At 41.9% G+C, this 144179-nt stretch overlaps 1 protein-coding gene, 6 non-coding genes and 1 pseudogene across 7 annotated transcripts; 4 read left to right on the top strand and 4 right to left on the bottom strand.

The window, feature by feature from the left end:
* Positions 1-4159: 4159 nt before the first annotated feature.
* On the top strand, positions 4160-55155 carry LOC136883538 (cilia- and flagella-associated protein 251). The gene is made up of 3 exons (XM_067155910.2): positions 4160-4314; positions 36834-37023; positions 52191-55155. Exons 2-3 carry the CDS (start codon positions 36841-36843, stop codon positions 52866-52868), a joined length of 861 nt encoding a protein of 286 aa, XP_067012011.2. The 5' UTR covers positions 4160-4314; positions 36834-36840; the 3' UTR covers positions 52869-55155.
* Positions 15343-15459, top strand: LOC136883607 (5S ribosomal RNA; annotated as a pseudogene).
* Positions 55156-106069: 50914 nt separating the features above from the next.
* On the top strand, positions 106070-106141 carry TRNAT-CGU (transfer RNA threonine (anticodon CGU)). The gene has a single exon. It is a non-coding gene; the product is annotated as a tRNA-Thr (tRNA).
* A 1079-nt stretch (positions 106142-107220) lies between these two features.
* Positions 107221-107292, bottom strand: TRNAT-UGU (transfer RNA threonine (anticodon UGU)). Its single transcript has one exon. It is a non-coding gene; the product is annotated as a tRNA-Thr (tRNA).
* A 1604-nt stretch (positions 107293-108896) lies between these two features.
* On the top strand, positions 108897-108968 carry TRNAT-UGU (transfer RNA threonine (anticodon CGU)). Its single transcript has one exon. It is a non-coding gene; the product is annotated as a tRNA-Thr (tRNA).
* Positions 108969-110591: 1623 nt separating this feature from the next.
* On the bottom strand, positions 110592-110663 carry TRNAT-UGU (transfer RNA threonine (anticodon UGU)). Its single transcript has one exon. It is a non-coding gene; the product is annotated as a tRNA-Thr (tRNA).
* Positions 110664-131577: 20914 nt separating this feature from the next.
* TRNAT-UGU (transfer RNA threonine (anticodon UGU)) lies at positions 131578-131649 on the bottom strand. Its single transcript has one exon. It is a non-coding gene; the product is annotated as a tRNA-Thr (tRNA).
* A 1344-nt stretch (positions 131650-132993) lies between these two features.
* On the bottom strand, positions 132994-133065 carry TRNAT-CGU (transfer RNA threonine (anticodon CGU)). Its single transcript has one exon. It is a non-coding gene; the product is annotated as a tRNA-Thr (tRNA).
* Between the last annotated feature and the right edge of the window lie 11114 nt (positions 133066-144179).

Consider the following 144179-nt stretch of genomic DNA (forward strand, 5'->3'; position numbering starts at 1 on the left):
AAATAAAGCAGGACTTAAAAGAAATTATCTTCACAGAAGATACCATTAGGGATCGCAAGGCTTTTGGAAGAAATAATAATAATAATAATAATAATAATAATAATAATAATAATAATAATAATAATAATGTCCGCCTCTATAGTGTAGCGGTTAGTATGGTTAGTTGCCACCCCCGGAGACCCGGGTTCGGTTCCCGGCTCTGGCACTAAATTTGAAAAGTGGTACAAAGGCTGGAATGGGGTCCACTCAACCTCAGGAGGTGAAATGAGTATAGGGGCTTCGATTCCCACTTCAGCCATCCTCGAAGTGGTTTTCCGTGGTTTTCTGTGGTTTCCCACTTCTCCTCCGGGCAAATATCGAGATGGTACGTAAAATAAAGCCACGGCTGCTTCCTTCCCTCTTCCTTGTCTATACATTCCGATTTCCCCATCCCCCCACAAGCGCCCTGTTCAACATAGCAGGTGAGGCAGCCTGGGTGAGGTACTGGTCCTACTCCCTAGTTTTATCCCCAACGCAATGGTTACCACTCCAGGACACTGCGGCAGCTCTGAAGGTGGCTTTCCGTGGTTTCCCATTTTTACGCGTTTATTAAGGCCACGGCCGCTTCCTTCGAACTCCTAGGCCTTTCCTATTCCATCGTCGCTATAAGACATATCTGTGTCGGTGCGACGTAAAGCCACTAGCAAAAAGAAGGTTAAATTTTAGTATGTTACCACAAAAGTACCAACGTACTGACCGGAATCGAACCTGTTAAGTTGGGTTCAGAAGACCTGTGCCTCTACCGTCATATACCCCCACCTTGCCATGGGTCGGAGGGATAGAATACGTCCAATATGTCGTAGGAGATGACTAAAATTGGGGCTAGGGTATCCATTGTTCCCCTAGTAGAGACCGTCATTGTTTCCACTTACATGTAATATACTCCTTGCTTTCGTCTTCCCTGTACGACTTCACTTGGTCAACTCTTGTTCTTTTCCAATTCCGATGGTACTAAGTTTGCATAAAGGGTGATTTGGCCGAGCGGTTAGGGGCGTGCAGCTCTGAGCTTGCATCCGGGAGATAGTGGGTTCGAGCCCCACTGTCGGCAGCCCTGAATATGGTTTCCGTGGTTTCCCATTTTCACACCAGGCAAATGCTGGGACGCTTCCTTCCCACTCCTAGGCCTTTCCTATCCCATCGCCGCCATAAGACCTATCTGTGTCGGTGCGATGTGAGACAAATTGTAAGTTTGCCGGGCTTAGAGAGCCTTTTCTTTTCACGCCCTTGATGGAATTTCTCTTTGTTTTACCGATATCTTCATTCTTCGTAGTTCCGGAGATTTCCTTTTCCCTTCTGACGAGTGTCCTTAGAGGATGGTTGTCCAGTTTAAAACTAATCACCACCACAACCTCTACCGTCTGAGCTACTCAGCCCAGCTAGATATATTTAAAACGGCCTATTTATGCTGTTAACTCATTTTCCTCATTATCCGGATTAGCACTTTTCTGGACTGGACTCGGCCGCGTTTCAGCAGGATGAACGGAATTTCGCTGTATATTAATTTATCTGAGTCTGCAGAAGATCTTCACAAATTGCTGAACGGTATGGGCAGAGTCTTTCAGAAGGAGTACAAGATGAAAATAAACAAATCCAAACCGAAGTAATGAAGTGCTGTCGAACGAAGCGAGGTGATGCAGGAAATATTAGATTATGAAATTGTCTTAAAGGAAGTATATACATATTGTTTTTTTTTTTTTTTGCTATGGGCTTTACGTCGCACCGACACAGATAGGTCTTACGGCGACGATGGGATAGGAAAAGCCTAGGAGTTGGAAGGAAGCGGCCGTGGCCTTAATTAAGGTACAGCCCCAGCATTTGCCTGGTGTGAAAATGGGAAACCACGGAAAACCAACTTCAGGGCTGCCGATAGTGGGATTCGAACCTACTATCTCCCGGATGCAAGCTCACAGTCGCGCGCCTCTACGCGCACGGCCATAAATATTGTTACTTGGATAGTGGTATAACTAACGCATGCATAAGTAAGGTGGACATAAAATCTAGACTAGCACAAGCAAGGAGCCCTTTCATGAGAAAGAAAGAATAACGCTCACTTGGAGCACTGATACAGGAATTAGAACGATGTTTTGGGAGACTTCCGTTTGGAACGTATCATTATGTGGAAGTGAAACATGGACAATGAAATGAAATGGCGCATGGCTTTTAGTGCCGGGAGTATCCGAGGACAAGTTCGGCTCGCAAGATGCACGTCTTTTGATTTGACTCCCGTAGGCGATCTGCCGTCGTGATGAGGATGAAATGATGATGAAGGCAACACATACACCCAGCCCCGTGCCAGCGAAGTTAACAAATTATGGTTAAAGATATTAACAAATTGTGGTTAAAATTCCCGACCCCACCGGGAATCGAATCCGGGACCCCTGTAACCAAAGGCCAGCACGCTAACCACTTAGCCACGGAGCCGGACGCATGCGCAATGACTGTCTCAGACCGGAAGACCCCGAGCCAGTTACCCGTGCGGTTAAGTTCGCGCAGCTATGAACGTGAATTCGGGAGATAGTGAGTTCCAACTCAACTGTCGGCAGCCCTGAAGTTGGTTTTCCGTGGTTTCCCATTTTCACACCAGGTAAATTCTGGGGCTGTGCCTTAATTAAGGCCACGACCGTTTTCTTCCAACCCCCACCCCTTTCCTCTCCCATCGTCGTCATAAGATCTATCCGTGTCGGTGCGTCGTAAAAACAAATTTGGAAAAAAAAATGAAAGAGAAGGAGGAAATAAAAGGTTTTAAAATGTGGTTTTCACAGAATAGATCAAATCACCAATGAAGAGATACTGAATCGAATTGGTGAGACGAAAACAGTATGATTAAATTTGACCAGAATAAGAGATAGGCCCTCCATCGGCAGCCCTGAAGATGGTTTTCCATGGATTCCCATTTTCACACCAGGTAAATTCTGGGGCTGTGCCTTAATTGAGGCCACGACCGTTTCCTTCCAACCCCCACCCCTTTCCTCTACCACCGTCGCCATAAGACCTACTTGTGTCGGTGCGACGTATAGTCAACTGTAAAAAAGAAAAATTAAAAAGGAAGAGATAGGATGACTGAATACATCTTAAGACATCCAGGACTTTTTCACTTAGTTTTCGAAGGAAGTATATGTATTTAAAATGGTAGGGGTAGACCGAAGCATGAATAAGTAGTTTTTTTTTTTTTTGCTAGGGGCTTTACGTCGCACCGACACAGATAGGTCTTATGGCGACGATGGGATAGGAAAGGCCTAGGAGTTGGAAGGAAGCGGCCGTGGCCTTAATTAAGGTACAGCCCCAGCATTTGCCTGGTGTGAAAATGGGAAACCACGGAAAACCATTTTCAGGGCTGCCGATAGTGGGATTCGAACCTACTATCTCCCGGATGCAAGCTCACAGCCGCGCGCCTCTACGCGCACGGCCAACTCGCCCGGTAATAAGTAGTTTTAGAATGTAGTAGTAGTCGCTTCTGTGGTGTAGTGGTTAGTGTGATTAGCTGCCACCCCCGGAGATCCGGGTTCGATTCTAAGCTCTACCACGAAACTTGAAAAGTGGTACGAGGGCTGAAACCGTGTCCACTCAGCTTCGGGAGGTCAAATGAGTAGGTTCGATTCCCACCTCAGCCATCCTGGAAGTGGTTTTCCGTGGTTTCCCACTTCTCCTCCACGGCCGCTCCCTTCCCTCTTCCAATCTTTCCCATTCCCCCTGTTCGTCATAGCAGGTGAGGCCGCCTGGGCGAGGTACTGGTCATTCTAGAGTCCGAGGGAAAAACCAACCCGAGGGTAAACAGATTAAGGAGGAGAAGTAGAAACGTAGAAAGGAAAAGGTTAGCATAGGATAGGGTGACATGGAGGGCTGCATCGGACCAGTCTATGGATTGACGACCCAAACAACAACATTAATTCTCTGAACTGTTTATTATCAGTTCTTGGTCTTGTTTGCGAAAACTGTGTTGACTTAGGTTTCCTCAGAATTTATGCTGCAGTTGATACTGACCTATGATTCTCATTTTTTACCCTGCACATGTCATTTAACTCGCGCTATCTCTTGCGTTATCATTGCGCACATGTAGTTGTTATGATGGAATAATTCCTCTATGGATGATCAAGCTGACTCGCGGAAGGGCCTTGAACTCCTCAGGGCACCACAGAACAGCTTTTCCTCTCATGCTGTTGTGAGTGTGACACTGGGGATTCACGGCTGCATTGCGATATAAGGAGAAAGTCTGATACGCACTGACCAGTTGGTTTCCAGTCGTGCTGAAGTGTTCACACAGGCAAAGAAAGAAAGGTAAGATCTAAGCAACTTCATTACTGCCTCTATTCTTCTCACTTTTCTCCTTAGTAAATCTGCCAGCCTTGGCAAGCTTTCCCTGTTTATTTATTTATTTATTTATGTATTATTTATTTATTTATTTATTTATTTATTTATTTATTTATTTATTTATTTATTTATTTATTTATTCATTTATTTATTCATTTGTGCGAATAGCCCATTAGGACTACGCAGAGTACTTAGAGGCGTACATTTGCCTTCCTTTATGCCCATACTTCTTTCATCCTTTTGCTGTGGGCTTCCTTTCTGTCTTAAGACCAGGTTGTTCCAGTCTTCTTTTTTGGTATTTCCTCTTGGTCAACTTGGCATTTGTGAATTTTGGATCTGAAGATTACCCTGTTCTGGACATCTGCTGGTGTAATTCCCGCCTGTTTCAAGTCAGTTCTGACCGGGCGAGTTGGTCGTGCGGTTAGGAGCGCACAGCTGTGAGCTTACATCCGGGAGATAGTGGGTTCGAACCCGACTGTCGGCAATCCTGAAGATAGTTTTCTGTGGTTTTCCATGTTCACACCAGGCAAATGCTGGGGTTGTACCTTAGTTAAGGCCGCGGCCACTTCCTTCCCACTCCTAGGCCTTTCCTATCCCACCGTCGCTATAAAACCTGCGTCGGTGCGACGTAAAGCAAAATAGTAATTTAAAAAACCAGTTTTGATTTCATCAGTCCATATCACTGAGACTGTTTTGGCTTTAATCCTCTTTTCGTAGAGTTCAACTATTTGTTTTGTAAGTCTGACTGGGGTCCGCCTCTATGGTGTAGTGGTTAGCGTGATTAGCTGCCACCCCCGGAGGCCCTGGTTCGATTCCCGGCTCTGCCACGAAATTTGAAAAGTGGTACGAGGGCTGGAATGTGGTCCACTCTGCCTCGGGAGGTCAACTGAGTATAGGTGGGTTCTCCTCCGGGCGAATGCCGGGATGGTACCTAGCTTAAGGCCACGGCCGCTTCCTTCCCTCTTCCTTGTCTATCCCTTCCAATCTTCCCATCCCTCCACAAGGCCCCTGTTCAGCATAGCAGGTGAGGCCGCCTGGGCGAGGTACTGGTCATTCTGCCCAGTTGTATCCCCCGACCAAGAGTCTGAAGCTCCAGGACACTGCCCTTGAGGCGGTAGAGGTAGGGTCTCTCGCTGAGAGGGTAAACAGATGATGATGATGCTGATGAAGTCTGACTGGGTGAATTCTTTTCAGTGCCCCGCCCTCATCTTTTTGGAGAAAATATGAAGCTTATTGTTCCATTTTAGTCGACTGAAACTAGGAATTATAGGAATTATTTTTAAAAAAACAAGCAAATTTTACAAGCACTGTTGTCTTATTAACTAGTTCTTTCCTTCATTTTATTTAATTGTTAGCAAAATTACTAGCGGAAAATGTGCATAAAATGTCGTTCGTCGCAGCTATAAATGGTTTTTAATTGTATAATCACACCGTACTTCTAATTAATTGTAATACATGTGTAATATTGTTCCTTCGGTGAAAGTTTTTTTGTATAGCATTGAATCAAAATCTCAAAAAAGTTATTAATACCGCACGTAAGTTGATAGACTGTCATTCTTTACCTCTCTATCGAAATTCGCTCAGAGAGCATCAATGAACTTACCATTTAGTAGCTCCTATGTTTTTTTCCCGCCCGCCATAGGCCTATCCCACAAACACAAACCAGGGTAATTCTTGTTTCTGTAAAATGTTGCTCCCGCTCCACTTCTAATTCCCAATCTCGCTACTGATTGTCCATAGAATCTTAACCTGCGTTATCGAATGTCCCTGTGAATGTTTATGTGTTGTTTGATTTCCTGCCTGCCTCTGAGCAGGTATTGTCCGTAGGCAAGTTTTGGGCCTAGAAAGTTCCTGAATATTTTGCGTTCCTTTTTCTCAGTATTTTCAATGTCTGCTTTCCTGTTCAAAATGAGCGTTTGTGACCCATAAAGACATTTTGTTTAATTACTGTATTATAATGTCTTAGAGTTGTTATTTATTTAATTTATTTCAACATTGCTTTTTACATAGCTTACCTCTAATTACAAAAGGCAGTGCATGTATATAAACTTGAAAAATAACATAAAAGAGTTGAAAAAGTGAACAGAACCAAACAAAATGAGTCTGTCTCGCAGACAAACGAAGTATAGCATCTTCATGTACAAACATAATTTGTTTTTTAATCCTTAATCCTGTTGTACACGATCAAATATTTGTCAAATTCAAGACTTCACAATAATATTCATTACTTCATAAGTTTAGTTGTCAAATCACTTGCAATACTTGGGATGTCTTGAGAAGTCTGGAAATTGAATTAAGGTGCGTCCACACCAAGATGTTTTCGTTAACATTGTTAATAAACATTGATAACCAACATTGTTGACTGTTAATAAACAAAGTAGCGTGTTCGTTGACTTTTCGAGCACATTTCAATACACAATGTACTTAACTTTTGTGAATGAAACTTTTCATTTACTTTTCGTATTTTCGTTAACATTTCAGTTTGCACATTCGTAGTGCGGAATACGATGCTTTCTTTTTCCTCCTAAAAATTGGCTATCAAATCGCGAGCGAAAATCCTGATATACAGTATTTTGAATTCTGTATTAAAAATTTTTGGCTGTGTTCTAATGTGTTTTCATTTCTAGCTTCGCTCCTCAGAGTAATACTATCCTATCTAGGTTAAATGAAGGTTTTTTCTTTATCTCGTACCTTTACCAATTCCTTGAGATTGTTGTATAAAGCTTCAAATATCTCAGGCAGAGTAACTGAACATTGCTTGTTTTGATACTCGAGACAAATATGCAAGTGAAATGTCCGAGTCACCAGTTGCTAGGAATCTTAAAAGTTATACATATAACAAAAATAGCTTTTCATTAGTGCAGCCGGCTTTCCTATAATCTGAATCATTTCTTGGAATTTCAGGCCAAATTACTGTCAACAAGAACTGAAAGTCATGTGGGGGCATTTTCAAGAACATTTTGAAAGCCTGATGCATCATGAATTAAAAGTTCTGACTTAAGTGTTCTCTCCAAACTTAATTCTAAACGTAATTCCAGTACTTTTCTTTGCCACGCTTTGCATCTATTTTTTTTTCTTCCTGATCCTATGCGTCGCAGTCTCACAAATAGCTTTTCTGGTGTGGACAAATGTTGAAGAAGTTTGTTAACAAAAGTTTATTAACTATCTCGAGAAATGTTTTTATTAACTTTGTTTGTGGTGTGGGCTAGCCATAATTAGAACATGTTCTAATCGATCAAAGATTTGCGAAATCTTTGACAGAATTGACCAATGGAATTCTAGTACCTATTAACGGTGCGCGCTAGGCATGCTACGATTCCCGGAACGGAAATCAAACTAACAAAAATGGTGTCATCTTTATGACTGAGGGATGTTGTGTGTGTGTATTAATTGCTAATCGAGAGATTCATCCCTGATTATATTCGCTGACCTCCGTAGATACCACCATAAAATGAATAAAATGGCTAAGTACGGGAAGATTCCAAGAAAAATATCTCAAGGAAGTGGACAGATTTTATGTTTATCACCGTACGGTAACTTACAAGTAAAACACTATCAGCAATTTATGACGATCTTTGCATGTCATTACTATATTCCTAATAATTATGTTTTCATGTAATAAGATGTGAATTTCCCTTGCTTCTTCTTCTTTTGCTACCGCTTCTTCCCACACCTGTGGGGTCGCGGGTGCGAACTTCGTAGCACATGTGGATTTGGCCCTGTTTCACAGCCGGATGCCCTTCCTGACGCCAACCCTATTTGGAGGGATGTAATCACAATTGCGTGTTTCTGTGGTGGTCGGTAGTGTAATGTCTGAATATGATTAGGAGATTGTTGGGACGGACACATACACCCAGTCCCCGAGCCAGAAGAATTAATCAGAAGCGGCCGGGAATCGAACCAAGGGCTCTCTGGACCGAAGGCCAGTACGCTGGCCATTCAGCCAACGAGTCGGACATATGAATCTCCCTGGCATTGGTTTTTCCCTCTGACTCAGAGAGGCATCCCACCTCTACCGCGTCAAGGGCAATGTTCTGGAGCGTGAGATTTTGGGTTGGGGATATAACTGGGGAGGAGGACCAGTACCGCGCCCAGGTGGCCTCACCTGCTACGTGTATGCTGAAAAGGAGCCTTATGGGTGGATGGGAAGATTGGAAGTGATATACAAGGCAGAAAGTAGGGAGCGGCCTCGGTCTTTAGTGTATGAGACCTTCACCAGGATTACTTGATACATGAACTGAAAAAAATTCAAAGAAAGGCAACTCGATTTATTTTGGGTGATTTCCGATATGAGAGTAGCGTTACAAAAGTGTAGCGAAGTTTGGGCTGGGAAGACTTGGGAGAAAGGAGACAAGTTGCTCGACTAAGTGGTATGTTCCGAGCTGTCAGTGCAGAGATGACGTCCCCGGAAGCGGTACGAGGAGTAGAACGGGGTCCACTCAGCCTCGGGAGGTCAACTGAGTAGAGTGTGTTCGATTCCCACCTCAGCCATCCTCGAAGTAGTTTTCCGTGGTTTCCCATTTCTTCTCCGGTCAAATGCCGGGATGGTACCTAACTTAAGGCCACGGCCGCTTCCTTCCCTCTTCCTTGTCTATCCCTCCCGATCTTCTCATCGCCCACAAGGCCCTTGTTCAGCATAGTAGGTGATGCTGCCTGGGCGAGGTGCTGGTCATCTTCCCCAGGACACTGCCCTTGAGAGGCGGTAGAGGTGGGATTCCTCGCTGAGTCCGAGGGCAAACCAAACCTGGAGAATAAAAAGATTAAGAAAGAAAGAAAGATATTCATTACACATGTTTTACACCTCAGTTTAAACATATACCTGCACAATTTTGTTTCTTTTTAATTTTGAAGTAACGACTACACAGGTTGCGTTTTTCGAAATCGTTTCCGCAGAGAGCTATGCGTGTAGACCTGTTCTATACCTCCAGTATCCATTCGCTACCTGAAATCTACTTTAAGAACTTCATTGGGGGTAATCATATTAACGAGGTTATGTAGTTATGAGAGTATTATTTAGGAGCTGTAGTAAGAATGTAAATGAGAGGGCGTCTAATTCTCAGTCTCTGGTAAGACCACAATTCAAGAGCCCGGCGTAATAACCAGACAATTCCACTTTTTGGACAATTTCGTTTTTTTTTTTTTTTTTTCAGTAAGCTCTATCTGCCCTGCCTGTGCAAGAACTGTACTGTTCCCCTGATTTGGTGCGTAGTAGGAGAGTAAAGGTCGATTCACACATCTCCGGGACGTGACGGCGCTCTGCGTGTCCGCATCCGTCCTTTCCGACATGGATATTGTACGTCTGTTCTCACACTTCAGTTCCGCGCAGTTATAAGTCGGCAATCAAGTGTTAGATGATGAGTTTTGTTTTAGTGATGATTATGAACCCATGACCTTTGTGCCCTAAGAACATTATGCATAATGTAACAATTAAATTAAAAGTTGGATTCTTGATAGCATGGATTTGACACGTGGCGAGGGGGTGATTACCTTCGGTCCCACGCTCTGGGGTATGTGACGTCAACCACACGTGTCGACGGCGGAAGAATCTCAAGTCATTTTTATGAACTATTTCAAAGCGCGTGTACATGGCGTGACCACGCCAAGTCAAAAAAATATAGTGCCTATCAAAGGAGGTCAATCATCTCACAAATCGAACCCGTAAAATTTTTAAATGTCCATGAACACTGCCGCCAGAAATGTAGCAAGCATGTAGTCACTTTCAAAACTCTTGAAATTACAGTTTAGGTAAGTCAGAAAATTTATAGAAATTTTCTTGGCGGCAAAGGGAGAGATCCGAAGAGAGGGGGTAACTGCTATAAATATGAAGGGACGCCATGACGAGGCTTCCTTCTCCGGCATTTGTGATACAAATCGGACGAAAAATTGTTAAGCTGCTCTGCGAAATCAAACCAACGAAAGTAGACTGAGTTCAACTGCAGATTTTAGCCATTGCGACTAAGTCTTGACTCCATGAGGAGATAGTTTTCTTGAGTGAAATAATTGTACCAGATAGGACGGTCAAAGTACTGAATAAATTCTAATGTGATTAAGTAATTCGTGTGCGGAAATAATTATAGTTCATCGTGTGCGTTCAAGCAAACAAGTGAAGGGTATTTTCTTTTTTTTAATGCTTTATTCCAGGAAACCTGAAGAAATAGTAATAAATTGTGAAGCCATGAATGTAAAAATGGCTAAATAAAATGCCAGGGTCGCAGGTGAGCCCTAAGACGAATACTGGCATGAAGACATGAGGTAGGTGACTTTCCATCTTACTACCTCTTATATCCTGTCTCGTGATTTCTTAAAGTGTATTTGAATGGGGATATACGACGCAGTGGTCACCCTACTAAGTTTTGTAAATGTGAGAGTACGACTAAAAGAGTTATTTGTTTTATTTCCCACTTGGATAAATTTTTGAAGTTTTGCGAGTGCCGTATAATGTTGTAAAAAGTTATTGAATAGGGTTCCAAAGTGATATCACGTCCAATGTAGATCGTCATCCGTGTGAGTGTCCCGCCTATATTTTGTGATGTCAAATTAAGATGTTCATTCGACGTAAAATTCTTCTGTCTGCAATTTGACGTTAATAATAATAATCCATGGTCACTCATTTTCAATCGAGTGGAAGCGCGCTGTCGGATGAGAACCTAGGGTGATGAATTTGGTCACGGAGAGAAACGTTTTTTTTAATGCCAATTTTAAACTGTGTCTGACTGACAATAGAAGAATATACAAGTAATAATAATAATAATAATAATAGTAGAATGTTTCAGTCATTTCTCGTAAAAAATCAAGTTATTAAATACGATATCATTTATGCGAAGTTATTCATGATTAATGCATTGTGCGATATTAGACGTCGGGATTTATAGTGAGGATTTTATTCCAGTTCTTTGTCGATGATAATTGTGGAGCTGGGAAACAGAGGTTAGTTTTGTGAATCAGGTTGGACCTGTCATTGAAGCCGGGACATGGAAGCCCGAGGAATGTTTTATATGAGTTGAGATGAGATGTGCGAATCAGGTTAGAGTCCTGTCATTTGAAGCCGGGACATGATAGCCCGAGGAATATTTTATAATGTTGAGAATGGAAAGAAATTCATAGAAATCCATAGCGGTATCAATTGGCGACGCGTATAATTAGTGTGGGCATCTTGAAGCATAATCTGTGCATTTTGTTGGTTAGAATATCGTATTTGTTTAATTATGTCGGCAGAGTTTAAAGGGAGCATTTTGAGAAGTCAATCAACTGTGAATAAACCAGGTGGTTCCTGTAACTGCCAAGCGAGCTTGGGGGGATGAGAGAGCTCAGCTATGATAGCGGGAAAGGAGTGGACTTGAGATTGTGCTGTAATTCTCGGCCAGGGGAAACGTTAAAATGCTGGATTTAGTTGAAATTCATAGCCGGTAATGATCTAAGTATTGTGAAATACTGTAATTGGGGACGTAATGAACATTTGAAATCACGAACTTTGAGTATAAGGAACAGAGTAACCCAATTTCAGGGTTGTCCAAAATATAGAGCGATGGTCGTGACGATCGGTTTGTCTGTGAGGGGTGCGCAAAATTCATAATGGTAATGACGAGATATGACATCGTAATTATATGGCGAGTTGTTTGGTTTGTGCGTAGATTATTAGGATATCCAAGTGTTAATAACGGTTAGGACTAGATTAGATTTTTAAGCATGATATCACGAGATAGGATATATACAGCTGGACATGAATTATGTAAAATTCTTTTCCAGCCAGATAAACATCGCAATATTGAACTCACATCACAGCTGCGTAGGAATTTGTGAAGAAACCAGAGTCCGCGGAGATAAAATTTACTGATCTTTAACATTTCGTTAAATCATTTAAATTTATTTAATTATTAAATTCAGTGAAACCGCATTTTGAAATAACTTTAATCAAGCGAATAACTTGGAGATGCATTCTGGAAATTTTAGTTTGTTTTCTGGGGAATATTAACATGTAAAGTAACGATTAAGGGGACATATCCGAAGGAAATGGATTTTACTGCCACAAAGTTTGTGAGCATTGCTATTGTTGTAATTATTGAACTTTGATTGATTGAGCAGTGTATGTGCTGGGGATAGTAAAGTGGAACTTTGGTCATCAACCGATGTAACTTAATTGTGTTTAGCCTTCAGCCTAGAAACTTGGATGGTCAGGGGGTCATCAACCTCAGTGACTTAGATTAGGGCCATATGCCATCGTAGCATCATTTCCTTGCGGTCATCATCCACAATGACTTTAAAGTAACTTAGAAGATTAGATGTCGGTCCATGACATAGACGCAGGTCACATCGATTCAATTAAGGGTCCACGCCGTAGAACCACTGTGTGGCACACACCGATTGGACGGCCTTAATTATTCCCAGAGTCCAGAGTTCGTGTTACGAGGGCTGGACCATAACGAATCACTATGATGGTACATGTGGTCTCACATGGAAGCCGAATTTAAGGATTTCCAGACTTTCCTTTCTTAAATGATTAATAATTGAGACAATGGTTTCTAGTAAGAATGCCCATCAGGCAGTTACGTTAAAGTCTCACACCAGTGTTCTGACATTTATGTAAAAATGATTGTGGTGTCCAGTGGACACAATTGACTATGACACCGTTGACATAGTAAATTACTTCAGAATTTCCTGAATAAATAGGAATCTTTTAAACAGACCTTTCATTCCAGTAGATAGATTAGAATTACTGAACCCTACCTTTACCTCAGCAAGTGACGAAGAACCCGATACGACCCAAGAGACAGATCTCATGAACTTTGCTGATAGGTAAGGAAGGTAGGTATCCCTCAATATGGACCTAAAGGGTTCAATTAACTGTTAATGATAGCTAAAATGTTTGGATGAAGAGGAGAAAGAGAGGAAGAAACAGTGGGTTCATCTTATATGGAAAGGCAGGGGTTAGGAAGGAAAGTTTTCTGCTCTGTATAAGTGCTTGAAGGACGACGAAGTTAAACTTCACGGATACACTACATTTGCTTTCAATTACTTGACAAACTAAATAAATGAAATCGTTGATTAATTTTAATACCCCTGACTTTGTAGGTTGGGGGCAGAAAGTGCCTTGCCGCGCCAAAGTCGGTGCCTTTGTACAGACAGACTGATTTCCTTAATCTTCAAAGCAAAAAATGTTAGTTAACTACCTTCAGCTTCCATTTTCTCGCCAATTTCGTCCCATACACGCTTCTTCAAACCACCATCCATATATTTCGAATCAGCTAAATTATATAGAAAAGAGTGTGCCTTCACTAATTCAAACAGCAGTTCGTCCTTCATTTTGGGAGGTAAAGAACAGTTCAAACGTACACAGATAACCTCAGTACTCGAAGAAAGCAGAGAAGCAGGAAGGCGGGAAGAGAGAAATCACGTCCGTGAAAAGGTTCTAGGACATTTCGTACCGCGGACATTTCGTACCACCGGACATTTCGTACCACTTGAAGGAGTGGGAAGTATTGCGAGGTAAAAACGATTTCCTAATGAATGTATTCATTTGTATATCCACTGTCCACTACTGGCGCAGAAGCCTCCGCACGGTGTGACCACTACTGGTGTTAAACTTCCGTCGGGCGTAACTGACCTGATTTGCGCACATTATCATTCCTATTTCGTATTCGTCATTCGCGGGGACCTAGCTATTTTCACCTTTCAGTAGTTTCCTGTTTCCACGTGGCTTGTAATATCTACGTAAACATAAGTGATAAGTATAGTTTAAAGGGCAAGTATTAAAATAATATGAAGATGGTTTTCCGTGGTTTCCCATTTTCACACCAGGCAAATGCCGGGGAATTAAAATAATATAGAAGTTTTCTTCAGCGAATGTTGTAATTTTTGTTTTCTTTTCGGATTTGTAAAGTGTGTCTGTTAGGCTCATTAAGCCCGCTGGCGTGGAAATGGATTTCCAATTTACATCAAGTGGTTCGTATTGTTCTGGCGTAAATATTTGGGGGTTACAGGAAAACCGTTCGCAGGTAGATGACGACCTAGGTGGTACGAAATGTCCTCCAAAATCAAGTGGTACGGAATGTCCGTGGTACGAAATGTCCGGACACCCCGTGAAAACAAGAACATATCGGTGGCCAGCGAATACGTTTTGCCGGCACGGATCACGGAGAAGCACTGAAGGTCACGACGAATGACGTCAACGGAAGTGTAGGAACTCATCCCTTCGTTTACATGGCCACGATATTTTATTTTCACGGAAGATGCCGTCACGTCCCGGAGATGTGTGAATCGACCTTAAAAGGTGCTGTCGGAGATGTTTTAACTTTTTCTGCCGAGGAATGAACCCAGACAGCTCCTGGAGCTTTCTGTTTCTTGCAGCGGCTATAGTTCAATGTTCGAGTGGAGACGTCATCATCATCATCATCATCTGTTTACCCTCCAGGTTCGGTTTTTCCCTCGGACTCAGCGAGGGATCCCACCTCTACCGCCTCAAGGGCAGTGTCCTGGAGCTTCAGACTCTTGGTCGGGGGATACAACTGGGGAGTATGACCAGTACCTCGCCTAGGCGGCCTCACCTGCTATGCTGAACAGGGGCCTTGTGGAGGGATGGGAAGATTGGAAGGGATAGGAAAGGAAGAGGGAAGGAAGCGGCCGTGGCCTTAAGTTAGGTACCATCCCGGCATTCGCCTGGAGGAGAAGTGGGAAACCACGGAAAACCACTTCCAGGATGGCTGAGGTGGGAATCGAACCCACCTCTACTCAGTTGACCTCCCGAGGCTGAGTGGACCACTTTTCAAATTTCGTGGCAGAGCCGGGAATCGAACCCGGGCCTCCGGGGGTGGCAGCTAATCACGCTAACCACTACACCACAGAGGCGGCGAGTGGAGACGTACTTTATAAAAAGCAGTTGTCAGTTGGGTACAAACTTACCCATAAGGAGATGATGAACGTGTAATATGAGTTATCTGTTTCATTGACCACGCTCTATCGGGTTTTACTATCGCAGCCCATAGTGATTACTGATCCTAGGCCAACGGCATACCATGTTGAATACACCGGTTCTCGTCCGATCACCGCAGTTAAGCAACATTGGTCGTGGCAGTACTTGGATGGATGACCGCTTGGGACCGCCACGTGCCGTTGGCTCAATTCCGGTAAAGGCGTGCTCGGTTCAACCGGAAGGACGTGGGTTCGATTCCCCGTCAGAAAGTCGTAAGATTTAAGAAACGAAATTTCCACTTCCGGAAGTGTACATGGACTTGAGGTTCACTCAGCCTACACCAAAAATGAGTACCAGGTTAATTCCTGGTGGCAAAGGCGGCCGGGTGTAGAACTAACCACTCTACCCCCATCAAGTGCCGAGGTTACGGATAGTGGAAGCTATTACCTTCCATCCCTCCAGGGGCCTTCATGGCCTGTACGGAGATGACTTTGCTTTGAAGTTGCGATTGTTCAACTTTTGTATACACTCTGGGAAGTCATGCAAATCATTCTGTTATATGTACGATGAACTATCGGTAGAAAGGGTCGAATATGAGGTGATAACTGAATAGCATGCTTAATCATTTCTTACAAAGCGAGATAAGAGATGACATCACAGTATTGTATCTGTTCTCGGCATAAAGAACCACGGCATTTTTCATTTTCTGTATGTCCGATTCGTTGGCTGAATGGTCAGCGTACTGGGTTCGATTCCCGGCCGGGTCGGGGATTTTAACCTTCATTGGTTAATTCCAATGGTCCGGGGGCTGGGTGTTTGTGCTGTCCCCAACATCCCTGCAACTCACACACCACACATAACACTATCCTCCACCACACTAACACGCAGTTACCTACACATGGCAGATGCCGCCCACCCTCATCGGAGGGTCTGCCTTACAAGGGATGCACTCGGCTAGAAATAGCCACACGAAATTATTAATTTTCTGTATACACTTGTCAAAGGACTTCGGAGATTTGAGAAAATAATATGGTGGTATCCAGAGCCCGGACACAGCTTCCTCCCAAGGGACTGGACCGGAGTAATCATCATCATCATCATCATCATCTGTTTACCCTCCAGGTTCGGTTTTTCCCTCGGACTTAGCGAGGGATCCCACCTCTACCGCCTCAAGGGCAGTGTCCTGGAGCTTCAGACTCTTGGTCGGGGGATACAACTGGGGAGTATGACCAGTACCTCGCCCAGGCGGCCTCACCTGCTATGCTGAACAGGGGCCTTGTGGAGGGATGGGAAGATTGGAAAGGATAGGCAAGGAAGAGGGAAGGAAGCGGCCGTGGCGTTAAGTTAGGTACCATCCCGGCATTCGCCTGGAGGAGAAGTGGGAAACCACGGAAAACCACTTCGAGGATGGCTGAGGTGGGAATCGAACCCACCTCTACTCAGTTGACCTCCCGAGGCTGAGTGAACCCCGTTCCAGCCCTCGTACCACTTTTCAAATTTCGTGGCAGAGCCGGGAATCGAACCCGGGCCTCCGGGGGTGGCAGCTAATCACGCTAACCACTACACCACAGAGGCGGACCCGGAGTAATCAAGAAGGAAAAACGAAAGCGGGAGAGAATGTATTTGCCATAAGATTATCGTGCTCTGTTACAGAATGCGAGTCGCAAGTTCATTGTTCACGATGTATCACGAACAATGTTTTTGGACTGCACAACTCACTTCAAAACCTTCTTCAATACTTCCTATGAACCTCATTTCCTTGGTGTATATACATCTTGTTGCATGGTGACGATATGTACTCTCACAGTAACTCTGCTGTATAATAATAGTACATTATACAACAAGCCTATAATGGCAATAATTAAGACATGAGTATATTATGTTTATAAAACGAGCGAAGCGAAGCTTTTTAAGAAATGATTAAGCATACTACTCCTTTGTCAGAAGTCACCCAGAATAAATAAATAAATAAATAAATAAATAAATAAATAAATAAATAAATAAATAAATAAATAAATAAATAAATAAATAAATAAATATTGCTGTTTTCCTTTGGACCTTTTCTAGTTCTTGTATCAAGCAGTACTGGTGTGGGTTCCATACTCTGGAATCATACTCTATTTCAGGGCCTCTCAGGGTGCATGCGCGTGGTGCATCCACTGTGCACGGTGCAAAAGACGACTTGGCTTGGTTGACCAGAGTGCAGACCCCCCACTCCTCGATTTGTAGAATAGTGCTTACTCTCTCTTTCCTCACGCCTGTCTCGCTCGCTCCGCCTGTCTCCCTCTGCCCCACTTGCGCCGTAGCGCTCCAAATCCGGGCTGAGTTGAGCCGAGTATAGCCGAGTAGAGCCGAGCTTAGCCGAGTAGCCCAGAGACGAAGCGTTGATCCGAGCCATGCCGAGCGGCACCGTTGCACAGTGCACGGAGCTCTTGCGCCTCTATCTGCACGCGTGAGATTTTGGGCGTTTGAGAGACCCTGAGTCAAATTGAAGAGCTCGGCGCAAGAATCAGACAGCTTCAAAATATAAACATTTTCAGGAGACCTTTATAGGCGAGTTGCATACGACTGTTTATGCTCGACGATAATTATAACTCTACTTTTTTTTAAATATTCATAAATTTCTGTCGAGATGTCACTTGACTTGACAGTTGAGTTTACTGAACAGAGCGCAGAACGCATGCGCTGGGTTATTGATTTTCCGTGAGTGGATCAGAGACCTTGACAATGTCATATGTTTTGAAAACTTTGATAGAAGATTATCATAACCTAGCTTTATTTCAAATACAAATCGCTTATTGTACAGTTGGTGAAGTGAATTTGCGGGAATGTGCCGAGTGGTTGTGGAATATTGAAAGTAGAAAGTGCATTGATGTTAATATGTATGTCCGACATGTTTGATTTTAGAAACAAATGCGAAGCTTGTGCGTTGAGCGCAGGTGCGATGTTATCCTTACCCAATTGGTCAAACAGTTGTATTATAATGAAACTTGAACTATAATGAACCTCTTTAAGATTCGGTTTTCTGGGATATAATATTCATATTTCGGCATTGTCGAGCATAAAGTATCTTACATTGATAACTCAGGTAAATAGTACTGGTTATTGCATTCTCCATAGCAAACGTAATTTACCGGGGCATGAAACAAGACAGCTTCAGAGGTCGTGTGAATAAACTGAGAGGAGTCCAGTAATACAACGCGTATCATTTCCACGTCAGTATGTATGTTACTGCTTATTCTAGCTGGTGTACGGTGATAACCATTACATTTGTAACATATAAATATTTTAAAAAGGTTTTTTTTTTGTCTCCTGAAAAAATTTATATTTTGAAGCTGTCTTGTTCTTGCGCCGGGCTCTTCAATTAGAGTATGATTCCAGAGTATGGAACCCATACCAGTATTACTTGATACAAGAACTAGAAAAGGTCCCAAGGAAAACAGCAATATTTATTCTGGGTGACTTCCGAAAAAAGGAGTAGTGTTACGAAAATGTTGCAAACATTTGTCTGGGAAGACTCGGGGGTAAGGAGACGAGCTGCTCGACTAAGTGGTAAGTTTCAAGCTGCCATTGGAAAGGTGGCGTCTTATGACGTTAGTAGACAAAGAAGTTTGAGCGAAGCTTTTTAAAATAGGAAAGGGGACAAATTGGGGCAAATATTAATTTATAGGACCAGGAGTAAATGTTTGGAATACATTATTAAAGGAAATGTTCGATAAATTTACAAATTCTTTGAAAAACGTTTAAGAAAAGGATAGGTGAACAACTGATAGGGAATCTGCCACTTGGGCGATAGCTCCAAATGCATATTGTCGGTGATTGATTGATTGATTGATTGATTGATTGATTGATTGATTGATTGATTGATTGATTGATTGATTGATAAAGATTACAGTTTAATTTCGTATTCTTGTTTATTTGTTGTACCCATTATTGATGTACTGCAGGTAGTATATCTACACTATCCCAGATACTGGCAGCACTTACGCGTCTGAGTCCCGTTTACTGATACGGAGTCGGGGTTGAGGAAATCCCTCTACGGCCTAAAGGACAGTGTCCTGGAGCGAGAGACTTTGGGTCAGGGGGATAAAACTGGGAAGGAGGACCAGAACCTCACCCAAGTAGCCTCACTTGTTATGCTAGTCTGTCTGGGCAGCTACAACTACGACAAACTGCCTCATAAATAGACGTAAACATGGTCATTACGCAGCAGATAAATATGTTCCATAGTTTCATGTTTACGTCTTGAAATGCGAGGAATGAGGAAAATATCTGACACACATTAACTTCAGCCATACTGTTTACCCAAAGGTGCTATTGTGAAGGACAGGGGTGTCACTTAGGCAAGTTGTGGACTACCAACCTTGTCTGCGACTTAGTGGCTTGTTGTCGGTTTGATGGTACTCTGTCACGAATTTGTTCATTTATTAGAGCCCAGATTTTGATGCATTAACAGGTTAGAATGCAAACTTTCTGAAGTGAGTAGCATGCATAGTCCACCTTCACAACGACTATGCTATGGGGTTTGCATAGTTATTAGGGGTAGGCCAATCAGAACCCCTATCATTTATGTTATTCTTGCTACGTTATGGAAGAGCGGGTGGCTGTAACTTCCTACTAAACAAATTAGTTTGCAATCTAACCTGTTACTGCATAAAAATCCGGCAGTAATAATAATGTTAAGAATAATTATAAAAATAATAACCAGTCTGTACAGGAGGAATCTGGACGATAAGTAAAGCTGTATCAACACTTATAGAAAATCTCAGACATTTTTGCGAAATGTCATTAAAGGTTTACGGACATATCCTCAGAATCAGTAATCAGAGATTGACCAAAACAATGCTGAACCTTGTTCTATCAATGAAAGTTAAAGAAAAAATTGGCTGCTCAAAGTTGGAAAAGATCTTCGAGAAATCGGGATCACAGAAGATACAATTAAACAGATCTACTGTAAGCTCAGAAAATTAGCCGGCAATCGCCACTTTACGCACCATCCAAGCACTACCAGAAGATCGCAAGAAAAGCCACAGCGAGAAGAAAAAGGCAACGACATCGGCTAAATAAGTTCAGTCGTGTTCCTTAGATGGGCATAACAAAGAAAAGAAGAAGAAGAAGAAGAAGAAGAATACATTCATGTTTTATTTAATCCGTTTACCCTTCCAGGGTTGGTTTTTTCTCCGGGCACAGCAAGGGATCTCACCTCCATGGCCTAAAGGGCAGTATACTTTGGGTAGAGGTTTACAACTGGGAAGGAGAACCAGTATTTTGTCCACGTTATCTCACCTGTTATGCTGACCAGAGGCCTTGTGGGGGAGGGGAAGATCGGAAGAAATAGACAAGTAAGAAGCAAGGAAGTGGGCCTGACCTTAAGTTAGATACCATCCCGGCGTTCGGCTCCATGGATAAATGGTTAGCGTGCTGGTCTTTAGTCACAGAGGTCCCGGGTTCGATTCCCAGTAGGGTCGCGAAATTTAACCATCATTGGTTAACTACTCTGCCACGGGGGCTGGGTGTTTGTGTCGTCTTCATCATCATTTCATCTTCATCACGACATGCCGGTCACCTACCAGTGTCAAATCAAAAGACCCGCACCTGGCGAGCTGAACTTGTCCTCGTACACTCCCGACAGTAAAAGCCATACGCCGTTTCATTTTTCATTTTACCATCCCAGCATTTGTCTGGAGAGGAAGTGGGAAACCACGGAAAACCACTTCGAGAATGGCTGAGGTGGGAATCGAACACCCCTCTACTCAGTTGACCTCGTGAAGCTGAGTGAACTCCGTTCCAGCCTTCGTACCACTTTCAAATTTTGTGGCAGAGCTGGAAATCGAAAGCGGGCCTCGAGGTTGGTTGCTAATCACACTAGCCATTACACCATAGAGGCGGACTTTAAATAACATCAAAATCTCAATTAGTAAGTACCAAACAAGGGCTATGCAGTTTGGGTCACGTAGGTATTAGCTTGCAACCGGAAGATAGTGGGTTCGAGCCTCACTTTCAGCAGCCCTGACGATGGTTTTCAGTGGTTTCTCATTTTCACACCAGGTAAATGCTGTGGCTGTATCTTAATTAAGGTCCTCTCCCATAGTCGTCATGAGACTTGTCTGTGTCGGTGTGACGTATAGCAGGTTGCAAAAAATATATATGTATCCTTTAAAAGTGGCTCTTTGGCTGAATGGTCAGCGTTGTGGGGATTCCGGGTTCGATTCCCGGATGGGACAGAAATTTTACTCGTGCCTGCTTAACTCTTCTGGCTTGTGGACTGGGTGTTTGTGTTTGTTCCCACACACCCCTCTTAATGCACACACAACTCACCACATTACCCACCACCACAGAAACACTTAATAGTTATTAGACTACATCCCACCACACAGGGTTGGCGTCAGGAATGGCATCCGGTTGTAAAACAGGGTCAAATCTACGTGTGCGGCATATTTCGCAACCGCGACCCCACAGGCGTGAGATAAAGTGGTAGAAGCTTGATGATGATGATGATGATGCTTGTTGTTTTAAGGGGCCTAACATCGAAGGTCATCGGCCCCAAGCGGTAGAAGAAGAACTTCATCTTCATGTCGATCTTAATTCTTACGATGGTAAATGTCTTTCGAGATCGAATCTTTTCAACTGGTTCCAGGCTTTATGCGAAATTAAACATTTTACCAACCCTTCAGCTCCCAAAAATAAGTATAAAACTTCGGAAGGACAACGAAGTCAAAAGCCTCCACTTCGAACCTTCCGCAGTAAGTTTTTGCTAGTAGTTTAATGTCGCACTAACAAATCGAAGTATTTCGATGACGCAAGGATGGGTAAGATCGGGAAGGCCCCTAGCATTTGCCTGGATTGAAAATGGGAAACCACAGAAAACCATATTTAGGTCTGCCAACGGTGGGATATGAACTCAGAGCCATGTGTCCCTAAGGCCCACTCTACACGAGCTGTTCAAACGCCACTATGTGGTCGCCTGCTACCTCCTGTAAAATTTGCACACCACACGTGACCGTCAAATCGCGGCGGTTAAACGGCGATAGAAACGCTCTGCTTTTCTATACGTATAATGAAAACACTGTTATTGAAGAAGTCGCTTTGAAAATGGACTCTGTGCAGATCGTGTGGATTGCAGGATTAATTCTGGTTGAGAAAATTTGAAATGAAGCATTCCATGAAAAGAGACGTTGATGTTATCTATTGGCCTTTCAACACGACATTTTAATCCCACGTTAATTATAGTATGTATCGAAACAAGCAGTTACGTGAATAAATCGTATCCGCGAAATGTCCTTGTAATTTTTGTCCTAAATGGAGGGTAATAATTGCTTTTACACAAATCAATAATAACATTTGCGGAAAATTAATAAATACCATTGTTACTAGAGAAATATAGGTACGTACCTGGGCGGCGACTTCGCTGTAGACACGACTCTCTTCTGTGGCTTTCCACTTCATCGCCAGTCGAGGTCCAGGGCTAGCACCGATGAATGAAAGTGCTATTTCTGTGAATTCTCAATATCTTTGTCCATCATGACTAGCGCGGGCAGTTCAAACGGAAAACTGGAGGTTAAAAGTATATCGTATGTAACACAAAAATATTTTTGTTGAAAGAAAAAATAGCACGATCCCTGGACATATAAGTTAATTATATTAATTAATGAATTATGTCCACAAGTCAACAACTCGCCTCACCAAGTAACATGAAGCAAAGTAAAGGAATTCAAAGAAGTGAGCAAAGACTGAACACACCAAAATGTGTTACATGAACAAAGGGCATACTGAAGCGCAGTGATGATGTAGAATTCTAGTAATCATGGTATTTACTAATTTACCGATAATTTTAATCTTAATTTTCTTCTTATTCCTATACTTCTTTATCAGTTTACACTCCAGGGTCGGTTTTTCCCTCGGACTCAGTGAGGGATCCCACCTCTACCGTCCTGGAGCTTCAGACTCTGAGTCGGGGGATACAACTGTGGAGGATGACCTGTACCTCTCCCAGGCGGCCTCACCTGTTCTTCTGAACAGGGGCCTTGCGGGTGGATGAGAAGATTGGATGGGATAGACATGGAAGAGGGAAGGAAGCGGTCATGGCCTTAAGTTAGGTACCATCCCGGCATTTGCCTGGAGGAGAAGTGTGAAACCACGGAAAACCACTTCAAAAGTTGGCTGAGGTGGGAATCGAACCCAGTTGAAATCCCGAGGCTAAGTGAACCCCGTTCCAGCCCACGTACCACTTTTCAAATTGTGTGGCAGGGCCGGGAATCGAACACGGGCGGCAGCTAATCACACCAACCACTAACCCCATAGGCGGACATCTTAATTTGTTTAAAAGTAATTATTATCTTCCATTTTCGGCAAAAATTATAATTATATTTCATGGATACGATTCGTTCACGTGCCCGAGACAAGTTATTTTAGTTTTATAGAAGGTCGGGTTCTTCATTCAATCAACATTTTTATTTTGTAAGTAATAATGACATTATTGCAAAACGTGGTACCGTCATGAGGAAGAGTATTACTCCAGCATACAATAGATACAGTGCGAACGCTGTTCAACGGCCTATTACTTACTCGTGTAGATCGGTTCGCGTTCCTACCGCAGTAAGTTTCATTAAAATAACTGAGAATAACTACTAATGTAACCTACAGTCTTACAGTGCACCAGAGTACAGTGGGCTGTGACGTCACAGCGCGATGCCAATGCAATGTGCTCGCTGCCCGTTTCTCACGAGGGAACACCTACATGTGTTACACTCGGATTCGGTTGAAATTTGGTAGGAATATTCGTGGGAGGCAGTAGAATGTTACGGTGAAAACTGCATGTGCCCAGCGCAAGTTTAAACGCCAAAATTGAACAAATTAAATAGTCGTACAATTAGGAGTGCCGCGGGAGTATCGGGGTGTGGTGGAGAGGTAGGGAGGAGCGAAGCAGCAGACGTGAACCAACCGGGCTGTGTCGAGCTGCGCCAGCAGCCAGGCAGCTTATAGTTAGCGCGTTCCCCTTAACTTCCCGATCAGATGTACAAAACGTAAATATGAAAACAGCACATGAAACAAGTGTACAAAGGACGATTTTTAAACAACGATGCCAATAAGGTTTGAAAAATTACAATGAGTAACAAGAACTCGGGCCTTAGCATTCTACTGCCTCCCACGAATATTCCTACCAAATTTCAATCGAATCCGAGTGTAACACATGTATGTGTTCCCTAGTCAGTATTTGCGCACCGCTGCTCTAAAGAAACGAAAAACTACTGCGTGTTGTCACAGCGCAGACATTGCGTTCTGACGTCATGTTTAAGAGAATATGATTGTAATATCGATAGTTTCAAACAATGGCAGTCATGATTAGTTTGTACCCCTCCAGTATACTTTTTGATTTTGTCAGACCCAGGCTAATTTGTTAAAAACAGCGTGTGGTCTCTTTTATCATCCCTATAATCTGAGTGAACAACATCTCAAACAAATAATAGTAAAAATGGAGAAAATCATAGGTAATGAGTGCAACATGAAAATAAGACGAAAGTTATGGCCTGTGATAAATAAAAAAAAAAGCAGACTCAAATATGAACATATTGGTGGGCAACAAAACACTGGAATATGTTAAAGAATTTAAATATCTAGGAAGCTAAATTACCAAAGATGGAAGAAGCAAGAAGGAAATCAAAAGCAGAATTTTACAAGCCAAATTAGTATCTCATAAAAAGAAACTGCAAATTCCATTAATCTTAAAACAAGAAAAAGATGTTTGCCTGGAGGAGAAGTGGGGAAACCACTTTGAGGATGCTTGCTTTTTGTTTTAAGGGGCCTAACATCGAAGGTCATCGGCCCACTTTGAGGATGGCGGAGATGGGAATCGAAACTCACCGCCCCCCCCCCCGTTCTACTCAGTTGACCTCCCGAGGCTGAGTGGACCCCTTTCCAGCCCACGTACCACATTTTAAATTTCGTGGCAGTATCGTGGGAATCGAATCCGGGACACTGGGGGTGGCAGCTAATCACACTAATGGCGGATAGTGCATAGTCACGAAATACGAGGCTCGTGGTTTGTGCGGCATTAGGAGGTGAATGTTAGCAGTTTGACAGTCGCAAGTGTGATACATTACTCGAACTAGTACAGTTATTCACGTCAGAGTGTTCGTGAAGTGTTCAGTGAAACCTGAAGCGAAATATCTACAAAAACAACCATGCCTCCCAAAGTTAAAGAGGTGCCAATGGAAGCCATTGCGAAGCAAGCAGTGCAGGAAGCGCTGAGCAGTAAGGAGACTCTCAACACGCTTGCCAACCTCATCCAAGATCAGGTCACGAAGACAGTTGTAGAGCAACTGAAAGAAACCATAAATTTCAATACGAGTGTGATCGAGGAACTAAAGCGTGCGCTGGAAGAAAGAGACACGACCATAAGGGAATTAAAAAGGGAGCTGCAAATTAAAACAGACAGTTTAGAGCAGTACCAAAGAAGACAGTGCTTGCGTGTGTTCGGTGTGGAAGAAACTGCAGGAGAAAACACGGACACTATTGTCATTGATATTGCTCGTGAAATTGGGGTGGAACTCTCAGTGGACGAAATAGACAGATCGCATAGGGTTGGGAAAAGTCAAACTGGCCGTCCAAGACCCATAATTATTAAGTTTGTTTCGTACCGGAAAAGAAATGCGATGTTTATAAACAAAAAGAAACTCAAGGGCACAAATAAAACAATTAGAGAGGACCTAACCCCAGAGAGACTGCGGCTTCTACAGGACGCTATAAGCAAGTTCAGTGTGCGGAACGTGTGGTCGAAGGATGGCATAATTTATGTTAAGCAGGGAACTCGTAAAATACCTGTGTCAAACCGCGAAGATCTCGTTCGTATTCGCTAACCATGAGCCGACATTCTGTAAACTAAATACCGCTGTATAAAACTTTAATCGGTATTTCAACTGTAGCTATAGCCTACATTGTTATCATTAATTTCAATTTTTAGTTTCTTAATTTTATCTAGTGTAGTTTCTCCTTTTATATCTACAGTTAAATTTTAAGTTGGCAGCAACAAGTAACCAGGAAACAAATGCCTCTAGTTTCAGCCTCTCCAACCCACAGTCCCAAGCAGGTCACTACCTGTATCTCTCAGCCCCCACCCTAAGTACCGCTAATCACCTTTAAGACATTTTTTCGCCTTACCCTACCTCCTTACAAATAGCTCATGTAAACACTCAGAGCATTCTCCCACATTTCCCGGAATTCTCTGAAATATTCTCAACCTGCAACCTACATGCCATACTATTCTCCGAGTCGTGGTTGCGTCAGTCTGTCCCTTCATCTCTTGTTAGTATGAATGGTTATTCATTAGTTAGGAATGACAGGAGTGGTAAGCTCGGTGGAGGAGTCGGTATGTATATACGGGATGATGTGAAATATAAGGTGATATTAAAATCCCCCAGTGAGTTCTCCAATAGCCCTGAATTCTTGTTCGTTGAGCTCATAGCTCGCGGTACGAAGTGCTTGCTTGGTGTGGTGTATCGTCCACCGAAGACTGGTAACATCACAAATCTAGAGGAAGCCCTACATGATTTAACACCCAGGTATGAGCATTTGATTTTAATGGGAGACTATAATACAGACTTGACAAACAAATCTACCGAAACAAAACGATTGACTGAGATGTTTTCATCCATTCATTTGACAAAACTACCCCTTAACCCTATACACCATGTTGCCAACTCACGTACGCTCGTCGATCTAATAATTGCTAATAATACCAACCGAATCCTAACTCATGGACAAATGCCCGTTCCCGGTCTTTCCCGACATGACATGGTTTACGCTGCATATTCCTTGAAGTGCCCTAAATTCAAGCCGAAATTAATTACATATAGAGATTTTAAACACCTTAATGAAGACGCATTTTTTGACGATGCTCTTAACACACCATGGCACAATATTCAGGTCATAAATGACATTGACGGAAAAGTAAATAATTTTAACGAACTACTTCTGACTCTGTATGACAGACATGCACCACTACGCACTGTTAGGGTAAAGAGACCTTCAAACCCATGGTTGTCCCAAGAAATACGCGACCAGATGAAAATAAGAGACGCAGCCTGTAATTATTACTTGAAATATCCTACATCTGACAATTTCGGAAAGTATAAAAAACTCAGAAACAGAACAACACAGTTAATTAGAAATGCTAAAATACGTCACTCTTATGATATTGTGAACACTCAACATTCTAGTCAGATTTGGAAATCTCTTCGCGAAATAGGATTATGCAAAAACAAGACAAATGACAACAACTGTAATGTACCACTAGCTGACCTAAACTCATACTTTAGCTCACGATCCTCTCATATTGACGATCAGACCAAAGCAGCAGTAATTAACAGAATATCCTCAAAAACAAGACATAATGGCGAGCAGTTCTACTTTTCTCATGTGACCCCCAGTGACGTTAGGGAAGTCTTCAGTGAAGTAAAGTCAGGGTCCACTGGCCATGATGGAATCAACCTGTCTCTTTTAAAAAGAGCCATAGACATCATACTTCCAACGGTCACACTTATCATTAATAACTCACTCATGACTGGAGTATTTCCTTCGAATTGGAAACATGCAATCATCCGGCCTTTCCCTAAAAACAACAACCCCAACAGTCCCGAAGATTATCGTCCTGTAAGTATCCTTCCTATATTAGGAAAATTGTTGGAGAAAATAGTACATAAACAAATGACTGAATATTTTATTCAGTACAGCTTACTTGACAAATATCAATCGGGATTCAGACAAAACCACAGTACTGCCACTGCATTAGTTAAACTGACAAATGACATGCAACTAGCGATAGATAAAGGACAAATGACTATACTTGTTCTCTTGGACTTAAGCAAAGCCTTCGATTGTGTATATAGAGACATATTACTCGCTAAACTTAAGGCACTGAAATTTTCTTACAGCACTTTAACCTGGGTACACTCCTATCTTAGTGATCGCCAGCAGCGCGTTTCAGTGGGAAACGATACATTTTCGTGGCAAACCACTAAGATGGGCGTGGCTCACGGAGGAGTATTGTCACCACTTTTGTTCTCACTGTACATGAACGACTTATCTGAGACGCTGACCAACTGTAAATATCACCTGTATGCAGATGATATTCAGTTATATATTCACACAAACCCTAATGACTTAAACAATTCAATCACTAAGTTAAACGAAGACTTAGCAAATGTTAATGACTGGACTAGCAGACATGGCCTGAAAATGAACCCATCAAAATCACAGGCCATCATAATTGGCACGTATAAATCTCATGCTAAAATACAAAACACGTCTATACCCAGTGTTATGCTCAGTGGAATACCAGTAACATTTAGCGATCATGTAAAGAACCTTGGAGTAGTATTCGATAAATATTTAAGTCGGTCGGAACATGTCACAAAAATTTGTCAAAGAGTATTCTACTCATTACATTCTACAAAAAGGATGAGGGACTTCCTTACAAGAAACACAAGAAAATTATTAGTACAGAGTCTAATATTTCCAATATTTGACTACGGAGATGTAGTTTATAATAGTATGAGCAAAACACTTTCATGTCGACTACAGCGAGCCTACAATGCTTGTGCCCGATTCGTATTAAATATCCCAATACAAACTCATATTAGCCCTTTCCTCTCTCAGCTGTCGTGGCTAAGATTGACTGAACGACGTAAATACCACGCTGTTTCCCTTTTCCACAGTATTCTGCAAACAAAAAAACCAGACTATCTTAGAACAGACTTTAAATACCTCTCCCCTTCCGATAGAGCTCCCTCAAGGTCATCCACACGTTCCCTCTTCTCCATTCCCATTCAGCCACAGTAACGCGTACAGCAACTCATTCATACCTGCTACCATACGTTCCTGGAACTCAATCCCAGCTGAAATTAGAGGCATAGGCAATGGGAAATTATTTAAAAGAAAATGTTTAATGTGGTACACAAATATGTAAAAAGTAGATTTTACTAACGTAATAATTAGCTCTTAATTATCAATAAGGATACAATATTATAGAGGTTAAGTAAATTAATTTTAGTGATTTTTAGAAATATATGTAAAAATGATTTTATGTACATTATTCTGTAAATTGTATAAAGCTGTTGTATAATATGGTTTGGCATAATAGCAGGCTTCATAGCCTGAGCCCCGCCATATAAGAAAGACAATAAACTAAACTAAACTAAACTACAGCACAGAGGCGGACTTTATGAATATTACATATTTGACTGATATTTACGACATTTAAGTGCATGTTTCGCATTTCGATATGAAATAAAACCGGGCGAGTTGGCCGTGCGGTCAGGGGCACGCGGTTGTGAGCGTGCATCCGGGAGATAGTGCGTTCGAATCTCACTGCCGGCAGCCCTGAAGATTGTTTTCCGTGGTTTCCCATTTTCACACCAGGCAAATGCTGGGGCTGTACCTTAATTAAGGTCACGGCCGCTTCCTTCCAACTCCTAGACCTTTCCTATCCCGTCGTCACCATAAGACCTATTTGTGTCGGTGCGACGTAAAGCAACTAGCAAGAAAAGAAAAATATATTACATAAAAATTCGGTTCCTAGGGATGACACAAACAAACCTAAACATTCTGGTGCCGGGCTGAGTGGCTCAGACGGTTAAGGCGCTGGCCTTCTAACCCCAACTTGGCAGGTTCGATCCTGGCTCAGTCCGGTGGTATTTGAAGGTGCTCAAATACGACAGCCTCGTGTCGGTAGATTTACTGGCACGTAAAAAGAACTCCTGCGGGACTAAATTCCGGCACCTCGGCGTCTCCGAAGACCGTAAAAGTAGTTAGTGGGACGTAAAGCAAATAACATTATTATTATTATTATTATTAAACATTCTGGTGATTATTTCTAACAAAAAGTGCTCGGCATGATATCGCGCGTCTCCTTATCAGGAAAGGCGTACACAACAGCTGATAGTGGTCTGACGGACAGGCTGTAATCACGTCACTATCAGACTCTACTCTGATGCTTCTGCGTGTTATACGCTGCGCTAGCAAGTTCATAATTCGATTAAAATGTAGCGAAATGCAGTCGAACTTCGATATCTCGAACGTCCATTACTCGAATTTTCAGCATCTCGAAGTAACTTACATTTCCCGGCCTTTTGTCCTATTCTTCACGTGTATTTATTTATTTATCTATACTCGAAATCTGATTCCACGAATTTCTCGATTTCTCGAAGCAAACGTTTCCTCCGTTGAAGCAAAAAAATACTCTGTAACTCGAATTCTATGCAACATTAACTGTGCAATACGGCATTTGTGTTTTGTGAGGAACAGTTAAGTAGTAAAGAAAGGGTTACAGTGATGCTGGGAGCTAATCTGACGAGAACCGAAAAAATAAAACTTCTAGTGGTCGGAAAATCGGCAACGCCGCGCTGTTTCTCGGGTGTCATTTAATTACCGGTCACGTACGAAAGCAACCCCCGAAGTCGCGGATGGCAAGCTCCATTTACGAATCTCGACTGTGAGGTATTGACGAGAAGTTTCAACGTGAAGGGGGGAAAGGTTAACAGTAACAAACAGAAGAGACTATTGGGTTTTTAAAAGGTGTTAACGGAGTTATGTTTCTTGTTTCACTACTGTATGTACTGTATCTTGTCTTCTAAAAAGTTACTATGATAAGGGTTATAATTAATAATAATAATAATAATAATAATAATTGTTGTATGTCCGGCGCTCCCTTCTCGCTCCGCCAGCCAGCTACACGCGCGCCAAGTGTCATTCTTCTAGCCTCGACGCGCAGCCCTCAGTGCGCGTGCCTGAACCATCGTGTGTGTACTATAAAGAGGAACTCCCAGCCTGTCCAGATGCCCACTTGCCCCGGTGTCCAGCTCCAGAATACGCCCTACGTCGAGCACGGAGGCTACTCCTCTTGAAAATGTGCTTCGGCCAGGTGGACTGAATTTCTGGCAGTACGAGGTATCACCTCTGGTCACCGCTCCTCTTATTCCGCTGCCCATATCCAGTCATACTATTACATACCGTTATATTTCCCTAATTAATGCAAGCTCCCTTAGTTTCGCTAAGTAAGAATTCTTCCAACATTGAACTTGCTTTTATGAACTCAGCAAGGAAAGACTTTCCAAAACATTTATGTCAGTACTTCTGATAGTTTTCGACTATCGACTTTTCATATCAAGGACTATCTTTTCAAGATAGTAGTGGATGTAAACACTGCAAACTTGTATATAGTGTACAAAAGATAGACTCTTTCTCAAGATTCCTAATTCATTTTGCTTCAAGTTAAATTTCAGTTTTATTTGTGTAAATAGTGTATTTTGCATTTGAAGCGAATAATAAAGTTGTGTTTTGTAAATCTCAACCTTGGTTACAACAACAATAATAATAATAATAATAATAATAATAATAATAATAATAATAATAATAATAATAATAATAATAATAATAATCGTATGGCCTCAGCTACCGTGTGCAGACATTTCAATTTGACGCCACCTGGCTGTCTGCTCGTCAGTTTCGACGTTCCGTTTTACTCTAGGCCGTAAAATAGTTTGTTTGTATATTTGTACGTACTGTAGGTCGGGTCGAGTCATAAGTCATGGCAACTATTTTTTTTTCTCGCGAACAGGAGACAACACGGAAAATTTAAGATATGCATTTGGAAACGTACGGTATGTACTTGAGTATGATGTCACTAGATGGTATATGTAAACAACAGTGTGGATCTAAGCATGCTCCCAAGTTCAGTGTGTGAGTGAGAGCGTCACAAAATGGAAGTCAACAAGCAGGAGCAACGATCTTATATTAAAATAGCAGTTCTTCGCGGCAGAAATGCACGCCAATGCCATGCAGAGCTGCGGGAAGCATTAGGTGTGCATGCCATGCCCTATAGAACAGTGGCGAGGTGGGTGGAGACGTAACATTAGGTGATTATTTTGAAGGTCTGTAACCAGAGGAGACCTGTCGTTTATACGTAATCTTGAGTATTTGCTGTCTATATCATAATAAAACAATGTTTACCAATGGCCTGTGTTCTGTCACTTTCCTACGAGAATCTCCTGAGGTTATAATTTTTCTTCCGGCACTATGCATAAGTACATGCCCTGTGTTTCCAAATGCATATCTTTTTCGTGTGGTCTCCTGTTCGCGAGAAAAAAAAAATAGTTGCCATAACTTATGACTCGACCCTCGTAAATACTGTTAACAATACTGTATTCAGTATAAGTCCGTAGATCCATATGATTCAATTATGAGTTATACAAGCTCAAAAACGGTAATCTCTATATATCGAAATTTCAATAACTCGAAATAAATTTAGCTCTGTAGGTGATTCGAAATCGAGGTTCCACTGTAGTTAATATAACATGTTGACTGACTAATTTTACAAGCCTGGATTACTTCTTACTTATAGTCTGGCTTTATTTATTTATTTATTTATTTATTTATTATGCCTTTGTAGGTGGCAAAGTTAGGGCTGTTGGCCCTCTTTTACACTTAACCACTGTAGTAATACATCATTGAGAGCAGAGTTTGAGTACATAATGTTATATAGTAAATAATGTTGTTGTTTGTCCAACCCTTGTCCCGTTTCCCTACGGGGTCGGGTATGAGGTGAGATGAATTTGTTGTGGCGGTTTTTTATGACCGGATGCCCTTCCTGACGTCAACCTCATCAGAGGAGTTAATGGGAGATGAAATGAATGACGTGATATATGATAGTAGGGAGAGGGTGAAACCCGGTGCCGGCACATAGCCTACTCCTGTCGAATAGCACCAAGGGGTCTGCTCAAGGCTTAACGTCCCCATCCGACGGACGAATCACCATCAACAGCGTCATATGCCCTCACTCCATATGAGCACTGCGGAGAGGTTTGGAATTTAATCCAGGCTTTTGGCACGCAATCTAGTGATTAGAAATTGTATACCACCACCTCCCCTACCCTGCCGGCCAACATTCAGATGGTGAAATTTTTTTTGACCAACGGGACTCGAACCGGCTAACCTCGGTGTTAGACCGTTTTAGACTTCAGCGCCTTAACGATCATGGCCACCAGGCGGGCTTATATAGTAAATAATAACCTACACAAAAATACATTACACTTTTCTAACTCACATTCATTCGATCTTCCAGTCATACAAGTTAGTCAGCTGCATTCAGCAGGTAGTCTCGGCAAGCAGTCTTAAATTTAAGTAACGAGGTGGAATTTCTGACACTGACACGCAAGGGATTCCAAAGTCTAGAACCCGTCACAACAAAGGAATTGTTGTACACAGAGGATCGGTGAACAGGAATAGAAAGGAAGGAACCAGAGCGGGTATTACTGTTGTGAAAGGAGGACAAATACTTAAGCTGGGATGAAATGCATAGTGCTCTGGATAGCGTGCTGGCCTTTGCTCACAGATGCCCCGGGTTCGATTCCCGGCAGAGTAATTTCTCTGGCACGGGGGACGGGTGTATGTGTCTTCATAATCATTTCATCCTCATCACGACGCGCAGGTCACCTACGAGGGTCAAAAAAGACTTGCATCTGGCGAGCCGATCATGTCCTCGGATACTCCTGCTACTAAAAGCCATGCGACATTTCTTTTCTTACTTATACTGTAGTCGCTCAAGAAATGAATGACCTCATGGTATTGTATACTCCTCAAATGTAATTGCTTATTAGACTTTTTTTTTTTTTGTTACGGGCTTTACGTCGCACCGACACAGATAGGTCATATGGCGACGATGTGATAGGAAAGGCCTAGGAGTTGCAAGGAAGCGTCTGTGGCCTTAATTAAGGTACAGCCCCAGCATTTGCCTGGTTGAAAATGGGAAACCACGGAAACCCATCTTCAGGGCTGCCGATAGTGGGATTCGAACCTACTATCTCCCGGATGCAAGCTCACAGCCGCGCGCCTCTACACGCACGGCCAACTTGCCCGGTTTATTAGACTTATGTTTAATACTTATCAAAATATAATTCATCTCCCACATAGATACAAACAACAAACATCAGAGATTCAATTGTTTCCGAGTGGTGATGGTGGTGATGGTGGTATCATTGTTTTAAGAGGAAGTGCAACTAGGCAAGCATTCTCTATATAACAGTAATCAGAGAGGAAAAATGGTCAACACTTCGAAAAAATGAAGGTATCGGCCAAAGAAAGAGTCCCTAAAACTCGCACACCTAATGCCATCGGGGTCGGAAGAGAACAACAGTTGACCAAGAGAGGTCGGATAGGAAAGGTGAAAGTGAGGAGCCTCACACAAGTAGGTCTAAGTGAAAGAAATGTCAGGTCTCACAATCAGTTAAGGGCCCCGTGGCCGCCAACCCACACTCGCAAATTAAGTGCCCCTTTTAGTCACCTCTTACCACAGGCAGTGATTACCGTTGGTGTTATTATACCGGTTGTATTTCCCGCTTGATGGCACTAATCACAAGTAGTTTCATGGTTCTAATACAATTATCCCTTGGTACCTCTTACGACAGCCAGGGGTATTGTGGGTGTATTTTTCGTCTGCGCCCCTCACTTACAGGAGGTGGATAGCAATAGCAAAGAGAACTTTCCAAGATAAAAATCATCTGCTGGTCAACAAACATATAGATATTCAAACTCGGAAGGCCTTTTCAAAAACATTTTTATGGAGAGTGCTTCTGTAGATGAGGACAGCAGACAAGAAAAGACTAGAGGCACTGATCCCGGCACTTATTATTATTATTATTATTATTATTATTATTATTATTATTATTATTATTATTATTATTATTATTATTATTATTATTATTGTTATTATTATTATTATTATTGTTGTTGTTACGGGGTTACCCGTGGACCAGCAGAGGTGAAGGAAGGTGCCGGGGTGAATGGGTCTAACTACTATGCCCAGAAAGAATTTAAACTGAAATGGAAGCTTATATTTTCAAAAAACAACAAGTTAACAAATTCTCACTTAGTGAGATAACAATGACATAGCAATTTAGAAACAAGACTTAGAAAAATCCAAGATTTCAAAACTTTAACACACTTGGGTTACAAACCCCTAGTTTTACAATTTCTGAACTTCCAGCTCAAACTTTACAGAAGGGTATAAATTTACACCAGGGCAGAAATCCCTCAATACATGGAGCGCTGGCTCCCAACTCCCAATATCAAGCCTTCAGAAGGCATTCAATAACCTTACTTTGAAAAAGAGCTAAGAGGCTCTCAGTTTTCAAGCTTATTCAAGGCAACACCAAAAATATCTTACACCTTCCATAGCCCAGCTTACAAATTGAAACAGGTATCTCGAACCCAACCTATAGGCCCTTCGTGTAAAAGAAATAACAGTTAAATAAATGATAAATGGCCCGAACACAAAATGAAAGGAGGCGAATATTTACACTCCTTGATGTGGCTTCTTAAAACCTAGAGGGCACTAGGCCGATGAAACAGGGGCTATTCCCAAACTATGGAGATGACGCGTATAAAAATAAATTAAGACATTACCGAAAGGAAAAAGACCAGCTACAAACGTAGTCACCTCAAACCAATGTGAAGGGGAGCTCGAGGGGGTACAGCACTCTCTATCCCCGATTTACAGTTAAAGATATTATGAAGTTTTTACATAAGCCGGCAGGAAATTACATTTGTAGAAAAGTAGGTTACATGGTTAAAGTTTCGGACCTTTCCCTCAGGTTAAACTGCGGAGAGAGCAAGAAATAAAGATGTTAACTGGCCATTACCTTGCTGAAGACTTGCTGCCTGATGAAAGAGGCGCCTCCCGCCTCCTGCTTGACACACACACTAAGTTAGATGTTGATCAAATGGCCAAGAGACGTGAAAATCCGCAGTTTATAAACCCTCGGGGAAGGTTCGAGACCTTGCATGAATAAACTAGCCACACCCTCTCAATTTATTGGTCAATACAAAAGTTACATTCAAAGTCGAAAAGAAATACGGGATTGGTTGGAAATAAATTACAAAAAATAGGGATTTGCTCTATTCAAAACTGGCGGAAAGAAAATATAAATATTGCCAACCCAAAAATAAATGAACATCAATTAGTAAAAAAAACTTATGAATACAAAACTTCTTCAAAAAAGTTCTTTCACTTCGCACCAGGGTGCATGATCATAGTTTTCTAGCAGTGACATCTATGAGAGAATGTCCAAACTTCTTGATGAACGGAAAACAAAAACAAGTTGAAATTCACACAGTACTGGAAACTTCACAATAACAAAATTACGTCGAATTACAGTAGTGACATTTTCTGAGTAAAAGTTTAAGTAGGTCTAGTTTCAAGTTCACTGTTCCTCCTGTAGAGAAGTTCGATTAGGCGCAACATTTAAATGCGCGGCCTTGGGGTGTACCTCCCGGTACAATTATTATTATTATTAATTAATATTGCCTGGTGTGAAAATGAGGAACCACGGAAAACCACCACCAGGGCTGCCGACTGCGCGGTTTGAAAACACTATCTCCTGAATCTAAGCTGACAGCTACTTGCTCGGTTTTAACCTTCCAAAACATCAGTTGCTCTAATAAACTCAGGAGCGTGTTTAATACATTGTAATAATGGTTTGTTAATTAAAAAAAAAAGAATTAACTTGATTCTTGTAATCTTCATTTTCAGATCAAGAATGTACAGCTTTTACATTTGGTTGGGGCTTGTTGGAGCGGTAGGTCTGTCTACGTACTCTCAAGGATCACCGCTGCCACAGGTTGTTCATCCGAATTCCTTGGTCCCGCAGGAGAGGTTTCTTCCCCTGGATCCTGAGACAGAGGAGTTCGATAGGCATATTCCTATCAAAACTGCACAAAATGTGAGTATTCACGCCTTTATTATTATTATTATTATTATTATTATTATTATTATTATTATTATTATTATTATTATTATTATTATTGCGTTAGGGCCTACTAGGGACCACGTTCCAATTTCAATTCTTCATCCTTTGTTGTTGTTCCTTTTCTTCCAATATTCCTTCATTGCTTTACTACGTTTCTTTCTCCTTTCTTCAGACCACTTTGTGTCGGTTTTCTTTGCCTCCCTCCCTTGGAATCCTTCCATTTTTAAACTTTCTTCCTGAAAATTTCTCTTTCCATTACTTCCTCTTCTCTGATGTTGTTTCTTTCCAAGTCTTTTTTGATCTCTTGAATCCAGGTGGTTCTTGACTTTTTCTTCCAAAGACACGTGAAGATGTTTTTGGTTAGTCTATTTTCGTCCATTCTGTAAATATGTCCAAAAATAGCAGTCTCCTCTTCCGTACTGTCATAGATATGTTCTCTATGTTCTGATAAATTTCGTTATTACTTCTTAATTCCCAAAATTCTGTAGTTTTTAGAGGGTCTAATATTTTTATTATAATTCCTCTTTCTAGTACTTCCAATCTTTCAAGTTTATAATTGAGTACTAAGCATTCACTGACATAAGCATTCTGGTTTCACAACTGTGTTGCAGTGCTTTATTTTAAGATTTTCAGATAAACATTTTTTTGTTGTATATATTTTTTGTTATACCATTATTTCTATTATTACTATTGTTATTTCTTCTTTGACTCTCCATTTCTATGTATTCGTACTTCCACCTCAAGGGTCTTCATTTCAGTCCTTGTTTCTTTGTATCATCCTATAATCCCTTTCTACTTCAGCGTTTCGTCTCCTCTGTGCTGCATCAACAAGTAAACTTCCCTTGAAGGTTCACCACTCCGTCCACATCGGTCTTACTATTTACACATTGAAGAGCTCGTTTCCGAAACTCACTAAGTCAAAAACATTTAAAAAATCTTTGTACACGCATGCACAGAAATGGTGTCCCGATATAAACAAAGTATGGTGTCCCCTCATCTCCTTGCTTAACGCATTGCTGCAGGTAGACAGTCCGCTACAAGACTGTTGTGATTGAAATGGGCACAGTGGTGGGTGTATAGCCGAAGTGCTCACTGTGGGCAGTCCGTCCCGCGGGTGCACAACTAGGCCGGCCGCAAAATGAGACGCAGGTCCGTGAGGTGATGCAGGGTGACTCACGGTGAGTTTCTGCGAACCACAGAACTGACTGAACCCGCGCATGTTACGGCGCAGGGTGACGTGACGCAGTTGCTGCGCGTGGTGACCCTGCGGACCGCAGTCTCTCTTCTGCTGTTTCCTGCAAGACTCGCGGTGATTTTGGTTGTTCATATTGTTGATAAACCATTTTACTGACTCAGGAATTCTTTTTGAAATATCATATTAAATATATTTTTTGTCTAAACCACCATAAAATATATACTGTGTTTTGAGGAAGAATTAATGTACAATATAAAGCAACAGAATACCAATTTAATGCAGTTAAATGTTTTATCTATTGATGAATGCAAAAATAATTGTTTTGAAATGAGAAATTCCAAAAAATAAACTCATGTGACAAATTATTTGTAATGGCTAAACTGAGATATACAAATTGAAAACAACTTATTTCCATACACAAAAAGTGGGTTTAACTGAGAAAAATAAGTAACAAATAATGTGATGAAGTCATGACGAGGGGATATGAGAGAAGGAAGTAATTATGAGTATTATTTTTTTTTCTTTTTACAAGTTCCTTTACGTCGCACCGACACAGATAGTTCATAAACTGCGATCCAACTTGCGACGATTGTCGCCGTGACTCCCTCTGCCGTGAAGAATTCGACGTGAGTCACTCTGCGTCACCTCACGGACCTGCGTCTCATTTTGCGGCCGGCCTGAGCGGGCTGGCGGGCAGGCAGGAAATGGGCACATGCTATTCAACCACTGTGACGTGGTTACGACACAGGCCGTGAAGTTTGGGCGAAGTTCTCCCACTCTCTCTCGATCTCTGCGGCGATACCCGAGTTGAAAATGAAGCCAGAAAATAATGAGAGTGTGTGTGTGTGTGTGTGGGGGGGGGGGGGGGGCAGAAATCCACGTCATTTTCAATTTACGTTGTAAGAAATAAGTTATTTATGTTCATTGTAGTTTATGTACTTTGACTGGATACAATAAAGAGTTAGGCCGTACAACCTCCATGTTTGTAATGTCCGTAAAGAATTACAAATTTCACTAAACTTACTAAATTTTAAGAGGTGCTTTAGAAACATTTTTAATATCTATATATATAAAATTAGAGTTTTGTCTGTACATTGCTCAGAATTTGAAAAGAATGGTATTTCTGTATCGATCATGTCCACAGTAACAAGAAAATGCACTTTTTACTTTTCCGTAATTTCTGTCTGTCTGTCTATCTGTCTGTCTGTACGTATGTACACGCATCACGAGAAAACGGCTGAAGAGAATTTAATAAAAATCGGTATTTAGAGTCGGGGGGTTAGCCGCTACAATCTAGGCTATAAATAATTTTATTCACGCTGAGTGAAATGGTAGTTTAGGGGAAGGCCTAAAATTCAATTCTCAAATATTTATATTATTAGTGGTCATATCGATAAATACGACATAACTAAAGTTATACAGAATTAAATTTCTGATCATTTTCGTCATATGCATTTTTACCGCACCGGCTATGATAACGGAGATATTCATGAATATGGGTTTTTGTTGCTAAGATCATATCAGCGCCGTCTCTGCTGCCATTCATCTCCGATAGATGGTATTACTGCTGTATACTAAGTTCTTTTAAATTTGCTCTACGTCGCGCCGACACCGATTGGACTCATGGCGACGATGGGATACGAAAGGGCTAGGGGTGGGAAGGAAGCAGCCCCTACGTTAATTATGTTACAGCCCCAGCATTTTTCTGGTGTGAAAATTGGAGATCATGGAAAACCATCTTCAGGGCTGTCGACAGTGGAGTTCGAATCCACTACCTCCCGGATCCAAGCTCATAGCTATGCGCCCCTAACCGAACAGCCAACTCACCCGGTCGTACCGAATATAATAGCCTGCCTGAAAATTGGCGGGAAGTAGCTGGGGATTTAGATAAATTTCTGATACTACTGATACGTAACAAACTGGTTCATCATAGCATTCGAGCTATTCCATTCCAACTCTGAGGCACTGACTGGAATGAGCAGTGTGCATATTTAACGGAATAATGGCATAGAAGTGTACACGGCTGTCTGCGGTCTGGTCATTACAGCACTGGAACTTTGGATCGTAAGATCGCCACTGTAGTACTGTTCGTCAAAAGTGAGAAAATGTGCGGTTTATTAATTTGATCGAGTATTTTATATAACGTTGCTTTTAATCACTACATTCCTTCTGACGACTTCAGGTAGGAAAACCACAAGGACAGTCTTCCTGAGAATCCCGTAGCGAAACACGGGTACATCAGCTAGTCTATATATATAAAATAAGAGTTTTTTCTGTACATTGCTCAGAATTTGAAAAGAATGGTATTTCTGTATCGGTCATGTCCGCAGTAACAAGGAAATGTATTTTTTACTTTTCCGTAATTTCTCTCTCTGTCTGTCTATCTGTATGTATGTATGTATGTATGTACACGCATCACGAGAAAACGGCTGAAGAGAATTTAATGAAAATCGATATGTAAAGTCGGGTGATGAACCACTACAATCTAGGCTATAAATGATTTTATTCACGCTGAGTGAAATGGCAGTTTAAGGGAAGGCCTGAAATTTCATTCTCAAATATTTATGTTATTAGTGGTCGTGTCTTAATGAAAATCGGTATGCAAAGTCGATATAATCTAGGCCATAAATAATTGTATTCACGCTGAGTGAAATGGCAGTTTAGGGGAATGCCTAAAATTTAATTTACCGAGCTCGATTGCTGCAGTCGCTTAAGTGCGGCCAGTATCCAATATTCGGGAGATAGGTTCGAATCCCACTGTCGGCAGCCCTGAAAATGGTTTTCCGTAGTTTCCCATTTTCACACCAGGAAAATGCTGGGGCTGTACCTTAATTAAGGCCACGGCCGCTTCCTTCCCACTCCTAGCCCTTTCCCGTCCCATCGTCGCCATAAGACCTATCTGTGTCGGTGCGACGTAAAGCAACTAGCAAAAAAAAAAAAAATTAATTTTCAAACATTTATGTTATTAGTGATCGAATCTTAATGGAAATCGGTAGACAAGGACGGGAAATAAGTCGCTACAATATAGGCTTTACATAATTGTATCCACGCTGAGAAAAATGGTAGTTTAGGGGAAGGCCTAAAATGTAATTCTCAAATATTTATTATATTAGTGGTCGTATCTTCACGAAAATTGGTATGCAAAGTCGGGTAATAAGTCGCTATAATCTAGGCTATCAATAATTTTATGCACACTGAGTGAAATGGTAGTTTAGGGGAAGGCCTGAAATGTAATATTCTCAAAAAAGTTATTTATGTTATTAGTGGTCGTATCGATAAATACTACATAACTACTATAACTTTAGTTATGTCGTAAGTTAGTGTAGTTATGTAAGAAGTTATTAAATTTCCTATCACTTATACTGACGTTTTTGTAATGACCTATGTTGAATTCAGTTAGGAAAACCACCAAATCAGTCTTTCTGAGAATCTCGTAGCGAAGCACGGATACATCAGCTAGTAATAAAATATGGAGTTAAGATGGATAAGCTGTGATTTGTTGTTGCTTGGGTTTAAATTATATGATAAACTCACCATCAATCCAGTCATCCTTACCGGGAATAACATCGGTTAGGTTATTTATTTTAAAGGCATAGTGTGTATCTATTTGGTGTATACATTTACATTGTAGTAATTCTATCTTGGATAGTAAATATCTATGTCCTCACTCATGGTGAAACTCCTTCACCATTTAGAGGCCAACTTTTAACATCGGTCACTTGATAAATTTTAAACACAGTACTCTTTTCAGAAATTCATTGAACGGGAAAAGTCACATAACACTACAACACTGTGCAAAATCATGCAGTAAATTTGTTGAATTATGTAAATAAATAACTTTTTTGCTGAATGAATAACAGAAATATAAAAATTTAAATACTACACTGAGGCACTGATATCGAGAATCAACAAAATGAACTTGGCATACAAGCTAAGTATGAACACCTATAACAAGAAGAAGATCTCAGTTAATGCAAAACTCAGACATTATCAGACAATGATCCGTCAAGAAGCCTTATATGCAGCTGAATGTTTGAACCTGATAAAGGTAGAAGTTAGAATTGGTGGAGCGAAAAATTCTAAGGAAGATACTGGGAGCCCTAAGAACAGACAATGGATCACACAGAAAGAAAGCAAACCAAGAACTGTACCGCAAGATAGAAAAGATCTCAGACACCATCCGGAACAGTAGAGCCATGTTCTTTGGACACATCTACAGAATGGACCCGGAAAGACTGACCAATCAGATAGTAAAGTTTTCTGAGACTAGGAAAAGTGTGGTACGCTGGCGCCAGGAAGTGAAGAAGGACCTGACAGAAATAGGAATACAAGGATCGGAAATAAGCAACAGGGAAACTTACAAGTCGAAAATAAAGAACACAAAGAATTTCCAAGCAAAAATTAGTTTGCGGACCCAAACACCATGGACGGAAGAGAGAAGAAGGTAGCAGAGTGAAAGAATGGAGGATTACTGGGCGCAGATCCAAGCCCAGAAGCAGCTGAAATCGAATTAACGTAGTCCACAGTTGGCCAAAACTAATGAAAGATGAAAGAAGAAGAAGAAGAAGAAGAAGAAGAAGAAAAGCAGTCGTTCGCATCCAAGGAATTATAAATCATAGTACGCTTAAAACCTGCATCTTTGTAAATAGTAACCCACAAATTTCAACGTGTTACATTTCTTTGAGTGTATAATTGTCCGGCTCCATGGCTAAGTGGTTAGCGTGCTGGCCTTTGGTCACAGGGGTTCCGGGTTCCGTGGCACGGGAGCTGGGTGTGTGTGTTGTCTTCATCATCATTCCATCCTCGCCACGACGCGCAGGTCGTCTACGGGATTCAAATGAAAAGACCTGCACCTGGCGAGTCGAACCCGTCCTGGGATATCCCGGCATTAAAAGCCATACGCCATTTCATTTCAGTGTATAAATGTAAGAAAATAAAACTGACTGTTTATATCGAGCGCAGTATTTCGCTCTCTCACTTCACTGTGACGAATGATTGCTACGTAAGCTGCCCGCATTCACGTCAGGTCAGCCCGGTCGCACTGGGCTAGCCTTAATGGGCGCCCGTCTTTGCACTCTGATGTATAGCAATACACACACTGTGCCTTCAGCAATATCCGTTCACTCCCTTCCCCTCCTTTTTGTACTGGAGTGTCCTTCAACACTACTCCTTCACTCTCTCCCTTCCTTTTGGTACCGGAGTGTCCTTCAACACTACCCCTTCATTCCCTTCCCTCCTTTCCAGTACTAGAGTGGCCTTCAACACTACCCCTTCAATCCCTCCCATTCTTTCCAGTACCGGAGTGGGGCAGTGTTGCTTGTTTATGTCGGACACCATTTCAGTTGCATGCGTGTACTATTAGTTTTAACTTCTGTATAAGGTAAATCCGGGACAGATGCCGCCCCGGTAGAGATGCCGCATACACTGTAGCTAAAGGTTCCCCTCGTTACAGCTAGATGGCAATATGTGTGGTTTTTCAGTTTCTAAGGAAGAACTGCTGTCTGCGAGTGTGACGAAATTTGCTCGTACATTACGCTAATTATAGCCGATATATTGAGGCGAGTACACGTTTCCTCCTGACAAAGTTTTTGCGTGTGTTAATTTATTGTATATTAAGTTGGCTTCAAATGCTTAAATCAGACGTTTTTAGTACAGTAGACGTCAGAAGCATAACTGTAGTTGAGAGTAAGCTCATTTTGGGCCATGATAGCCTTGAGGTATGACAACAGGAGGGTGCGGTGTCGCTCCCTGATAGTTGAGAGAGTTGCCGTTTTAGTACAGTAGACGTCAGAAGCATAACTGTAGTTGAGAGTAAGCTCATTTTGGGCCATGATAGCCTTGAGGTATGACAACAGGAGGGTGCGGCGTCGCTCCCTGATAGTTGAGAGAGTTGCCGCACAACAATCCGGGTGAGATGCCTCATTGCTATCAGATTCTACAAGCGATCTGGAAACATTCAATACTATTCAGAGTGTACCGGTATTTTATTCGAATATTTTATCGTCTCACAAGTTTTAATATACATAATCTATTTTACTGATTTCATTAGTAACATTATTTTATTATATAAAATTATATTATTTTCAGAAATAAAAATTTGCAACATGCCTGCTCAGTATAAAAGTAAGGGCACTGTTAAAAGACGTCAATAGACAGAGGAAAATTTAAGAGAGGCTGTTAAAAGACTGAAAGCCAAGGAAATACTGATCAGGGAGGCAGAATCATACTACAGAATAATGACGGAACGAACACTGAAACTTAGAATGCAGTCAGGAAATCTGGGAAAAGGCTCTCTGGGTCCAGCAGGTACAGCTACTTCAATAATCACCGAAGTCAAACTGATATTCAAAAAAGGATGACTGTATCTAGTGTTTGAGTTACAAACAGTGGCTGCATGAATCTTGCTCCACATATAACGACTGTTGCAGCAAGATTGCTAGAGTACAAAGTTTTAAGAAACAATCTGTAAAAACTTGTACGAGGATAAACATCCGTTTTTGATTCAAGAATCCTGCCTTAGACATGTTTTCAAATTATTGTGTCAGGACAGAATTATATTCATTGTGATTTTGATGTTTCCTTTATATAACACGACGGCCCCGTGGTGTAGAGATAGCGTGCCTGCCTCTCACCCGGAGGCCCCGGGTTCGATTTCGGGCCAGGTAAGGGAATTTTCTCTTGACCTGAGGGCTGGTTCGAGGTCCACTCAGTCTACGTGATCAGAATTGAGTTATCTGACGGTGAGATGGCGGCCCCGGTCTCGGAAGCCCAGAATAACGGCCGAGAGGATGCGTCGTGCTGACCACAGGCTCCTCGTAATCTGCAGGCTTTTGGGCTGAGCAACGGTCGCTGGGCAGGCCTGAGCCCTTTCAAGGGCCTTAAGTGCCGTGGGGTTTTATATAACACAGTGAAGAATCCATTGCACATGCACATTCATAGTAAATCGAAATTTATGATTAATTTAATGTTGTAAATTATCAGATAGATTCTTTTACCATTGAATGATTATATTATATGGATATGTTTGTCTTGTAGTGCGTTCTAGTGTTCGGTTATATTAAAATTGAAGAAATAGACTTAAATTTGATTTTGTCATTAATTATTTTACTTGCGGCATCTCTCCCGAGCAAAGTCGGCATCTATACCGGGATCCAGGGAGAGACGCCGTAGATGCAACAATTCCTTTGTTCTCTCCTTTCTCCCATTTACTTTCAATTGCCAATATTTTGTTCATCCCTGATCAAATGTACATGTTTTCAAATTATGCTCGATGAATTTGCAACAATTTTTAAAATAAATATACCGAGATATAACAAAAGACATAAAAAGTGCGACAACTCTCCCGGAATTACCTTAATGATACACAAATTTCTCTTCTTTAGCATAGTGTAAGACTGCATGATCAACGATATCTGTATCATCTGTGAAGTACTTCAGAGCTCGATTGTAGAGTAACTGAGCTTGTTCAGACCGAGAAATGAACATCAGGTATTTTTCAATATCTTTCTTCTTCTTCTTCTCCTTCTCCTTTGCAGATATTTTATTGCATTCCTCCAAGAATAGACCGATTTCTTCTTTAATACTTAGTATTCATTGAAGTCTCCAAGTAGGTATTCTTCGCAAAAACTTCCCTCTTTCGTTTCTCGTACAAGAAAACACGCTGTTTCCTCATCAGAAATGGGAAATACAAGCTAACTTGTACGCATGCGTATTAGAATTAGCAGTGTTTGGAAGACACCACTGCCTGACTTATACCCTAGCACAGTAAGTATAGGGAAATAAAATATTAGCGACATAGATAGGTCTACACATTACATACAAGTCCCAACGGATTTCTCAATTTCGGCAAAAACTGACTTAGTGAGTTACGGACCGGGCGAGTTGGCCGTGCGGTTAGGGGCGCGCAGCTATGAGCTTGCATCTGGGAGATAGTGGGTTGAAACCCCACTATTGGCAGCCCTGAAGACGGTTTTCCGTGGTTTCTTATTTTCGCACAGAAAATTAACGAAAGCCACGGCCGCTTCCTTCCAACTCCTAGGCCTTTCCTCTCCCATCGTCGCCCTAAGGCCTATCTGTGTCGGTGCGACGTAAAGCCAATTGTTAAGATTCAACCCTAAGTTCTGTCTGATTTTTGGAGGGCAACTTTGCCAGATCTTTTTGTTTATTGATCTACTTGTACTATCACATTTGGCCATACACTTTGATAATAAGTACAGAACTTGTAAACACTAAATTGAGATGTGAATTACAGTCAATTTAAACTCACATAAACTACAATATAGGTACTGCATTTAAAGAAAGAAAAGAAAATAATACAGGTTGAGATCACACTTAAAAATGCAGTCTTTTAAAATTTCCACTCCCGTTAAAACCTGGAAGTCTTCTAACAGTCCAATATTATTATTATTATTATTATTATTATTATTATTATTATTATTATTATTATTATTATTATTATTATTATTATTATTATTATTATTATTATTATTATCATTATTATTATTTATTTATTTATTTATTTAATTTATTTATTGTCTTGTATTATATGGCAGGACTCAGGCTATGAAGCCTGCTATTCTGTCCAACCATACATACACCTACATGAAGAGTTAAATATACACTAAATTATCTACAATTTAATATCTTAGGGTATCAATAAAATGTTTTAATTAACCTAATAACTTAGCTATGCTCTAATCCTACTATGTTATAAAAATTATTATTATTTTTTAACGAGGTTTTACAGAGTTTCTTAAAGAGGAGTGGGTTTGACACGCTCCTAATTTCAGCAGGTAGGGAATTCCAAATTCGGCTGGCGGCGACTACAAATAATCTACTGTAGCCAGTTGAGCAGTGAATGGGAATGCTTAGTACTCAGGTGGATGATGATCTGGTAGGAATACTAGAAGGTGATGCTAGGTAATGGAATTGTGTGGCAAGGTATTCAGGAGTGTTATGGTTCAGTATACGATGTAACAAGGAAACAGTGTGTAAATTTCGTTGCTCTCTTAAGCGTAGCCATGAAAGTCTATCAAATGCGGGAGAAATATGGATAAAACTTGGTATATCTGAAATAAATCGAACGCATGCGTTATGTGCCTTTTGGAGCTTGATGGAAAGTGAGGCGTTCAGGTTACTGTATACTACGTCACAGTAGTCGAATATAGGCATTACCATACTTTGGATAAGCAGTTTTCTTACATTTTGGGGGGAGTAACCCTCTGAGTTTCTTAAGGGAATGTAAGGAATAAAACACTCGCTGACATATACCTGTTACATGATCGTTCCAACTAAGGTTTTTATCCATTATCATCCCTAAGTTTTTAACTGTGTCTTTGAATTGCAACGTAGTGCCTCTTAATGTTACTGAGTGGGTATGCACGTCTGTAAGTCGTTCGTGGGTTTTCTGGGTATCTAAAAGAATACACTGCGATTTTTGGGTATTGATTTTTAGTGCATGGCCATCGGTCCACCTACATATTCTTCCTAGGTCGTCATTAATATTATTTATTGAAGTGGGCAAGTCACGAGGATGTGCATGTGTATATATTTGCATGTCGTCTGCGTACACATGATATTGACAATGTTTAATTACTTGTGTTAGTCCTGAAATGAAGATCGAAAATAGGAGTGGCGCTAGCACTGACCCCTGTTGTATTCCAGTCTCTACAGATTGCCATGAAGAGAAATTTTCACCTGTAGATACACACTGCCGGCGATCACAGAGATAGGGATACATCCAGGATAGTGTGCTTTGTGAGAAATTAAGACCACGTAATTTTGCTATTAGTATGTCCATGTCAACACAATCGAAGGCCTTACTAAGGTCTAGAAGAATTAAAATAGTAACTTCTTCCTTATCCATAGCTACTCCTATGTCGTTTGTAACTTTGAGTAGCGCAGTAGTTGTGCTATGATTGATTCTAAAACCAGACTGGTATTTGTCAAGAAGCATATTGTTATTTAAATATGCTGTTATTTGTCTGTAAACTATTTTCTCCAAAATTTTGGACAGAAATGGCAAAATGCAAATGGATCGAAAGTCTTTGTGTTCCACAGGATTGTTGGTCTTGGGGAGTGGGCGAACAATTGCACATTTCCAAAGGGAAGGGAATATGCCAGTTACCAGTGAGGTATTAATGATGTGGGTTAGAGTTGGTAGAAGAAGCTTTCAGTATGAAATCGGACAGCTAAAAATTAGCAACACTTTAGAACAATAAAGTGGTTGAAGATTCTAATTTCTGCTGAATAAGCACTTCCACTATTCTTCAGACTTCATTATAATAAATGTTATATTCAGTGCATTTTTCCAACAAATTTCTCTCTTATCTTTTACTAGCAAATGTACCCGTGATTCGCTACGGTATTCTTCATTGTATACGGATATCGAAGGAAATTACTCTACATGCAGTGAATAAGATTTCTCTTAAATTACACATCTCTTAACGTTATCAGAGAAACGGCATGGGCAGGTCCCCATACGTTGTTTCCAATGTAAAGTGTGAATTGCGGAACTGCGATGATAACGACAGGATCACTTGCCTACTGCCATTCACAATAAAGTTGGGAAGATTACATTATAATGGCAGGCCCTATTGACTACTACGAGGTCACAATCGATTTGAGAAGTTTTTGTTACAATGGCAGGCCCTATTTCCTACTTTCAAACAGATTACTGTTGAGGAGATTTTATTATAATGGCAGGCAACTTCCCTACTGCCAGTCAAAATTGACTTGTCGAATTATAATTATAATGAAAGGCCCCTTTTCCTACTGCCAGTCACACCGCGTTGGTGAGTTTCCATTAAAGTAGCAGGCCACTATGCCTAATGTCAGTCAAGTTTTAGGTGAATACATTTGTTTATAAAGGCGGGCACCCTTGCATACAGCCAAACACGATCAGGTAGCGGAGTTTTGAACAAAATTGCATGCTCCGTTGCCTTCTGCAAGTCAAATCGAGGAGGGAATTATTCATTACAATGGTAGGCACTCCTTACTAATGTGACTTACACAGGAGTTGGAGAAGGACCCCATTCCTATTGCCAGATAAAGTCTATGCGGGGAGTACTAATTACAATAGCAGGCAGATCCTTCCTCGGTCACTATAAATCGACATCAGTGAATATATGTAGGTCGACATACGAAATCAAATGCATGTTTACAATATTGGAGACCTTCATTTAAAGATTAACTGCTGCTAAAGGGTACGTCATATCGACAAAAGGATTGTACCATAAACACCGTATTTAGCAACCTAAGAGGCTGGTCCTATGATATTTCCTCGTACCTCTTCTATTCATGGGTCAGATTGAGTTTGGAACGTTGAATAGGGTGAAATTTGAGTAAGATTATCTCAAAGTGCATTAATTTTAGGATAATTGTGTGACAGCTACAAACATATCATTTGGCTCACATATGGCTACTGGGTGAACCAATGTTCGTCTAGAAATTGATGATTCCATGTTTCCTGTAAGTGATTCAAAGCATGAATTATGCGTGTAAACAATGCAAATTTTACCTACATTCGAGAAATTGAGACAAACCTAGCGTATAGGGGATAGAGATAAGACCAAATGAGATAGACCGAAAGTTGTAGATCACACAAAATTGAACGGAGATTGAGCCATCCCTTTTGTGATAGGACGTATCGTTTAACCACGAAATTCCTCGAAACGAAGGTCTGCATCGTCATCAAAATTGCCTCCATACTTCGATATTCTTCGGGGATAAAATGTGAAATATTTAAAGATCTTCGAAGTTTTCCCGTCCGTTACAGGCTAAAACGTATAATTTTGCTAAATTTCAATCTTTTTGCTCGTCCGGCAGATTGTGCTGCAATCTTGATTTGAGGGGAGTGAGGTAAAAATGAGAACTTTCGGAAAACTAAAGCTAAAAAATATGCAGGTGGTCATTATTATCCCTTAAACGGATAGCTACGAAAATCTCGACAAAATAGTCAATGTACAGACACATAATCGTTACGATTTTATTCATATAGATAACTGTTAGATTGTTCAGTCTACAGAAACTAATTTTGAGCAACACATCTATAAACTATCTGAAAGAAAGAAAACCAATAGTAACAGTAGTATACGTGAAAATGAAACAACTTAGCTGAAATAGAATGACATTTTTCGTTCGTAAAGGAGCATCATCAAATTCTATCAACTCATACTCAAATATTTAGAAAAGTATAAACGTTTATGCTTATTTCTGATTAAATATCTATGAACTTGAAATCTGGAACTTATCTTATTGAAGTTTTGTTTTCTCTCAATCGGTCCAGTAGTTTTCGAGCCCGTCTGAAACAAACAAACAAACAAACAAACAAACAAACAAACAAACAAACAAACAAACAAACAAACAAACAAACAAACAAACTATAATCATCATTTTTTTATTAATGGTGTAGATATCATTCACGTATCACTCACTAATACAGTATATTCAGATATCTTTCCCATTCTAGTTCTAAAATTAATATTGTAATTATAATTTCAAAAATATTGTGAACAATCCTCACGGTTTACGACTTTCTTTCTTTCTTTCTTTCTTTCTTTCTTTCTTAATCCGTTTACCGAGCAGGATTGGTTTTTCCCTCAGACTGAGCGAGCAATCTCACCTCTACCGCCTCAAGGGCAGTGTCCTGGAGCGTGACACTTTGGGTCGGAGAAGAATGCGAACTGGGAATGAGGGCCAGTACCTCGCCCAGGCCACCTCACCTGCTATGCAAAACAGGGGCCTTATAAGGTATGGGAAGATTGGAAGGGATAGACAATGAAGAGGGAAGGCCTTAAGTTAGCTACCATTCCGAATTTGCTTGGAAGAGAAGTGGGAAACTACGGGAAACCACTTCTGGGATAGTTAAGGTGGGAATTGAACCCCTCTCTACTCAATTGACATCACGAGGCAGAGTGTTCTCCATTTCAGTCCTCTTATGGGGAATCAAACCCGGACCTTCGGGGTGTCAACTAATCACACTAACCACTGCACCACAGAAGCGACCACGATTTACATACCGTCATAAAACATATATTATATGCCCAAAAGAAAGGAACCTCATTCAATTTTCTATCTCTAAGGACAATGAACTGTGGACCTCGGAATTAAGAAACATTATATTAAACGATAATTTTAACGACTCTGACTGTGAATGTTACAGTTAGGATTGTTTAACAAACTGTTAAAACTGACTGTTTCATTGGACTAATATCCCGCCTTGTGGCCATGATCGTTAAGGCGCTGACACCGTGGTAGGCCGCTTCGAGTCACGTTGATCGAAAACATTTCACCATCAGAATGTTGGCTGGCAGAGTAGATTGGACGCCAAGAGACTGGATTCAGTTCCAAATCTTTCCGCAGTATGCATATGGAGTGAGGGCGTATGACTCTGTTGAAGGTGATTCGTCCGTCAGATGGGGACGTTAAGCATTGAGCAGACCCCTTGGTGTTATTCGACAGGAGTAGGCTACCGGTTTTCACGCCGCTACAAGTAGACATCCAGTATGCAGCCTGGTTCTTAGATCACGTAGCATGAAGAACATTATAACGGTTACAAATGTGATTACTTCATAAATCTCGGAGATGTGTGGTATCGGGATCTATGTTTATTATATATTTTCCGTACTTTATTGTACTCACCCCTATTGTTTGTACAAACAATTTTGAAACACCCTTTCAATCTAATACAACCTGTTTGTGTATGTAATTGTATTGGCTTGTTTTGCATTACAGTAGATCATTAAGACAACTTCTTGTTGGGTTTGCTGTAATTGAAGTCAAGTTCTGTTCCATACTATGTTACTAACTAAATAATTCATGTTTTATTTACACTCATAACGTAAAATTAAAAGTTCTCTGTGTCTTAGTTTCGAAGATATTACACTGAAATTACCAAATATATATCTTTACCTTTTTATTTACTTAAGTATTTTTTCTCTTCCAGAGAATGAACAGCCCTCGATACCGCAGAGCTACCAACATGGAAGGTCAGGATCCGTTACCCGAAGACTTAACAACGCAAGTACCAGAAGTAAAAGAGGAAGATCATAATGGAAAAGGAAAGGAAATGGATGAAGGAAAAGAAGGCGTGACAGAACATTATGGTGAAGGAAAGGAAATAAAGCAGGAAAAGGAAGGTATGAAAGAAGAAGATGTGACGGAAGAACAACCAAAAGAAACATCAGAAGAGAAAAAAATAAATAAAAGGCAGGAAGAAGAAAAGGAGGAAGAGAAGGGTATGAAAAAAGGTATGAAGAAAGGTATGAAAGAAGAATCTGAGAAGGAAGACGAACCGAAAGGAAAAGAGGAAGAGAAAATGAAAGAAAAGAAAAAACCAAAGAAGGACAAGAAAAAGGAAGATGAAGAAACGGAAGAGGAGGAGGAAGAGGAACATAAGGAACATGAAGAGGAGGAAGAAGAAGGAGAACACGGGGAATACGACGACGACGACGACGATGATGATGACGAAGCCGAAGAAAGTGATCAGTCATTCGTCATGGTTCCTTATAACTCGAGTTCTGAAGAAGGTCACTCCGATGAACACCATGATTTTGAAGACCATTCTAAAGAAAGTGACAAAGATATGAAAAAGTCTGCAGAAATGCCTGTAACACCCCGATGAGGTATTAAAATTCACTTGTCATTGATAACGTACTCCTTCGCACCATGATTAAAGTTAGCCTATCATGTACCATACTTCGTATTTAAGGCATTCCACCTACCGTACTGCCAGAATTGTCCATCCAGAATGAACTCTATTCCCGTGTTCTCTGAAGTCGCACGATGAGACTAAATTTTTTATAATTGAAGTTACCACCATTTTCTTTGTAGTTTTCATTGTTTCTTAAAGAAACTATAATTCATTAAATCAGTAAGCACAGATATATGTGGCGTTTCAAAACTACCATAATTTGACTTTCATTGCCAAAATCTTCAAGGATAAGTGCATTTTTCAAAGAAAAGGTTCTTCCAAATGATTTTAAAAAATATATTATTTATTAGTGACTTAAGCCCACTAGGGAACGTTTGCTCGCTTTCGTTCTCAATACCACTTGAGTCCTTCTATTAATTTTTTCTTTCCTTCCTGCGAAAGAGGTTTGTGAGGTATAATAACTTTTGGTAGAGGAGACCACGAATTTACCAATTTACATAATTTATTACCATAACACAGACTTAAAAAATTAAATCATTGAGAAGTGACAAACAATGAAAGATTGTCTGTTTTTAAAGGATTAGATCTGTATACTAACTTAAGTGGTGACTCTAAAACGTTGCCTTAAATAGAACAATATGTGTATTTATTTTAATCAACAGTGGCAAAAGTAAAACGTTGTCTTAACATGTTAATAATGTATACCAGAGGTTCTCAAACTACTATGAGATTGTACCCTCACTCATGGCTAGAAGTTCAATGTACCCCCCACGAAAAATCCATAAGTGATAGGTTTAAAAATACGAGTACCTAGCTAATTATTAAGTCATTTTTATTGGTTATAAACCATTCTTTTAAATACACATCGAAAAGAAGGCGTTGCAAGGAGTTCGACATGTCTCTCATGAATAAGTGATGGGCCTAGCTGTACAAGAAAGTTCAGGGCATGTTGATTCGAAAAAGGGATGTGATAATGCGGTCCATAACCAGTTTTTGACAACTGTACGCTGTGGACAATTTAAAAATCAAAGGACACTTATTCTAAAATACAAATTGGAGGAAATAATAAACATTAAGTAACTGATGATTGATGTTTGTGCCATTATAACATCGACTAAATTCGCTGTTATCTGTCGTGTTTTGGAGATCACAAACGCCATAATTTTTCTTCATTGTAACTGTTATTAGAGCAAATGCTTTCGTTCTGGGAGCTTGGGAGATCATCCTGTCTTACTAATCAGAGGAAGAGGTTCGAGAAATGAATGAAATACATTCTTATAACACATCACAAGAAATTTAAGAATTTGTGTCAGTATCAAGAATAATACAATAATAATCTAGTAACACACGGTACCCTATTTGTATGAAAGTATCACAAAACGCTAGGTTTTAGACTCAATATCAAATTAAGAAATAAAGATGAAAAATGTTCGATCTTAATTTTGGAAATCATACATTTCGAACCATCTACATTTCAATAGGATTTATGTGTCTACATGAGTGACACAGTTTTCTGATGTGTCGTAGTGAAGGTGAAACTTTCAAGCGAAGCGTGCCTCGATATATACTGTGCACATTTAACTACCTTCTTATTTATTTCCATATTTCAATTTTTCTTCATTCCCCCCCCCCCCCCCTGTAGACTGTACGAGTACTCCACTAAAAACCTCAGGCGTACCACAATTTGAGAACCACTGGTGTATACTAATTGAAATCAGCAACGACAGAAGTGAATGGTTGTCTTAAAAATATCTATCTGTTTGCTAATTTAAATTTATGGTAGCAACATTGAAACGTTGTCTTGCAAATTTAATCTCTATACCAGTTTAACTCTGCAATGGCAAAAGTGAAGCAATGTTTAAAAAAATATCAAACTGTATACTAATTTAAATGAAGAGTTACCTTCCAAAAGTCGATCTGTAGTCCTATAGAAATTTAAATCAGCAATTGCCTATATGAAATGTTACCGAAAAAAATATGTATCTGTATAATTAAATTAACATGAGAAAAATTGAAACGTGCTAACTTAAAGCAGAGGATCAAAATTTGCTTTAAATAGTCGATCTGCTCACTAAATATAAAAATGTTGTATATAAACAAAGCCATGTACTAATTCAGTATTACATCACTATTGTATTAAAAAGTAGACGAATTACATTTTTGTGTGGGAAGAATTTTCTTCTCAGTTAATGTTCAAATCAGTCAATTGCAAGAAGAACTTTGTTGAATAAAGGTTTATAAACTTAATGATCTAAAACTCAGTTTCCTCTTTTTTATATTTATTGTTATGAATTGGTCTGTGTACTATAGTCATTAAATTATTGATCATTACTAACGTGAAATTACAAATATGCGTGTATATCTTCCTTATCTGTTTACCTTCCAGGGTCGGTTTATCCCTCGGACTCAGCGAGGGATCCTACCTGTACCACTTCAAGGGCAGTGTCCTGGAGCTTCAGACACTGGGTCGGGGGATACAACTGGGGAGGATGACCTGAACCTCGCCCAGACAGCCTCACGTGCTATGCTGAATAATGACCTTGCGGGGGGGATGGGAACATTGGTAGATATAGACATCGAAGTGGGAAGGAAGCGGCCGTGGACTTTAGTTAGGTACCATCCCGGAATTTGCCTGGAGGAGAAGTGGGGAACCAAGGAAAATTACTTCCAGGATGGCTGAGGTGGGAATCGAACCCACTTCCACTCAATTGACCACCCGAGTCTGAGTGGACCCCGCTCCAGCCCTCGTACCACTTTACAAATTTCGTGGCAGAGCCGGAAATCTAACCCGGTCCTCCGGTGGTGGCAGCTAATCACACTAACCACTACACCACAGAGGCGGACCCAGATAAATCTTATAAAGAAATTTAGCCTATCAATAATTTAAGTTCTTTATTTGTTAGGAAAAATATCAGTCTACCAAAACTGTGAAAATTTGCTAACATATTCTAATAGCATGTACCAGCGGCTTTTGCCGTGTTCATTAATTCAACCACTAGACATTTTAAAACCATTTACTTGTAAGCGAAATACTTACTTACTTAATCTGCTTACCATCCAGTGTTAGTATTTCCCTCGGACTGAGCGAGGGATCTCACCTGTACCGCCTCAAGAGCAGTGACCTGGAGCGTGAGACATTGGGTTGGAAGATACATCTGGGGAGAAAGACCAGTACCTCGCCTCGCCTGCTATTCTGAACAGGGGCCTTGGCGGGGGATGGGAAGATTGGAAGGGATTGACAAGGAAGAGGAAAGGAAGCGGCCGTGGCCTTAAGTTAGGTACCATCCCGGAATTTGCCTGGAGGAGAAGTGGGAAACCACACGGAGAACCACTTCCGGGATGGCTGAGGTGGGAATCGAACCCACCTCTACTCAGTTGACCTCCTGAGCCTGAGCGGACCCCGTTCCAGCATTCGAACCACTTTTCAAATTTCGTGGCAGAGCCGTGAATCGAACCCGGGCCGTCGGGGGTGGCAGCTAATCACACTAACCACTACACCACAGAGGCGGACTTTGTAAATCGTAACACACAAATTACAACGGGTTACATTTCTTTGAGTGTATAAGAAAATTAAATTGACACTGTGTATCGATCGCAGTATAAATCAAACCAGAACATCTTGAAACGGTCCTTGTGATTACAGCTCCTTTTTATATACTGTACCCCAATCAGCATTCGCTGAGTTCTGGGGGAGAGCTTCGTAATCACAATCGAACATCACTGTGCCCTGCCCTGCAAAATGTGTTCGCTCTCTCACTTCACTGTGACGTTTGCTTGCTACGTAAGCTGCCCGCATTTACCTCGCGCCAGCCCGGCTACACTGGGCTAGCCTCAACGAGCGCCCAGCTGAGCACCTCAGATGTATAGTAATACACACTGTGCCTGCAGCACTACCCGTTCACTCTCTTCCCCTCCTTTTGGTACTGGAGTTACCTTCAACACTACTCCTTCACTCCCTGCTCTCCTTTTGGTACTGGAGTGACATTCAACATTACTCCTTCACTCCCTTCCCCTCGGGAGTTACCGTCAATACTACTCCTTCACTCCCTGCCCTCCTTTTGGTACTGGAGTGACCTTCAACATTATTCCCTCACTCCCCCTTTTTTTGATACTGGAGTCACCTTCAACACTACTCCTTCACACTCACCCCTCCTCTTCAGTATTGGAGCGCCCTTAACACTACTCCTTCAATCTCTTTCCTCCTCTTCAGTACTGGAGTGACCTTCAACAATACTCCGTCACTCCCTACCCTCATTTTGGTACTGGAGTGACCTTCAACACTACTCCTTCACTCCTTTCCCTCTTTTTTGGTACTGGAATGACTTTCAACACTACTCCTTTTCTCCCTCCCCTACCTTGGTAATGGAGTGACTTTCAACACTACTCCTTGACTCCGTCCTCTCCTTTTGGTACTGGAGTAAACTTCAACACTACTCCTTTTCTCCCTCCCCTACCTTGGTAATGGAGTGACTTTCAACACTACTCCTTGACTCCGTCCTCTCCTTTTGGTACTGGAGTAAACTTCATCACAACTCCTTCACTCCCTTCCCCTCCTTTTGGTACTGGAGTGACTTTCAACTCTACCCCTTCTCTCCCTATCCTCCTCTTCGGTACTGGAGTGACATTCAACACTACTACTTCACTCCCTTCCCCATACTTTCCAGTACTGGAGTGACCTTTAGCACTACTCCTTCACTCCCTACCCTCCTCTTCGGTACTGGAGGGACCTTCAACACTACCCCATCAGGCCCTTCCTTTTTTCCACTACTGGAGTGACGTTTAACACTACCCGTTTACTCCCTTCCCCTCCTTTCCAGTACTGGAGTAGGGCAGTGTTGATTGTTTATGTCGGACACCATTTCTGTGCGTGCGTGTACTCTTAGTCTTAACTTCTGTATAATGATACACAAATGGCTCTTCTTCAGCGTAGTGTAAGACTGCATGATCAACGACACCTGTATCTTATGTGAAGTACTTCAGAGCTCGATTGTAGTATAACTGAGCTTGTTCAGAGCGAGAAATGAACATCAGATGTTCTTCAAGATCCTTATTCTTCTCCTCCTTCTCTTTGCAGATATTTTATTGCATTCCTCTACTCCATCGACCATTCCGCAAGAGTTCCTCCAAGAAAAAATCAAATTTCTTCTTTAATACTTGGCATTCATTTAAGTCTCCAAGTACGCATCCTTCGCAAAAGCTTCCCTCTTTCCTTTTTGTCGTACAAGAAAACTCGCTGTTCCGTCATCAGAATTGGAAAACACAAGCTAACTTTTAAGTATGTGTTTTAGATTTAGCAGTATTTGGAAGACATCACGGCCTGACTTATGCACTAGCATAGTAAGTTATGGGGAAAAAATACGATTCCCAACCTCTTTACCATGGCAAAGTGACTTTCGAAATAAAATATTAGCGACGTAGATAGGACTACACATTACACAAAAACCCCAATGGATTTCTCAATTTCGTCAAAAACTGACTTAGTAAGTTACGGACCGGGTGAGTTCACCGTGCGGTTAGAGGCGCGCAGCTATGGTCTTGCATTAGGGAGATAGCGGGTTCGAACCCCACTGTCGGCAGCCCTGAAGATGGTTTTCCATGGCTTCCCATTTTTACACCGGGCAAATGTTGGGGTTGTACCTTAATTAAGGCCATGGCCGCTTCCTTCGAACTCCTAGGCTTATCCTCTCCCATCGTCGCCGTAAGGCCTCTCTGTGTCGGTGCAACGTAAAGAAAACTGTAAAAGAAAAAGTGAGTTATGGATACGATCTCTTCAGTTAAGATTCAACCCTAAGTTCTGTCTGATTTTTTGGAGCGCAACTTTGTCATTCTTGTTTATTGATCTACGTGTACTCTCACATTTGGCCATACACTTTGATAATAAGTACAGAACTTATAAACACTAGATTGAGATATGAATTACAGTCAAGTTAAACTCACATAAACACTATATACTGTATTCTTTTAAAGAAAATATTGCAGTTTGAGATCACACAAATGCAGTCTTTTAAAATTTCCACTCCTGTTAAAACCTGGAAGTCTTGTAGCAGTCCATTATGAGACATTCAGTATGAAATCGGACAGCAAAAATATGTGCAACTATTTTAATTTTGAAACAACACCTTAGAGCAATAAATTGCAGATTATGCACTGATTTTATTATATTAAATGTTATATTTAGTGCATTTTTCCAACAATTTTCTCTTATTTTTTTACTAGCAAATGTACCCGTGATTCGCTACGGTATTCTACATTGTATACGGATATCGAAGGAAATTACTGTACATGCAGTGAATAAGATTTCTCTTAAATTGCATGTCTCTTAACGTTATCAGACAAACGGCATGGACAGGTCCCCATACGTTGTTTCCAATGTAAAATGTTGGTTGCGGAGTTGTGATGATAAAGACAGGCTCACTTGCCTACTGCCATTCACAATCGATTTGCGAATATTACATTAAAATGGCAGGCCCTCTTTCCTACTTTCAGACAGATTACTGTTGAGGAGATTTTATTATAATGGCAGGCAACTTCCCTACTGCCAGTCAAAATTGACTTGTGCTATTATCATTATAATCAAAGACCCCTTTGCCAGTCACACCGACTTGGTGAGTTTCCATTAAAATAGCATGCCACTATGCCTGATGCCAGTCACCTATTGGGTGGGTACATTTGTTTATAATGGCGGGCACCCTTGCATGCATAATCGGGTCGGGGAGTTTTGAACAAATTTGCTCGCTCCCTTGCCTTCTGCAAGCCAAATCGAGGAGGAAATTATTCATGACAATGGTAGGCACTCCTTACTAATGTGACTTGCACAGGAGTTGGAGAAAGGCCCCATTCCTACTGCCAGATAAAGTCGATGCGGGGAGTACTGATTACTATAGCAGGCACATCCTTTCTCGTTCGCTATAAATCGACGTCAGTGAATATACGTAGATCGACATACGAAAGCAAAAGCATGTTTACAATATTGCAGACCGTCATTTAAAGATTAACTGCTGCTAAAGGATACGCCATATCGACAAAGGGATTGTACCATAAAACACCGTATTTACTCGTAGCTGTCTAAATGGATGGTCCTATGATATTTTCTCGTATCTGATCTAGTCATGGGTCAGATTGACTATGAAACGTTGAATGCGGTGAAATTTGGGTAAGATTATCTCACAGTGCATTAATTTTCGGATTATTGTATGACAGCTACAGATATAGCACTTTGCTCACAATCGTCTACTTCGTGGACCAATGTTCGTGTAGAATTTGATGATTCTGTGTTTCCTGTAAGTGATTCAAAGCATGAATTATGCGTGTAAACAATGCAAATTTTACTTACATTCGAGAAATAGAGACATATCTAACGTATTGTTGCGAGCTGTTTGTGCTTACCTTACGTAAAAAAAAATCTCCCCTTCGAATTGGTGCTCTTTTCTCCGTCTGCTGTTACGAACTGTCGGCTTCCCGGCTGCTTGTACTACTGCTGTCACTGCTCGCCTGCATGGCGCATCCACTCTGACGTCACGCCTATAGCATGTTCTCGATCTACCCCGCTGGCATATATATATATATGGCCTTGCGTCGTTCATTCGGCAGGTTAGTTGTGGTATAACCTTGTTAAAGACAGTGGGAGCTGGAACTCTGTACACGGCTGGACCGTGTCCGTTTTACTTGTAAACTTCGTGCTGGACTTCTGTCAAGGGTGAGCAGACACTGTTTCTTTCTATCATTTAACGTGCCCTACCTTGCTATACTTGGGCTTCGCCGTAGTAACGAAAATTGAACTTTGGTCCCTTCAGGACACATCTGAGTATTCGTGCAGCGCAAATGTTTTGCCTTTTGGACATTTATATTCCTAAAATGTTTTGTAAATGGTGTACTGGACAGCTGATCTAAAATTCTAGCCCATACACATTCCTACCTTCTGAGATGAACTTTTGCATCGCGTCTGTTAGTGCTGGGGACTTGGCGGCTAGATCCTTATCCTATCCCATTCCTCCGTTTCTTATTTCCTCGTTTTCTTTTCTTATCCCATCTATCTGTTAACTTTGCGTAAAATGGTGCTTGCTCAAAAGATGTGGTCTGCTAATTATTTTGTATGTTCATCGGTTAGCTTCAATTTTATTATCGCTTCTGCGCATGCATGTGTGTTTTAATCCCTTCTGGGATCACTTGTTAGAATTCCTATTTTTTTCTAATCTACCAAAAGGATCACTCCCTGGATTGGAGATTGGTTTATTTCTATTATGAATCTCTAGAATTGTTTGGCATGAGGTTACATTTTTTTGATGTCCTATTGTAAACATTGTATCAATTTGTGAGCTTATCTAGCAAGTGTATGACACTACCAACTTTGTATTCTACTGGCACGAGCCTGAAACTTTATTTGATGTACCTCCCTTCTAGCGTATTGTGTAATATAATGCAAAGAAACTGATTTCAGAATCTATGGGTTCCCTCCCCCTTTTTCTCTTTCCCCTAATTGAAGTGTCGGAACATATGTCCAAAGATTGTAGTGATTGGTGCTTAGGAATTCGATTATGACGATGTAATCAAATTTTGTATCACCTACGTGTTTTAAAATCAAACTTAATGCTTTTATTACGCCATATGCTGGTTCATACTATTTGTTCTGATGTAAAGATAATTTGTTACGCCTTTGAGACTGGTATAATATATTTGTTATTTTCAAACTTGTTTTCCAAAATTCTCTTTCGCGAGTTCCTTTCCCCTATTACTTCTGTTTTCACGTGTACCTACCACGGCAATTCTCTTGGGTAGTGGCCCTTTAACTTCTTTATGCACATGTATGGAGCTCTGAATTACACTGTTTACGGTAATGTTGGCACGATGTATTGAACTGTTATATTCTCATGTTGCACGCTTCTCGGCACTCTGCGCGCTTGTGTACTGTCAGTTCTGAGTACTTTGATATCTTGTTGTCTAGCATCCCGATCAAGGGCACTCTCCTAAAAACAAATCTCAATTACAACGCTATTTCTAGCAAGTTGATAGTAAGTAAAGACACTATCAAGTACAAAGAGCGTTACAGTATAAGGGATAGGGCTACGACAAAATGGCATGGAACAAAACTTGTAGATAATTCGAAATTGAACGGAGATTGTGTCATCCCTTTTGTGATAGGACTTACTGTTTAGCCGCGAAATAACTCAAAACGAAGGTCTGCATCGTCATTAAAATTGCCTTCATACTTCGATATTCTCCGGGAATAAAAAGTGAAAAATTTAAAGATCTTCGAAGTTTTCCGTTGGTTACAGGCTAAAACGTATAATTTTGCTAAATTTCAATCTTCTAGCTCGTCTGGCAGATTGTGCTGAAACCCTGATTGTTGGGGAGGGAGGTAAAAATGAGGACGTTCAGAAAACTAAAACTAAAAAATATGCAGGTGGTCATTATTACCCCTTAAACGGATAGCTGCAAGAAAATTTCGACAAAATAGTCAATGTACAGACACACGATTGTTACAATTTTATTTATTTATTTTATTTATTTATTTATTTATTTATGTATGTATTTATTTATTTATTTATTTATTTATTTATTTATTTATTTATTTATTTATTTATTTATTTATTTATTTATTTATTTCCTCGGATCTTACAGTATTTAAACCAAGCGATCCTTCAAGGAACACATTAACTTTAACCTAAGTTATATATTGGTAAAACTAACAAAAAATTAAATTATATTAAATTAGGTAAGCGAATTAACATAATAAAATAAATTAGGGTAACTAATCATCACCACGGCAAGGTGGCCCCTGGCCAGCTCCTATTGGAGATCTGATCGCCATGGCAATACGTCACCAACCAACATATCAAAACAAATTTAAATGTATATTACAAAATTACAAGACAACTAGAATAAGAAAAACAGTAATTAAGTAATGACAAAGCAAACAAAATTGAGCTCTGATTTAACAGTGGCTGGCAACTCTGCATAAGTATAAAATACCTTTCGGCAGAAACAGAACAAAACAAATAAAATAAGAATCGCACACCGGCATACCCTGGAAGGCTAATGGCCTTCCTCATCCTGTGATGTTAGCAAAACCCGGCTGACTGCTTCCTCCCTAACCCAGGCTAGCTGACACCAACTCACCTCCTGCTCAAACTGCTGAGCTGTGCCTACCTATGCAACAACATATGACCTCAACCTTCAATGTCTTACCAATTAACTAAATTTTTTACTCTTAGCAAACCGGAGACATTTCCAGGCCGTAATGACCCAAACTCAATATTAAATTACATCCTAAATAACTTGATCACTTTAACTCAAATACAATTGGATGCCGTTATGCATCAGTAGACTAAGCGCCATTTGACGAAAATTGAGATTTTAGCGCCATCTTGTAGAGGAAGGCTTGAACTATTTATAAAAAATTCCCCACTGCATTACAAGAGGCCGTTAGTTGTTAATAAACAGAAAACCTAAGCGACAAAGCGGGAATCAGTAAAAATGTATATTGCATCAGTAGACTATGCGACGTTCCAGTTTGCATCATTGGACCAAGCGCCACATTCCTCACATTGCGCGCGGATGACAGCGAAGGAGCCCGCGTTTTCGATAGTGCTGACATTTTTACGTGGTGATACACTGTGTAGTTTATCAAGTGACGAAGTTAAGCGATGTATCAAGTACTCCCAAAAGTAAGGAGAAGGACAATGCTACTTATGCAGCTTGCTAAGAAGGTTGAGTCTGAGAATCACTCTCTAGAATTTGATGGTGAATCTCAGGAAGTAAATCTAAATAAGTCAAGACAGAGACGACCACGGGAAAGTAGAGTTCCCTTTCACCAGGCATTAATACCATTTTGGCCAAAAGGAAAACCTATTATCTCTGAAGCCAAACTGAGAGACTTTGGTTCGCTGATGCACCTAATACCTGCAGATGCCAAACAATTTTACCAGAATCTTCAAGCAGATTCAGACATCGTGGATGACGTAGATAGGTTTAATGGATATCCTGATTTCGAGATTGAATGAACTGAGAGCAACAATATTATTACCTATCCAGTGATTTGTGTGTATTTATGGGAGAAAACATCTTTCATCACATTTTCTGTCTCAAGCAGAACAAAACAAGGCTTAAAAATATCACGTCAATACTGTACTCTCAGAACACAATAGGCCCATCGTGAAGGAAAATTCATTCAAAAATTGTACAGACTACAATGGCTCATGTCTTACAAACGTATTTGACTCAGATAAGTTGAAATTCCTCAAATCAGTAAGTCGTTATAGCAACGACTTTAGAGAATAGCTTTCCTTCTAGAATTTCTCCATCTAAAACTTGAATAATGTACCGGAGTTGTGGCGCGGCTCGTGGTGGATCAAGCACTTAGCGGGCCTTTTCAGACAGTAGGAGATTCAGTTTTTAATCGTGGCTGCCGCCACGTTGTATTTTTTGAAGTTTTACTCAGTAGATACTCAACAGTTGAGGGTTTTTGGTGTAGCATCGTGATACATTATTCGCACTTGAGAAAAACCTTAAATTGCATCAGTAGACTAAGCGCCATTTCTTCAAGAAAATCTATGTAGTGATAGTATAAAAATGTTGAAATTTGGTGAGAAGGTACAATCTATTATCCTACAACACCAGTAATACCATATTTAGTAAAATTATGTTCGCTCGAATTTACACATAGAACCAAATTTAAACGCGATTATCTCGCAACCAACTTTTGGCGCTTGGTCTAGTGATGCATAACGGCATCCAATTAACAAACACACTCCACTATCTACCTAATTTAGCTTATTAACATTACCTCTAACCACTCACAGACCAAATTCTAACCACGTTGTAGCTGCCCCCAAATTCCAATCACCTTCTATCTGCCCTTCATTCTAACACCAAACTCCATAAGTAATCACATTCATAAACCACCAAATCAGCCCTTTACGAATAACAATACAATTCCAGCATTAACTTGCTCTCTCTTGTACAGTTCACAATACAACTCTAATCACTCTTAGCCCAAACTCCTCTTATCATTTACATGCATCTATCACTCTTAGCAAACCGTAAACACTTCCAATCCGCAATGACCCAAACTCCACATTAAATCACTTAATCATCGTCACTGTTACTCACTATGTACTCATTATCAAACACTCTACCACATAACCCTATTCACTCTCACATATCACCAAATCAACCCCTTTGAATAACAATTCAAATACACCAATCGAAACTCCACATATTACCTAGCTTACTTACTAATACTACTTAACTTTTTACTTCTCGTTACAATGCCTTCATCACTTTTCCCTTTCTTACCCCATAGTTCCTTTAAACTCATGCTTCTCCCTTTATTCATAGTTCCTCTTACTTCTGCTTCTTCCCTCAAACTATTATTTTCACTATGCGTTTGCCCGCTTGCCATTTCTTGAGCTTTTCTCTTCCTCAGCACTTCATAAATTGCTTTTGCAATCGACTTTCTGATCTCTTCCGATCTCGACGCACTAATATCACATAGCTCACTGATTCCATTTGATCTTTCCTTCAAGGAACACATTAACTCTAACCTAAGCTATATATTGGTAAAACTAACAAAAAAATTAAATTATATTAAATTAGGTAAGCGAACTAACACAATAAAATAAATTAGGGTAACTAATCATCACCAGGGCAAGGTGGTGTAGTTTCTGTGGGTGTGGCGAGGCATTGAGGGGTATGAGGGAGGAGTTGGAAAGTTTGAGGGAGATAATTAGGATTCTCACAGAAGACAGGAAGGAAGATAGGACTCCCTCAAACAACGTACAGGTTACAGTAGGTGTACAAGAGGGAGGGGAAGGAAAGGGAGGAGTTGTAGAAGACAGGTGGTCTAATGTTCTAAGGGGAAGGAGATTGCAGGCTAAGAGCTCTATTCAGGATCAGAATTCAGGACAGGTGTCTGTGCAAAATCGGTACGAGTCACTCCAGGTAGAACAACGGAGGGAAGATGAGGGACAGGGAACTGTTGCTGAGATGTGTGGGAGTAGGAGGAAGGGAAAAGGTAGGAAAGGAAAATGTAGAGTAGATGATAGGAAAAGACAGGTGGAACAGGGTCATAGGAAGGAGAAAAGGGAGGAGGAAGTAGCTTCTGCAGTTATCAGGAAAGATAGGGCTGACCAGGACGGGAGGGGATCAAACGAGGTGGGTAGGGTTGAGGCTCTGGTCATGGGAGATTCCATCGTTAGACACGTGGGGAAAGTGTGTGGAGGAAAGGGTACCAGGGTAGAGTGTTATCCAGGAATTAGGTTGAGGCAGGTGTTGAGGAAAGTAGAAGAGAGGGAGGAGGGGAAGGAGAAGGTGGTAGTGTTTCACGTTGGTACCAACAACGTAAGGCAAGCTGATATAAGTACCAACATAGTTGGAGATGTGTGGGATCTGGTAAATGCAGCACGGGTGAAGTTTAAGAAAGCGGAGATTGTTATTAGTGGAATACTGTGTAGAAGGGATACTGACTGGAGGGTGATTGGGGATTTAAGTGAGATTATGGAGTGGGTATGTGGGAAACTGGGAGTGAAATTTCTAGATCCAAATGGGTGGGTAGGAGATAGGGATCTGCGCTCAGATGGCCTTCATTTAAACCGCAGTGGTACGTATAAGTTAGGAAATTTGTTTGGAAGGGTAATAGGGAGGTACATTCAGGGAAACGGGATGGCCTAGGGAGCGGTGATAAGGGAACAGGGAACTGGAAATCAACTAGGGATGACATAAAATTGTTAGTGTTGAACTGTAGAAGTATTGTAACGAAAGGAATAGAATTAGGTAATTTAATAGATATATATTCACCAGATATTGTAATAGGAGTTGAATCATGGCTGAGAAATGATATAATGGATGCAGAAATTTTCTCACGGCCTTGGAGTGTGTATCGTAGAGATAGGATAGGAAGGGTGGGAGGCGGAGTGTTCATTCTGGTGAAAGAAGAATTTGTAAGCTACGAAAAAGTTAAAGATGAGACACATGAAATTCTAGGTGTAAGGCTCATTTCTAAAGATAATAGGCAACTTGATATATTTGGAGTGTACAGATCGGGAAAGGGTAGCACTGACGCGGATTCAGAATTATTTGATAGGATAGTCAGCTATGTGGGAAACGACATGGAAAGAAATGTGATTGTAGCGGGAGATCTGAATTTGCCAGATGTCAATTGGGAAGGAAATGCAAACGACAGAAAGCATGACCAACAAATGGCAAATAAGTTAATATGGGAAGGACAGCTGATTCAGAAACTGATGGAACCAACCAGAGGGAAAAATATCCTGGATGTGGTGCTGATAAAACCAGATGAGCTCTATAGGGAAACTGAAGTAATAGATGGTATTAGTGATCATGAAGCTGTTTTTGTGGTAGTTAAAAATAAATGTGATAGAAAGGAAGGTCTTAAAAGTAGGACTGTTAGGCAGTACAGCATGGCTGATAAAGCAGGCATGAGGCAGTTTCTAAAAAGTAGCTATGATCGGTGGAAAACGGTAAAGATAAATGTAAACAGACTCTGGGATGGGTTTAAAGAAATTGTTGAGGAATGCGAAAACAGGTTTGTACCATTAAGGGTGGTAAGGAATCGTAAAGACCCACCTTATTATAATAGAGAAATAAAGAGACTAAGAAGGAGGTGCAGACTGGAAAGAAATAGAGTTAGAAATGGCTGTGGAAGTAAGGAGAAATTAAAGGAACTTACTAGAAAATTGAATCTAGCAAAGAAGGCAGCTAAGGATAATATGATGGCAAGCATAATTGGCAGTCATACGAATTTTAGTGAAAAATGGAAGGGTATGTATAGGTATTTTAAGGCAGAAACAGGTTCCAAGAAGGACATTCCAGGAATAATTAATGAACAAGGGGAGTGTGTATGTGAGGATCTTCAAAAGGCAGAAGTATTCAGTCAGCAGTATGTAAAGATTGTTGGTTACAAGGATAATGTCGAGATAGAGGAGGAGACTAAGGCCAAAGAAGTAATAAAATTTGCATATGATAACAATGACATTTACAATAAGATAGAAAAGCGACTGGAATTGATCAGATTTCTGGGGATATACTAAAGACAATGGGTTGGGATATAGTACCATATCTGAAGTACTTATTTGATTATTGTTTGGTCGGAGGAGCTATACCAGATGAATGGAGAGTTGCTATAGTTGCCCCTGTGTATAAAGGAAAGGGTGATAGACATAAAGCTGAAAATTACAGGCCAGTAAGTTTGACATGCATTGTATGTAAGCTTTGGGAAGGCATTCTTTCTGATTATATTAGACATGTTTGTGAAATTAATAACTGGTTCGATAGAAGGCAATTCGGTTTTAGGAAAGGTTATTCCACTGAAGCTCAACTTGTAGGATTCCAGCAAGATATAGCAGATATCTTGGATTCAGGAGGTCAAATGGACTGTATCGCGATTGACCTGTCTAAAGCATTTGATATGGTGGATCATGGGAGACTACTGGCAAAAATGAGTGCAATTGGACTAGACAAAAGAGTGACTGAATGGGTTGCTATATTTCTAGAAAATAGATCTCAGAGAATTAGAGTAGGTGAAGCTTTATCTGACCCTGTAATAATTAAGAGGAGAATTCCTCAAGGCAGTATTATCGGACCTTTATGTTTTCTTATATATATATATATATATATATATATATATATATATATATATATAAATGATATGAGTAAAGGAGTGGAATCGGAGGTAAGGCTTTTTGCGGATGATGTTATTCTCTATAGAGTGATAAATAAGTTACAAGATTGTGAGCAACTGCAACGTGACCTCGAAAATGTTGTGAGATGGACAGCAGGCAATGGTATGTTGATAAACGGGGTTAAAAGTCAGGTTGTGAGTTTTACAAGTAGGAAAAGTCCTCTCAGTTTTAATTACTGCGTTGATGGGGTGAAAGTTCCTTTTGGGGATCATTGTAAGTATCTAGGTGTTAATATAAGGAAAGATCTTCATTGGGGTAATCACATAAATGGGATTGTAAATAAAGGGTACAGATCTCTGCACATGGTTATGAGGGTGTTTAGGGGTTGTAGTAAGGATGTAAAGGAGAGGGCATATAAGTCTCTGGTAAGACCCCAACTAGAGTATGGTTCCAGTGTATGGGACCCTCACCAGGATTACCTGATTCAAGAACTGGAAAAAATCCAAAGAAAAGCAGCTCGATTTGTTCTGGGCGATTTCCGACAAAAGAGTAGCGTTACAAAAATGTTGCAATGTTTGGGTTGGGAAGAATTGAGACAAAGAAGAAGAGCTGCTCGACTAAGTGGTATGTTCCGGGCTGTCAGCGGAGAGATGGCGTGGAATGACATTAGTAGACGAATAAGTTTGAATGGCGTTTATAAAAGTAGGAAAGATCACAATATGAAGATAAAGTTGGAATTCAAGAGGACAAACTGGGGCAAATATTCATTTATAGGAAGGGGAGTTAGGGATTGGAATAACTTACCAAGAGAGATGTTCAATAAATTTCCAATTTCTTTGAAATCATTTAGGAAAAGGCTAGGAAAACAACAAATAAGGAATCTGCCTCCTGGGCGACTGCCCTAAATGCAGATCAGTATTGATTGATTGATTGATTTTCATCATGTCCGTCCTCCCCAGCGCTACTTTCTATTGTCTGTCTTTCCTCCACTCTCTTCCCTATCACTGATTCCTGCCTCAGTCCATCCTCTAAAGCTCGTAGTTTCGTCACATTCCAAAATCTGACCCATGTGCCATTAGTTACCACTAACTGCTGCCCCCTAATGTGTGCTCTTAATCCTTGTAGTTTGGCCCTTACCAAATTTTTTTTAGGATTTTCAGATTCTTGTTCCCTTCTCTACCCATGTCTCTCTTAACCCAGATTTTTTCACTCTGTAGGTTCCCCGCGTTTCTTATCACTATTTCAGCCATCAAGTGGATATTAACTTCATTTTTATAGGCCTGTTTCCATGCGCTGAACCTATCTTTTCTACGTCATCTTTGTCTACTTCGCTGAATTTAATTTTCATTTTGTTCTGGATGACATCCACAACTTTATAAATTGTCCCCACTTTGTACTCTCCCTTTTCTTACGGTACCCCATATATAAATAAGCATTTCTTCTTCTGTTCCTGAATACTGCGTTCTATTTCTGTCTTCGACTTCGACATTTCCTCTTCCATATTTCTTATTTTCTCTCTGAGCAACACAATTTCTCCCTCGTTATTCCCCACTTTGGTCATTGTTTCGTCCGCTTTTTTTCTGGATCATTTGTCTCATATTTTCGAACTCCTTCACTTGTTCCTGTAACATAGTTTTGATCTGTTCAAACGGGCAAACTTCTTCCACAACTTCTCTCACCACTCTCTTTATGACTTCCACATCTTCTCAGCTCATGTTGCCACTGGAAATCGGCCCAGGGTTAATTTCCACGCCTCCTATGACTAACATAACCATAACCACCGCTGCCACCAACATCCAGTCACCCTTCATTCCTAGTTCCACAATACCTTCTTCTCTTTTGGCTGTATTCTTCTTCCATCTTCCCTGCCATAACTACCCGATACTGCTCCACACCAATCATCTTCCTCTTCAGTTTCCACTTCCCTCTAGCACTCACCGCTCACACTCCACACCCGTTCTACCGGCACGCTCGACTCAGCACATCCGTAGCCGTTGCTGGCTTAGGTTAGCCTGAATTTTATTTATATAGGTGCCTGCTGCCATTTCTTGATGGATACAGTACTTTTGTATCCATCTCTTGGCACAGGCCAGAGTAAAATGTAGCTTCCACCGAAGTCCCAGTCTCATCCATGGCTGTGACAATATGGAAGCTGCTGGGGTATGGGTGGTGCTGAGTAATGACATTCAGAGCACGACTAGTGCATCTGAGTGCTATGAAAGGTGTTGCTCATAGGGTCAGTCGTGCTGCAATAGCACTTGCTGACCCAGTGAGGAAAGCAATGGCAAACTACCTCACTCCTCGTCTTGCCTAGTACGCCTCATTTTGGTGCTGCCATTGGTTTTTGCGGTTTCCTTATAACCGCATAACCTTTGGTGGTGCTATTTGAGGATCCAACCAGCCTCTGGGCTGATGACCTAACAGACACAGAGATAGCTGTTAGATTCTTCAGTCTGCCTAAAACTAATTTTGAGTAACACATCTATAAACTACCTGAAAAAAAGAACACTTATAGAAAGAGTTTTATACGTGGAAAAGAACAACTTAATCAAATTAGAATGGCCTGTTTCGTTCTTAAAAGAACATCATCATATTCTATCGACTCATACTCAAATATTTAGAAAGTATAAAAGATTATGTTTATTTCTGTTTATATACTTATGAACTTGAAATCTGGAAATTATCTTAGAGAAGTCCCGTTTTCTCTCAATCGGAACAGTAGTTTTCGAGCCTGTCTGAAATAAACTAACTAACTAACTAACTAACTAAAATAATCCCATTTTTAATAATCTTACCCGGAGGCCCCGGGTTCGATTCCCGGCCAGGTCAGGGATTTTTACCTGGACCTGAGGGCTAGTTCGAGGTCCACTCAGCCTACGTGATTAGAATTGAGGAGCTATCTGACGGTGAGTTGGCGGCCCCGGTCTAGAAAGCCAAGAATAACGGCCGAGAGGATTCGTTGTGCTGACCACACGACACCTCGTAATCTGCAGGCCTTCGGCCTGAGTAGTGGTCGCTTGGTAGGCCAAGGCCCTTCAAGGGCTGTAGTGCCATTGGGTTTGGTTTTTTTAATATATAACATTAACGTATCATCATTGATGTATTCAGGTATCTTTCCAAACCCGGTTTAAAAATGAAATTAACATTGTAAATATTATTTCAAAAATATTGTGAACATTCCTCACGGTTTACGTCTTTCTTTCTTTCTTTCTTTCTTTCTTTCTTTCTTTCTTTCTTTCTTTCTTTCTTCCATTCGTTCTTAGTCCGTTTACCGACCAGAGTTGGTTTTTCCCTCAGACTCAGCAAGGGATCTCACATCTACCGCCTCAAGGGCAGTGTCCTGGAGTGCAACAACTTCGGTCGGAGAGGGATCTCGCCCAGGCCACCTCACCTGCTATGTAAAACAGGGGCCTTATAAAGTATGGGAACATTAGAAGGAAGAGGGAAGGCTTTAAGTTAGGTACCATTCCGAATTTGCTTGGAAGAGAAGTGGGAAACTACGGAAAACCACTTCTGGGATAGCTAAGGTGGGAATTGAACCCCTCTCTACTCAGTTGACATCCCGAGGCAGAGTGGACCCCATTTCAGCCCTCTTATAGGGAACCAAACCCGGGCCTTCGGGGTGTCAGCTAATCACACTAACCACTGCACCACAGAGACGGACCACGATTTAAAAACCGTCATAAGACCTATATTATATGCCCAAAAGAAAGAAATATCATTCAATTTTCTGTCTCTAAGGGCAACTGAAGTATGGACCTCGGAATTAAAGAAAAATTATATTAAAGGATAAATTTAACGACACTGGCTGTGAATGTTACAGTCAAGATTTTTTTACAAACTGTTAAAACTGACTGTTTCATTGGACTAATTCTCCATATTTGTACTGCTTGAATAAAAGGAAAACACCTAGGATTGTGATGCGCGGGGATATTTCACTGTAGAGGCCTCAGTATTGGAAATGCAACTGTGTGTTGACAAATGCCAAAAGATTAGGAAAAGGGCAATTAGCCAGGGATTACTCGATAGGAGGCCGGAACGTGACCACCGAGATAACGGTGTCCACGTCCAGAAACAGTTGAAAGCTTACAACATCGTGTCAGCTTTTGCAGGTCGGTTCCAGGAAACTGGGGTTGTACCGTTGTTGAAAGATGTGCTATTTTTAAGTTGCAGAGTTCGGAAGACTGGACAGGATTGTGAGCTGAACGTTTGTTCCTCATTTTGTGCCATATAAGTAACTTTCTTTGAAGTTTTGTCACTAAAGGCAAAATAATGTGCATCCTCGGTAAGTTATGATTTAAAAAAAAAAATTCTAACAGTAGCAAGACAGATCGCAGATGCGTGCCTTAGTTCTATAGATAGGTCTATATATGTTGTCAAATGCCCGGGGACTGATTGGAACCTCAAATGGCACCACCAAAAGCGCATGTACCTATCTTGTGTGGCGTTAGGATTTCGAGACTTGGGTAAGTATGTACACTAAGAATAATCTCGCAATACACCAGAGTGGAAATGGTGAGTCAAAATACCAACAAAACAAACACGATCATAGAAGAATATAACTAAGTCATGAACTTGGACACTAGTCCGACTAATGCAGTAACATAAACACCAATCTATGGAAGTGATGGCATGCCACGAAAAAAGATTTACAACTCTCCAAAAAATCCATACATGCACAAGTACTCAGATCTCAATTTTCAAAGTGAAGGATTTCAGCAGAGCGCATAGGGAAGCATATTACTGTGTCCATTTTTTCAGAGGAACCCGAGGTAAGTACAGATAATTAAAGGACATGGAAATGCGCGTGATAAAAATCAGGGAAACAGAAGGAACAGTTTTTTCATAACAATAATATATTAGCACAAACACCAAGAAGAATTTTTACAAGCCAAAGAAAGTGAAACAGATAATAAAGAATCCAACAATATTTTAAAGATTAGAAACTTCTGATTTCCAAAAAACATATGGCACGACCATTTAACAGCACTAATTTCAATTTAAAGAAAACAGTTAGACTCGAGGCAAGATGAATTTTACAATAGTTTACATTGGGAGTATCCTACAAAACGGTAAACAGATATTACCCATTAATACGAAAATTTTAAGAAAGTTTTGAAAGGCATTAGGCCTCTGTACAATAGCAAAAGTAGAAGAAAAGGTAAAACCCGGGACAGGAACGGGGGAAAAAGGGAAGGACGTGAAAGAGAACAGTACCTAAGGCTGGCAACAGGGATTAGGAAAAATAGAACCTACAAGCATTGATGGAATTCAAATTTTCAAACAGAAGCTAGGCGTTAATAAAATTACAATTAGTCCTATTCTTGCGTTTGTTCACCAAGTCTATTGGAATCCAGTGGTTCATATCACAGTAATCACTTGACGTAATTGAAAGTCAAATTTTGAAGAGAGATCGTAATGCAGTTGCAAGAAAAACACGACAGTCAACAGCTCAGACTAGCAATATTATTACCGTGAACAGTCATTATTAGCCAGTACAGGAAGTGCAGCATTAAAAAGAAAGTGAGGTATAGCAAGGGAAAATAAATTTTAAGTTCGCTCACCCGTCCAGCAGTCCTTGAGCTTCAATCATGAACATTAAACACCATTTAAAAGGAAACATTGCACACGGACCAGCCGCTAGCGTAAGTAAAATAAAGTCCTCCCTCCACACAAGTCGTCGTCTTCATCCAACTCGCCGATCAAGCCCAGAGCAGGCCTTATTTATACTCCGATGGAAACGTCCAGAAAAGACGAGAGCAGACGGTACACATTGCACAGCGAGGCGGTAGGGGAAGAAAGGAGGGAGGGTAAGCAGCACGGACAGTACAAACTGGACGGGCGAAGAGAGCACACACACACACACAGGTTAGTAGCGGCATGTCAAGCGTAGCAGACGTAGAATCAGGTAGAATAGTTGAAAAATTTGGAGCACGTTATATACTCCCAGCAGCCGGAGAAATCCGAAGGATTGGGTGGAGAAGCGACGAAAGTCCATAGATGCTCCAGAGGGGCGCCGAACTCCGGAACAAGAAGAGAGAGTCGTCGTCGAGAAGGCGAAAACAAAAAGCAAGAACAGGCATGAGTTACAAGTAAGAGAAAAAATGGACAGAGGGGAGGGGAAAAGGTAGAAAGAACGATCCGGATCAAAAAGGGGTATAAAAGGAGGAAAAAGAGGGGGGGATACAATAAAGTTTACAATATAAATTACAATGAATATAAAATATAAGTGGCCGTGCAAAAGATTAAACAAAACTAGGAAATTTAAATAAATAAATGAAGTTACATTGACAAAAGATCTAATCGTAAACATGGTGTCCCATAAAGAAAAGCAAACCCAACAGGGGAAAATGATCGATGGGGGAGCCTGACGAAGTGACGAAGTGTGTGGAGGGGGCATGACTGGGTGAGCGAAAAAAAGGCAAAGATATGAACCACAGAAAGAAAAAGAAAAAAGGGGGGTGTACACGCGTGAACAAACGCAAGTAAAGAAAAAACAATAGTACACTAAGAAAGAAAAAGGGGAAATGAATTTATTTGTTTTCCATCCCTGCGGTAAGCCAAAGGGTTAAGCGGAAAACTTTTTCAAGAGAGAAAAATGAGCCTTACGAATATCATTAGGATTGTCCAAGGATTGCAGCAAAGCTGTAACAGGGGACGAAAAGGAAAGAATGCGAAAGGGCCCAAGCCAACGGGGAGAAAGCTTAGCAGATAAGTGTTGAGAGGAGGAACGAATGGGATGGTTTTTGAAGAGAACTAAATCCAAAGGTTTGAAGGTGGGAGAGCGAACCCGAGAATTGTAAGTTTTTTTATGGAGGTCTCTGGCTTGAAACAACTTTTTGAGAGCATCTTGCAAGTGATCAGCGGTGAGAAGATGAGGTGATGTGTTTAACAAAGAAGATAAATCCCATGTCAAAGAGAGAGGGGTGTGTAATTCACGGCCTAAGAATAGTTTAGCCGGAGTGTAAGAGGTTGAATTATTAATAGTAGCGTTTGATGCTAAGGCAAAATAAGGCAATTCAGCATCCCAAGTCCGGTGATCATGGGAATGAAAAATAGATAGAAGGGATTTTAGATTACGATGATAACGCTCAACAACGTTAGCTTGAGGGTGGTAGGGGGAAATATTGATTTTATTAATGACATTAGAAAAACAAAAATTATAGAAGACTTTAGAAGTGAAAACAGTAGCATTATCAGACACTAACATTTTGGGAATACCAGTGATGGGGAAAATTTGGGTAGATAATAAGTTAATGATTATCTGGGAAGAAATCGTACGTAAAGGACGAAGAACAAGAAATTTGGAAAAACCATCGAGCAAGATGAAAATATAAGAGTTAGATTTCGAAGATTTTACAAGAGGTCCCACGATATCAACATAGAATTTCTCAGCAGGGTAAGTAGGGCGGGAGGCAGCATAATTACCATAGGGCTGATGATTGGGGGGCTTATGTTTCTGGCACAAGTCACATAAGCGGACCCACGAATATACCTCTTTCCTCATCTGAGGCCAAAAGAACTGAGAAGCAAGACGAGCATAAGTTTTAGACATGCCAAAGTGACCCCCAACAGGGGAACCATGGAAATACTGAAAAACCATTTGTCGTAGACTGGAAGGGAGAACGAGACGAGGAGTGGCGCGCGGAGTAGGTTTGAAAATTAGAAGCTGATTTTGGAGGCGAAAGGGGCCAGAATAATCGGGAGAAGAAAGATCTTGACAAAGTTGTTGACAATAAGGATCAAGTTTTTGATGATCAAGATATGATTGAAGGGAAAGGGGAAAATTGGTAAGGGAAGAAATAGAAGTAACAGAGTTAATAGGAAGTTGATTAAGCTCAGAAAGATGAGATGAAATATCATTAAGAAGCCGAGATAGCGCTTCAGCAACAGAATTATGATATCCGGAAACAAACTTAAGAGAAAATTTGAAACGGGATAAGCGAAGCAACCATTTACCGGTACGTCCAATTTTGGGGGCATTATGTAATAATCAAGAAAGAGCTTGGTTATCGGTACTGACTAAAAATTCGCGATGGTCTAAGTACTCCGCAAAATGCTCAATGGAAAGAATGAGAGCTAAAGCCTCTCTTTCATACACAGAATATTTACGTTCAACGGGGGTAAGAAGACGACTGAAATAAGCAACAGGTAAGGTTTGATCGTTCTTCGTCTGCTGGAGAACAGCACCTATGGCAACATCGGAGGCGTCAGTGGAAAGTTCAAATTGTAAATCAAAATCAGGAATTTGCAAAAGAGGGGCCTGAGAAAGCTTAGACTTTAACGTATCAAAGGCGGTTTGTTGAAGAGAAGTCCAATGAAATTTGATACCTTTACGTTTAAGCAGATTGAGGGGTTCGGAAAGTAGAGAAAAATTGGGAATATATTTAGCATAAAATCCAATCATACCAAGAAAAGAACGCAAGTGTTTGAGATTAGAGGGAGGAGGTATTTTGTGAATGGCAGAAACTCCTTCAGGGTCGACAGCCACACCCTGTGAACTTAAGATGTGACCCAAAAATTTAATAGATGTCTGGGCGATAAGCACCTTAGAAGGGTTGACAGTTAAGCCGACTGAGCGGAGGCGAGTCAATACTTCACGGACATGGAGTAAATGGGTTTCAAAATCGGAAGAATAAATAAGAATATCATCAATAAAGGGAAATAAGTATTTATATTTTATATCAGCAAACAAGGAATCCACAAACCGCTGCATAATTTGTGAGCCAAGATTCAAACCGAAGGGGACTTTTTTGAATTGATATAGTCCATTCGGGGTAATGAAAGCCGTATAGCGAGAACTAATGTCATCTAAAGGAATTTGATTATAAGCAGAATTTAAATCAAAGATGGTAAAAACTGAGCATTTGAAAAATGTTGAAAAGCAGATTGCAATTTTGGCATGGGATACGCATCATACAGGATGCGGGAATTTAATTTTCTATAGTCCACTATAAAACGAGAGGATCCATCGGGTTTATCCACGATGAAAGCGGGAGAGGCATAATTAGAAGATGAAGGAATAATAGTCTCAGTTTGAAGCATTTGATCAACTAAGGCATTCAAAATTTTCATGCGAGGGGGACTCAAAAAATAAGGAGAAGAACGAACCGGGGTTGGATCAGTAAGATCAATGTGAGCAGAAAAATTTTTGACGGTGCCCAAGGTGGGGGTAATGACATCGGAAAACTCATCAAGTAAGGACTGAACGCGGTCAGAATGAACAGAATTTATAGGTAAACATGTAGAGGGATGAGAAAGGGGGAAGTCAAAACTATGAACCAATGGAATAGACTTACAAGAAAAATGAAAGGAGACCGTAGAGTTGACCGAATCCAATATAAGTCCAGTATGGGAAATAAAATCAAAACCTAAAATAATAAGTGATGATAAGGTTTCAACAACCAAAAAGGTAAAAGGCCAAGAAAAATCTTGCATCTTAATATTCAAAGAAATAGCACCAACGATCTCTAAAGGCTGATTGCAGGCAGAGAGACAACGTACAGTAGAGGGAGAATAAGAGAGCTGAGGACATAGAGATTGCAGAGATTGAAAAAATGGTAAACTAATAAGAGAAACAGCAGCACCAGAATCTAACAAAGCAAGAGAGGGTAGGTTATTTACGGTGACGAGAACATGAGAGGACGGAGGTAGGAAAGAGGTAGAGCAAGGCGAAAAATAAGAAGAAGTTTCAGGAATGGGCGAAATCGCAGAGGTAGGGCGAGGCGTCTGAAGAGTGTGGGAAGGCAGATTTTCCCCATGAATACGCCGACTGCCTAGCGGCGAGGGGGAAAGGCGTTTCCCACAGGCAGAGTGGTGCAAAACTTAGAAATGTGACCCGGTCCTTTACAGCGAAAACAGACAACGGGGGAACGAACATTAGAAGGACGCAGAGCAGAAGATGATGTGGAGGAAAAGGAAGACGGAACAGGCGGTGGTGGAACGGAAGAATAATAAGAAGTATCGCTTAACGCAGACAAAGCATGAGATTGAGCCAGATTATATAATTGAAGCATAGAGGTTGAAGGGTTCATTGCATTAAAAAGTTGTCGAAAAGAGGGAGAAGCATAAAACTGAACAATCGAAATTAATTCAGCAACATTGTGGGCAATATTTAGTACATCACTATAAGTAGTGAAAGAATCTAAATAGTCATGTGCGGATTCAGTCGGAAGTTGGTGACGACGAATGAACTCGGTACTGAGTTTAAAACGTATCACATAAGGCAAAAAATAATTATGAATAGCATTACGTAACTCATACCAGGTGGAAAAATGAGACATGTTATCCAACCAAAACTTAGAAAAAAAAAACCCGTAGTCTTAGCGGATAACAAACCAAGCATTTGAGGAAAAGAGGCTAAATTGAGATTCAGAAATGTGCGAACAGAGAAAAGCCACATAGTAAGGTTACGGGGATCAGTGGTTAGTAACTGCGGAACCTGAAGTAAAGATTGTTTCACAATATGAACATTCAAAGAACTGTCAACAGCATTAAGTTGGGGTATGGATGGAGAAGAATGGGGGCCTAGATCCGGAGCCATGTTGTGATGGTGAGAAAATGGGAAAGATTTGCGATCAGAAAACTGGTTATGGGATGTAGGAGTAGAAGGATAAGAGAAGGAACTCGGAGGAGTAGAAGTAGAAAAAGAAATTAAGTCACTCACGGGAGGGTTAGGCAAAGAAAGATTATGATAAGTAGGAGGTGGAGAAGAATTTTCTTCACCCAAGGGGAAATTATCAGAAAAGCATGCCATAATAGAAAAATTACTAAAGGAAATGTAATAATGAGAGAAAAAGGTCTGCTACCATTTGTGGCGTTAGGATTTAGAGACTTGGGTAAGTATGTACACTAAGAATAATCTCGCAATACACCAGAGTGGAAATGGTGAGTCAAAATACCAACAAAACAAACACGATCATAGAAGAATATAACTAAGTCATGAACTTGGACACTAGTCCGACTAACGCAGTAACATAAACACCAATCTATGGAAGTGATGGCATGCCACGAAAAAAGATTTACAACTCTCCAAAAAAATCCACACATGCACAAGTACTCAGATCTCAATTTTCAAAGTGAAGGATTTCAGCAGAGCGCATAGGGAAGCATATTACTGTGTCCATTTTTTCAGAGGAACCCGAGGTAAGTACAGATAATTAAAGGACATGGAAATGCGCGTGATAAAAATCAGGGAAAAAGAAGGAACAGTTTTTTCATAACAATAATATATTAGCACAAACACCAAGAAGAATTTTTACAAGCCAAAGAAAGTGAAACAGATAATAAAGAATCCAACAATATTTTAAAGATTAGAAACTTCTGATTTCCAAAAAACATATGGCACGACCATTTAACAACACTAATTTCAATTTAAAGAAAACAGTTAGACTCGAGGCAAGATGAATTTTACAATAGTTTACATTGGGAGTATCTTACAAAACGGTAAACAGATATTACCCATTAGTACGAAAATTTTAAGAAAGTTTTGAAAGGCATTAGGCCACTGTACAATAGCAAAAGTAGAAGAAAAGATAAAACCCGGGACAGGAACGGGGGAAAAAGGGAAGGACGTGAAAGAGAACAGTACCTAAGGCTGGCAACAGGGATTAGGAAAAATAGAACCTACAAGCATTGATGGAATTCAAATTTTCAAACAGAAGCTAGGCGTTAATAAAATTACAATTAGTCCTATTCTTGCGTTTGTTCACCAAGTCTATTGGAATCCAGTGGTTCATATCACAGTAATCACTTGACGTAATTGAAAGTCAAATTTTGAAGAGAGATCGTAATGCAGTTGCAAGAAAAACACGACAGTCAACAGCTCAGACTAGCAATATTATTACCGTGAACAGTCATTATTAGCCAGTACAGGAAGTGCAGCATTAAAAAGAAAGTGAGGTATAGCAAGGGAAAATAAATTTTAAGTTCGCTCACCCGTCCAGCAGTCCTTGAGCTTCAATCATGAACATTAAACACCATTTAAAAGGAAACATTGCACACGGACCAGCCGCTAGCGTAAGTAAAATAAAGTCCTCCCTCCACACAAGTCGTCGTCTTCATCCAACTCGCCGATCAAGCCCAGAGCAGGCCTTATTTATACTCCGATGGAAACGTCCAGAAAAGACGAGAGCAGACGGTACACATTGCACAGCGAGGCGGTAGGGGAAGAAAGGAGGGAGGGTAAGCAGCACGGACAGTACAAACTGGACGGGCGAAGAGAGCACACACACACACACAGGTTAGTAGCGGCATGTCAAGCGTAGCAGACGTAGAATCAGGTAGAATAGTTGAAAAAGTTGGAGCACGTTATACTTGTAATTAGCGGACGTGATAACTCAGTTCCAATGGTTCTATCTTCTCATCAAGACGGCCGAGGATTGAGTCGCAGTCGATGCATGACACATTTTTTTAAAATGGGAAGTCACGTTCTGTTGATTCAGATTCTACTTAAAACAGTAGGTCGCGTGCCTTACCTCTCTTCAGTACTTTTGAGTCATAACCGCATCATTCTTCGGGCTTACCTTGTACCTTAAATGGTGAGTGGATGCAGTGGCGTACCAACGAAATAATTTCAGTGGCCAAGTCTAGGCCAGTAGCGTGGATACAACTTTTACTTGGAAGGGGTTGTGAAAAGATGTTTTATTTTGTATTTAGAATTTGCTTTACGTCACACCGTAGGTCTTATGGCAACGATGGGAAAGTAAAGGGTTAGGAGTGGGAAGGAAGCGGCCGTAGCCTTAATTGTATGTTCAGTCTTCAGCCCTAAGGCTGGTTGGATCCTCAACAGGTCCGCCGTCGGCTGTCATTAAGGTGTGAAAATGGGAAACCACGGAAAACCATCTTTAGAGCTGCCGACAGTGGGGTTCGAAGCGGGTGCAAGCACGCAGCTGTGCGCCCTTACCCGCACGGCCAACTCGCCCGGTGGATATGAAAAGAAAGCCGGTCCTACCGAGTGCAGTGACGGATCTTCTGTAGATATTGATGGTTTTGATTGTTACCGTGTAATTATATCTAACAATCGAAATCATAGCTTCTGTACTCTAAACCGGCCGCATTATTGAAACTGTTCGTAAAATTGATAATATCGTTCTTCGTTTGTGAGGAAGTAGAATCTTCATTTAATTTTTTTCTTAAAAAAGGAACCACGTTGGTACTACGCCCCGTGAAGGTGACTACCTGCCAGGTGGTAGATATTTCGATCAAGGGAGACTCATGGCCAACTCTATTGCACCCACAAACAAGGCTGTACCTTCCCGATCCCATGCCTTTCTTAACTCTGTCAGTGGCGGGCATCGAATGCAGGACGCCTTAAGTCTAATTATAAAATAAGGAGACCTAAAAGTAACAAACCGACCCCGCGGTGTAGGCGAGGCTTGCCTGCCTCTTACCGGAGGCCCCGGGTTCGATTCTCGGCCAGGTCAGGGCTTTTTTACCTGGATCTGAGGAGTGGTTCGAGGTACACTCAGCCCACGAGCTTATAATTGAGGAGCTATCTGACGGTGAGATGGCGGCCCCGGTCTAGAAAGCCTAGAATAACGGCGGAGAGGATTCGTCGTGTTGACCACAGGACACCTCGTAATTTGCAGGACTTTGGGATGAACAGCGGTCGCTTGGTAGGCGATGGCCCTTCGGGGCTGTTACGGCATGGAGTTTGGTTTGGAAAAGTGTACAGAGAAGGAAGTGACACCACTGCAAGGCTCTTTAGCTTCCAGGTAGTTCTTCCGTCCGGTCTCGTGCATATAGGACAGTTGGAAAACGTACGCCTTAATAAATGCTCTTCATAAAACCTGTGTAAACATACTTTCTGAATATATTATAACAATAATCACAAACACCTCCTTTTCATGTGGTTCAGTTGGTTGAGTCGCTGTCCTTCTGAGTACGAGTTCGCGGGTTCAAATCCCGACTTTGGTCGGTGGCCCTCAAAACGGTGTTGAAATGGCAACAGCTCCATGTCGTTGGTTTCTGGCACGTTAATACAAATTATACATACGAATGTTAGCGTCACAAAACTGCAACTTTATGCTACTATATTCTGAACCCCAGGCTTGCGAGGGAAACGAATTAACAATTTGCTTTACTTCGCAACGACTCTGATAGGCCTTATGGTGACGGTGGGATAGGAAAGACGTAGGAGTGGGAGTGGCCTTAATTAAGGTACAGCCCCAGCATTTGCCTGGTGTGAAAATGGGAAACCATGGGAAACCATTTTCAGGGCTGTCGACAGAAGGGCTCGAACCCACGGGCTCCCGGATGCAAGCTCACAGCTACGCTGCCCTAACCGCTAGGGAAACTAATAGGACAAGGTAAACACTCCCTAGCATATGTTGGGACGTATATGTTTCTTTACCAAGTAACAAAATATCTATACCCATACCCCTTACATTCTATATTTACTTATTTATTAGTGCCCTTTTTACAGTAGCGAAGTTAGGGCTCGAGGCCCTCTCGTACACTTAACCACATACTAATCAAAATCTTAAATAAAATACTGATATACGTAAAACAGTTAAAACTACATAAATTAATAGAATTAAAAATAAATTTAAATAAATTACTAACTAAATTAATATTAAAAATAATTCATATTAAAAAGTGCGGCTCCATGGCTAAATAGCGAGTTGGCCTTTGGTCACAGGGGTCCTGGGTTCGATTCCCAGCAGGGTCGGAAATTTTAACCATCATTGGTTATTTTCGCTGGAACGGGGGCTGGGTGTATGAGTCGTCTTCATCATCATTTCATTCTCATCCCGACGCGCAGGTCGCCTACAGGTGTCAAATAAAAATACCTGCACCTGGCGAGCCTGACATGTCCTCGGACACTCCCGGCACTAAAAGCCATACGCCATTTCATTTCAATATTAAAAACTCTTAAAAATGACTAATCCTCAGGCACGCACACATTCACACTTCAACCATTCAGTCAGCTGTCCTCAGCAGGTAGTCTCGGCAGGTGACCTTTAATCTTGATAAAGAGCTAGTTTCTCTGACCTGAGCTGACAGGGAATTCCATAATGTGGCGCCAATCACCACAAATGATCTATTAATTTTATTTGTGGGGTGCAGTGGAATAGAAAGAAAAGATCTAGAACGTGTATTTAAGTTGTGAAATGATGATAAAAAGGTGGATTTAGAAGAAATATATACAGTGGCTGACTTTCAGCCAACACTCCTAAACACCATCGTTAAAGTGTGTAGCTGCCAGCGTTTATCAGGCTTCAGCCATGAGACAGCCTGATAGTATGGGGTGGTATGAACAATCGCAGACAGGAATTCAGTGTTCGTTGAAGTTTAAGTGTTTCTTCTCTCGCCATGTCAACTAAAACAACGTCACAATAATCAAGAATAGGGAGAATGAGCGTCTGTATTAGTTTGGCCTTTAGCTTAAATGGAAAGATATCCCTCTGTCGTCTAAGAGGGTGAAGCACTCCAAAAGTCTTTTTTACGTATTTCTTTCGTGTGACAAGAACAATCAAGTGTTTCATTCATAATTAAGCCGAGATTTTTAACCGTTTTACTGTAGGGAATAATGTTACCATTCAGTAGGATAGGCGGGATTGCGACATTGTTTGAGCAGCTCAGTAATTTTCGTGATCCAATTATGATTGCCTGAGATTTTGTGGAGTTTAGTATAAGAGAATTTCATTGTGAATATATACTGAGTCATCGGAGGTCATTGTTAATGCCTTGTCTTGCAGTGTCGAAATGTAATTTCCTGTAACTAATGGCATGTCATTGATATAAATACAGAAAACTAAGGGCCCTAGAATACTACCTTGTGGGGCACCACTAAGTTTCGTTTTCCATTTAGAGGCCTTGTCGTTTACTGTTACACGCTGTTAATAGTTACTCAAATAATAACTAAAAAACTTAAGTGCAGCCAGGTCGAAATTTAGCAGTGCCATTTACTTTATCATAGTCGGAATTTCTATAGTGTCAACGGTGCTACTGAAGTCAAGAATGATAAGTATAGTGAGCAGCTGTTTGTCTATAGCGTTTCTTTTTACCTTCAAAAGTGCTGTCGCGGTACTGTGACCCTTCTTAAATCCAGATTGCAAAGGGTCCAAAGGAGCATTTTTATTTAGGTACTCCAGAACTTGCTCGTATACTAAACGTTCAAAGGCTTTAGAAAGCGCAGGGAGTATGGACACAGGACGAATGTCAGAGAGTGATTGTGGGTATAAACTCTTAGGTACCAGTATAATATTCAATATTGTCAGTTTTCCAGACAGTAGGCAAAATTCCGTTTACTAAACAGTAGTTCAGTATGTGCGTCAGTATAGGCAGGACAGCACCCATAATGTTATGTATAAAAGTAATAGGAATATCATCTACACGCGTGGCCTTTGATTTAATAGAGTACAAAGCCTTTTAAACCTGATTTTCTATGACACTGTGAAGTGTGAATGGTGGATTGGCTGGAGGGGAGGGCGGTGAGTCGGTGCAGTTAATTGGGGTAGGTTGAATATTTATTCTACTAGAGTAATTGTTCAGTTCGTCAAGTAGAATGTCAGGAGTTGTCTGGGTCTGTTGATGTTTTCCTATTCCCAGAGCTTTAAATTGGTTCCATGCGCGACTGGAATTAAAGTTGTTAGCTAAATTCCGGAAATATGCACATTTTTAAAATTTCTGATTAACTGCTTTCTGCGATTTCTTAAGATGCGGTAAGATTCGAAGTCTATGTCATCTAAGGTTTGTTTATAACGTCGAAATAACGAGTCACGGTGGGCCATCATTCTCTTGGTTTCAACATTTAGCCATGGAGAAGAAGGGCGAGAAACCTTTATTCGACGTGTGTGTGTTTCTTTGCCGCATTAATCGTATAAAATGTCACTTCTTTATAGCTTATCACATGACCATTATTATAATAATCTGGCTTGGGGACTGGGTGTTTGCCCCAACATTTTCCTCTTCATATTCAGACAACATACTACACTACCAAGCACCAAAGAAACACACAACAGTGATTACATCCCTCCATATAGGGTTAGCGTCGGGAAGAGCATATGGCCGTAAAACAGGGCCAAATTCACATGTGCGACACACTTCGCACCCGTGACCCCACAGATGTGGGAAAAACGGAAGAATAAGAAGAAGAAGAAGAAGAAGGAGAAGGAGAAGAAGAAGTAGAAGATGATGATGATGATGACGATTATTACTATTAGCTTCCGGAATCCGCACGAATCCACCACTCTTACTTGGATCGAAGGACACTCATTTCCTTTTTAGGTATTCTATACCATCTAAACTCTGGAAGTTTGGACACCTATCAAAATAAATGCCCCCCCCCCCAAACTAAAATCCCGGCTACGTTACTGCTGGATTCAATTCCAACCTTTCCGCAGTATTCATATGGAGTGAGGGCATATGACTCTGTTGATGGTGAATCTTCCGTCGCATGCGGACGTTGAGCTTTGAGCAAACCCTTTGGTGTTAATCAACAGGAGTAGGATTCCGGGTTTAACGCCGCTAGAAATAGACATTCAGTACACAGTCTGGTTCCTAGAACACGTAACATGAAGAACATTATAACGTTTAAAAATGTGATTACTTCATAAATCTCGGAAATGTGTGGTATCGGGATCTATGTTTATTATATATTTTCCTTACTTTATTGTACTCACCCCTATTGTTTGTACATACAATTTTGAAACACCCTTTCAATCTAATACAACCTGTTAGTGTATGTAAAGTTATTGGCTCGTTTTGCATTACAGTAGATCATTAAGACGACTTTTTGTTGGGTTTGCTGTAATTGAAATCAAGTTCTGTTCCATACTGTTACTAAATAAATAATTCATTGTTTAATTACAATTATGACGTAAAATTAAAGTTCACTGTGTCTTACTCTCGAAGACATTACACTGAAATTACCAAATATATCTTTTTACATTTTTATTTACTTAAGTTTTATTCTCTTCCAGAGAATGAACAGCCCTCGATACCGCAGAGCTACCAACATGGAAGGTCACGATCCGTTACCCGAAGACTTAACAACGCAAGTACCAGAAGAAAAATGGGATGATTATAATGAAGAAGGAAAGGAACTGGAGGAAGGAAAGGAATGCCTGGCAGAGTTTTATTATGAAGGAAAGGAAATAGAGCAAGATAAAGGAGGTATGAAAGAAGAAGAATATGGGACGGAAGAACAACCAAAAGAAACATCAGAAGAGAAAATGTTAAAGGAAAGGCAGGAAGAAGATAAGGAGGAGGAAGAGGAGAAAGAACAAGAAAAAGGTATGAAAAAAGGTGTGAAAGAAGAATCTGAGGAGGAAAAGGAACCAAAAGGAAAATCAGGAGAGAAAGTGAAAGAAAAGAAAAAACAAAGAAGGACAAGAACAAGGAAGATGAAGATTCGGAAGACGAGGAGAAAGAGGAACATGAAGAGGAGGAGGAGGATTATGAGGAGGGGGAGGATGAGGAGCATGAGGAGGATGAAAAGGAGGAAAAAGAAGAATAAGAACACGAGGAATACGACGACGACGACGACGACGATGATGATGATGATGATGATGATGATGATGATGATGATGATGATGACGAAGCCGAAGAAAGTGATCAGTCATTCGCCATGGTTCCTTATAACTCGAGTTCTGAAGAAGGTCACTCCGATGAACATCATGATTTTGAAGACCATTCTAAAGACAGTGGCAAAGATATGAAAAAGTCTGCAGAAATGCCTGTAACACCCCGATGATATATTAAAATTCACTTGTCATTGATAACGTACCCCATCGCACCATGATTAAAGCTAGCCTACCATATACACATTCCACATACCGTACTGCCAGAATTGTCCATCCCGAATGAACTCTATTCCCGTGTTCTCCGAAGTCGCGTGATGAGACTGCATTTGTATAATTGTAGTTACCACCATTTTCTTCCTAGTCTTCATTGTTTCTTAAAGCAACTATACTTCATTAAATCAGTAAGTACAGATGTATGTGGCGTTTGAAAACTACCATAATTTGACTTTCATTGCCAAAATCTTCAAGGATAAGTGTATTTTTCAAAGAAAAGGTTCTTCTAAATGGCTTAAAATATATTATTTATCAGTGACTTAAGCCCACTAGGGAATTTGCTCGCTTTCGTTCGCAATACCCCTTGAGTCCTGCTATTATTTTTTCATTTCCTTCCTGCGAAAGAGTTTTGAGACATTTAACAAGTTTTGGTAGAGGAGACCACGAATTTACCAATTTACAAAATTTGTTACCATAACACAAACTTAAAAAATTAAATCATTCAGCTACTACGCAAAACGCAAGCCATTATCATCGGTACTTCAAAGAATCTTCACATTTTAAAACAAAACTACATTCCTCCCATAACTTTAAATAATACTCTTATACCTTATTGTGAATCAGTTTCTAACCTTGGAGTTATTATACCGGAAACTCTAAACTGGTCAGCGCAAGTTAAGAATATCTGTAAAAAGGTTTATTGTGGCTTGCACCCCTTAAAACGGTTCAGAAATGTATTCCCTCGATCACTAAAAATTCAACTTGTTCGGTCATTATTATTTCCCATTTTTGACTACTGTGATGTAATTTTTATGGATATAACAAATGAATTAAGCTTAAAACTACAACGCGCTCAAAATGCTTGTCTTAGATATGCTATGGATTTACGGTATGACGCTCGAATTTCTCCCTATTATAAACAATTATCTTCGTTACGACTAGACGACAGGCGTAAACTACATTCAAATACTCTTATGTACCAGGTACTTTCGGAAGACATCCTTGCTCAGCAATTTTCGTCACCTTGGCTCTTTACATCTCCATGATACTCGCTCCGTGTCACTCCTAGAAATACCTGTCCACCAAACAACCACATACCATCGATCATTTAATATCACCGCTTCGGGATGGTGGAATGCTCTTCCCAAAGACATCAAGGATGCTGCATCAAAAAAATATTTAAAACCTCTTACCAGCAGTTCCTCGTTAAGTGATTTCACCAAGGTACCTGTATGAGTGAAACGAGTGATTATGTGTGAAAATGATATGAAATTATTGTACATTAATATAAGATATTGGGTTAATATGATAATTTAAATTAAATTAAAAACATCCGTAGTGTATTTACAAAGTAGAAGTAGCCTAAACATAGCTAGTAGTAACTGAATTTAACTTAGGTGTAGTATTGCAAGGATACAATTAGCTGAATTTCATTTAAAAATTGTATTAAGCTTACTAGTATTTTTATGTTTGTATATCTTTCGTTGTGTATTGAAATGAGCATTTTTTTCAAATCTGTATTATGTAGGCAGTTCCTTTTCCTTTCTGTCATCTTTTCGTTTATATATTCATATTTTGTCTTAGAAATTAGGGTTATTTGTAGTTCTTAGTATTTTAAGTTAATCAGTGTCATTGTATTAACAAATAATAATAAGTGTGTGGTTAAGTGTAAGGAAGGGCCAAGAGCCCTAACTTCGCCACAGAAAATAAAGGCTTTTATCTATCTATCTATCTATCTATCTATCTATCTATCTATCTATCTATCTATCTATCTATCTATCTATCTACTTCAGCAGTGATAAACAATGAAAGATTGTCTGTTTTTAAAGGATTAGATCGGTATACTAACTTAAGTGGCAGTTGTATAAATCACGGGTTCTGCGGCCGCCTCCCCCTCCGGCTCCCAGGGGCCCGCTCCTCCTCCTCCTCCCGGGGGGCCTTCCGAGGGACCTCTTCCTCCTCCCGCGGGAAATTTGAATTTTGGCGCGAGATTTGAATTGGTAAACAAAGCCACGTGCTTTTTAGACAGCCACGTGCTTTTTGACAGCTATCATCGACAACAACGCATCGCTAACCTCAGTGCTGCCATCTTGACGGGCCTAAACCTCAGTGCTACTAACTAAACCTTACTAGCGCGAGATTTGAATCAGTAAACAAAGCCACGTGCTTTTTGACAGCTGTCAAACCTCTCATCTACCATCTTGAAGGAGACCATACAACAAGATGCCCCTCCCGACGCTAATTACCGTACTACTTAGAGGTTACTACACAAGATGGCGGTGGCTGTTATGGCTACCTCCTCCCCCACCTCCTCCTCCTCCCCTACCTTATCCACCTCCTCCACCTCCTCCTCCTCCTCTGTCAAGGCATAGCTTTATCGAACATGCATCGCGGAGGCAAGAGTGTGCAGCGATAACTTGCGGATTACAAAGGAAACATAACAAGACTAAAATCGAACACTTGTACTCGATGTTGTTAACTTCAACATGTGATTAGAACATTGATTGATGTGTTGAGAACACTAACTAGAATCGAACACGGTACTCGATACAACATGTGTTTAGAAGATGTCAGGGAACACCTTTGTTCTAAGAAGATTAGATTAAAACATAACAAGACTAGAATCGATGCCGTTAACTTTAACATGTGATCAGAACATTGATTGATGTGTTCAGATCACTAAATAAGTGATCAAGACTAGAACCGAACACGGTCCTCGATACAACATCTGTTTAGAACATGTTAGGGGATACCTTTGTTCTAAGAAGATTAAATTAGATTAGAATCGATGCCGTTAACTTTAACATGTGGTCAAAACATTGATTGATGTGTTTAGAACATGATACAACATGTCTGGGGTATACCTTTGTTCTAAGAGAAAAAATAATAAGACTAGAACTCTGAACAGCTTGCGTAAGATAGTGATTGTTATAACCTCCTTTTCCTCTTCCTGCTCTGTCAAGGCATAGCTTTATCGAACATACAACGCGATTTTATGCATACCACGTAGCTAACTCGCTCAGTAAAAGATATATAACTTCAATGATTTACCTAGTGCGAAAATAAAAAACACAATGTGCACACACTGCGTAGCTAACTCGCTCAGTAAACAATATAGCAACACTTCAAATGATTTGCCTTGTCTTGTGCGAAAATCAAAAGAACCATACTGCGTAGCTAACTTGCTCAGTAAACGATACAACTTCAATGATTGGCCTAGTGCGAAAATCGTAAAACCATACTGCGTAGCTAACTCGCTCAGTAAACGATATAGCAACACTTCAATGATTTGCCTAGAGCGAAAATCAAAAACCATACTGCGTAACTAACTCGCTCAGTAAACGATATAGCAACACTTTAAATGATTTGCCTTGTCTTGTGCGAAAATCAAAAATCCATACTGCGTAGCTAACTCGCTCAGTAAACGATATAGCAACACTTCAAATAATTTGCCTAGTGCGAAAATAAAAAAACCATACTGCGTAGCTAACTTGCTCAGTAAACGATATAGCAACACTTCAAATGATTTGCCTTGTCTTGTGCGAAAATCAAAAAACCATACTGCGTTGCTAACTCACTCACCGCACTGCTAAGACTCTTAGTAATTGCAAATACACTAGAACACTAATATACGATATGTAAAAATAAAAAAACCATACTGCGTAGCCGCGGTCACTTGCATAGTAATTGCAACACGACTAGAACACTGATACACGTTACTATTTTTTTTTCGAAACACACACACACGGACAAGAATATTGCAAGATGCTACATACTTACATGTTTAAAAATGGGTGGATGAAAAGTCATAAATTAGTTGTACGCATGTTGTCTCCTCCATGTTGTAAGACCAAATGGAAGCAGTACTGCGAGTTTCTGCTTCGGCTGACGAACGGAAGTAGCAGGTTACTCAGCAAAAAATACGCAGGACCTGCACGCAAGTCAGACACAATGATGGATACCGCGATTCAAATCCTGGCAACTTATGCCGTCAGGAAGGGCATCCGGCCAGATCCTTATGTTTCATATAATTACACGTTGTCAGGAAGACTGACGATCGTGCAGGAAAGGGCTAGCTACCCCGCCTAGCATTTGCTATCTTCAGAGCTGCCGACAGTAGGGGGTTCGAACCCGCTATCTCCTGAAAGTAGTATAATTGGATGGTTCTGCGGCACCTCCGCCGCCGCACGCCTCCGCCCGCCTCCTCCTCCGCCGCCGCCTCCGCCTCCGCCGCCACCGCCCGCGGGAAATTTGAATTTTGGCGGGAAATTTGAATTTGTAAACAAAGCCACGTGCTTTTTGACAGCTGTCATCGACAACAACGCATCGCTAACCTCACTGCTGCCATCTTGACGGGCCTAAACCTCACTAGTGCCAACTTAACCTAACTAGCGCGAGGTAAACAAAGCCACGTGTTTTTTGACAGCCACGTGCTTTTTGACAGACAACAACGCATCGCTAACCTCAGTACTGCCATCTTGACGGACCTAAACCTCAGTAGTGCCAACTTAACCTCACTAGCGCGAGGTAAACAAAGCCACGTGCTTTTTGACAGCCACGTGCTTTTTGACAGATTTGTAAACAAAGCCACGTGCTTTTGACAGACAACAACGCATCGCTAACCTCAGTACTGCCATCTTGACGGGCCTAAACTTCAGTAGTACCAACTTAACCTAACTAGCGCGAGATAAACAAAGCCACGTGTTTTTTGACAGCCACGTGCTTTTTTGACAGCTGTCATCCGCCATCTTTGAGCACTGTGCTGCCCTCTATATCGCAGTAGCTGCAAAATTCATCACCTGTCATCGGCAGTGCTGCCATCTTGACGGGTCTAAACCTTAGTGCTACCAACTTAACCTAACTAGCGCGAGGTAAACAAAGCCACGTGTTTTTTTGACAGCTGTCATCCGCCATCTTTAATCTATAGAGCACAGTGCTACCCTCTTTGTGGTGGCGGATAATTTGAAAAATGCTTTTTTGACAGCAGCCATCTTGCATCGCAAACCTCAGTGCTGCCCTCTTTAGCTAGATACCTGTGGTGGCAGACAATTCCACGTGACAGCAGCCATCTTTAATCAAGAGAGCACCGTGCTGCCCTCTATGTGGTGGTGGTAAATTCCACGTGGTCTTGTTTGGAAACAAACTCACGTGCTTTTTTGACAGCCGTCATCCACCATCTTTAATCAACAGAGCACAGTGCTGCACTCTATGTGGTGGCGGCAATTTGAAAAAATCTATGTGCTCTTGTTGGGAAACAAAGCCACGTGCTTTTTTGACAGCTGTCATTCGCCATCTTTGAGCACTGTGCTGCGGGCAATTTCGTCAGCTGTCATCCGCCATCTTTGAGAACAGTGCTGCACTCTATGTGGTGGTGGCAAATTCCAAGTGCTTTACAAACCTATGCGCTTTTCTGACAGCCGTCATCCGCCATCTTTGAGAACAGTGCTGCCCTCTATGTAGCGGTGGCAAATTCCAAGTGCTTTACAAACCTATGCGCTTTTCTGACAGCCGTCATCCGCCATCTTTGAGAACAGTGCTGCCCTCTATGTGGTGGTGGTAAATTCCACGTGCTTTACAAACCTATGCGCTTTTCTGACAGCTGTCATCCGCCATCTTTGAGAACAGTGCTGCCCTCTATGTAGCGGTGGCAAATTCCAAGTGCTTTACAAACCTATGTGCTTTTCTGACAGCTGTCATCCGCCATCTTTGAGAACAGTGCTGCCCTCTATGTAGCGGTGGCAAATTCCAAGTGCTTTACAAACCTATGTGCTTTTCTGACAGCTGTCATCCGCCATCTTTAATCACCGTGTTGCCGGGTGACGGCAAATTCCACGTGCTCTTGTTTGGAAACAAAGCCATGTGCTTTTTTGACAGCTGTCATCCGCCATCTTTAATCACCGTGCTGCCCCGGTGACGGCAAATTCCACGTGCTCTACAAAGCCATGTGCAGCTGTCATCCGCCATCTTTAATCACCGTGCTGCCCGGTGACGGCAAAATCCACGTGCTCTTGTTTGGAAACAAAGCTATGTGCAGCTGTCATCCGCCATCTTTAATCACCGTGCTGCCCTCTATGTGGTGGCGGTTAATTCTATGTGCTTTACAAACCTATATGCTTTTCTGACAGCTGTCATCCGCCATCTTTAAGCTGTAAATCCCCGATTCTCGTGTTAGAAGTTGTAAAACAGATTCTTAATCCGAGTTCTTTGACGTCAGGAAGGGCAACCGGTCGAAACAATAGTGTATGACGTGAGAGGCTAGATACTGCCAGTTTTGCATCAGGAAGGGCGACTAGTCTTAAAACAAATTCTTGTGATTTAAAAATCTTAGTTTTGCGTCAGGAAGGGCATCCGGCCGTAAAACAATAGTTCGTGATTTAAAATCTAAGAAGTGCATCTAGCTGTAAATCCCCGATTCCCCGTGTTAGACGTTGTAAAACAGATTTTTAATCCGAGTTGTCAGGAAGGGCAACCGGTCGTAAAACTATAGTGTATGAGGTTAGATACTGCTAGTTTTGCATCAGGAAGGACAACTCAACAAATTCATGCGATTTAAACACATTTTTATTCCCAAGAGAATCGAACCCGAGACTACCGGGTGAGAGGCATGCATACTGTAGGCTATAGATTTGTTCTACAGTCCTCGAAGTATCGGCACAGTCATTCTGAGCGAGTTGTGTGGAATGCGTGTGTTAGCTGAAATTGTACACGTATCTTCCGGCTCGACCTTGAACGAGGACACTACATGCTGATTGATAAGCGGCTTGTAACTCGCGAAGGTCTTCTTAGCTGAGTACCATTCAAGCTCTTAAAACACAGTACCAATTAAGGTTGTAAAATATTCTGAAATAGTCCTCCTCTGTGGTGTAGTAGTTAGCTGCTACCCTCGGAGGTCCGAGTTCGATTCCTGGCTCTGCTACGGAATGTGTAGCATTTAGCCTATGTAAGTTCCTAACGTAAAATATCATGATTGTACGGAGAGGTTAAAACACACACAGTGCCTACTCCTATCGAAAGAGCCTGCACGGTACCGGCATGTAGGCTTCTCCTGGTGAAGGAGCTTGCACATGGTTTAACGCCTCCTATCAACAGCCATTACTTAATGCTGGCTTTCTTGCACACCCCGCCTCACACCATAGTTTTACGACCGGCTGCCCTTCCTGACTAGGATTTTAAATCGCAGTATACGCGATAAATTTGTTGTAGCGGGTTTTATAACTAGATATCCCGGTACCGACACATAGCCTACTCCCGCTGAAGAAGCCTGCAAAAGGCTTATTGCTTCCATCCGACAAATGAATCACCGTCAAGTCTTGTACTCAAAAAATCATTTTCGAAGGAGTCTGCACAAGGTTTAACGTCCCCATCAACAGCCCTTACTTAATGCTGGCTTTCTTGCACACCCCGCCTCACACCATAGTTTTATACGACCGGCTGCCCTTCCTGACTAGGATTTTAAATCGCAGTATACGTGATAAATTTGTTGTAGCGGGTTTTATAACTAGATATCCTGGTACCGACACATAGCCTACTCCCGCTGAAGAAGCCTGCACAAGGCTTATTGCCTCCATCCGACAAATGAATCACCGTCAAGTCTTGTACTCAAAAAATCATTTTCGAAGGAGTCTGCACAAGGTTTAACGTCCTCACACCATAGTTTTATACGACCGGTTGCCCCTCCTGACTAGGATTTTAAATCGATATCCCGACATAGCCTACTCCTACCGAAGAAGCCAGCTTAACACCTCCATCCGACAAATGAATCACCCTCAAACACTCTTCAATCATTCTCGCTACTTCGGAAGATAGCGGGTTCGAACTGGAAGCCGTAAATGTTAGGCGAGGGACCTGTGCGATCGTCATAACATGATCTAGCTAGATGCCCTTCCCGACGGTATAAGTTGCCAGGATTTGAATCGCGTACCCCGACTAGAAGAAGCCTGCACATAGCTTAACGCCTCCATCCGACGAATGAATCACCCTCAACACTCTTCAATCATTCTCGCTACTTCGGAAGATAGCGGGTTCGAACTGGAAGCCGTAAATGTTAGGTGAGGGACCTGCGCGATCGTCATAACATGATCTAGCTAGATGCCCTTCCCGACGGCATAAGTTACCAGGATTTGAATCGCGTACCCCGACTAGAAGAAGCCTGCACATAGCTTAACGCCTCCATCCGACGAATGAATCACCCTCAACATTCTTCAATCATTCTCGCTACTTCGGTAGATAGCGGGTTCGAACTAGAAGCCGTAAATGCTAGGCGAGGGGGCCCTGCGCGATCGTCATTACATGATCTAGCTTTAGCTCAATACCTACAGGTAAGGAATACCGCGTATGTACCCTCGAGAAGTCGAGGATCACACGCTAACTTTCCAAGGCTTGAACTCTTAAATTCTGACACCTCGGCATCAACAGGAGGTTCGAATACGTCAGCCTGCAGGTGGGAGCTCTTGTTGCATTCGTCCCGACTGTACCGCAGTTGTCAGCTCAGCGATTTTTTCACATCCGGTTGGTAACAAGCAGAATATTTAGCCGCTGCAGTCTGCGCGAAGTGCTCACAGTTCTCTGTATGCGTTTATTACGTACACACACATCTCCCGTCTGCAGTGAATATTATTCTTCAGCCTTTATCTTAAGGTAAGGTAGAACTGTTAGTTACTTTTTTTATTTGCAAAGCAACTTCTACGCTAGACATCTACATTCATATATGTTTGTTCTTTTTTAGGTACCGTTCGAAAGTACGCAATTTTATTCATCCCAGTAACAGTCTGCAGCACGTGCATTTTTTTAAAGGTATGTTTTCGAACTTTGAGTTATAAAGATAACTAGGTTAGATGATGCACCCTACACTACATTCATATATGTTTCTTCTTTTTTTAAGTACGACCAGAATATTATCATTCAAGTTTCAGGCTTGAACGCACGCATTTTATACATCCGAGTAACAGTTTGCAGCGCGAAGATTTTAAGGTATGTCTGACCTCTATTCGTTGAAACTTGGTTTCTTCTAAAACATCGTAACTTTAGTCTATTGATAAATAGTTGTTCTCTTTAATCCTCACGCGGGGTACGTACATAGCTATGTCTGCCCTCAACAGGCTGAAACTTGGTTTCTTCCGTAACTTTAAGCTATTCATAAATAATTGTTCTCTTCAACCTACATACTATAGACGTGGTATAATTTCAAACACGCACACATAGCTATGTCCGTCCTCAACAGGCTTAAACTTGGTTTCTTCCGAACATCGTAACTTTAGTCTATTGATAAATAGTTGTTCTCTTTAATCTACATACTATAGACGTAGTATAATTTCAAACACGCACACATAGCTACGTCTGCCCTCACCAGGTTGAAAGTTGGTTTCTTCCGAACATCGTAACTTTAAGCTAATCATAAATAGTTGTTCTCTTTAATCAACATACTATAGACGTGGTATAATTTCAAACACGTACACATAGCTATGTCTGCCCTCAACGGGCTGAAACTTGGTTTCTTCTGTAACTTTAAGCTAATCATAAATAGTTGTTCTCTTTAATCTACATACTATAGACGTGGTATAATTTCAAACACGCACACATAGCTATGTCCGTCCTCAACAGGCTTAAACTTGGTTTCTTCCGAACATCGTAACTTTAGTCTATTGATAAATAGTTGTTCTCTTTAATCTACATACTATAGACGTAGTATAATTTCAAACACGCACACATAGCTATGTCTGCCCTCAACAGGTTGAAAGTTGGTTTCTTCCGAACATCGTAACTTTAAGCTAATCATAAATAGTTGTTCTCTTTAATCAACATACTATAGACGTGGTATAATTTCAAACACGTACACATAGCTATGTCTGCCCTCAACGGGCTGAAACTTGGTTTCTTCTGTAACTTTAAGCTAATCATAAATAGTTGTTCTCTTTAATCTACATACTATAGACGTGGTATAATTTCAAACACGCACACATAGCTATGTCCGTCCTCAACAGGCTTAAACTTGGTTTCTTCCGAACATCGTAACTTTAGTCTATTGATAAATAGTTGTTCTCTTTAATCTACATACTATAGACGTAGTATAATTTCAAACACGCACACATAGCTATGTCTGCCCTCAACAGGTTGAAAGTTGGTTTCTTCCGAAAATCGTAACTTTAAGCTAATCATAAATAGTTGTTCTCTTTAATCAACATACTATAGACGTGGTATAATTTCAAACACGTACACATAGCTATGTCTGCCCTCAACAGGTTGAAACTTGGTTTCTTCCGTAACTTTAAGCTATTCATAAATAATTGTTCTCTTCAACCTACATACTATAGACGTGGTATAATTTCAAACACGCACACATAGCTATGTCCGTCCTCAACAGGCTTAAACTTGGTTTCTTCCGAACATCGTAACTTTAGTCGTTCTCTTCAATCCTCATGCTATAGGCCTAACTCACAGCCATGTCCAACCTCTATACGCTGAAACTTGGTTTCTTCCGTAACTTTCACCTAATCTCTATCGGTCGTTCTCTTTTCAGATGTTCCCCTGCTGCGAGGAATATAATGTAACGTTTGCAAGGCGTGATAACTTCATGCGCCATATGAAATCAAAACACCCTAGCATAACATCTGCTTTATGTAAAGTTTGTAGTGTGTATTTCGCTAACGTAGAGCGATATGAGGATCACTTAGCAGAGGAACATCAAATATCTACTCGCCCTCAGGTAGTAGTAGGGAAAAAGCGTGCAGCTACTGATGTAGCCGTAGAAAGTACTAGTAGTAAAAAACCTAGAAAAAATCATGAACAGATGTCCCCCTGCTGCGAGGAATGTAATGTAACGTTTGCAAGGCGTGATAACTTCACGCGCCATATGAAATCAAAACACCCTAGCATAACATCAGCTTTATGTAAAGTTTGTAGTGTGTATTTCGCTAACGTAGAGCGATATGAGGATCACTTAGCAGAGGTACATCAAATATCTACTTGCCCTCAGGTAGTAGTAGGGGAAAAGCGTGCAACTACTGATGTAGCTGTAGAAAGTACTAGTAGTAAAAAACCTAGAAAAAATCATGAACTTCAAACTATTCACTGCGAGCACTGTAACACTGATGTACCATCTTCGCATTTTCAGGGGCACTTACGGAGTAATGCGCATAAAAATAATGCGTGTAGAAGTGGTAGTAACGCAAACATCGAGGAAATTAATACAGCATTTAAAAGTAGGATTGCTAGTTACCGAATTCGCACCAGTCAAAAGTTTCAGAGCACTTAAAACTTTTTAAATTGCGTTCAACCGGATGTACAACAGCTTCTTGCTAAATCTTTGTCCAATCATAGTTTATTTAAAGTTAATTTTGAACTTTTCGCCTTGTACATTAAAAGCACGGATGAATCCGAAATAACGGACATTAAATCATTTAATACGAAGAATTTTGTCATAAGTCAGTCGACTAATTTTGGTGATGTACTTAGGGATGTCTCTAACATTATTTCAACTAAGAGCGAGGAATTTCAGGAAAAGGAATCAGGGTGGGCTTTAGTTGAGATAATGTATCTAGAAGTTAACATCAATAAGTACAATCCTATGCGTGGATCTTCGCACATTGAGCTGCCGACATGGATTCAGCAAAGAAAAGCTGTTGTAAACATCCGAAACAATGACGAAGCATGTTTTGCATGGGCGGTGATGTCAGCTTTAATTCCTGCGAAATCAGACGTAGCTAAGAGAACATCATCCTATCCACACTATTCAACGCAGCTAAATTTCGATAGTATAGAATTTCCCGTACAGTTAAAAGATATTAAGCGCTTTGAGGAACTAAATAACATTAGTATTAATGTGTATGGTGTAGAGAAAAAGTCTGTAGTAGGTCCTCTGTATTATACATGTCATAAGAAGAGTACTCATGTTAATTTACTCTATATTGAAAACAGTGAGAATAGCCACTTTTGCTGGATTAAAAATCTGAGTAGACTTGTTGGTAGTCAATTGTCAAACAGGTGTAACAAAAAGTAGCTATGTGATGGATGCTTGCAGTATTTCAGAAATGAAGATCAGTTAACGAAGCATTCCAAGAATGACTGCAATCATGTACGTACAGAGATACCTACTACAGGCAATAATGTTTTAAAATTTACAAATTTTCACAAGCAGATGTGGGTACCGTTCGTGATTTATGCAGACTTTGAAGCCATCCTCACGCCATGCAACACATGCTCACCTAATCCTGACAACTCTTTCACTAATACTACGCACATGCAAGTCCCGTATAGCTTCGCGTATTACATCAAGTGTAGTTACGATAGTACGCTTAACAAGATAGAGCTGTATCGAGGACATGATGCTGCTAAAGTATTTTTAGAAAGACTTGAAAGTGATGCAGTTCGTCTCGGTCGTATTCTGAATAGTAATATTCCTATGAAGCCACTCACCGAAATTCAGTTAAATGATCATGAACGTGCTACAAAGTGTAGCATTTGTGATGGGGAATTTTCCGAAAATGACCCTAAAGTTTTTGATCATGATCATTTAACTGGTTTCTACAGATGTGCCGCTCATTATAGCTGTAATCTTAAGTATAGAGTTCCTAAATTTATCCCTGTAATTTTTCATAACTTATCTGGTTACGACTCTCATTTCATCATTTCACAATTTGGAGCTTCGGATGAAAAAGTAGATATAATCCCTCAGAATAAAGAGCGGTACATTGCGTTTGCAAAGTCTGTAAAAGTAGATGCTGAGCATTCTATAAAACTGAGATTCCTTGACACGTTTCGCTTTATGGCGAGTAGCCTCGATAAACTTTCTAGTCATTTACAGCCTGAACAATTTACAGAAATTCGACGCGTTTTCCCTGAAGAAGCGCAGTTTAATTTACTTCGGCGTAAGGGTGTTTTTTGTTATGAATATCTCGACTGCTTAGACCGCCTCGAAGAACGTGCCTTACCATCGAAACAATCCTTTTACAGCTCGCTGAATTCAGCAGATATTAGTGATGATGACTATTTACATGCGCAACATATCTGGGAGCAGTTCCACATTCAAACGCTGGGTGAATACTCTGATTTATATTTAAAGACAGATGTACTTTCGTTAGCTGATGTTTTTGAAAATTTTCGCTGTGTTTGCATGAACACCTACAGCCTTGACCCATGTCAGTATTTTACTGCACCTGGGTTAAGTTGGGACGCGATGTTAAAATACACGCGTGTGAATTTGGAACTGCTGTCCGATATCGATATGGTGCACTTTATAAAAGCATCCATTCGAGGCGGTCTGAGTCAGTGCAGCGGCCGGTATTCGAGTGCTAATAATAAGTACATGCCGAGTTTCGATTCCAGTCAGGAATCTCGGTATATCGTTTACCTCGATGCTAATAATCAGTATGGGTGGGCGATGAGTCAGCATCTACCGGTGAGTGGTTTCCGCTGGCTGACGCAGTGCGAAATTGATGCTTTACAGCTACACGCCCTAGGTGATGAAGCTGATAAAGGTTATTTCCTCGAAGTTGACCTACAGTATCCTAAAGAGTTACACACTTCTCATAATGACCTACCGTTCTGCCCTGAAAATATGAAGTCCCCGTACATTGCATCAACGACGAAAATGCTCATTGCTAATTTATGCGATAAATCTAAGTATATCATTCATTACCGAAATTTAAAACAGTGTTTGCAGCATGGTTTAAAGTTATCCAAAATTCATCGCGTACTAGAATTTAATCAGTCACCGTGGCTAAAGCCATATATCGATCTGAACAATAATTTAAGAACGAATGCGGTTAACGAGTTTGAAAAAGATTTCTACAAGCTCATGAATAACAGTGTGTTTGCTAAGACTATGGAGAATGTTGACAAACGCGTTGATGTAAAATTGATTACAAACTGGGATAATATTAAGAAAAGGTATGGTGCTAACTATTTAATAAGTAAACCAAATTTCCACAGCTGCACCATCATACATGAGAATTTAGTTATTATACAGATGAATCGTGTCAAGGTTAAGTATGACAAACCTACCTACGTCGGCTTCGCAGTACTTGAATTGGCTAAAACACTCATGTATGAATTCCATTACGATTATATGATGAAGAAGTACGCGCATAATGCGCAATTGCTCTACACAGATACCGATTCGTTTATTTATCAAATCAAAACTGATGACTATTACAATGATATAAAGCCAGACTTGGGTAGGTTTGATACGAGTAACTATCCTGCAGATAATCAATATCATCTACCGCTAGTGAACAAAAAGGTTCTAGGTAAAATGAAAGATGAATGTGCTGGGAATATTATCGATTCATTTGTAGGTACTAAATCCAAGTCATATTGCATAAAACTCTTAAATGAATTACAAATAAAGAGATTGAAGGGGGTTAAAAAGAATGTCGTTCAGAATCAGCTAAGTTTTGAAAACTATAACAATTGCATTAAAAGTAATCCACCTGTTTTGCATAAGCAAATGTCTGTCATTAGAAGCAAGAAGCACCAGTTGTACACACATTTAATTAGTAAGGTAGCCCTTAATAGCGATGATTGTAAGCGGTTTGTCATTCCAAATTCTACCAACATGCTAGCCTGGAGCATAGTAGTATTGATAGGTACTACTTTACATAAACATTATGCTAGAGGTGTGTGTACTTACGTTACGCTGCCTTACATCACAAAGAGGTACGCTGAGAGTGTAGTACGGTAAGTCTAAACTTGTACATTCAAGAATTGCATCGAGAAGTACGCAAAACATCACTAGGGTAAAATGATTCGAGATAAAACTTGTACATACAAGATGTAAATAAATAATGTAGAATTGGCATATTCTTTTATTTTAGGTTAGGTATTACCTTCCTCCCACTCCTTATTTGCAAGATAGAGTTTTTGTTTATTACTCATAGAAGAAGAAAGAAGGTGATGAGCAGTTTCGTAAGTATAGTTCGGTAAGTATCTCGAGAGCAGAATTTTTTTTTTTGTCAAAAAAGCACATAGCTTTGTAAAGCACGTAGAATTTGCCGCTACCGGGGCAGCACTGTTCTCTCTGGATTAAAAGCTTTGTTTCCAAACAAGAGCACGTGGAATTTGCCGTCACCCGGCAGCACGGTGATTAAAGATGGCGGATGACAGCTGTCAGAAAAGCACATAGGTTTGTAAAGCACTTGGAATTTGCCACCGCTACATAGAGGGCAGCACTGTTCTCAAAGATGGCGGATGACAGCTGTCAGAAAAGCACATAGGTTTGTAAAGCACTTGGAATTTGCCACCGCTACATAGAGGGCAGCACTGTTCTCAAAGATGGCGGATGACAGCTGTCAGAAAAGCGCATAGGTTTGTAAAGCACGTGGAATTTACCACCACCACATAGAGGGCAGCACTGTTCTCAAAGATGGCGGATGACGGCTGTCAGAAAAGCGCATAGGTTTGTAAAGCACTTGGAATTTGCCACCGCTACATAGAGGGCAGCACTGTTCTCAAAGATGGCGGATGACGGCTGTCAGAAAAGCGCATAGGTTTGTAAAGCACTTGGAATTTGCCACCACCACATAGAGTGCAGCACTGTTCTCAAAGATGGCGGATGACAGCTGACGAAATTGCCCGCAGCACAGTGCTCAAAGATGGCGAATGACAGCTGTCAAAAAAGCACGTGGCTTTGTTTCCCAACAAGAGCACATAGATTTTTTCAAATTGCCGCCACCACATAGAGTGCAGCACTGTGCTCTGTTGATTAAAGATGGTGGATGACGGCTGTCAAAAAAGCACGTGAGTTTGTTTCCAAACAAGACCACGTGGAATTTACCACCACCACATAGAGGGCAGCACGGTGCTCTCTTGATTAAAGATGGCTGCTGTCACGTGGAATTGTCTGCCACCACAGGTATCTAGCTAAAGAGGGCAGCACTGAGGTTTGCGATGCAAGATGGCTGCTGTCAAAAAAGCATTTTTCAAATTATCCGCCACCACAAAGAGGGTAGCACTGTGCTCTATAGATTAAAGATGGCGGATGACAGCTGTCAAAAAAACACGTGGCTTTGTTTACCTCGCGCTAGTTAGGTTAAGTTGGTAGCACTAAGGTTTAGACCCGTCAAGATGGCAGCACTGCCGATGACAGGTGATGAATTTTGCAGCTACTGCGATATAGAGGGCAGCACAGTGCTCAAAGATGGCGGATGACAGCTGTCAAAAAAGCACGTGGCTGTCAAAAAACACGTGGCTTTGTTTATCTCGCGCTAGTTAGGTTAAGTTGGTACTACTGAGGTTTAGGCCCGTCAAGATGGCAGTACTGAGGTTAGCGATGCGTTGTTGTCTGTCAAAAGCACGTGGCTTTGTTTACAAATCTGTCAAAAAGCACGTGGCTGTCAAAAAGCACGTGGCTTTGTTTACCTCGCGCTAGTGAGGTTAAGTTGGCACTACTGAGGTTTAGGTCCGTCAAGATGGCAGTACTGAGGTTAGCGATGCGTTGTTGTCTGTCAAAAAGCACGTGGCTGTCAAAAAACACGTGGCTTTGTTTACCTCGCGCTAGTTAGGTTAAGTTGGCACTAGTGAGGTTTAGGCCCGTCAAGATGGCAGCAGTGAGGTTAGCGATGCGTTGTTGTCGATGACAGCTGTCAAAAAGCACGTGGCTTTGTTTAAAAATTCAAATTTCCCGCCAAAATTCAAATTTCCCGCGGGCGGTGGCGGCGGAGGCGGAGGCGGCGGCGGAGGAGGAGGCGGGCGGAGGCGTGCGGCGGCGGAGGTGCCGCAGAACCATCCAATTAACCACATAGAGTGCAGCACTGAGGTTTCGGATGCAAGATGGCGGATAACGTACCACATTTCAAAGGTAAGTAGCTAAAGAGGGCAGCACGATGCTCAAAGATGGCGGATGACAGCTGCACGTGGCTTTGTTTATTTCACGCTAGTGAGGTTAAGTTGGTAGCACTAAGGTTTAGACCCGTCAAGAAGGCAGCACTGCCGATGACAGGTGACGAAAGAGGGCAGCACCGTGCTCAAAGATGGTGGATGACAGCTGTCAAAAAGGCACGTGGCTGTCAAAAAACACGTGGCTTTGTTTACCTCATGCTAGTGAGGTTAAGTTGGTATCACTAAGGTTTAGGCCCGTCAAGATGGCAGTACTGAGGTTTGCGATGCGTTGTTGTCTGTCAAAAAGCACGTGGCTTTGTTTACAAATCTGTTGAAAAGCACGTGGCTGTCAAAAAGCACGTGGCTTTGTTTACCTCATGCTAGTGAGGTTAAGTTGGCACTACTGAGGTTTAGGTCCGTCAAGATGGCAGTACTGAGGTTAGCGATGCGTTGTTGTCTGTCAAAAAGCACGTGGCTGTCAAAAAACACGTGGGTTTGTTTACCTCGCGCTAGTTAGGTTAGGTTGGTACTAGTGAGGTTTAGGCCCGTCAAGATGGCAGCAATGAGGTTAGCGTTGCGTTGTTGTCGATGACAGCTGTCAAAAAGCACGTGGCTTTGTTTACAAATTCAAATCTCGCGCCAAAATTCAAATTTCCCGCCAAAATTCAAATTTCCCGCGGGCGGCGGCGGCGGAGGCGGCGGCGGCGGAGGAGGCGGGAGGAGGAGGAGGCGCCCGAACTCTCCCATTATACTACTCCTGAAGTAGCGAGAATTATTGCGGGTAAATGATTGTGATTCATCTGTCGGATGGAGGCGAAATAAATGAAATATATTTTTATAACATATCACAAAAAAATTAAGTTTTTGGGTCAGTATCAAGAATAATACAATGATAGTCAACTAGCATAGGGTATCCAATTTGTATGAAAGTTTTGGACTCAATATCAACTTAAGAAATAAATATAAAATGTTCGATCTTAATTTTAGAATTCAGACATTTCGAACCATCTACATTTCAATGGGATGGAAGTGTCTGCATGGGGTGACACAGTTTTCTGATGTGTCGTACTTAAGGTAAAACTTTCAAGCGAAGCCTGAATATTTGACTCCCTTCTTACTTATTTCCATATTTCAATTTTTCTTCTTTCCCCCACTGTAAACGGTACGAGTACTCCACTAAAAGAAGAAGATTGACGTGTAAGTCTTTCAGATTCACGAACAGAAGACGTGAAGGGCGACACAGATAGGTCTTATGGCGACGATGGGACAGAGAAGGGCTAGGAGTGGGAAGGAAACGGCCGTGGTCTTAATGAAGGTACAGCCCCAGCATTTGCCTGATGTGAAAATGGGAAACCATGGGAAACATTTTCTTGGCTGCCGACAGTGGGGTTCGAACCTACTATCTCCCGAATACTGGATACTGGCCGCACTTAAGCGACTGCAGCTATCGAGCTCGGTGATTGTTGAGTTTAAATTATCAATTTTCTTTCTTTCTTAATCTGTTTACCCTCCAGGGTTGGATGTTCCCTCGGACTCAGCGAGTGATCCCTCCTCTACCGCCTCAAGGGCAGTTTCCTGGAGCGTGAGACTTTGGGTCGGGGGATAAAACTGGGGAGGATGACCAGTACTCGCCCAGGCGGCCGCACCTGCTATGTTGAACAGGGGCCTTGATGAGGGTTGGGAAGATTGGAAGGGAGAAACAAGGAATAGGGAAGAGAGAGAGAGAGAGAAAATGAGGAGAAAGCGTTATAAGGAAGAACTTTTATGTATGGAGAGCACGTAAACGTACACGCTATCTTAGCGCAGTGGTAGAGCTCTGGTCTTGTAAACCAGGGGTCGTGAGTTCGATCCTCATAGGAGGCAAGTATTTTATCCTGGAGGTCGTTCATATTTGTCTGTCATGGATAGAAGCTGAATACGTCAAAGACGTTTAAAGATGAACAGTACAGAACTTCAGTCTAGAACAGCCCTGCTGCGCGCCTCCTTAGCTCAGTGGCAGAGCACTGGTCTCGTAAACCAGGGGTCGTGAGTTTGAACCTCACAGAAGGCAATATTTTGTGGAAACATCGGCATCAGCTTTTCAAATTTCGTGGCAGAGCCGGGAATCGATCCCGGGCCTCCGTGGCTGTAGCTAACCATATTAAACACTACACCACAAACCAAACTTTATTTTCTCAATTTACATGCACGGAGGGACTTCAGAAAGCGCTGGGAGAAACTGGTTGGTATGCTTCATAGGATCGCGCAAAACATAAACATTGAAGATGAAGATTGTCTGCTTTTACTAGTAAACTGGAATGATGATATGCCGTACTTAAACTTTACCTTTACTTTCTTTCTTTCTTTCTTTCTTTCTTTCTTTGTTATTGCGTTTACCGTCCTGGGTTGGTTTTCCCCTCGGACACAGCGAGGAATCCCACCTCTACCGCCTCAAGGGCAGTGTCCTGGAGCTTCAGACTCTTTGTCGGGAGATACAACTGGGGAGTATGACCAGTACCTCGCCAGGTGGCCTCACCTGCTATGCTAAACAGGGGCCTTGCGGAGGGATGGGAAGATTGGAAGGGATAGGCAAGGAAGAGGGAAGGAAGCGGCCGTGGCCTTATGTTAGGTACCATCCCGGCATTTGACTGGAGGAGACGTAGGAAACCACGGAAAACCACTTCCAGAATGGCTGAGGTTGACCTCCCGAGGCTGAGTGGACCCCGTTCCAGTCATCGTAACACTTTTCAAATTTCGTGGCAGAGCCGGGAATCGAACCCGGGCCTCCGGAGGTGGCAGCTAATCACGCTAACCACTACACCACAGAGGCGGACAACAATTATCATGTGCGTTAATAAGTTCGTAACCGAGCTCGATAGCTGCAGTCACTTAAGTGCGGCCATTATCCAGTATTCAGTAGATAGTGGGTTCGAACCACGATGTCGGCAGTACTGAAGATGGTGTTCCGTGGTTTCCATTTTCACACCAGGCAACTGCTGGGACTGGACCTCAATTAAGGCCACGGCCGCTTCCTTCCTGCTCCTAGCTCTCTCCTATCCCATCGTCGCCATAATACTTATCTGTGTCGGTGCAAAGTAAAGCCAATTGTAAAATATTAGTAACAAGTTCGTACGAGATGGTTAAAATGTTTGCCTTCTGTGACGATCGAACTCACGACCCCTGGTTTACAAGACCAGTGCTCTGCCACTGAGCTAAGGAGGCGCACAGCAGGGCTGTTCTAGACTGAATTTCTGTACTGTTCAGCTATAAACGTGTTTGACGTACTCTGCTTCTATCCATGACAGACAAATATGAACGACCTGCAGGATAAAATACTTGCCTCCTGTGAGTATCGAACTCACGACCCCTGGTTTACAAAACCAGTGCTCTGAGCTAAGGAGGCGCATAGTGCTCCGCTGCGAAGGCTGAAGATCTGTATTATCCAACACGCATCGGAATGAATATCAGTACAGGCTTCTAGTTCCACTAACTATTTTTTGGGTTTTCATAGACGCCGAGCTGCCGGAAGTTTGTTCCTTCTTCTTCTTCTTGATCTGTTTACCCTCAAGGTTCGGTTTTTCCCTCGGATTCAGCGAAGGATCCCACCTCTACCGTCTCAACGGCAGTGTCCTGGATCTCCAGGCTCTGGGTCAGGGGATGACCAGTAAGCCGCCCAGGCATTGACCTGCTATGCTGAACAGGGGCCTTGTGCAGGGATGGTAAGACTGGAAGGGAAGGAAGCGGCCGTGGCCTTAAGTTAGGTACTATCCCGGCATTTGCCTGGAGGAGAAGTGGGAAACCACGGAAAACCACGTTCAGGCGGGAATCGAACCCGAGGCTGAGTGGACCCCGTTCCAGCCCTCGTACCACTTTTCAAATTTGGTGACAGAGCCGGGAATCGAACCCGGACCTCCTGGTGTGGCAGCTAATCACGCTAACCACTACACCACAGAGGCGGACCAATATCAACTTAAGAAATAAATATGAAAAATGTTCGATCTTAATTTTGGAATTCAGAAATTTCGGACCATCTACATTTCAATGGGATGGAAGTGTCTGCATGGGGTGACACAGTTTTCTGATGTGTCGTACTTAAGGTAAAACTTTCAAGCGAAGCCTGAATATTTGACTCCCTTCTTACTTATTTCCATATTTCAATTTTTCTTCTTTCCCCCACTGTAAACGGTACGAGTACTCCACTAAAAGAAGAAGATTGACGTGTAAGTCTTTCAGATTCACGAACAGAAGACGTGAAGGGCGACACAGATAGGTCTTATGGCGACGATGGGACAGAGAAGGGCTAGGAGTGGGAAGGAAACGGCCGTGGTCTTAATGAAGGTACAGCCCCAGCATTTGCCTGATGTGAAAATGGGAAACCATGGGAAACATTTTCTTGGCTGCCGACAGTGGGGTTCGAACCTACTATCTCCCGAATACTGGATACTGGCCGCACTTAAGCGACTGCAGCTATCGAGCTCGGTGATTGTTGAGTTTAAATTATCAATTTTCTTTCTTTCTTAATCTGTTTACCCTCCAGGGTTGGATGTTCCCTCGGACTCAGCGAGTGATCCCTCCTCTACCGCCTCAAGGGCAGTTTCCTGGAGCGTGAGACTTTGGGTCGGGGGATAAAACTGGGGAGGATGACCAGTACTCGCCCAGGCGGCCGCACCTGCTATGTTGAACAGGGGCCTTGATGAGGGTTGGGAAGATTGGAAGGGAGAGACAAGGAATAGGGAAGAGAGAGAGAGAGAGAGAGAGAGAGATAAAATGTGGAGAAAGCGTGATAAGGAAGAACTTTTATGCATGGAGAGCACTTAAGCGTACGTACGTTCTTAGCTCAGTGGTAGAGCACTGGTCTTGTAAACCAGGGGTCGTGAGTTCGAACCTCACAGAAGGCATTATTTTGTGGAAACATCGGCATCAGCTTTTCAAATTTCGTGGCAGAGCCGGGAATCGAAACCGGGCCTCCGTGGCTGGTAGCTAATGATATTAAACACCACACCACAGAGGTGGACTTCCTTAAAATAACCAAACTTTATTTTCTCAATTTACATGTACGGAGGGACTTTAGGAAGCGCTGGGACAAACTGGTTGGTATGCTTCATAAGAACCCGCAAAACATAAACATTGAAGATGAAGGTGGTTAGCGTGATTAGCTGCCACCCCCGGAGGCCCGGGTTCGATTCCCGGCTCTGCCACGAAATTTGAAAAAGTGGTATGAGGGCTGGAACGAGGTCCACTCAGCCTCGGGAGGTCAACTGAGTAGAGGTGGTTTCGATTCCTCCTCAGCCATCCTGGAAGTGGTTTTCCGTGGTTTCCCACTTCTCCTCCAGGCGAATGCCGGGATGGTACCTAACTTAAGGCCACGGCCGCTTCCTTCCCTCTTCCTTGCCTATCCCTTCCAATCTTCCCACCCATCCCTGCACAAGGCCCCTGTTCAGCATAGCAGGTAAGGCCGCCTGGGCGAGGTATTGGTCATTCTCCCCAGTTGTATCCCCGACCCAACGTCTGAAGCTCCAGGACACTGCCCTTGAGGCGGTAGAGGTGGGATCCCTCGCTGAGTCCGAGGGAACAACCGAACCTGGAGGATAAACATTAAGAAAAAGAAGAAGAATAAGATGAAGATTGTCTGTTTTTACTAGTAAACTGGAATGATGATATGCCGTACTTAAACTTTACCTCTATTATTAATTTGTTTGTTTGTTTCTTTCTTTCTTTCTTATTGCGTTTACCATCCTGGGTTGGTTTTTCCCTCGGACACAGCGAGGGATCCCACCTCTACCGCCTCAAGGGCAGTGTCGTGGAGCGTGAGACATTGGGTCGGGGGTTAGAACTGGGAAGGATGACCAGTACCTCGTCCAGGCGACCTCACTTGCTATGCTGAACATTGGCCTTGGTGGGGGATGGGAAGAGTGGAAGGGAGAGACATGGAAGAGGGAAGGAATTGGCCGTTTCCGTAAGTTAGGTACCATCCCGGCATTTGCCTGGAGGAGACATAGGAAACCACGGAAAACCACTTCCAGAATGGCTGAGGTGGGAATCGAACCCACCTCTAGTGAATTGACCTCCCGAGGCTGAGTGGACCACGTTCCAGCCATCGTAACACTTTTCAAATTTCGTGGCAGAGCCGGGAATCGAACCTGGGCCTCCAGCGATAGCAGCTAATCACACTAAGCACCACACCACAGAGGCGGACAGCAATTATCATGTGCGTTAATAAGTTCGTAACCGAGCTCGATAGCTGCAGTCACTTAAGTGCGGCCATTACCCAGTATTCAGTAGATAGTGGGTTCGAACGACGATGTCGGCAGTTCTGAAGATGGTGTTCCGTGGTTTCCATTTTCACACCAGGCGACTGCTGGGACTGTACCTCAATTAAGGCCACGTCCGCTTCCTTCCTACTCCTAGTCCTCTCCTATCCCATCGTCGGCATAATACTTATCTGTGTCGGTGCAACGTAAAGCCAATTGTAAAATATTAATAACAAGTTCGTACGAGATGGTTACGTATTTTAAAATGTTTGCCTTCTGTGAGGATCGAACTCACGACCCCTGGTTTACAAGACCAGTGCTCTGCCACTGAGCTAAGGAGGCGCACAGCAGGACTGTTCTAGACTGAAGATCTGTACTGTTCAGCTATAAACGTCTTTGACGAACTCTGCTTCTATCCATGACAGACAAATAGGAACGACCTGCAGGATAAAATACTTGCCTCCTGTGAGGACCGAACTCATAACCCCTGGTTTACAAGACCAGTGCTCTCCCGCTGAGCTAAAGAGGCGCACAGTGCTCCGCTTCGAAGGCTGAAGATCTATATTATCCAACACGCATCAACCCGCCGTCGCAATGAATAACAGTACAAGACGCAGAGGTCCGCTTCTGTGGTGTAGTGGTTAGCGTGATTAGCTGCCACCCCCGGAGGCCCGGGTTCGATTCCCGGCTCTGCCACGAAATTTGAGAAGTGTTACGATGGCTGGAACGGGGTCCACTCAGCCTCGGGAGGTCAACTGAGTAGAGGTGGGTTCGATTCCCACCTCAGCCATCCTGGAAGTGGTTTTCCGTGGTTTCCCACTTCTCCTCCAGGCGAATGCCGGGATGGTACCTACTGAAGGCCACGGCCGCTTCCTTCCCTCTTCCTTGCCTATCCCTTCCAATCTTTCCATCCCTCTACAAGGCCCCTGTTCAGCATAGCAGGTGAGGCTGCCTGGGCGAGGTACTGGTCTTACTCCCCAGTTGTATCCCAGTTGTATCCCCAGACCAAGAGTCTGAAGCTCCAGGACACTGCCCTTGAGGCGGTTGAGGTGGGATCCCTCGCTAAGTCCGAGGGAAAAACCGAACCTGGAGGGTAAACAGATGATGATGATGATGATGATGATGACAAGACGCAGAGAATAAAAATAAATAATGTTATTGGCTTCTAGTTCCACTATTTTTTGGGTTTTTCTTCTTCTTAATCTGTTTACCCTCAAGGTTCGGTTTTTCCCTCGGATTCAGCGAAGGATCCCACCTCTACCGCCTCAAGGGCAGTGTCCTGGAGCTTCAGGCTCTGGGTTGGGGATACAACTGGGGAGAATGACCAGTACCTCGCCCAGGCGGCCTCACTTGCTATGCTGAACAGGGGCCTTGTGCAGGGATGGGAAGACTGGACGGGAAGGAAGCGGCCGTGGCCTTTAGTTAGGTACCATCAAGGCATTTGCCTGGAAGAGAATTGGGAAACCACTGAAAACCACTTCCAGGATGCCGGCTGAGGAGGGAATCGAACCCGTTCCAGACCTCGTACCACTTTTCAAATTTCGTGGCAGAGCCGGGAATCGAACCTGGGCCTCCAGGGGTGGCAGCTAATCACACTAACCACTACACCACAGAGGCGGACGGAGTTAATTTATATGCCAGGAAATCTACTGATACGTCGCTGTCGTATTTGAGCCCTGTTGGCATCAGAAGGCCAGCGCCTTCTTAACCGTCTGAGCCACTCAGCCCAGCTGAGAGATGAAGAAAGTCTTAGTGCCTGTATTCATGCTGACAGAGAGCATTTTGAACATGTCATACAAAAAGAGTTCCATGTGTTACGCTGCTATGTTCTGTACCTGTGTGTTTCCCATGATTCATGTACCATGTAGTTGTAGAAAATGGCTTAACATGGGAATAAAGCGTTTCTGGACCCATGTCCATTTAACATATTTTCTTCTTCTACGTGTGAGGAGTGTTTGCTGGAAGTTAGGCCTACTTTATTGTTGTTCGCTGTATATTCGGTGACTCTTCTGCACGCAAGGCAAAACAGATACAAAGGATTATTTCTATATAAGATATAAATAACAGGACGCCTCTGTGGTGTGGTGGTTAGTGTGTTAACTGCCACCCGATTCGATTCCCGGCACTGCCATGAAATTCGAAAAGTGGTACGAGGGCTGGAACGGGGTCCACTCAGCCTCCGGAGGTCAACTGAGTAGATGGGGTTCGAATCCCTCCTCAGCCATCCACAAGGTGGTTTTCCGTGGTTTCGCACTTCTCTTCCAGTCAAATGCCGGAATGGAACCTAACTTCAGGCCAAGGCCGGTTCCTTCCCTCTTCCTTGTCTATCCCTTCCAATTTTCCCATCCCCCTCAAGGCCCCTATTCAGAATAGCAGGTGAGGCGGCCTGTGCGAGGTACTGGTCATCCTCCCCCTAGTATCCCCCGACCCAATGTCTTACGCACCAGGACACTGCCCTTGAGGCGGTAGAGGTGGGGTCCCTCGCAAAGTCGAAGGGAAAAACTAACCCTGAAGGGTAAGCAGATTAAGAAAGAAAGAAAGGGGAAAGAAAGAATGAAAGATATTAACAATAAAGGTAAAGTTTAATTGCGACATATCATCATTCCAGTTGTAACCCCTTTTATGGGGGTATATGCATATATATATATATTTATTCATAAATCCAGCCGAGGGAAACCCAAAGTATCGGTGACACCGAGTACTTTCAAACGGTAGGCAGTAATATTACGCAGCGAGTAAAACGCCAAATTGAGAATGGAGGCCGTGGTAAAAAAAAAAAGTTCTCCAATAAGCATTCCAGAATAACCACAGATGGCGCAGTGGAAACTATGCTAGATAATATTAAAAAAACTTAAAAGAAAATGGCAGGAGAAATAAGGGACATGACGGGTGAAAATAGATGAGAAACCAAGATAAAATTTGGAAATAGATATATTAGAAGAATTAAATCAAGCTCTTACAATATTAGATGAATAGAAGTCTGTACAAATACGGAATTTTCCCAACCACATGTAATACAAATTTGTTACACCAAGAATAAAATATCCAAGAGAATGAAAGCAAATAAGAGAATAGGCCAGGAGAGGAAAGGGATGGACAAGAAAGGGATGAATACGGTATAAAGAGAAATGTTGAACAACGAGAATAAGAAAAGGATGTACACAGTTACCAGATTGGAGTATACCAGCATGAAGTCTTCTAAGCAAAAGTCTAAATGTAATATGAAAGTTGCCACCTCTTCAATTATCACCCGAATAGGCACAAATTAATGTTGTCATACTGGCGTAAGTCACTGTATACTATAATGAAACAGTCTCAAAGTATGCAAAAACATAAATGGTGAAGCACTGATTAAGCACAAGTGTGTATAGGAGTCGCAGAGTTGCCGATACACCACACGCACATTTGGAAAGCAAATTGTCACTAGTTAGTCAATAGAGGCTTAGATATTGAATATACAAGTGAAATCTCGGCCTGGAAATGCACTGCTCCCAGTTAGAGTATGTAAAGAAAATAGCTCCAAATGCAACATAGAAGTATTTACAATAAGGACATTATCAGTTTGTCATACCTCATCTTGAACCAAGTAGTTCTGCCCGAAAATGGAGAGTCCAGGGCACATGTCGCTAAGGACGGAGATGACGTTAAAGGTTCCTCCCTCCACACAGGCCAAAGTCCATCTCAACACATTCAGAGGAAGGCCGGGTATTTATAGTGTGGAATAATGAGAAATATGTCTGGAAGATTCCAGAGGTTAGTGGAGCATGCGTGACAAGGCGGGCGATGTCGCATGACGTCAGGCAGCGAAAAGGAAGTTAGTTTATCATAGATCGTAAAAGTGGATAGAGCAGAGTTCGTGCAAGGTATGATGTGTGCAAATTCACATAAGTATGTAAGTTCCAGTTCAAGAGAAAATGCGGTGTGTATCCTGATGAGGGTAAGTCCATATTAATAGTAGAAAAAGGTTATGTGCGTGGCGAGGTTCATAACAGTAGTTGCCGGTGAAGTGAAGAGTCCGTTACACAGTTTCCTAGAAACAAGCAGACAATTAATATTCATCTTGAAAGTTTATGTTTTGTGTGTTTCTATTAAGCATACCAACCAGTTTCTCCCGGCTCCTCTTAATGTCCCTTCGTACCTGTAGATTGAGAAAATAGAGTTTCGTTATTTTAAGTCCACCTCTTTGGTGTTCTGTTTAATGTGTTCGCCCGGGTTCGATTCCTGGCTCTGCCACGAAAGTTGAAAAGTGGATGCCGATGTTTCCACAAAATATTGCCTTCTGTGAGATTCGAACTCACGACCCCTGGTTTACGAGACCAGTGCTTTCTCCACATTATCTCTCTGTCTCCTCCCCTCTCCCTTTTGCACACAAGAATGTGTAATTGACGTCTATACATGTCCTATCATTATGTAATTAATCCGTTTACCGTACAGGGTTGGTTTCTCCCCAGGACTCAGCAAGGGTTCCCATGTCTACCATCTCAAGAGCAGCGCCCTGAAGCGTGAGATATGTGATCGCGGATACAACTGGTTATAGTGCTCAGCTGTGATCTTGCATTCCGGAGATAGTCGGCTAGAACCCAACTGCCGGCAGCCCTGAAGATGGTTTTAAGTGGTTTCCCATTTTCACACCAGGCATGTGCTGGGGCTCTATTTTCATTAAGGCCAAGGCCGCATCCTTCCCACTCCTAACCCTTTCCTATCCCAACATCGCCATAAGACCTATCTCTGTCGGTGCGACGTAAAGCCACTTGTAAAAAAAAAAAGTCCGCCTCTGTGGTGTAGTGGTTAGTGTGATTAGCTGCCACCCCCGGAGGCCCGGGTTCGATTCCCGGCTGTGCCATGAAATTTGAAAAGTTGTACGAGGGCTAGAATGGGGTCCACTCAGTCTCGGGAAGTCAACTGAGTAGAGGTGGGTTCGATTCCCACCTCAGCCATCCTGGAAGTGGTTTTCCGTGGTTACCCACTTCTCCTCCAGGCGAATGTCGGGATGGTACCTATCTTAACGCCACGGCCGCTTCCTTCCCTCTTCCTTGCCTATCCTTTCCAATCTTCCAATGCACCCGCAAGACCACTGTTCTGCATAGCAGGTGAGGCCGCCTGGACGAGGTACTGGTCATTCTCCCCAGTTATATCCCCCGACCCAGAGTCTGAAGCTCCAGGACACTGCCCTTGAGGTGGTAGAGATGGGATCCCTCGCTGAGTCCGAGGGAAAAACCGACCCTGGAGGGTAAACAGGTGAAGAAGAAGAAGTAAAACAATCCGAATATTTTTTGCTAGTTGCTTTTACGTCGCACCGACACAGATAGGTCTTATGGCGATGATGGGATAAGAAAGGGCTAGGAGTGGAAAGGATGCGGCCTTGCCCATAATTAGGGTACAGTCTCTGCGTTTGCCTGGGGTGAAAATGGTAAACCACGGAAAAGCATCTTCAGGGCTGCCGACAGTGGGATTCGAACCCAGTATCTCCGTATGCAAGCTCACAGCTGTGTGCCCTTGACTGCACGGCCAACTCGCCCGGTAAAATCCGAATAAAACTGCCGTAAAACTAATAAGTGAGCGCCTCTGTGGTGTAGAAGGAAGTTCAGGTTTAGGAGAAGTTATTTTGGTAAAGCTCAAATTGTAGAATTCCAGCAAAATACAGCAGGTATTTTCGATTCAGAATAACCGTCCTGCTTTCCTTTGGATCTTTCCAGTTCTCGAATCAGAAAATCCTGGTGAGGGTCCCACTCACAGGAACTACAGGCCTAGTCTAATTTTGATCTTATCAGTGACTTATATGCTCTCTCATTTACAGTACATTCTTAGTACGACCCCTAAGTATCCTCATATCTATATGAAGAGGACCGTAACCTTTATTTAAAATCCCTTTTCTGTGATTACCCTAATGAAGATTTTCCCCTATATTAACACCTTGCAGTGATCCACATGAATTACTACCACCCATCAGCAAAGTAATTGAAACTCGGAGGACATCTTCTCTTGGTGAAACATACTAACTTGAAAGATAAAAAAATTACATCTTCTACGGTGTCCGCCTCTGTGGTGTAGTGGTTAGCGTGATTAGCTGCCACCCCCGGAGGCCCGGGTTCGATTCCCGGCTCTGCCACGAAATTTGAAAAGTGGTACGAGGGCTGGAACGGGGTCCACTCAGCCTCGGGAGGTCAACTGAGTAGAGGGGTTTTCGATTCCCTCCTCACAGCCGTGGTTTCCGTGGTTTCCCACTTCTCCTCCAGGCAAATGCCGGGATGGTACCTAACTTTAGGCCACGGCCGCTTCCTTCCCTCTTCCTTGTTTATCCCTTCCAATCTTCCCATCCCGCCACACGGCCCCTTTTTAGCAGGTGAGCCCGCTGGGCGACGTACTGGTCTTCCTCCCCAGTTGTATCCCCCGACCAAAATGTCACGCACAAGGACACTTCCCTTGAGACTAGGGTCACACCTGCGTATTTCACGGCGTGATTTTATTAGTGTGTTGTATACTGTAAAGCAAGTCCTCTCAAACGCCCAAAATCTCACGCGTGCAAATCGAGGCGCAAGAGCTCCGTGCATTGTGCATCAGTCCCGTTCGGTTCAGCTCGGACCAACGCTTCGTCTCCAGGCTACTCGGTTAAGCTCGGCTAAGCTCGGCTCTACTCGGCTCAAGTCAGCTCGGATTTAGAGCGCTACAGAGCAAGTGCGGCAGAGGGAGACAGGGGGAGCGAGCGAGACAGGCGTGAGGAAGGAGAGAGTAAGCGCTATTGCTCCAAATCGAGGAGTGGAGGGGCTGCACTCTGGTCAACCAAGGGAAGTCGTCTTTTACACCGTGCACTCTGAGAGGCCCTACTCTAAGGTATCAAAGCATCGCCATTGCTCTGCATATGGGAGGAATTCCGTTAAACAATAACACCCTTGTTACGTTTATGTGCTGCGTTGTTTGTTCGCCGCCGTCGTCGTCGTCGAAGAAAAAATGGATCCATCCTATAATAAGTGACAGGTCATCAAATGGACAATTTGTGCTCCTACAGAGTAAACTAAAAGAAAAAAGAGCATTTTTTAGTAATACAAAATGTCCGTGAGCTCATTTGAATTGCTTTTCTGTTTGTTGAAAAATGCTAGGAAAAGGCTAGGAAAGCAACAGATAGGGAATCTGCCACCTGGGCGACTGCCCTAAATGCAGATCACTATTGATTGATTGATTGACTGTCAGTAAAAGAAACGCAGCACCTCCCCCAACACAGTGCTGGTTACTGATAACCGCGCATCTCTCTTCATGTCTCTGTTTTTTGAATTCTTGGTCCTTTGTATCGTAAAGGCACGGGTCCTTTTGTACCTCAAAAATTATTAATTCACTGTCTAATTCCAGTTTGCAAAGTGAAAACGAACGCAGATGAACCACGCGCAATGTTCAAACAAGAGCACAATACAGTAGCGTCTTCATTCCCAAGTCTGTCTGGACACTGATCGGGAAAACACGCAAACAAAATGGACATCCGTGCATTCTCGAGAGGGCAACCTTGAAGACGAGCCTTGTCTTGTGTCTCGCAGCGTGAAATCGCGCTGTGTGGCCGGTCTCGTTCAAATATTAGTGCTGTGCATTTTTGACGCGGTATTCCACGCAGTAACGCAGCGTGAAATCACTCAAGTTTGCCCCTAGCCTAAGACCGAAAAATGCATCCGCCTCCGTGGTGTAGTGGTTAGCGTGATTAGCTGCCACCCTCGGAGGCCTCTGTTCGATTGTCGGCTCTGCCACGAAATTCGAAAAGTGGTACGACATCTGAAACGGGGTTCGATACCTACCTCAGCCATCCTCGAAGTAATTTCCTATTTGCAATTTCTCCTCCAGGCAAATGCCGCTTCCCTCCCTCTTCCTTGCATATCCCTTCAAATCTTCCCATCCCTCCACAAGGCCCCTGTTCAGCATAGCAGGTGTGGCCGCCTGGGCGAGATACTGGTCCTCCTCCCAAGTTGTATCCTCCGACCCAATATCCCGCGTTCCAGGACACTGATTCTGAGGCGGTATAGGTGGGATCCCTCGCCGAGTTCGAGGGAAAAACCAACCCTGGTGGGTAAATAGATTAAGAAAGGAAGATAGAAAGAAAGAACTGAAAAGGGTTCCGTGAGTAATAGTTATGTTAATGGTTCGTTGATCGAGAGAAGACATAGGCTATGACAGAGTACCCAAGGATTATGGGATTAATAGTAGAATATTACAAGCTGTCAAGGCCATTTACAGTGTGCTATATTGACAATTGTGCTGCAGTGAGAATTTAGGTGGAATGAGTTCTTAGTTAAAGGTTCTTACAGGGGTTGGACAAGGTTGTATTCTTTCACCTTTGTTGTTCATAGTTTACATAGAGCACAAGGTATAAGGTGGTAAGGAGGGATTCAGTTATGTAGAAATGTAGTACCGGTAAGCAGATTAGCCTATGCCGATGACTTGGTCTTAAAAGCAGACTGTGCAGAAAGCTTGCTATCTAATATTTTGGAACTTGACAATAGGTGCAATAAGTATGATGTGAAAATTAGCATTTCCAGCATGTCAGTAGGGAAAAAAGTAAGAATATTGAATTTCAGGTCGGGAAACCAAACTGCAACAGGTAGATTATTTCAAGTGTTAAGGATGTGTATTCTCACAGGATGGTAAGTGGGACTGGAACAGCAAGGATAAAGCAGTCATCTCGCAGTTGCGTTCAACGGTATTCTGTTAGAAAGAAGTCAGTTCACAGACGAAACTATCGTTACACCAGTCTGTTTTCAGACAAATTTTCTTGAATGGGAGTGAAAGTTCGGTGCACTCAGGATATCTTACTCAGAAGTAACAGACACGAAAGTAGTGAGAATGAGTTGCTGGTACAAACAGGTGGGAACAATAGCAGGAGGTTTATCGGGATGAGGAGATAAAGGCGAAATTAGGAATGAACTGGTGGGTGAAGCTGCACTGAGAAGCCGGCTTCGGTGGTGGGGACATGTCAGGCGAATGAAGAAGGAAAAATTACCTAGAAGAAAAATAGACTCTGTTATGGAGGGTAAGAGAAGTAGAGGGAGTATGTACTGTAGACCTATACATGTAAGGAAATGTAATAATCGTGAATATCTTTGTTGTCATCGTAGCATAAAAGTAATAGCTGCTGTCTAGTTGGATTGAGCCTCCCCCACGGTTTAGCGTGCCTGCTTCTTACCCGGAGACCCCGGGTTCGATTCCCGGCCAAGACAGGGATTTTCACGTGGATCTGAGCACTGGTTCGAGGTCTAATCAGCCTGTGTGATTACAATTGAGGAACTATCTGACGATAAGATGGCGGCCCCGGTCTAGAAAGCCAAGAACATCGGCTGAGAGGATTCGTCGTGCTGACCATACGACACCTCTTAATCTGCAGGCTTTTGGGCTGAGCAGGCCATGGCCCTTTGGGGCTGTTAAGCCATGTGGTTTGGTTTGGTTTGGTTTGGTTTGGTTTGGTTTGGTTTGGTTTGGTTTGGTTTGGTTTGGTTTGGTCTAGTTGGACTTCCCTTAAGATATTAATCCCCGCCATAACCACCCACGATAAGGATATAAGCAAAGCAAAGTCTCTTCATACATGCCATGAAGGCCCTTGGACAGATGGAAAGTGAAGGCTTCTACTATCTGTAACCTCAGTACTTGGTGGAGTAGAGTGGTTTGCTCTACGTCCGGCTGCCTTTTCGCCCAGGAATTAACCTGGTACTCCTTTTTGGTGTAGGCTGAGTAAACTTCAGAGCCATATTGAAAACCTCCAAATGTGGAAATCTTGATTCTTAAATTTTCGACTTCCTGACGGGGAATCGATCTCACGTCCTTCCGGGTGAATATAGCATCCCTTTACCACTTTGGCCAGACAACCCCTATGGAAATATTTTAAAAAATGGAAATTTCCCCGTCCAACGAAGATATTTGACCATTCATATTTTAAAGTCTCTCTCCAAAATTGCTACGTCACTTTATATTAATCAAATAAACTTAGTGAACAACTCCATCTCTCATCTTAATCACTGGGATCTGAGAAATTCTACCAAGTCCTTCCTTGTTCCACTATCTTGTCAGTAAGCTTGATGTTGGTGTGAATTCGTTCAGGATGTTTACTCATAAACTTTAGTAGGTATTAATTCATTTTTTAAGGTCTGTAGTCCTTTACTCGAGGGCCTTCTGATGGCATTTTTCTCCCTGCTAACCATAGCCCGTTATCCTTGGAACTAAATCTGCAGTCGGCCTCATCTAACGTTGTTTACAGTACATCAATAATCAATTGTTTTCAAAGAAACATGTCACCTTGGAGTTCAGTGAAGTATGTAATCAAATCGGATATATATGCTGTATAATTCACCGATATTAGCTTGCAACTCTGCTGCAAAAAGTGGTGTATGTGCATTGAAGTATGCACTTATTCTTATGCGTTTAAACAATTTTATGAAATACAAACGTAACATTCCTTTACTAGACACACGCGATTCATCCACACCAATCTGTATATAAGAAAATGAGTTTTGTCTGTACATTGCTCAGATTTTTTAAAAAATATGGTATTTCTGTATCGGTCACGTCTACAGCAACAAGGAAATACACTTTTTTTTTTACTTTTCCGCAATGTCTGTCTGTCTGTCTGTCTGTCTGTCTGTCTGTCTGTCTGTCTGTCTGTCTGTCTGTCTGTCTGTCTGTCTGTCTGTCTGTCTGTCTGTCTGTCTGTCTGTCTGTCTGTCTGTCTGTCTGTCTGTCTGTCTGTCTGTCTGTCCTTTCATCACGAGAAAATTGTTGAAAATCGGTGTGTAAAGTCGGGGAATGGACCTCTATAACCTAGGCTATAAATAATTTTATTCGCGCTAAGTAAAATGGTAGTTTAGGGGAAAGCCTAAAATATAATTCTTAAATATTTATGTTATTAGTGACCCAGTCGATAAATACTACATAACTAAAGTTATATAAAGCATTAAATTTCCTATCATTTATGTCTTATACACTTTTACCGTACCCGCTATGATCACAGAGATATTCATGAATTTGTATTTTTTGTTGCTAAGTCCATATCAGCGCCGAGTCACGAGAAAATAGGTAAATAGAATTTAATTAAAATCGGTATATAGAATCAGGGAATAAGAAACTACAGTCTAAGCTATAAATAATTTTATTCACCCTGTATGACATGGTAGCTTAGGGGAAGGCGCCTAAAATTTAATTTTTAAATATTTATGTTATCGGTCCTATCGAAAAGTACTACATAACAAAAGTTATAGAGAACACAATTTACGACAATTTATGTTATGGGCCTATTCAGTTTTACCGTACCGACTATGATAAGAGTGGTATTTCAGATTTGGAAGAAAACTAAATGTGAAGGCCTACAATATCGAAAGCTCATAAAATTGATCAACAATCACATTACATTGACATTGTTTGTTGTAATATTCTTTGTCTCTTATGCTGCCACTCATCTTCGATAGATGGGATTACTGCTGAGTACCAAGTATAACAGCCTACCTAAATATTGGCGGGACATAGCTGGGGAGTTAGGTAACTTTCTTCTTTAGCATGCCATTCCCCTGGTTCATACATTTTCTGATACTGCTGGTACGTAACACATTGGGTCATCATAGTATTCCAGCTATTGGCAGAGGCTCACTTATGACATAGTCTAGAATTACAATTTCGGCCTATTCCAAATTATAGCACCACATTTCATTAAATAACTCTAAATTCAACCCTGAAAAGAGCCGTTTCTTAAGGAAAGCTTCTTTCACTTCACTTTTATTAAATTCTACATTCATTTTATTCCAAATTAGCAGCTGGCTTGGAGGAAAAATTTGCCTCCAAGTCAGATAGATATTTCCCCCACCAGTGTTGTTGATTGTGAATTCACGGGGATTTTGATTAAAGTAAAGGGGTTAATCACTTGAGAAAGGACAAGTTGTCCGTTCTTTCTACCTCGGACAGGAGAATTCTAAAGCAGTATGTTGGCAATACTCTGATAGTAGGTAGCTTCCTAGTGCATTAAGGAGAAAGCGTTTGGTTGTCCATTTCCTTGGCATCATTTATTGAAAAATGAGGGATGAAACTTTTCTTGTTGCTAAAGCAACTCCAGAAAGAGGGCGAAAAGTGTTGCGGCAGGTGGATACTTGGAAAAGGTCTAGGGAAAAGCGAGAAAGGTGTGTAATGTTTAGCGATTACAGTATTATTAAAGTACTTACAGTTACATTGTTGACTGTGATTTACAAGTTTGTATTCATGATTACTAGGCCAAGAATGCAAAACAGTTGAATAAAATGTGATTCAGTGATCTTATATTGTTTAACATCATTTTCGTGACAAGAGCTGAAGTAAAGTGAGTTAGTTTCAAAGTGCTCCATATCCAGTAGTATTCATGATTATGAGTTTCAAAATCCCCTACATTCATATTTAACACTGATTTTACTGCATGTTAATAACTCTTAATATATTTCATATAACTTATAATTGCTTCTGGATCCTCTTTGCATGTTTAGATAACACAAATTGTTCAATACCATTTCAAGAATAACATTTCAAAGAAAAAGTCACTTCCTGAACAATTTATGGAAGTGGATATAGAGGATTTTGAATCTAGAGTATTCGTATGTCGTTGATGGCTCTGGCTGCTGCATTTGTCCTGTCGTTGATGTGGGTAGAGAAAACATTACCTCTAGTTTGGCAAGGAGGAGGGTATGAGCCCTGACACTTGATTACACGCTTTTCAGTACAGGCATTTCATTATTATAAGTTGTGCAAAACTAAGAAATTCCATCAACCAGACACGGACTGTGTATTGTATGTGAACGTTGTGGTAAGAGCTGTGAACGTTATCATGCTATGATTTGTTCTTGTCGGCGCGAATCGCTAACAGCCTTCTGCAAAGATAACTAATGTTGTGTTATTAATGCGAATGTATTTTGTCCATTGGCTGCAATAAAATATATTATTATTATTATTTCCGAAAGAGTTCATGGCATTAATTACTACACATTTTCTTGAAGACTGTTTGTAAAACATGTTAAAATATGCAAAATAAAAGTCGAAAATATGCACACAAAAATAAGAAATTCGAAATATATGCATTAATCTAAAATATATGCTAATAAAAGCACTATTCAACTTAATGATTCACCCAATTTCGCCTTCAAACGCACTTCCTTATCGGATTTGGAGGTTTACATATCGGCAAACAAAATATGCATTTGCATACAAATCCGCAGTGGCGGCCATAAGGATCTCGCAGACCCCATGGCTTGTGAGGGGCCCATGACTGTGCTATATCAACTTTTTTTAAAGCGTAGCTGATGCATGTTTTCCTGTTTCATTCTGACCATACACTCCACTAATCACCACTGCTCTGTAAGGAAAGGCATCCCTATTGACCTAAAACTTGTAGCCTACTATGTGAATCTCATCTCAACACTCAGCTCTCGAGTTTATATCCGAAACCGGACTAAATGGTAAAAAGGACATTGTTAGCTTCAGCCTACTTATGTCAGAGCGTTTGTGTGCTGTCTGGTTCTATCAATGCACTCTGGAGACAGCGGATTCAGATCCCATGTTGGCTGTCCTGCAAATGCCTTTCTCACTACTACTTCTTCTTCTTCTTAATCTGTTTATCCTCCAGGGTCGGTTTTTCCCTCGGACGAAGCGAGGGATCCCACCTCTACCGCCTCAAGGGCAGTGTCCTGGAGTTTCAGACTTTGGGTCGGGGGATACAACTGGGGAGAATGACCAGCACCTCGCCCAGGCGGCCTCACCTACTATGCTGAACAGGGACCTTGTGGAGGGATGGGCAGATTGGATGGGACAGGCAAGGAAGAGGGAAGGAAGCGGCCGTGGCCGTGGCCTTAAGTCAGGTACCATCCCGGCATTTGCCTGGAGGAGAAGTGGGAAACCACGGAAACCAGGATGGCTGAGGTGGGAATCGAACCCACCTCTACTCCGTTGAGCTCCCGAGGCTGAGTGGACCCCGTTCCAGCCCAAGGTACCACTTTTCAAATTTCGTGGCAGAGCCGGGAATCGAACCCGGACCTCCGGGGGTGGCAGCTAATCACGCTAACCACTACACCACAGAGGCGGACTACTACTAATACTACTACTACTACTACTACTACTACTACTACTGAAAATGTGTTCATTCCACCCCTGAAGGGGGAGGCGGGCCTCTTATACGGTAACCCCGTCTCTCCGGCCCTGGAAATTTGGTACGAAGAAGGAAATGCACGAAGAAGGTAAGGAGGTTCGTGCCGTGGCCTATACTAGGAACTGTCCCTGCAGGAGAATGGAAAACCACGGAAAACCATTCTCAGGACAGCCGACGATTGGGGCCAGCCATGAGGTCCATCTTTGTCCCGTCTCCCGAACGCAGAGGCGTAGAGCCATGGTAGGGCTGTGGCCACCCCTCCTCTGCTCGATTGGCCGGTCAGAGTGCAGAGCTGTTGGACCACGGACCAGCCATGGCTACTTGAGGGCCAAGACCCACTCTGCATCTACCGACACCTTTCTCATTCTCATTGGAACCGGGAACAGTACTCTTACGAGAGCCGCAGACGTTTTCTTTCCGAATTCTTAACAAAAACTGAGCTAAAAGAAAAACTACGAATAATACAATCGATGCCTTAAAAATCTTAATATAAATGTATTATTATTATCATCGTCGTCGCGTCGTCGTTGTTCATTGTAATGATATGCAACCGTGTACTACGAAAACCTGTAACTTTCCTTCCTAAGAAACGAGGGGCCCATTTTCAATTATTGTGGTTATTTAGGTCATACCACAACCTGAAACAGCCGGCAGCTGTTCCTCTACCATTTCCACTATCTTGGAATTGGTCAGATCAAAGACCTTGTAAATATTGTCGGTCTTGGCTCGTAGCACTGCCTTCCGTGATGTACTACGAAGGCAGTGCTCGTAGGCAACGGTCTTGATTAGGACAAACCACGGCCAACTTGATACGTCGCTGCGCTCCTTGGAGCTAGCTAGAACGACGCATCAAGTCGGCCGTGGCCAAACCGAATTAGTTCCTCTATTGACCACTACAAAGCTCTTTTGCATGAAACGTTGCCTACGCTATAATACAAGGCCTTGAAATGCACTCGTGGAAACGGGTTGCATCCTAGTTCACCATTCAGCCGCTATGATCGCGGTCTTGCCCCCTTGTATTCGCATGGCCGTATGTCAATAAGTAAAGTATATCCTAAATAAAAAGAACTGAATGTTTTTGCGAGTATTGGCAGTACTTTGTTTTTAGAGCGGTGCTGCATTGGCTTGGATATGTCACTGAAGTTTCAAAACTTTCCTTCTGAGGGGCTTCTTATCAAGTTTCAAAACTTTCTCTCTTCTACTTGAGTGGCTCAAAGCAATGTTGTCTAACAGAAGTCTCAGAAATTTTCATAGTAGAAAAAGAGGTGGTTTGTCGCCTTTACACTTTCCACACTTAATTTCACTGTTGAACACGTCTTTCGAAAAAATAAACGTACACCTTTTAGTAATACTCTTCGGGACAAGTACTGCGTAGCGGAAGTGACAAATTCCGTCGTTCACTGCAGAAGTGGCACAGACGATTTTCGGTATCTGAGGGCTCCTCGATCTTGAAAACTAATAAGACACAATGTTGGGCTTTGAGTAGCTGGAGAACAGATATGTTCTAAACAGCCTTTACAGTCTGTTTTTTCTTTTGCCACACGAACCATAATGTCATTGTATTCCGCTTGGCGTCTTAGGTAGCTGAAGAAGAGCTCGATGTCATATTTCGTTAGGTTCCTCATCAATGCATAATGCAAATGTATACTTATGAGGTATTTTACGCAGGCCACAGTGGACTGGGTAGTCAAGATCTATGCCTGATACATTTCTCTCATGATTCTTTTTTACTTTCTCTGAATGCATTTTAAGTTTCTTAATATATGACAGGAAATTATTAATTAACCAACTGAGGAGTTCATCTTCAGTACTAAAAGATGCTTTTTTTTTTTTTTGCTAGTGACTTTAGATCGCACCGACACAGATAGGTATTATGGCGACGATGGGATAGGAAAGGCCTAGGAGTTGGAAGGAAGCGGCCGTGGCCTTAAGTAAGGTACAGCCCCAGCATGTGCCTGGTGTCAAAATGGGAAACCACGGAAAACCACCTTCAGGGCTGCCGACAGTGGGATTCGAACCCACTATCTCCCGGATGCAAGCTCATAGCCGTGCGCCCCTAACCGTACGACCAACTCGCCCGGTTAAAAGATGCTCGTTTGTTCTCGTTACTGAATATGTCCCATGTGAGGTGTTGCAGACGTTATGCGCATTCAAAAATTTAATAAAATGCTCCATAAAACAAATGGCTTATTTTAAACTGTATTTTATGCTCTCGGGACAAAACCACCTCCATACTTTACAAACCAGAGATTGTTTCAGGGTAAAATACAATATTTTTAGCTCTTGCTACATTCATTTTCGTGAAATTTGTTGGGCACATTATTTTCCTCGTTGGTTTCCTAATTTAAGATTTCTGAATTTGAAGATGCCCCTCAAATGATTGCCGGTCACGCTAGCAGAGTTTAAAAAAAGTCCAGTGACAAATTTTGGGATCGCCCGATTCTTATGACGTAACTCGGATCAAAACCTAAGAACAGGGGCCTACTTCGATCAGCTTGAAGTCGTATCTCATGCGTAATACTTCCTCTGTATAATGTTTCGAACATTGAACATTCACTGGAAACTTGTGAAACGAAATTCCACTACCTTTAATTTCCCGCGAATAAACCATGACTGGAACTGCGAATGCTCAACATCAGACGAATACATAATACATTCACAACCAACTCCGTTAATGAACACGTTTAAAGGCGCCAGCCTGGTAGATAGGAGGCAAGATAGCGATCCTAGCGGCCCGGCATTGAACTTCAGTGTAACCACTTACATAGCGTTTTACGGGCTCTATTTCCAGGCCTTGTATTATAACGTAGGCAACGGCATGAAAGCTCTTCACGCGTGGATGGTCATTGCAGGTGGCTTTGATAATGAGTAAGCAGCGCTCGAGTTGCTTGTTAAGAGCAGAGAACTTACGAGGGAAACCCGGCTAGTGTAAAAATAGGATTTCCCAGAAACTTCGTTCAGTGAAAAAGAGGCCGAAATAAGCGAACACATATTTCGGCTTATCCGAAGACACTGGACCGTTTCGGGGAAAATGATGGTCGAAGTTTCCGTCGTGCTTCACATACCTTTTAGCGCGTAATAATTTCAAGTCACGTGGTGGCGTATCGGCTACCGCCACGGCTGTATAGTTTTGCACCCCGTGTTAAAATCCGGATTTTTTTCATTTATCTACTAATGTCCATTAATAATAACATATTTATTTCCAATGCGAGGACACAGCTTCCTCCCACAAATGATCAAGACGTTGCCCTCATAGAAAAACAGAAAAGAAAACTGAATGCATCGGAATCTCCTAATGACTGGATGGAAGTAAAATCGAGATCACGACAAAGTCCATCACCATTTAATGTAGGCCTATAAGAAATGCAATATAGCGATTTCATTGATTTCAGAGCAACTTTGGCCCCATACTTTCTGAATCGTAACAAACCTCCAATGCAAATTAAAACTATGAGAATGTTCAAGATAGAACAGAGAAGTCCAGTTGTAAAACTCAGGGATACGTATTCAGGTCCGTGGAGGATTAGCGTCATTCGCAATCGAGTTCCATTTTCACAGGGAATTGAACTAAAACCAGCAAGCATACAGTGCAAGCTTACCAATACCACCAGCAAAGATTGCGGACCTGAAAAACATGATACAATGTTTGTGCAAAAACGACAACAGTGCATTTTATAACAAACTTTGCATGGCACCTGAAGCCAACAATAAAGAAGCTGACATTATCTGTGATGACAATAGCAGTGGGTGTGATGATAGCAGCTGTTCTACGAATGCGTGTACTGCAGGTTCAGTTCACCGAAATGGTATTAAAGACTCCTTTATTAAGAGTGTGTCCGCCTCTGTGGTGTAGTGGTTAGTGTGATTAGCTGCCACCCCCGAAGGCCAGGATTCGATTCCCGGCTCTGCCACGAAATTTGAAAAGTGGTACGAGGGCTGGAGCTGGGTCCACTCAGCCTCAGGAGGTCAACTGAGTAGAGGTGGGTTCCATTCCCACCTCAGCCATACTGAAAGTGGTTTTCCGTCCTCCAGGCAAATGCCGGGGTGGTACCTAATTTAAGGCCACGGCCGCTTCCTTCCCTCTTCCTTGTCTATCCCTTCCAATCTTCCCATCCCCCCGCAAGGCCCCTGTTCTTCTTTATCTGTTTATCCCCCAGGGTCGGTTTTTCCTCGGACTCAGTGAGGGATCCCACCTCTGCCGCCTCAAGCGCTGTGTCCTGGAGCTTCAGACTCTGGGTCGGGGATGAAACTGGGGTGGATGACCAGTACCTCGCCCAGGCGGCCTCACCTGCTACGCTGAACAGGGGCCTTGCGTGGGGATGGGAAGATTGGAATGGATAGACAAGGAAGAGTGAAGAAAGCAGCCGTGGCCTTAATTTAGGTACCATCCCGTTATTTGCCTGGAGGAGAAGTGGGAAACCACGGAAAACCATTTCCAGGATGGCTCAGGTGGGAATCGAACCCACCTCTACTCAGTTGACCTCCCGAGACTGAGCCCTCGTACCACTTTTCAAATTTCGTGGCAGAGCCGGGAATCGAACCCGGACCTCAGGGGGTGGCAGCTAATCACACTAACCACTACACCACAGAGGCGGACTACTTATGAATGAATGTATAGTAGCAAAAAAATATTTTTATGATATCGTTATTTTTCAAGTATAGATGACATACGACCATCTTATTTTTTGTTCTCTTGTGTGAAATATAACACTTCATGTATTTGCAAATGCATATTATGTTTCTTACTGTGTAAACGTATCCCTATTCAATACCAAATTCAATATACATCGCTGCATTATGATGGTGGACAGTTTTGTATCGTTTTTCAAAAACTCTGTTTTTGGACTAATGCTGTTTCCGAGAAGCTCTTCAATTGCATCCAGACAAAAAGCAGTTTTAATTTCAGCCTGATATTTTCAAGAACTTCATAACAAGCCGAATTTTTCGCGTCTATGATCATCCAGTAATGAGAAAGTGTTGTTTCACAAAATTTACAACAACTTTTTTCACAAATATCGTATGAAATAAAAACTTGGCATACAACTCAGCAATACGTTACTTTAAGAAGTATTAAAGTTTTTTTTATTGATCAGGTCAATACATTTAAAGTTACGCATTTTCGAAGTGAGTTCTCCGTTGGAAACCTCCGTTAAAATTTCTCCTCCACAAAATTAAACGTAGAATAAAATAAGATAAATTTTGGTGTAGCTTGTTTCTGTGTGGGACAAAGAAAAACTTTTCATTAACGTATTAAATCGGGTGTCTACACTTTTTCCACGACAGTAGATATTCAATTTCAAACCCAGGAAAACAAATTCGCATTCCTTCTGCGCCGACAGGTAATGCTGTTTACTGCTCGGTTCTGGATCTGACTAGTAGGCGTCTACATTCTTGATCGCGGGACCCAACTAGTTAACCCGAAATGGGAAAACCTGGTTGTATGGCTACCGCAGGGCAGGAGCAGACCGGTCTGATTATTACTATCATTGTTGTTATTATTGTTGTTACCGTAATGAAATGAAATGTCGTATGGGTTTTAGTGCCGGGATATCCTAGGACGGGTTCGGCTCGCCAGGTGCACCCGTAAGTGAATTGCAGTCGTAATGAGGATGTAGACTACACATACACCCAGCCCCCGTGTCATTCGAATTAACCAATGAAGGTTAAAATCCCCGACCCTGCCGGAAATCGAACCCGGGACCCTCTGAACCGAAGACCAGTACGCTGACCGTTCAGCCAACGAGTCGGACGTTGTTTTTGTGGAACAGAGAGGCGAAAGAAGGTGCTGGTTTGAATGGAGCCGCAGAAAGCCGTGATCCGTGAACACTCTTTCCTCCAAGCCAGAGGAGAAACCCCCTCTTCACTGCTAATTTTGAATAAAATGAATGTAGAATTTAATAAAAGTGAAGAGGAAGAGGCTCTTTTTAAGAAACGGCTCTTTTTAGGGTTGAATTTTGAGTTATTTAGTGAATTGTGATGCTATAATTTGGAATATGCCTAAATTGTAATTCTAGACCAGGTCATACTACTACTACTACTACTACTACTACCGATACTACTAAGTGATCCTCTGCCTTAACAGTGCACATTGCTCATTCAAAACAGTGCGTCAGAGTAGGGATCGAATAGCTGGAATACTATGATAAACCAGTTAGATATGTAACAGCAGAACATCGCCACAAATAATGGTCTACGTAATGTTACTGTTGATCAATGTTGTGGGCTTTCTTCTTTCTTAATCCGTTTACCGTTGAGGGTCGGTTTTCCCTCGGACTCAGCGAGGAATCCTACCTCTACCGCCTCAACGGCAGTTCCTGGAGAGTGAGACTTTGGTTCGGGGGATGGAACTGGGAAGGAGGACTAGTACCTTGCCCAGGCAGCCTCAACTGCTGTACTGAACAGGGGCCTTTGGGGGGGGGGGGATGGGGGGGGGATAGATAAGGGAGAGGAAGAAAGTTGCCGAAAGTTAGGTACCATCTGGCATTTGCCTGGAAGAGAAGTGGGAAACCAGGGAAAAAGCACTTCGAGGATGGCTGAGGTGGGAATTGACACCCCTACCCCCTCCCTTCTACTCGGTTGACCTTCCAAGGCTGAGTGGACCCCGCTCCAGCCCTCGTATCACTTTTCAAATTTCGTGGCGGAGTCGGAAATCGAACCCAGGCCTCTGGGGGGTGGCAGCTAATCACACTAACCACTGCACCTGAGTCCGGCGGAGAAAGCAACCCTGGACGGTAAACTGATTTAAATAAAACATAAACGAAGTTATCATTATTACATTTTCGCAATCGAAGCACAATTTCAAGTTATGAGCCGCTCGAACTAGAAGGAGAAAGAGAATCGTTGCGATTAACACAGTTGAACTATCGCGTCAGTAACAAGTACAATGCATTTTAAACATAACTTCTTTTGCTGTCTCGGAGTAGCCTTGCGAGTTGAGATAAGCCAAAAAAGATAAGAAAGAAAATAACTACACTCCTCTCAACTCTAGCCTTGAGGTACAACGATGCATATAACTCCTGGTGGTACAGTGATTAAGTTTCGAGGCTTAGACCGTCAGTTCGTCCAATTCACCCTTAAGAATGGAGAAATAGATCTCGTTTGAATCGTTAAGTGAATTAGTGTTGTTTCTAAAATGTTTGCCTCCAGTGAGGATCGAACTCACGACCCCTGGTTTACAAGACCAGTGCTCTGCCACTGAGCTATAGAGGCGCTTGTTCCTTAAGGCCACTGGCAGAGGCATACTAGTAAACCATATTGCATCTATTTAAGTTTGTTATTTTATAACGAACTATCAAGGCTGTGTGTGTATTAACCTCCAGACGATTCTTTCTTATTCATAGCTGTCTGGAAATGAGTCATGCATTGGCAGTTTAAACGGGAAGAGTTTCCCAAAACGTCCCCCTTGTACTGTTTTACATTCAAGGATAATTATTTCTGCCATGATGAAAGGGAGGCAATTAAGTTCCTTTTATTTAATTTTTACAAATGTCCGACTCGTTGGCTGAATGGTCAGCGTACTGACCCTCAGTTCAGATGGTCCCGGGTTCGATTCCTGGCCGGGGACTGGGTGTTTGTGTCCGTCCTAACACTCTCCTCTTCATTTTCACACAACACACTACACTACCAACCACCACAGAAACACGCAATAGTGATTACATCCCTCCATACAGGGTTGGCGTCAGGAAGGGCATCCGGCTGTAAAACAGGGCCAAATCCACATCTGCGACGTAGTTCGTACCCGCGACCCCACACGTGTGGGGAAAGTGGTAGGAAAAAGAGAAGAAATTTAATTTTTACAGATCAATCTTTCTTTCTTTCTGTCCTAATCTGCTTACCCTCCAGGATTGGTCTTTCCCTTGGGCTCAGGGTGGAATTCCACCTCTACCGCCTCAACGGCAGTTCCTGGAGAGTGAGACTTTGATTAGGGGATACAACTAGGAAGGATGACCAGTGCCTCACCCAGGCAGCCTCAACTGCTATACTGAACGTGGGTCAAGTGGGGGATAAGAAGATCGGACGGGATAGACAAGGAGAAGGAAGGAAGGAAGCGGCCGTGCCCTTAAGTTAGGTACCATCCCAGCATTTGCCTGTAGGAGAAGTGGGAAACCACGGAAAACCACTTCGAGGATGCTGAGGAGGAAATCGAACCCACCTCTACACTCAGTTGACCTCCTGAGACTGAGAGGACCCCATTCCACCTTCCTATCACTTTTCAAATCACACTAACCACTTCGCCATTGAGGCGGACTTCATTCGCCAACAATACACTAATTTGTATCTGATAAGGGACTCGGATTTTAAAACGTGGTACAACTTTTAACGAACTTCCACTGTCATCCAGATTAACGACACAATGGAATTTTACAAAAGCATAGAATATCTCCAGGAATATAAATATTAGGACAGAGCAAAAGCGATCACCTGCGAGGCTAATCATTTTATTCCTTGTAATTTCCTGAATAAAAGACAGAAAGACGTGACATCTCGCTTCAATATGTAATGACATCACCAGAACTATGGAGCCAAGAATGTTTGCTTTATTTTAAAATTAACTGCCTCCTGTGAGGTTTGAACTCACGACCCCTGGTTTACGAGACCAGTGCTCTGCCACTGAGCTAAGGAGGCACGGGTTAAACGAGCACTGCTGTAGCTTAGGTCGTCACGTAATGAATGGTATGTCCGCCGGCTTGTTCGATCGCTTCAGGCTACGGAGCATCTTACCACTGACTGGCGCGCACTGAAGCGCGCTGTGTTGTCGTTGTCATACAATTTTTACAGATGCCACGGCTTAATTAATCATTTCTTGATTGCAGTTACTTATATAATGTCAAATAAAAGTCTATAAACGTAGGCGACAGCCCTAAATTCATATAAGTGGTGAGTGACCTGACTGGAACCAGCATAATTTCTAACCTACATGATTATTATAAACGTAACTCTAAACTTGGGCGCATGCCAGACCAACTACAATACCTCAAGCCTTACTGACCAATCGAAACTGTCCGTGTTGGAGGCAATAGAGCAAGACCGACTACAATATCTCAGACCTTAATATCAAAACCAAAATGGTGGACATCATAGGGGGATCAGCTGCCGACTGTCGGCAGGGAGTCGGTTGTGGAAAAAATATTTGGGAAGAGTGCCAGAGCTTTCCTTTCCACCCCTCTTCCACACGTCTTTGCTTAAGACATGACGCATAGAAATGGAACATGCAGGCCCGGTTTCATCAACACATGTTAGTACTTAACAAGGTGTTAAATCATTTTAACATACGATTTAAGAAAATTTGCGTTTCATCAACAAATGTTAACATTAACAAATGTTAAACTGCGTATTAAAGTTAACATCAGCCTTTTCCAATGTTAAATGGCTAACATTAGCATTTAGCAACCTGTTCCAAAATGGCTGCTGTGAATCTCGCTTTCGAGGCGGAATTGCTCTATTTAGATCTTTTACAAAACAGTCCTGATCGAAGAAGAGTTCAGCGACGTAATGGCTTTGAAAATTTGACGGATCCGACATTTCTTCATAGATACAGGTTATCGAAAACAGTCGTTGCTAAGGTTGTTGACGAAATTCAAGTGAGGTTAGAATATCCTACGAAGAGAAACTTACCTCTTTCTCCAATGTTGCAGGTACTGATAATATTACGAGTTTTTGCTACTGGTTATTTTCACATAATGGCCGGAGACAATGCTGGAATTTCTAAAGCCACTGTTAACAGAGTTGTTTGTCGTGTGTCTGCAGCCATAGCATCCATGAGAAGGAGGTATATAACATTCCCTTCAGTAGAAGAGCGTCTGTAAATTATCCGCGACTTCTATGAAATAAGCCGTTTTACTGGTGTTTGTTCTACGTGCAATAGATTGCACACATGTAAGAATCCAATCACCTGGAGGCAATTGGGCCGAAATATATCGTAATCGAAAGAGATATTTCTCTGTTAATGTTCAGGTGATTAGTGAGCCTAACCTCCAAATCAGGGATATACTTGCTAGGTAGTCTGGTTCTGCACACGACAATACAATATTTAATAACTCCCATATCGGAGCACAGTTTGAAGTGGGACAATTAACGAAGTGATTTTGTTAGGTGACAGCGGATACCCGCTAAAAAAAAGTATCTGTTTGCCCCATTGAAAACCTCGCGGACTTTTCCCCCGCCTCGTCCTTTTCTTTTATCGTCAAGCCATCTGTGCGCTTGCACTCAATAACTTATATATATATTTACTAACTAATTCAATTAACAACTCTTCTTCGAAGGAGGAAAAATTAGAACTACGGTTACGTTTCACTTCACGCGCCATATTTTACAGCTGTGCTCAAACAAAAGCGCATCGGAGCGCGCTGTAAAACAGCATGTTCGTACCACTGCCTCCTTGATTCGCACCAGTTCGCAATACTGGGAGAGTTAACAGTAGATTAGTTAACATTTCACAAGAAAAGTTTGATGAAACGCAAGAAACCTAACAAGATGTTAAATTTCTAACTCCGTATTAACTAACTACTTGTTAGTATATATTTAACATGTGTTGATGAAACCGGGCCGCAGTGTCTTATCGCTCGTGTCTGCAGCAGGATGCTGATGATATCATCAAGACGCAGACCGGTGTGCGGCGATTTGTGTTTTTCCATTGCTTATCACTGTGCTCCTTTCTGATGCGTCATGTCTCTGTGTCGCTGACGTGACTTGACGCGTCCGGTGTGCGGCCTGCCTTACCAATCCAGTTCTGCTATAGTTCGTTCGTAATCTGTTTACCCTCCGAGGTCGGTTTTTCCCTCGGACTCAGCGAGGGATCCCACCCCACCTCTACCGCCTCAAGGACAGTGTCCTGGAGCTTCAGACTCTGGGTCGGGGGATACAACTGGGGAGGATGACCAGTACCTCGCCCAGGCGGGCTCACCTGCAATGCTGAACAGGGGCCTTGCGGGGGATGGGAAGATTGGAAGGGAAGGGAAGGAAGCGGCCGTGGCCTTAAGTTAGGTACCATCCCGGCATTTGCTTAGAGGAGAAGTAGGAAACCACTTCGTGGCAGAACCGGGAATCGAACCCGGGCCTCCGGGGATGGCAGCTAATCACACTAACCACTACACCACAGAGGCGGACATTATTATTATTATTATTATTATTATTATTATTATTATTATTAGTCTATTATTATTATTATGAATATAATTTGCTTGTAATCCATATCATAATTGCATTTCATCTACATGCTGACATCAGTAGTATCCAGCAGCAGTCTGACAGTGAGGTAAATGCGGCAATCAGGCGAGGTAATGACAGTTTAACTACACATGGCTCTTGTCATGTGCTCGGAAGTAGCCCGATCATTCTCCCAATCAACGTGAAGACCGCGGTTGGATGTATGATGTCCTTTGTTTACATCATTTTCGGTTCTCTCGATGACGGCAGAATAGCTGATTTTGAAAGTAGAGGGTTAATTTAACAGGCTGTGGTAGAGGAGAAGTGGTCTTAATCCCTATGATTCCTTCAGACAGTGGCGTATACTGAGGGCTACCAAGCCCAAACCTCAACTGAGAACGATGGAAGTCTAAAGCACATTATAATGTAAGTATCTGACACATTGTTCCACCTACAAAACTTGAAAGCAGTGAGAAAAACCGTCGCTCGTATTTCTGAGAGCAAGCCATCGAAGACTCATATCGTAGCCCAGACTCTCGTCCCTCTCCCTTCTACTCACCCCACGCTGTATATCGGATAGGAGCGGAGACCAGGGGAATAGGTGTGCTGGGCTTCGTTCTGTCAGATCGCCACTGCTAACTATCAACCATGCGTTAGTCATCGTATATACACTGACTGACAGAGCAAATGCAACACCAAGGAGGAGTGGTTCGAAAGGGATGAAAGTTGGGGAAAAAACAGAGTCGGCACGGAAGAATAATTGATGTTTATTTCAAACCGATATGCAGGTTACACAATGCGCACGGCATCGACTCAGTAGGATGTAGGACCACCGCGAGCGGCGATGCACGCAGAAACACGTCGAGGTACAGAGTCAATAAGAGTACGGATGGTGTCCTGAGGGATGGTTCTCCATTCTCTGTCAACCATTTGCCACAGTTGGTCGTCCGTACGAGGCTGGGGCAGAGTTTGCGAACGGCGTCCAATGAGATCCCACAAGTGTTCGATTGGTGAGAGATCCGGAGAGTACGCTGGCCACGGAAGCATCTGTACACCTCGTAGAGCCTGTTGGGAGATGCGAGCAGTGTGTGGGCGGGCATTATCCTGCTGAAACAGAGCATTGGGCGGCCCCTGAAGGTACGGGAGTGCCACCGGCCGCAGCACATGCTGCACGTAGCGGTGGGCATTTAACGTGCCTTGAATACGCACTAGAGGTGACGTGGAATCATACGCAATAGCGCCCCAAACCATGATGCCGCGTTGTCTAGCGGTAGGGCGCTCCACAGTTACTGCCGGATTTGACCTTTCTCCAGGCCGACGCCACACTCGTCTGCGGTGACTATCACTGACAGAACAGAAGCGTGACTCGTCGGAGAACACGACGTTCCGCCATTCCCTCATCCAAGTCGCTCTAGCCCGGCACCATGCCAGGCGTGCACGTCTATGCTGTGGAGTCAATGGTAGTCTTCTGAGCGGTCGCCGGGAGTGCAGCCTCCTTCAACCAATCGACGGGAAATTGTTCTGGTCGATATTGGAACAGCCAGGGTGTCTTGCACATGCTGAAGAATGGCGGTTGACGTGGCGTGCGGGGCTGCCACCGCTTGGCGGCGGATGCGCCGATCCTCGCGTGCTGACGTCACTCGGGCTGCGCCTGGACCCCTCGCACGTGCCACATGTCCCTGCGCCAACCATCTTCGCCACAGGCGCTGCACCGTGGACACATCCCTATGGTATCGGCTGCGATTTGACGAAGCGACCAACCTGCCCTTCTCAGCCCGATCACCATACCCCTCTTAAAGTCGTCTGTCTGCTGGAAATGCCTCCGTTGACGGCGGCCTGGCATTCTTAGCTATACACGTGTCCTGTGGCACACGACAACACGTTCTACAATGACTGTCGGCTGAGAAATCACGGTACGAAGTGGGCCATTCGCCAACGCCGTGTCCCATTTATCGTTCGCTACGCGCGCAGCACAGCGGCGCATTTCACATCATGAGCATACTTCAGTGACGTCAGTCTACCCTGCAATTGTCATAAAGTTCTGACCACTCCTTCTTGGTGTTGCATTTGCTCTGTCAGTCAGTGTACTTCCTCACTTCATACTTCTGACTTAATCATACAGATAACAGAGTGCTCGTATTTCACTTCCGTTTACTTCTACAGCCTTGTACGAAGACACTACAGGGCTGCTGTTATAGGAGTAATATAGTTTTCTTTGTATAGGTAGATCTGCTGAAATGGAATGGAATCTTTCAGGTTTAGTGTTTCCTTTTGTTGTTTGGAATCGAACCCGTGATCATGGTTCGGACACCACCACTGATCTCCCGAGGAAGCTAATTAACCAGTGAACGATGGGTATGACCGCTGTAAAATTCAACATTTTAATAATAATAATAATAATAATAATAATAATAATAATAATAATAATAATAATAATAATAATAATAATAATAATAATAATACCGTGCCTGGTTAGCTTGTGTGGGGGTTTGGCTCTGAATTGAGTAGGGGCTAAATGTAACCCCGCATAAGACAATGGGGTGGGCGACCTCAACCCCGACACGGTGCGTGCCAATGGCTGATAGGGGAAGTTCCTGTAGATATGCAGGACAGGTGTGAATAAGGCAATGCCAAATAAGCACCCGCAGATCAACTGAGGTCAAGAGAAAAACGGTCAACGGTCTCAAAGGCGGAAGAAGAATCTAATTTCTGAACGGCTGAGAGGGCGGAAGAACCTAGTGGAGTCAACCACGAAAAATAATCATTTCAGACTAACAATCTGATCTTACTTTGGAATGTTATTCCTACCCTTGAAACATACAATTTCAATTGCAGAACGGAAAAGCCGCTGAAAGAAAGCACTACCCCAGGTGGCAGTTTGGAAGAGAAATCCACCATTGCGTTATGCAATGCATCGGGACCTAGGGTTCTGGGGATGAGTCGGAGAATCCTTGGAATCCGTCCAGACTTAAGTTTAAACAGAAGTTTTTTGCAGGCACTTTGAATGTAAATTCTTTGCTGAAGGTTGGTAAACAGAAGGAATTAGAACTACTTCTAGATAGAAACGAAATTCAAATCTTAGCAGTACAAGAGACGAGATTTTTGGATGAGAATGTGACAGAAACAAAAGATTATCGAATCTTTAAAGGTAAACCTGCGATTAAAATTATGAAAGGAATGCCACTCTTGGGAACAGCCTTTTATGTCCATAAAAGATTATTAGACAATGTAACTGGATTCAAATCCCGCTCAGAACGGATATTTCTTTTAACAATGAACTGCAAAAATAAAAATAAAATACTTTTATTAACTGTCATGCACCAATAAATGAAGACAACAAAAAGAACCCAAATAAAGTAGAGGAACTCTGGACACTCCTGGATGATGAATTATCTAAAATTCCAAAATCAAATGTGGTGATATTGTGACTTCCCCACTCGGAGAACAATCATCAAATGAGAAATGCAACCAAGCAAGCAAAGGGCGCCAATCTTTAAGTTGAGGACTTAAAGATAAAATTTATAATCAAGCTTGGACAGACTCTTATCACAGGGGTGAGGTGACAGTGCACTAATCATTAAGCAGGAGAATTAGAAATCAAAAGGCTAATTAAGGCAGATTAATGAAAGTGAACTAGAAAAATACTATTTATTATATTTAATATGAATGACGACGGTTTAACGAGAACTGAATTTAACATCGAAAATGAATTTAACAAAAAAATTGAATGACTCTACTTCGCGAAAACTTGCAATATCTTTAACTCGCTTGCTCACCATGTCGTCTTGTTCTGCTGGTCCTTGGAAAGCTTCCCTCCTTGTAGCTGGAACATCACCGGTCGTCTTTGATATCTCTTCATCTGCAGCTCAGTACCATTCCTGCCTTGCCAATTGCACCCACCACTAATTGGAAGATGACTTCAAAACTAACACTCCCTATTATGCTTTATCCCATAGATTGGAGATAAGCCCTATGTCACAGTTAGAAGAACCACCTTGGGTTATATGGAGAGGATACTCAATTAAGAATCCTTCCAACTTTACTGAAAATGTTCTCTGAAGTTTCATTTCTATCTAGATGAAAACTATCTATTGACTTAGACTGGTTCAAACCGGTCTTGCAGCCGTGCTGTACGTACTTCCTCATGAGAGTGGCTATACACCCCTCATTCAGAATTTCTAAGTATCGAGACGCAGAATCAAGTAGAAGCCTCGTAGAAGATCGTAGAATAATGTAGAGAGACTCGCAGAAGCGAATAAGACATTGTAGAGAGACCCTCCAGGAGCTCCAACACGCCCTTTTATAACTTTCTCTCGCGCTAATTACAGGCCGCTACACGTGGTCCAATCAGATGACACTTCTCTCCCCACTCCAGATATTAGAGTTGACGGGCCAAAACCATGATATCAACTGTTCTTCTATTCGTCCTTTCACTCAGTATCCATGGCAACATGACGCTCCTTTGAAAATATAGGCGTTGATCAGTTCGAATAATTCTGGTCGAAATACGGTAGCTTACGTTAGGACGCGTGAACACGTGCTCGCATTTCCCAGAACTTGTTGTCTAAATTTGTCCTTCCTTCCTCCTCGGTGATGTGGCAAGATAACTGAAATCTACTGCAAGTTAATTTTAACCAACTGTCGCAAGAATCTAAGTGAATATTAGGATATTCAGCCCTCGTTTATAAGTCGTAGTTACAAAGTAATGAAATGATAGTGAGCAAATGATTAAACATGAATTATAATACAATTACATACCAAATAAATATCATGACGTTAAATTCCTGAATTAATTACACATAATAAAATTAACATAATTACACTGTAACGTCTGGAACGTTACATACGCCCCCATGAGTTCTTAACAAATATTACATGAGTTGAGAACTCACACACTTACTCCCACATTGACTTGAAATACCTCTATTACCTGCCCATAACGAGCGACATTATTTTCATACACTTAATTATATCTCACTCTTTCCATATCTCTCTTAGACTGCTTCCCATTGCGACTGTCTGTTATTTCAGTTCATCTTGAGGTTTAGATGCTAAATTATGCCCATCATGAGCAACTTTTCACTTTTGTAAAAAAAAAAAACAAGATTATTCTAGAGAATATAACATAATATATACAATTCAGATTACAAACTCTGCCGAGTGTCTATCTGTCCTTTGACTCCCCATCTTTCCGACATTCTGTGCTAGATAGCAGTAACACGTTCTCTTCCAATCTTTTACATTAAAAAAATTGAAAACATATGATACAAACAATTTACACTTTTATCACTCTTTCGAATGTTTCAACCCTATCTTGAAGCAGGATGTAATACACTTCACACAAATACACACGTGATTTAAGCTCACGGTAAAATTATTGCAAGTTAGAAATGCACATACGGGAAAATTAATTATTTGCCGTCGTCAGCTTTAATTAGCCTTAGGTAACATCTCAGAAAACAAATATATAAAATTTCATGGCCTCACATACGTAAAACAAATGATCTATCGTTAATGAACGAGCGTAAATCTACCGTCACATACAAAACATCTCCCTTGTTTACAAACACAACTAGGAAATACCACCACAATTGAGACGTAAACACATACCGCTCGTAGTCTGACATAACAAGTGGCAACTTCCCCGCGTTACTGACCTATATCTCACAATCCGGTTCAGCCACCTCACACGACAGGTATCTCCTTAAACTACTAATGTTATATGAACCATTCATTACGCTCTCGCCATCCGCTAACTTGTAAGCACAGGGTCCTAGTTTTCTATGTACTTTATACGGGCCTTGATATAAAAGAAAAAATTTCTTTGTTACCTTATCCTCACTATTTGACAACATTGGAACTCTCACCAAAACCATATCCCCTACCTCAAAGTTATCAAGTACCTTACGTTTCTGTCGCCTTTTACGTTTATCTCCAGATTTAATCAGGTTCTCCCGTGCCAGTCGGACGTAAAATTCAGCATTACGAGAGGGTTCCTCAGGCAAACCTAATACTCTCACTACGCTCTCGCATTCAATACACAGACGTATTGATCTATCAGACTTAGGCACAACAATTAAGGGATTAACATATTGACTGTTTGATAACTCAATCACATCGTCTGCTAACATAGCTTGAATTTGATCCTCTACTGCTTTCGCATATTTGTGTGGTATCGGATATCGCGGTCCGCTGAATGGAGTCTTATCCAGCACAGAAAAAGAATGTTCATACAGATGGGTAACACCAGGTTTCTCGGAGAAAATCTCCACGTGTTCACATAACACTTCAAATAACTTGTCCTTCTGGACTTCATTCAACTCATTTTTACTTACGGCTTCTTTCAAGCCACATATTTTATCCTCATGAATCCACAACTGACACAACTTCAGGCCCTCACTAGCCTCTTCATTAACTTTAGAAACCTCTCTCATTCTCCACACTGTACTAACTTCCGTTTTCCTCTGAATTTCCTCCTCAAACTTGACCTTAATATCCTCATTATTCCACCTCAAATTTAGCACTAGATCACTGTAATTTAACTGAGCCAATTTTAACGTTAACCAGTCAGATCCCAAGATAAGATCAAATATTAAATGCGGAATTACCAAACATATCTGAACGCTAATAAAATTATTAATACAGATCGGGACAGCTACTTGTTTACAAATTTGCTTAGACCTCTTTCCAACAGCCGTAATGATGAAAGTAGACTTAACAGGCATTTCCTCCAACTGAATACCCTGTTTCACTAATGACTCATACCACTGAGAACTAATACATGATATTTGGCTACCAGAATCAATCAAAACTTTAACCCACGCCCCCCAAACTTTCAATTTAACAACGGGATTGACTACTTTATTACTGGAATCTCCATTATTCTGCTCGGGTTCATACAACAAATCGTCCCTAACATCTAGGTCATATGGTAACACTTTCATGGCAAGACACTTCGCTACCTTCTTACTAGGCTGGAATTCTGACCTAACATTACAGCCTCTCGTTAGTTTAAAGGTTCCCTTTGTGTATTGACGTTGGACTCATTAGTACATTGCTCTGGCCTCCGTTGGGAATTTCCTGTCCTATATTCAGCTGCTCCGCTCCTGCTGTTCTGCTGAGGTCTGAACTGATTGCGAGCTTCGTGATTCTGTGTACTACCGTTATGTCTCATTCCGTTGTGATGACTAAAGTTCTGCATATTCTCCGTTCTACTTCTAAGGTTACCTAACGCATCAAAACTGCCTAGTAGATTCTCCATCTCCTGTATAGTTCCAACTTTTTGCATACAGGCCGCTTCTCTCACCCTGTCCGGAAAATGTCTTAAAAGTAGTCTTACTACATCAGACCCTTCGGTTATACCATCTAAGTTCTGACAAATCATGACATGTGCCAGGAAGTACTCGGTCATAGTAACTCCCTCATGCTGTTTGTACCTCCCAAATACCACCCTTTCTCTCTCCCTAGCTTGTATCGCTTCATTCCAGAATTTCTCTCTAAATTTATTTCTGAATTCTTTCAGGTTCGTCATCGTCTGCCTATATACCATGAACCAAGACCGAGTTTCTCCTACAAAAGCATGGTCAATATTTTCCATAACGTCTTCCCAGTCCATAGACCCTTCCTCTAGACGCTTTTCAAACCGTTTCTCTATCATCTTAAGGAAATCTAGCGGGTTCGTTTGTTTCCCATTAAATTTAGGTAGTTCAATTTCCCTAATGTAGCTATTTCCTAGACATTGCCTTCCCGTGAAAACCTGTTTATCCTTTGCCACCTGTTTTAACTGATTTTCTGCTTTCTCCATCCGGCATTCTACATCTCTGTCTCTCCTATCAATTTCTCTCTCCAAATTAACCTGCTTCTCTTTCAATGTCCTAATTTCAATCTTATTCTCTTCAGCTATCGCAAACCTTTCTTCACTTGCCCGGGTCTCATCTTCTATTCTAAGCTTTACCGTGTCAATCTCTTGTTGGACGTGGTCTTTAAATACCCGTATTTCCCCTCTTTGAGTCTCAACTCTCTTATCAATACTAGTGACCTGCCTCATTACTTCCTCCCTAGTAGAGTTGTTTTCCTTCCCCATTAATTCCAGGAATTCACTTCTCTGTTCCGCAAACTTTTCTTCTACCTTTTTCCCTTGCCGTACATATTCACTTTCCTGGTCCTCTAATCGCTTATTAAAATGTTCATTTTTTAACACCAGATCGCGTAACTGCCTACTGTGTTCGTCCATTCTCCGATTCGCTTCCTCCTTATTTTCCCTCATCTCCCTACTTAATTCAGCTTTAGTTTGCTCTAACTGTTCTTTAAGTTCATATTTAATACTCTCAATTTTAGTGTTATTTTGTTCTACATCTGTTTTAATTTGTTCCAATTCACTTTTAAGCTCAGATTTAGTGTCCTCTATCTTACTTAACATTAACTGCATCATTCCCATTAACTGATCATTATTATTACTTTCATTGTTAGTGTTTACTTCCGCTTCGCCCCCCATCCTACTATCATCTGACTCCATACTGACTTCTTTCTGCTTGCCTTCACTCTCCATACTACTTACACTTCTATCTTCAATTTCCTCTACAAGACTACACAAC

Source organism: Anabrus simplex, chromosome 11 (assembly GCF_040414725.1).
Source record: "Anabrus simplex isolate iqAnaSimp1 chromosome 11, ASM4041472v1, whole genome shotgun sequence".
Lineage (NCBI taxonomy): Eukaryota > Metazoa > Arthropoda > Insecta > Orthoptera > Tettigoniidae > Anabrus > Anabrus simplex.

Excerpts from the sequence above, each read along its gene's own strand:
- LOC136883538 (XM_067155910.2), top strand. The coding sequence starts at position 36,841 with ATGTACAGCTTTTACATTTGGTTGGGGCTTGTTGGAGCGGTAGGTCTG. Across the intron at positions 37,024-52,190 it reads CTATCAAAACTGCACAAAAT|AGAATGAACAGCCCTCGATA; the intron begins GTGAGTATTCAC and ends TTTCTCTTCCAG.